The sequence below is a fragment of the Myotis nattereri genome (genome assembly GCF_964212035.1).
Source record: "Myotis nattereri genome assembly, chromosome: 5".
Classification (NCBI taxonomy): Eukaryota; Metazoa; Chordata; class Mammalia; order Chiroptera; family Vespertilionidae; genus Myotis; species Myotis nattereri.
In genome coordinates, this window is record NC_138080.1 from 33,697,791 (window position 1) to 33,841,969 (window position 144,179).

A 144,179-nucleotide genomic window follows, 5' to 3' on the forward strand; every position below is an offset into this window, starting at 1 on the left:
CACTGCCTAACACCCTACTTGCACCTACCACGAAGAACCTGACTCTGAGTCATACCCCCCCGCCTGAAGTAGACCCACTTATAAGCATGGTTATAGGAGCTTATTATGTTTTAAATGCCTCCAGGCCTGACCTGACCAAATCTTGCTGGCTCTGTCTAGACGTTGAGCCACCGTATTATGAGGGTATCGCGGTTAAGGGTAACTATACAACCGCCACGATTGTCAGCTCCTGCAGGTGGCAGCAAACTGTTGCAAGGCTAACCCTCCAGGCAGTAATGGGGCAGGGGGCCTGCGTAGGCAACGTACCCCCTGAGCAGTTGCATCTCTGCAACGAAACTCTGACTATCCCTGAAGAGGCAGTATACCTTTTGCCTCCCAAGAATGCATGGTGGGCCTGCTCCAGTGGCCTCGCTCCTTGTGTCCACTCCCTGGTCCTTAATTCCCAGAAGGAGGGCTTTTGCGTGCTCCTGCAGTTAATTCCCAAGTTAATATACCATTCAGAGAAAGAAGTCCTTAACAAATTCGGCGCTGCCAATCCCCGAAATAAAAGAGAGCCCATCACAGCCTTAACTATGGCCGCCCTCTTGGGATTGGGACTAGCGGGAGCAGGGACTGGAATATCCTCACTTGTCATACAAGACAAGAATTATGGAGCCCTAAGAGCAGCCATTGACCTAGACATAGACAGAATTGAAAAATCTATTACCCATTTACAGGATTCTCTCACCTCCTTATCTGAGGTAGTGCTCCAAAACAGAAGAGGACTAGACTTGCTATTCCTGCAGCAGGGGGGCTTATGTGCAGCTTTGGGAGAGGAATGTTGTTTTTATGTTGACCACTCAGGTGTTGTTAAAGAGTCTATGGCCCTCATAAGGGAAGGATTGCAGAAGCGGAAGTTGGAAAAAGAGCGGTCTCAGTCTTGGTATGAATCCCTGTTTAATTGGTCCCCATGGTTAACCACTCTCATTTCTGCCCTCGTCGGGCCCCTTGTAATCCTCCTAATGTTGCTAACTTTTGGCCCCTGCATTATTAACAAGCTAGTTCAATTTGTCAAGGAACGCATAGGGGTAGTTCAATTAATGGTCTTACAAGCTCAATACCGGCCTCTAGTGACGGAGGGGGAGGTGGAAATGCAGTCCATCTCATGATTGAGCCGTGAGTTCCAAGACAAGGGGGGAATGAAGGGACAGAACGGAACTTGAAAGAACTAAGCAGAACTAAGCAGAAATGCACCCTCCTCCCTCTTCAAGGACGAAGCAGGGACATACTCTTCTCCCTCTCCTCTATCTTGTCTTGCAAGGCTGGGCCCTCAGCCAGCCCAAGCCGCCCCCCCCCCCCCCGAGAGTGACCACAAGAATGCTGGTATTGTCCTAAACTCTCCCAACCACCCACCTGAGTGGACCAATGAAGCTCCAGAAATGTAGCTAAGGTCCTAATAAGGCTATAGTGGTGGACGGCTCCAACCTTCAGAATGTGATGGTCACTTCCTGACCCTTATGCTGTAAAACCCTGACCAATCTCTGTAACTCACGCCACCCCTAAAGCCCACCCCAAATAGCTAGCCCTATATAACCTTTGTTCTCCTGGGACACGGTCTCTCGCCTCACGGCTGTGCCGGATAGAGGCTGGGAGCCAATTCTAGAATTGATCAATAAAGACTCGTTGCTTTTGCATCGGAGGAGGCTCCCTGGTGGTGGATTATTGGGGACCCCGAACTCTGTACATAACAAACTGCCTTCCCCTCACGTTTGGCCGAGTGACTGTAGTTGGCTATCCTCCACTACTGTTCGGGCCAGTGAGCGGTGGTGAACTGACCTCCCCTCAATTTCTGGCCGGTGAGCAGTGGTAAACTGACCTCCCATCAATTTGTGGTCGGTGAGCGTTGGTGAACAGGCTTCGCCTCGCGTTTGCCCAAGTGACCTGTGGTTAGCTGTCCTCCACTCAGGTTGTGGTCGGTGAGCGTTGGTGAACAGGCTTCCCCTCGCATTTGCCCTTTGGGGCTAGGCTCAGCTCTTTGGGGTTAGCTTGGCTTTGGGGGACTACGCTCGATTCTTCTGGTTAGGCTCAGCTCTCTTCAGAGCTATGGTTCACAGATAGAAATTACTGACCCAAGTCACCCTCATTTTACAGATTAACAAAATAAGGCCAAGAGAGGGAAAGAAATCTACTCACATTCATTCTGAAACTTTAATGACAACACTCAGATCAACGGGAGTATAAAATAGATAATACACCTTCTGGTTAACTAAAGTGTCCGTTATTCTGTATCATCCTATTTCTTTTATTATTTTTACACAAGAGCTGTAAAATGCTTAAGAGCTAGATTAGAAAACAAAAAATAAAAAAGGATCTCAGTACAGAAATACATTTAATAAATGAAAGCAAACACCAAAGATTTGAGGAGAACCAAGAGGACAAGACAAGCCTTAACCGAAAATGTTTGGAAATACCCAAGGAGCTACTGTGCCATATTCTCTCAGCTTCCAATGACCCTCTACACTAATCTACACTAATAAAAGAGAAAAATGGTAATTGGCGTACAGCGATACCGTTTTCATTGGCTAATCAGGGCTATATGCAAATTAACTGCCAACTAAGATTGGGAGTTAACTGCCAACAAGATGGTGGCTAATTTGCATATGTAGGCACAATGCAGGGAGGCGAAAGGGAAAGCAGGAAGAAGCCCCCTGCCACTGACAGTGATCGGAAACCCAGTGGGGAGCTAAGAGCTGGGGGGCAGGGCAAAGGCGGCCCCCCAGCCATGATCAGAGAATCAGGTGCCTTTGCCGCCCTGGCCAGTGATAGCAGGAAGTAGGGGTGGAGCCAGCGATGGGAGCTGGGCACGGTCGAAGCTGGCAGTCCCAGGAGCTAGGGGTCCCTTGCCTGGGCCTAAAGCGAAGCCCACGATCGCGGTGCCCCCCGCTGCCACTGCAGGTCCCCGCTGCCCAGGCTGGACGCCTAGGCCAGAGGCGTTAGGCCTGGGCAGGGGCGGAGCCTGCAACCGCGGGGAGCTGGGGGTCCCCCGCCCAGGCCTGACACCTCTGCCAGAGGCCTCAGGCCTGGTCAAGGGGCCGATCCGGTGATTGGTGATTGGAGGGTGATGAGGGTCAACTCCTCTGGCTGAGGCATCAGGCGTGGGTGGGGGGCGGAGCCGGGGATTGGCGGGATATGATGGTCCCCTTGCCCAGGCCTGAAGCCTGGGTCAGAGGCGTCAGGCTTGGGCGGGGGGTGGAGCAAGCGATCAGAGGGAGATGGGGGTCCCCTGCCCAGGCATGATTCCTGGGCCAGAGGCCTCAGGCCTGGGCGGGGGCCAGAGCCAGTGATCGGGGGAGATGGGGGTCCCCTGTCCAAGCCTGACACCTCTGGCAGAGGCGTCAGGCCTGGGCAAGGGGCCGGTCAGGCGATCGGAGGGTGATGGGGGTCAATGCCTGAGGGCTCCCAGTATGTGAGAGGGGGCAGGCTGGGATGAGGGACACTCCCCTCCCCCCCCCCCACACACACACCCAGTGCATGAATTTCATGCACCGGGCCCCTAGTATTTAATAAGCATATCAGCCAAGAAAGACCAGCATAGTTTTATGTTTTAAAAGAAAATCAAACTTCTGTACTTCAAAGTGCTAATTTAAATTGATCCATTTAAGTAGAGAATATTCAAGGAAAATCACTAATAAAAGTATTGGTTCCCTTACCCAAATTAATGTTAGACATAGGAGTTTATGGTATTTTGCTAGTGTTTTAAATCTCTATGAACAAATTACAATACTTGTTCCTTAAGTCTAAAGGTTTTTTAAGTTTTAGAGAAAACCCACTACGATATTAAATACTAATGAAATACCTTTATAATACAAAGTTTTTCAAATGTTAACAAGGTGCTATGGTTCTAAAACAGGCCACTTTCAAACAGTCTAATAGCTGGATTCTCACAGTAACTACATAAACGTATTACAGTAAAGAGAACAGTTATATATATGAGCCCTACTGGAAGCTCAGGTATTTGTGCATATGAGATCACTGGACATGTATTTCCAAAGCCTCAACAATGTGCGCAGCCGAAGGACGGTCTTTAGGGTCTTCATTAGTGCACACAGAGAAGAGCTCGATTACTTTCTGGTATGTCTCATCCAGTTCTTCCATATAAAGAGGTGGCCTCGTTCCCAAAGCTGCATAGTATGCTTCATCATCGAAGTCACTTTCATCAAAAGTTTTATCTGCTCATGAGAAAGTTTGAAACAAATAAAATCACTTTAAATCATGGAAAAACTTATCGACTGCTCACTCACCCTTCTGAAACATCATCCAGTTTGCTTTTCATTATACCAGTCTCTTCCATTGTCCTCCCATGGTGTAGAATAGCTATTGTCATGCATTTGTTACATGGATTTAATCTATGATCATCAACCCTTAATATAACAGCTTTCTAATCTTCTCAGGCAAAGAGAGTTTTTAAGGTAACTTTTTGTTCCTCTGAATTTTCTCAATTTACCTCCCTGTTCTGAATTAATCTACATCTCATTTGTATGCAATTAAACCAAGATGATACCAAATTAGTCAACAATAATATAATCTATAACTCATGCAACTAAATCAAACACCTTGTTCTTTTTAAAATTAACTTAATAGAAAAATAAAATGTAACTTTACAAACTAATCTTATTTCAAACCAAAGAGATTGAGTTTTACATTAAAAATATGTAGTTATACCTTCATCATAATCACCATCATCTGCAAGAGTAATGTGTGGAATACACAGAGTCATCATTTCCCACAGAGTAAGGCCAAAGGCAAATATGTCTGCTCTGTCAGTAATAATACCATTCTCCTCCAAAGCTTCCTTGGGTTTCCAAGGCTCAGTGCCAACGTAACAGGCCTCAGGGTCAGTTACTGAAACAAGCAAAACACAGGTAGAACTGTCATAAGGGCCAGCACAAGAACTCACTGAGAAAGGCAAACAACGACCACCAAAATGGGCAAATGATTTGACAGGTGGTTTAAAGGTTATCAAGTCTAGCCAGTAAACATGAAAAAATACACTCAACCTCAATAATTAATACAAATTACTTTTTCCTTATCGGATTGATAAATATTAAAAAAGCTGGATAGTTGCCAAGGGTGTAGAGAATCAGCAATTCTTTTAGAAAGTGGTAAGAATATAAATAGATTGTGGATGTTAGTACAGACTCTAGAGCAGGGGTCCTCAAACTACGGCCCGCCGGGTGTTTTTGCCGCCGCTGCCTGTCCTGCTTAGCAGCCGACTCGTCCCAGGCCCACAGTGCACATGTGTGGAATGTCTGAGGGACAGTGAACTGGCCCCGTTTAAAAAGTTTGAGGACCTCTGCTCTAGAGCAAGATTGTCTTGCCTGGGTTCAAAGACATTTACAAGCTCTGTAACCTTAAACATTTACTCTGTGTCTGTTTCTTCATTTTTCAAACTATGCTATTATTAGGCTGAGAGAAATACCATTTCTATGCTTCTATGATTGCTAAATCAGGGAAAAGGGAAAGTGACGAATCACATATTGGCTTTTGCTCAGGAAATGACTCAACTTCATAAAGGTTAAATAATGAAAATGTGTTCCTTTGTGTAGCTTTGACCCTAACAAATTGCTTTTAATTTGTTATTACAGTCTCACTGTTTTCTAAATATTTTACAACTAGAATTTGATTTCTTCATTCAGCCTAGAATCAATTATAAGTATTTTAAATTTAAAAATTTGTTTGTGTTTTTTTCTTTATTGTTTCCAACTATGTTACTAATATCTAGATGTATTTCACTAAGGACAATGAATATCAAACATTAGGCTACTTCTACTTTTTGTAAACCAAGGGTTTTTTTTATATCCTAACCAATATATATAATCAATTTTCTAATGCATAGACTGACCTTATCTACTCAGTCTTTTAATTTTTTTACATCTTAGTTTTATCTACTTCATGTATTAAGGATTGAGAAAATTACGTTAGAAAATCTTATTTTTATTCTTTTTAAAAAATTCTCCTTTTCTAAAGTTTCATATCTGTAGTAGTTAGACTGAGGGTTCATGACTTTATTTTGACTTTTTCCTTCAATTCAACTTATAGACCTTAACTTTAGCTGGAAATTAAGGTGTGTGTGTGTGTGTGTGTGTGTGTGTATTCTAAATAGCATTCACATAAAGAGAAAAATTTAAATGTTATTAAATATGTTAAAAGCAGAAGCTTTTTCTTTGAAGCTGTCTCTTGGTTCTCACTAAGAATAAAACTTAAATTCCCTAAGAGAATGAACAGTATCTATATATGTAAAAGGCTGTGTTTGTCCGTCCGACTGGTAGCTATGATGCACACTGACCACCAGAGGGCAGACACAACACAGGAGCTATCATGATGTGCAAACAGAAAACCGACAAACCAACACTAGGCTTCCCCCAAGTGGAACACAGGCCCCACCATCTTGGAGCAATACCCCACCAAGTCGCAGCCAACACTGCCAAGACCCCATGGCGCAAAGTGCGGCCCACAGCTTAGCCCAGCCCAGCAATGGTTGCTGTGGGCGCCAGGTAATGATGTCACATAGCAACGCCCGGCTTCCTCTCCCTAGAGACTAGCAACCTTGGAGTTTCTTCAGCCCAGGAACCTGACTGGCTTTATAGCCAGGTGCAAACATTTTACAGTTTAACCAAATGTTTGTGAAGCATTTTCCCATGCCACATCTCATTTCATCCTTACAGAAGTCCTAGAGTTGGTAGATAGGAGACTCTGTAGAATCCTATTTTCTTTACATTAGCAAGACGCGAATAGAGATATTAAAATATTTCTTCTAATTAACTTTCAATGTGCACGAATCTGTGCACGGGGACACTAGTTTACAATAAAGTGAGAAGAATGAGTGGGGTGGGATGGGGCAAAAAGTGGAATACTGGCGTTTGCTAGCACCTCTCTCCTACTTCCACTCTAGTTTCTTCTTCTATCAGTTTCCCAAACCTTGTCAATGTATTGACGCTAAATGAATTCCTTTATAAAATCTTATTAAAATTTTATTTTCACCCTGGTTGGTGTGGATCAGTGGTTAGAGCATCAGCCCAGGCACCAAAGGGTCACAGGTTCAACTCCTGGCCCAGGGCACATACCTGGGTTGCAGGTTCAGTCCTGGGCCCCAGTCAGGGCATGTGTGGGAGGCAACCAATCAATGTGTGTCTCTTGCATCATGTTTCTCTCTCTCTTCCCCCCAACCCTCTCTCCTTCCCATCCACTCTCTAAAAATCAACAGGAGGAATATCCTCGGGTGAGGATTCACAACAAAAATTAAAATATTTTTAAAATTTTTCATTTTCTATTCCCAGATCTTCTACCATTTTTTTAAAATCCCAATCTAGGTTAGAAATAGTTCCTAAAGTTATCTTCAGTTATAATATATATTAATAAGAAAACAATAATTTATACTATGTATGTGGCAAGAGACGGGACTGGTGGCTGAGTGAAAAATACAGGAAGGATAATTTTTATTGTACACTTTATGAATAGTTTTTTATTTTTGAAGAATGTAAAGTTATTTATTTAAACGTGTAAAAATTAGAAATTTTAAAACTATATTAAAGAAATTTTACAAATTAGAATACTACTCACCTGTCATATTTTCATCCAATGGTAGAGAGACTCCTACATCACAGATTTTAATTGTTTCAAAATCACCTTTAATTACAACATTTGAAGACTTTATGTCTCCATGAAGCAACTTCTTATCTTGGTGCAGATCCTAAAATAGTGGAAAATTTAACATATATGAACAAAAATACAAACTAAATACACATAAATAACCTTCAAACAAATATAATTTGAACTCCCTTCATAAACTATAGGATTATACCATCATTTCAAATTATTTGAAGCTAGAGAAGGAAATATCTCATGTTATCTTGGTCTGTCAAACATACCAGAAACCTAAGAGATATGTTGGAAATCTTGTCGATAAGCTTTTTATTTACAAACCCTTTTTAATACTTTTATATCAAAAGATGCTACAGCAGAAGCCCCAGCCAGGTGGCTAAGTTAGTTGGAGCGTTGTCCCGTACACAAAAAAGTTGTAGGTTTGATTCCTGTTGGGGCATGTACCTAGGTTTGGGTTCAATCCCCAGTCAGGGCATGTGTAGGAGGCAACTGATCGATGTTTCCCTCTCTCTCTCTCTCCCTCCCGTTTCCTCTCTCTTTAAACATCAGTAAGCCCCGCCAGTGTGGCTCAGTTGGTTGAGCATCTTCCCATGCATCCAGTGGTTCTACTCCCGGTCTTGGTGTGCCGGAAGCAGCCAATCAATGATTCTCTTTCACTGATGTTTCTCTCTCTCTCTCTCCCTCTCTTCTCTCACCAACTGATGACTCTCTCAGAGATGTTTCTCTCTCACTCGCTCCTACCCTCTCTTTCACTCTCCCATTCCCCCTCTCCTCTCACTCTTGCTCTCGCTCCCTCCATCCCTCCCCTACAAAGGGCTACAAGAAGAGGAAGCAGAAATATAATCTAAGAGTATTTTTTGTTTTACACATTAATCCTTTCTTAGAATTGACAACTAACAACATTCATCCATAATAAAAAATGTCTTACAAACCTGTTATTTGTTCATTCATCAGCATTTGAGCATCTACTCTATGACTGGGTTTGAAAGCGATGCAGACAAAAATCTTGGAATATAACTTGAAATACTCACTGTGCTTCATTTAAATGTTGCCCATCATAAAGACAATATGCTCAAATACGTAATTTATTAATTCCATTATATATATTTAAAGTCATTTATTAAATAATCAAATTGTTGATTTAGTTTATCCTATCCACTTAAAATTTTTTTTTCTATACGCTTATTAAAAATATATACTTAGCCTGACTGGCAGGGTTCGGTAGTTGAGTGTAGACCTATGAAACAGAAGGTCTCTGTTTGATTCCTGGTTGGGGCACATGTCCAGGTTGGGGGGGCTTGATCCCCAGTGGGGCGCAGGCAGGAAGCAGCCAATCAATGATTCTCTCTATTCACTGATGTTTCTCTCCCTCTCCCTTCCTCTCTGAAATCAATAAAAACATATTTAAAAATAAAAAATAAGTATCTTTAGAAATATTGCCTTTCTCCAATTTCACACTTCATATATCAATTTTATTTAAACTCTAATGTACAATTTTGACATCAGTATCATTACCTAATCTGCATTTGAGTCATCCAACAGTTTTCTGGGGCCATCACTACTTCTGTTTAAGTTATTTAGGATATGGAATTATTTTTATTTCTAACACTGTGTCCATCCAAAGGCACAATCATTTATTTGCATAAAATTGAGAGCTATTTTCACTTGACTTATAGATCAGCAGTCGCGAACTGGTGGTCCACTGACCACCGGTGGTCCACTGACCACTGGTGTCCGTGAGGTCTGAAAGGTTGGCGACTGCTGCTATAGATGACTATTCATGATGCCAAAACCTCTATCCCAAATCTTTTTTTTTAAATATATTTTTATTGATTTCAGAGAGGAAGGGAAAGGGAGAGAGAGATTGAAACATCCATGATGAGAGAACCACTGATCGGCTGCTTCCTGCATTCCTCCCACTGAGGACTGAGCCCACAACCCAGGCATGTGCCCTTGATCAGAATTGAACCCGAGACCCTTCAAGTCTGCAGGGTGACGCTCTATCCACTGAGCCAAACCAGCTAGGGCCACAAAACAATCGTTAAGAAGCTTGTTTACATCAACAGGGGGTTAGGCTACACCCCCAGTAATCATAAATTTGTGTTAAATTTAATCCTTTCATAACTAAATCTAACATGTGATCTCTGTAAGCAAAACTGCCTAACTTGGGTTATTTCGTTATTTCGGACTATGTGAAGGTCTTTCAAAATAAGGAAATAGTACACTCTGTAACATAAAATATTCCATAAGGCAGCGGGTCACCAACTGGTGGTCTGTGAGGTCCGAAAGGTTGGCAACCGCTGCCATAAGGAAACTTTCACTTAACACATTGTATGCGGGAAACGTATTTATACATTTTACGTTGACTGGTAGAAGAGCGCGGGACACGTATTAATACGTTTTTTATAGACTAGCGGTAGAATGCGGGTAACATATAAATACGTTTATTTTTATACTTTTTTATTGCTCTAAAGGGATGCTAACATGCAGATATACGAATTCCAAAGGACAAAATTTGGGTCTCTAACACATACAATGGTGAGTTATGTATGTACTTCCAGGTGTAACGGTAATCTATTCAACTGCAAAAATGGCCCGTGCCACCTGTTAGCGCACAATAAAAACTACCCGCAAACAATGTGTTAAGGCAGTGGTTCTCAACCTTCTGGCCCTTTAAATACAGTTCTTCATGTTGTGACCCAACCATAAAATTATTTTCGTTGCTACTTCATAACTGTAATGTTGCTACTGTTATAAATCATAATGTAAATATCTGATATGCAGGATGGTCTTAGGCGACCCCTGTGAAAGGGTCGTTCGACTGCCAAAGTGGTCGCGACCCACAGGTTGAGAACCGCTGACTCAAGGCAACCCCTTCTTTTGCGGGGTTGGAGAAGAAGCCTACCATGTGATTAGGTATATAATGTGCTTGGTTTTGCTTTGGTTTTTTTTTCTCTGTTTTTTTTAAAATATATATATATATTTTTTTATTGTTTAAAGTATTACAAATAGTAGTACATATGTCTCCTTTTTTTCCCCATTGAGAATTAGAAACATCGATGAGAAAGAAACATCAATCAACTGCCTCCTGCACACTCCCTACTGGGTATGTGCCCGCAACCAAGGTACATGCCTTTGACTGGAATCGAACCTGGGACTCTTGAGTCCACAGGCCGATGCTCTATCCACTGAGCCAAACCAGTTAGGGTGGTTTTGCTTTGTTTTTAATATGTTTTTATTTCTTAGAGAGGGAGAAAGGGAAAAGAAGATAGAAATACCGATGAGTGAGAACATCGATTGGCTGCCTCCTGCACGGCCCTCACTGGGGATCAAGCCCAAAACCTGGGCACATCCCCTGAACAGGAATTGAATGGGCAACCTCTTGGTGCATGGGTCGACGCTCAATCACTGAGGCACACCGGCTACCAGGGGTGGGCAAACTTTTTGACTCGAGGGCCACAATGGGTTCTTAAACTGGTCCGGAGGGCCAGAACAAAAGCATGGATGGAGTGTTTGTGTGAACTAATATAAATTCAAAGTAAACATCATTACATAAAAGGGTATGGTCTTTTTTGTAGTTTGCCCACGGCTGGGCTAGGCTGTACTTAGTTGTCTAATGTTCCACAAAAGTCACGTAAAATATAATGGTACAGTTACCTTTAACCCTCTTGCCATGTTCAAAGCAACTTTTAAAATTGTGGCTGCTGGAAAAGGATCGTGGCTGTCTTTATTTCGTTCTTCGATTAAGTCATTTAGAGACTTTTCACCCCCGTATTCCATAGCAAGACATAGACTACCATCATTGGCTTCAGTGAAAGCACGATAACCTTAAAGAAACATAACATTTTCTACTAGAATAGGGAAGACAACAGTACTTACGTTTTTCATAGTACTGTGACTGAAAATGGACCTTGATTAACACGGACAAATATATAATGAAACAGCTATCTATCTATGTATATATAAAAGCCTAAGCAATCGTTACGACGGAACAACCTGAATGACTGGTCAACCAGTCACTATGACGTGCACTGACCACCGGGGGCAGATGCTTAATGCAGGAGCTGCCCCCTGGTGGTCAGTGCACTCTCACAGCCAACCTCCTGCAGCCCCTACCCCCTGGCCAGCTGGCCCTGCCATCGGCCCCCCAATTATGCACAAATTCCTGCACTGGGCCTCTAGTTTATATATAAAAAAGCCTAAGCAACTGGCTGGTAGCTATAATGCACACTGACCACCAGGGGGCAGACGCTCAGCGCAGGAGCGGAAACCACAGGCATGGAAACATGGAACAAACTGATGAAATATGGGGGGGGGGGGGTTGGGGTGGCAGGAAGAGATTAACCAAAGATCTTATATGCATATTAGCAGCCCGGTGCACGGATTCGTGCACTGGTGGGGTCCCTCGGCCTGGCCTGTGGGGATCAGGCAGAAACCAGCTCTCCAAGATGCCCCGAGGGGTCCCAAATTGCAAGAGGGCACAGGCCAGGTTGAGGGACCACACCAGTGCACAAATCTGTGCACCGGGCCTCTAGTTATTTATAAAATTAATTCAGTCATCTAATTTAAAATGCCTTCAGTTTTTACAAATAGTACCACAAATTAAAATTTTAAAATATCTTATGCATTCCTTAATATAACGGTTCGAGCCCTACTTATATCTAAATGAAGATCACTCTATATTCCTGAATTCTCCATAGTACCAGCATCATGACTATTCTTTTAAAATATGTTTTTTAATATTTGTATTGACTTCAGGGAGGAAGGGAGACGGAGAGATAGAAACATCAATGATGAGAGAGAATCATTGATGGGCTTCCTCCTGCATGCCCCCTACTGGGGATCGAGCCTGAAACCCAGGCATGTGCCCCTGACCGGAATTGAACCCAGGACCCTTTAGTCCACAGGCTGACGCTCTATCCACTGAGCCAAGGCAGCTAGGGCACGACTAACTATTCCCATGATTTTTTAAATTATTATTTTTTAAAATTTATCTTTACTGTTGAAATTATTAGATGTCCCCACTGACTCTCTCCACCCTGATTCTGCCTCCTCCCCAGGCCTTGTCTATCCATGGGCTATGCATATACGCTTATAAGTTTATTGGTTAATCTCTTCCCCCCACCTCCTGCCTTCCCTCTGAAACAAGTCAGTCTGTTGCATGCTTTAATGTCTCTGGGTCTTTTTTGTTCATAGTTTATTTTGTTCATTAGATTCCATATATAAGTGATCCCACGATGTTTTAAATATATACTTAAGCATCTAAAAATGTAAACTAACTTTTATTTTAGAATGTTTACCTTAATTTGATTCTTACCAAACTCTACCACCATCCTCTTCATTTTTATTACTGAAAATGGTTAAGAAATTATATAAACTGTTTCTGATAAACAGAATAATATACAAGATCCTGCTACCAAATAAAATTTAAACTTACCTATAATATTTGGATGATGAAGGTTTTTCAAAATCTTAGCTTCATCAGTTAATCTCTTTTGATACATACTTTGATAATCACCATTACATTTAGAATTAATCTTTTTCACAGCCCAAGGAGAATGAGACAAGCCTCTTGGAGATCTTTAAAAAATAATCATAAAATGTATAAATAATAATAAACATAATACATTTATTTCCAAATGACTAACAAGAACTTCCAATTTTTGAAAAGGACTTGATAATTTGTTGTTTTTTTTAAAATTTACAAAATTTTATACTATCAACACCTCTTCTACTTTTCCTTTTCAATCTGGAAGATAAATAGCTGATATATCTTGATTACAAGAGTAGTCTGATATCTATTGCTGGAAAGGAGGGATAAAAAGAGAAAACTAGAAGAAAAAAGATGGATTGTCATAAACTTTAAACTTCAAGATTACTATTTTTAAATTTTTCTAACCAAGCATGTTGCACTACCAACTACTTATCAAACATTTAACCATATGTACCACAGAGAAGTTCTAAAATGCTAAATAATAAACACTAATCTCTAAGAAACAATTTAAATAAGAGACATACAAGAAACATTTGGCCCATGTGTAATCGTCCATATAGCAGCAGACTGTTCTTCTCCAACAAATATTATGCCTCTCCACTAACCAATCCATCTCTACCTTCACTGAATACTTAAAGACATGAGCTTAAGGCAGTAATAATAAAGATATAAATGAGAGAGAAAATGTAAACTGTGTTGTTTATCTGGCTTAATATTTAAAGTGCAAATGTTTTGAGACCTAAATAAATAAACAGGTAAAACAAAATCAGAGAAATATTTACCTGACAAGGTAGCCATTTATTTATGAGTACAGCAAATTATGGAAGTAAAGTATATACAGCATATAGGCACAAAGGTTAGTAAAATAGCCTCAAAAGTTAAAGTTTATCTGTAAGAACACAACAACAGATTGAACTAAGAATCCATTTAGCTTTGTACTACCCTCATAAGCATACCTCTATGACCGCAGGACTTTTTCTTCTTTAAATCAAAAAACAGGTACTCAAAGGACCACTAGATTTCTTATTTCATATACATCTATCATTCATATGTTTGTCTACACTATTCTTATACCTCCAGTTTTAGATAACAAGAGCATTTGGGGATAATCTCTTTCATATCATCATCTTATGAAAAATATATTTTTTAAGTTTCAAGTTTTAACTCTTGAATGTTTAGAATTCAGTGACCAAGTCCATCCTTTACCTTTCCCATAAAATATCCTGATCTATATAATGATAAAAACTATAAAATCTGAATAAAATACTTAAGCTAAAAGTTAGTTTACTGAAAAGGCTAATAAAACAGAGATTGCACAAGGAAAAAAATAAAAGGAGGCACAAATAATATTGCAATAAAAAGTGAGGACATAACTACAGAAACAGCAGAGGTTAAAAAATAAAAGTGAATAAAACTTTTAGTGGGCTGAAGTGGATCAAGGGGGTAGAAGGGGGACATATGTAATACTTTCAACAAATAAAGATTAAAAAATAATAAAACTTTTAAACAATAAATTTAAAAGACAAAATGGTCAAATTCTAAGGGAAAAAAATCTAAGAAAATTGATGAAAGAAGAAATTTAATCAGGATTTTAAAATCTTCCCACAAGAAATACAAAGCCTAGATAACTTTCCAGGTGAGTTTACTAAACTTTCAAGAGACCTAGCATTCAATTTTTTCCAAGGAATAGAAAGAAAAAGAGTTAAGAGCCTAGTATAAACTTAATTACAAAAATTAAACAGAGCCTGGCTGACGTGGCTCAGTGGTTGAGTGTTGACCTATGAACCAGGAGGTCACAGTTTAATTCCTGGTCAGGGCACATGCCCAGGTTGCGGGCTCGAACCCCAGTGGATGCAGGAGCCAGCTAATGATTCTGTCTCATCATTGATGCTTCTATGTCTCTCTCCCTCTCCCTTCCTCTCTGAAATAAATAAAAAATATATAAGAAAAAAATTAAACAGAAACAGCAATAAAATGAAAACCACAGGTCAGTATCAATTATATCACAGATGCAAAAATTCTAAACAAATAGCAAACTAAATCTATCAGTATATATTTAAAAAATAATAAATCAAAACTATGTTGGGTTCATTCTGGGTATGCAAACTTCATTTAACATTAAAAATATACTTTAGCCGAAACAGGTTTGGCTCAGTGGATAGAGCGTCAGCCTGCGGACTGAGAGGTCCCAGGTTCGATTCCGGTCAGGGGCGTGTACCTTGGTTGTGGGCACATCCCCAATAGGAGATGTGCAGAAGGCGGCTGATCGATGTTTCTAACTCTCTATCTCTCTCCCTTCCTCTCTGTAAAAAATCAATAAAATATATTTAAAATATATATATATACACTTTAGACCAGCAGTTCTCAACCTGTGGGTCGTGACCCCTTTGGAGGTCGAATGACCCTTTCACAGGGGTCGCCTAAGACAATCCTGCATATCAGATATTTACATTATGATAACAGTAGCAACATTACAGTTATGAAGTAGCAACGACAATAATTTATGGCTGGGTCACATCATGAGGAACTGTATTTAAAGAGCCAGAAGGTTGAGAACCACTGCTTTAGGCCACTGATACCTTGAACATACATATACAATTTTGATCCCGCTGAAGCCTCAGTCATGTAAAAACAAATGGATAGTTTAGGACATATACCCACCAACAAGGATGGAGATAACAAAGCAGACACAACAGACTTTTGGAAGCTAGAAAGCAGATGGAAATAAATGACAACAGGCCCCATGAACTTCTTGAACTTATTCATAAGCAGGTAGATTCCTAGATACCCTTCCTGATACTGTATCTCTAGGCAGTTGCCCATTCCCTGTCTCCTCAGCTTCTCAAGACTGAAAACTAGTTCTGAAAGGGGCTAAAGCAGAGGGTCTTTAGTTTGAGGTTTATTGGTAAAGTTGAATGCCTGTGAACATACAGGAACACAGTAATTCATGACCATATGCATACTAAATGCTCAGTGAGTTTTCATACATGCTATCACCATCAAGATCAATATATAGAACATTTCTAGCACTCCCAAAAGACTTAGGATGCCATTTTAAAAAGGAAAACTTTCAGATAATTAGTTAAAAACAAAATAGACAAAAATGAAAAACTCAATAGAAGTATCAGAAGATGAGGTTGGGAAAATCTCTCGGAAAATAGAACAAAGAGAAAATAGGAAAATCAGGGAAAAAACAGAGATCAGTCCAGTAAGTAGAACATCCACATAAAGAATAGGAAGACAGGGGTGAAAAATGTCAGTAAAGAATTTTAAACATAACTTCTTAAAAGTTTAAGAACAGGAATTTTCAGAATCCCACACCTATGCATGTCACTGTGAAATTTCAGAACACTGGTGACAAATAAATATACAAAGTTCAGAACACTGGAAGGAATCCTATCTAATAAAAGAGTAATATACAAATTAACCATCACACCCTCACTCCATCAGTCCATCACAAAGATGGCAGTGACCACGGAATTGGAGTGAGCAGAAGGCTTAGGTTGCCCCCGGCGATGGAGGAAGCCAAGCTTCCCGCCTGCCCTGGCCGGCCCTGAGCTCCGCTCAAGGCTACAAAGTTTCAATTATAGAAGATAAATAAATCCCAGATACCTGCTTCCAGCCTGGGGCCACTCAGGTTGTGGTTAGCTGTCCTCCCCTCAGGTTGTGGTCGGTGAGCGTTGGTGAACAGGCTTCCCCTCGCGTTTGCCCAAGTGAGCTGTGGTGTACTGTCCGGTCATGGTCTCACTCAGTTAACTTTCTTCTCTTCACTTGTGGCCCATTGAATCTCTTATTCTCTTCGCGTGTCTGGGTGAAGTGTGGCCACCGACACTCCGTGCATGAATGTTAAATTGGCACCACACGTGTAATTTTAACGCGTGGTTTTTTAGGGTCTCCCGTACAGCAGAAGCATCTTTTCAAAAATCTTAAAATCCTCCTTGCCATCCCCTTTCCGCGCTGGCTATGGTCAGGTGAAGAAGCTCGGGTCTCCTCACCAGGTGACCTAGCGTGGCCTTTGTTGGTGGTGTTCTCCTCTGTGCCTCCACTACAGCCTCCGGGGCTGCCACTGCTCTGGGTGGCAGGGAGCATGTTACTCTCACCTTGGAGTTCTGGGTTCAGTTTCTGTTTCCTTAACTCCCCCCTGGTGTCTGGCTGGGAAGTGCTCTCCAGTTGTTCGCTGGCATGCTGGCTGGTGTTCCGCAAGTTTGTGCTGCCAGCCTGCCTGGTGATCTGCCAGTGAGCACTGCCAGCCTGGCTGATGTTCTCCATGTGCGCACTGCCAGCCTGGCTGATGTTCTGCAAGTGCCCACTGCCAGGCTGGCTGATGTTTTTCAGGTGTGCACTGCCAGGCTGGCTGATGTTTTGCAAGTGCTCACTGCGTGGCCGGATGATCGTCTTCACCTCCACTCTAATTGGAGGTGTGGCAGTACTCCAGTCCAGCCCCCCCGGTGGTGTGGTGGTGGGCACACTCAACTCTGGGCTCGGTGGTGGATTCCGAGGGTGTCCGCCCTTCGTCTCTGACCCGTACCCCGGTGGTGTGGTGGTGAGCACACTGAACTCTGGGCTCGGTGGTGGATTCCGAGGGTGTCCGCCCTTCACCTCTGACCCGTACCCCGGTGGTGTGGTGGTGGGCACACTCAACTCTGGGCTCGGTGGTGGATTCCGAGGGTGTCCGCCCTTCGTCTCTGACCCGTACCCCGGTGGTGTGGTGGTGAGCACACTCAACTCTGGGCTCGGTGGTGGATTCCGAGGGTGTCCGCCCTTCGCCTCTGACCCGTAAGTCCCCTCTGTTGTACAGACTGTTCTGTTGGAGTATGAGGGGGACCTGGCACTTACTTTTATTGTCCGGATGCCGGTGGTAAGTTGCAGGTTTAGTATCCGGTAGGTCCCCATCACACTATCATATTTCCTCTCCAGCAGGGATGACTCTATCTCCTTTGGCTCATACCCCAGTGTTGTCATGATGTCAGTGACATGGGGGTCTATGTCAGTCCACGGTGGTTCTGTGTATGGGGTCAGTGTCTCTGCCTCCCCGATGTTTACCCAGACATCTTGCATAATTACTCCCAGGTTCGGTCTTCGGCCGGGGTCGATGTCGATCATCGTCTTTAATAGTGTGTGGCACGGTATAGATAGAAAAGACGGCATAGAAAAGGCCCCACTCAAGATGTGCTCCCTGAGTTCTTCTATGGTTTCTCCCACAAACGGACGTACTCCGGTCACCATCTTATAGAGCACGACCCCCATGCTCCAGACGTCCACCTTCGGGCCTTCATATGGTTCAAGACGGAACAATTCTGGGGCCTTATAGTTGGGAGTGCCACAGAAGGTGGTGAGTTTTTCCTCTGTGAACACAGCACTCAGTCCGAAGTCAGCCAGTTTTATAGTCAACCCGATGTCCAGCAGGATGTTTTCCGGTTTTATGTCCCGGTGGGCGATATGTTTTTGGTGACAGTACTGGACGGCCGACAGCAGCTGCCGGAATGGGGCTCGTGCTGCCGTCTCCGATAAAGGACCCCACTTCTTCAGATAATTGTATAAGGTACCTCCCCAGGCATATTCCATAAACATGTATACCTGGTGGTTGGTGTTGACCACCTCAAATAATCGGATGATGTTTGGGTGGTTTAGCTCTTTCAAACAATAAATTTCTTTGGCCACGTCTGCGGGATCTTTACAGCTGACTATTTTCACCGCCACCTTCATGCTGGTTAGGAGGTGCCGGGCCAGTCGCACCTCACCGAAGGAGCCCCTTCCAATGCTGCTGAGGATGGCATAATTGCCACACTGGAAGTCCACTTGGGACGAGGCGTCCTCAAAAAAATCACACATAGTGATTAAAAAATTTCCACTGAAGGGGATCAGTGGTAGGAGGGGAGGAGGAGGAGGAGGAAGAGGACGAGGAGGAGGAGGAAGAGGAGAAGGAGAAGGAGAAGGAGAAGGAAGAGGTAAAAAGCAACAATCAATCCGCCAATCCACTACTACAAACCAATCTAACCAACCACTACTACACCCACAGCTTCCTGGGCTCAGCCAGCACCTTATATAGGACTGGTTTGCAATGGATCACAATGGCGCCTTTTGAGGTCAGAGCAAGAAATGGACCAATGAGGGTTGGGGATGGACCACAGTGGTTTTCTCTCTTTTTGGTCCCATGATCCTTATACTCTGGGGAAAAATAAAATGACCACAAAAGAGCTTTTTTTTAATGTGGAATATTAAAGATTGATGTATACTTTTTTAGACATGAAAATATGAAGGGAAGGAAGGAAGGGAGGGAGGAAGGAAGGGAGGGAGTGAGGGAGGGAGGGAGGGAGGGAGGGAGGAAAGAAGGGAGGGAAAGTCTGACTTATTCTCATGCTCCAGGTCTCAGTTCAAATATCACCTGCTTAGTGAGCTTCCCTGGTCCATCCATTCCTACCTGCCTCACCCAGCCCATCACGTTTGTCATCTTCATAGCACTGACCACAGTGTGGCTGATTCTTGTTTACTGTCTGTCCTTCCCATGAAGGGAGGAGCATGACTGAAGTGTTCCCTGTGTCTAGCACATGAGTGGCAGGCAACACAGTAAGTTTCTAATCAATATTTGTTCACTGGATTAATAACGAGTTTGGGGAATAAAAAAATATATGGCCAAGTATTTATTTAATCAAAGTGATTCCTAAAACATCTTAAAAAACCATCATGTTCTGTCCTCACTGTGAGGTTAGGTGGCTCAGGAGGCGGCGAAAGAAATAGAGTCCAGTGAATCAGAAAAGAAAGGAAAGGAAAAGGTTTATTCTGCGTCCCCGGGAGACCCAAGTACCCCAAGGACAGGGCACGTGGATTCACGCCAACAGGGAGGGGGGCGCTTTTTTTATACTGCGGTTGGGTGAGGGGCGGGGACATGAGCTGAGGAGTTCTCTGCTGCAGGGAATGGGCGGAATATTCAGGACAAAGTTCTTATCTGTGTGGGGGTATGTGGATTAAGGGAAAGAAGCCTGTATCTGTGTCTGGCACCTTGATCTGTGAGAAATTCCAGGGGAAGTCCATTATCTTGTCACATGTCTGCATGCATCAGAACCTGGGCTCTCTCCAACCTAACATCCCGACCTAACATCCCGGCCTTCTGGTGATAAAGGATGGCCACTCGTTCTGGCTGCTTCCAGCTGGCCAAGGGCGAAGAGGGGGGCGTTTAAAGGCCAGGCTTAGGCAGAGGCAGGTCGGAGGGGAGCCGAGTGTAGGGATGGAGCAGGAGCTGATTCACAGTCACTCGTGACATCTCCGAGATCCGGGAGTGGATGAACTTGAGGAGGCAGGGGGCTAGGAGAAAAAAAGACACAGATGAGAATCAGGGGCCCTATCATGGGTAGGACCCAGGTGGCTAAGGGGTTTGGAAGCAGCCGGAAGGAGAGTTGTCCTGGAAGTGTCCTGCATGTAGTTCTTCAGGCAGCTTAGTCAGGGTCTGTACGTTTTGTTTTGCTCCACTACTCGACTCGATGTAGTAACAGCATTCTTCCCGAAGGAATATACAGGTTCCTCCTTTTTCTGCAGTCAGAAGGTCTGAGGCGAGCTGCTTCTGCAGGGCTACTTGGGCTACTGATGTCACTTGTCACTGTAGGGAGGCTAAAAAGAGGCGGTAGTAGACTCCAGGGCTAACTGGAGCTTGTCATTAAAGTACTGAGCAGTGACCAGACTGTTCCCGAGGGCCCCCCAGTTAGGCCTACTGAGGCAGCAATACTCACCCCTAACATGGCAGGGAGGAAGGCAGCCCGGCGGGTCCAGGGATGGGATGGAGGGAGCAACCAGTGAGCTCCGGCTCTCCATACAAGGTTAGTTGGGGAACTACTGTGACCACAAAGCAAGGCCCGGGGTCAGAGGAGTTCATGCAGTTCCTTAAGGTGCCGTTGCACCAAAAGAAGGTACCTGGGCTGGCCTTGGTGAGACTGGCTGCGATGTGGTATGATAGTCTCTCCCGTGGCAACCCCATAGGTGTTGACATCTTGATTACATCTGGCTGGGTTCCGCTGCCGGGTGACTTGTTTGCCGTTCTGGTGGTGGGTCTCACGGACCTTGAACCTCCACACATAAGCCGGTGCGGGTGGGTGTAGGTTGCACACGGCAGGGAGGAGAAGGAAGGAGGAGGGGAGGGCGGTTAAGGCAGACCTTAGTGGGGCCCAACACCTCACATTTATAGATGTCATGCTGCTCCGGGGTCCTCTTGAGTCTGGAGAGGCGGTGCCAGGACAGGTCGTCAAGCTGGGGTTGCCAAGCAGCTTGGCCGCAGTGGGGGCTGTGAGGATTACAGTGTGAAGTCCCGTCCACCTAGACTCCAAGGCTTGTGGTTGTAGGTTCTTAAGGAGGACCGAGTCACCAGTGTGAAGGGCTGGACTTGGGAGTCCTGGTCGGTCGGCTCTGGCTTGGGCAGAAACCTGTTCTCGTGTTCTCGGAGCAATTGCCTGGTTAAAGACAGATATGGGAGATACGTACCCAGGGGAGGGGGATCAGTAAGAAGACGGTGGTTGAGCAAGAAGAGTCAAAAGGGCTCAAGAAAGTGGGGCTCCTTGGTGTAGCCGGAGTTTGGTCAGGGCCATGGGCAGGAGGTCCGGCCAGGAGCTGCGAATTTCTAGAGAGAGTTTAGTTAGATGGTTCAATAGGTTGGAATTGAGTGGCTATGATGAGGGTTCGAGCCAGTGACAGAAATCCAGCAGGATGTAGAGGAGGAGGGACCGATGCCAGAGAGTAGATGGAAAGTTGTGTTGATGAGGGTGGGCATAGGAGTAGGTCCAGGGTTCGTAAATAGAGAGTGACACTAGAGGATTTCCCATCCAGACAGTAGAATTGATGACTCCCTCATCATTCCGTGTCTGTTTCACCTGAAAATATGAAAAACCTGAGCAAAACTGGAGGGTCCCTTGCCAGGTAAGAGCCTGTGAGGAATGATGGGTCATCCGGTCCTGGGTGGTGTCGCCGAATCTTCTTCGGGGATGGTGGGAGGCACTCGGTGAGCCTGAGAGAGGTAGGGATTGCAGCCAAAGTGGGAGAAAACGTTAGAATGTGCTGTTATCCAAAGGAAAATGGAAGGAGCAGTGGAAGCCAGGGACCTGGAGGCTGGAGAAAAGGCGGGGAGGGAGGGAGCAGGTCGCGCAGCCTGTTCCCAGGCCTCTAGCCGCTTGGATTTTAAAACTGCCGCATTTTTCCTTTGGGGAGGGTGGAGGGGGATGGGGTGAGGTCAGAGCAGTTTTCAGTTCAGAGGAGGGGACAGTGTTGGCGGAGAGAAGGAGAAAAGGCGTTCACAGCGACGACTGAGCTAGGCTACGACTGAGCTAGGCGACTGTGGTCAGGGACAACTGGGCCCCATAACGGGACGTATGGCAGTGGAGGATTGGTGTCCCTGTAAAGGGAGGGGGCCAGGAGTGGGAGGAGCAGGGAGCTGAAGGGCTCAGAGTGACTGCAGAGTGGCCACTAGGATGGTGAGGATGTCTCGTCCTAACAGGGGCATGCTATCATCAAGGAGGCAGGGAAGGGGTCCGGTGGCCAGAGGGCAGGTGGATTTGCCATCAATACCCATGTCCGAGATCTTGGAAGGATAAAGGGGCCCTAAAAAGGAGGGCAGGACAGAGAAGGCAGCCCGGGAAGGTGACCTACTACCTTCATTGTGACCCAAGGCTCAGCGAGGGGATTGGAGTCATGGAGGCTGGGCTTCTTCAGTCTTCAGCCAGTTCCAACATGGCCAGAGGGTGGGTCCTGGACTGCAAGGGTGGTCCCCCCACACTGAGGCGTAAGGGGCCCGCCACTTTTCCAGGGACAGTCACTCTTCCAGTGACCATTTTGACCGCATGCCTGGCAGGGCTTGGTCGGAGCCCGGGGCCAGGGGCACTGCATTGCCCAGTGGCCTTCATTTCCGCATTTGAAGCATCCTCCGGTGGCATTCCTTTCATTGCACCCCCACCGCTCACAGCCCCCTTAGGGCCATGGCGGCTGCCGTCCACCTCAGGGTCACAAACAACTAAGGCGTGTCTGCAGGTCTACCTCCTGTGGAAGGCAGGCCTCCCATTCTGACTGTGCCTGCTCCTCCAGGGCATTAAGAACCTGCAAGGCCATTTTTCACTCGATCTCGGACCTGGGTCTGAGGACCAATAAAGACCTTAAAGGTCGGGTTAGAGAGTGGGGGGCATAGATTCAGACTATGCCCTCAGTTCCTGGACGTTACTATGGCAGGGGTAGAATGGGCGCAGAAATGGAAGAGGCTGTTTTGGAGCTGACGTTCTTAGGATTTGGGCTCTAGGGGAGAAGGAAGCTTCTCGTTAAGAGGGTCTGAAGAGCGCACAGCTGCAACCTCTCGCAAAGGGAACTGGCCGGCCACCTGTGAATTAAAGTGCTGGCAGTAATGGGGGCAAAGTTTCAGTGGAGCGCACAGAGGAAGGCGGGCGGTTAGACCTTACAGAGGGCACTGCGTGGGGTGCTGGTTACTAAGGCAGGCTGCAAGGGAAGGGGAGAGCACAGGAGAGGTGGCCTGGGTGGGCCTGGGAGAGGTATTGGCAGTTCAGTTTAAAAGCTGCAACCTCCCAGGGGCAGAACGGAGGAGGAAGGACAGAAGGAAGGTAGAGCCTCCGGACGCGTGTGTGCACCGACTGGGAAAGCAGGCAGGGGCGGCAGGGGACTTGGCGTTAGAGGGTGCGGGGTTGTGAGGACAGACCAACTGCACAGCGGCGGAGGCTTGCAGGGACGTGGGGTTGTGAGAGGCGGTTTGAGTTTTCCGCAGCGGTGGGGCGGGGGGAAGAGGGGAGGCGGGGCCAGTGGGTCGACGGAAGGCGTGGCTGGAGGAGAGTCCAGCAGGGAGGGAGGAGGGGAGAGTGTGGACGGACAGGGGCACGAGGCCAGTGGGAGAGCGGCGGCTTATGCCGGGGGAATTTGTGGTGGCCTCTGATGAAGGGCGGGTGGGAGAGCACGGAGACAATGATGATGATTACGGCCCTCCACCACCCACACACAGCACATGAACCCACCCCGACATGCACCACACACACCGCGGGCTCAGCGGTGCGGGGAGCGGCATGGCGCAGGGACAGCCCGGAGGGAGGAGGAAGGGCGGAGCCAGGAGAGATGGCAGAAGGAACTTTGGGGGAGGGACGGGGAACGCAGAGAGATGGAGAGAGGCTGAGAGAGACTGAGAGAGAGACAGAGAGACAGACTGAGAGAGAGAGACTTGGGCAAATTTCCCAGTTCGCTGGCAGAAATTACTGAGATCGGTGTGACCTTAAAGTCAGTGTCCCGTTTTCATACTGGGGCCATGCCGGGACAGGCCCCGTGTTTAGCCAGATCCGTGAGCCGGCACCCTAGAGGTGTGCTCAGGTCAGGATTGGAGTTTGGATTCCCCCTGTGCTTGATCCCCGTGGCCTGTAGCGGGGCTAAAGGCTGGCGTCCCAGCGGTTTAACCCACGCTACGGAGGGACGGAGGGACCGTGGGCGGGGTAGAGGCGTCCCTGCTACCCCCCCAGGTCCGGAGGAGCCTTCCTGGAAGGGTCCGGAGAGGCAATCTCTGACGTGGCCACGGTTTACGGACAGAGATGCCGGCGGGAGGGCGGCCACCTGGGACCGGCACGGGGCGGGGCGGGGCGGGACTCACCACTGATGCTGCCAAACTGGGAAAAGTTGCCGAGCTGAAGAGATGAGGTCCTGATGGGTCCAGAGCCACGAGGAGGGAGAGGCGGGCACCCAGAGCCGTGGAGGGACGGCCAAAGGGAGTGCTCGCGCCACCTGGGTTTCAAGGCACCAAATGTGAGGTTAGGTGGCTCAGGAGGCGGCGAAAGAAATAGAGTCCAGTGAATCAGAAAAGAAAGGAAAGGAAAAGGGTTATTCTGCGTCCCCGGGAGACCCACGTACCCCAAGGACAGGGCACGTGGATTCACGCCAACAGGGAGGGGGGCGCTTTTTTTATACTGCGGTTGGGTGAGGGGCGGGGACATGAGCTGAGGAGTTCTCTGCTGCAGGGAATGGGCGGAATATTCAGGACAAAGTTCTTATCTGTGTGGGGGTATGTGGATTAAGGGAAAGAAGCCTGTATCTGTGTCTGGCACCTTGATCTGTGAGAAATTCCAGGGGAAGTCCATTATCTGGTCACATGTCTGCATGCATCAGAACCTGGGCTCTCTCCGACCTAACATCCTGACCTAACATCCCGGCCTAACACTCACTTAGGTTTGGGGGCAGATAAGATAGGAAAGAGGAGGGCTGAAGTCTGGCTTCCCAGGAATGTGGTCGCTCCATGAGACTGAGGAAGGCCAAGTGGTAGGGGCCTTGAGCAAGGTGAAAGATGATTTATCCTTCCAGTGGTACTTGCTAAGGATGCAATAAATTTGGAACCGTAATGAGGCTGCAAGTATGTTTACACTTTGAATATCCAATACCAGATGACACAAAGGTCTTGTCAGGGGACCCTGAGAGGGCCATTCCGGTGAATTTCTGTGGTACTTAAATGAACCATCTCTGTGGACAGAAGTGATGCTGGGGCTTGTTAATTTACAGTTGTGGAAACACTGAAACCTCTGGATGGAAGACATTCTGCATGGGTACAAAGGGTGAGGTAGTATGTTGGGGCAAATTCTACCTGTTATGGAGGCAGAGAGGGAACAGACTGGCTTGGGGACACTTAGGGGGAGCCTCTGGCACATTATGTTTCAAACTAATCTTCAAAGAAAGCTCCCTACTTTCAGTACACTGAGTGTTTTAACCACATGTATAAGTTATTATTCTAGTAATTATTATTTTTTTTTTAATATATTTTATTGATTCCTTACAGAGAGGAAGGGAGAGAGACAGAGAGCCAGAAACATTGATGAGAGAGAAACATCGATCAGCTGCCTCCTGCACATCTCCCACTGGAGATGTGCCCGCAACCCAGGCACATGCCCCTGACCGGAATCGAACCTGGGACCCTGCAGTCCGCAGGCCGACGCTCTATCCACTGAGCCAAACCGGCTTCGGCTATTCTAGTAATTATTTTAAAATTTCCCTCCTCAAGTCTCAGCTCTGTGTAAAGGGATCATTAGAGGGATTAGCCTGTGAGTTTTTCCCTCAACTGCACTTTTACTTTTTTAGTTTGTTACTTTTACCACATCAGTGACACTCAGCTCCTAAGCATGACAGTCTCTCCTGCTGAGCTGATTGGGACCCAAATGGGGTCATCTCATCCATTCTAGACAGCTGTTCACAAGTTCCAGTCAGAGATTAGAATAAGCTCAGAAAGGAGAAGAGAATTTCAGCAAAAGCTGCCACTCTATGATTTAATTGCATCCATTTATAAAAAGTGGTATTAGTAGTTACTTAATAAACAATACCAATAGAATAGATCATTTTCTTAGCATAATGATCCCTCTCAGCAAGGTAAATGCATACTCAAAGATAAGACATTTAACGTAAAACTGTCAAACCAAAAGCCAAGCTTTAAAAAAAGAAAGAAACAGGCTATCATCTTTTTCAATATGCTACATCAGTTATGTGCTTGTGATTATGCCCAAATGAGCATTTAGCTTTCTTATGTTTTTTTCCCCTTGTAATTTGCTTAGTTTTGGAGGGAGGTGGGCAGTAAATAATTTTACTACTTGTTCTCAGGAGTAAGAAGGATTTTTTTGCTTTACTGTGCCTGGCTCTTCCTGAACAAGGACTGAGCTTCCGGACCTTTTCAATGGGTCCAGACAAGTCCTAGAAACTGCTCCTTCAGACCTTGATGCTCTTTTCTGTTCATCATATCCCCTGGGATTTTCTTTACCTGCTTTACTCCAAAATCTCTTCTTCCTCAGGAGGTAGCAGGGCCCCTTCTTGCTGCTCAGAGACCATGCGAGGTTGCGTTCTTTCCAGGGCCAGTCCTGCATGTGTCCATGAGCCCACACCAGCTCATTACGGGGCGCTTCCTCGACCTCAGCCAAGGTTCTGGTTAGATGGTACCACGCATGGAGCCAGAGGAGAGGTTGCCCACATCAGCCTGAGGACTTAGGATTTCTTCTTGTCTCCTCATACATGAACTGTGTGAATGCCGTGGGGCCATTCTACTCATTGGCCGCTGAGTGCCCTAGCTCATATTTCCTCTTTCTGTGCCAAAGTTTTCTTAGCTTCTGAACTATTTTTCTTAAGGGAGGCCTATCACTCCAGGTTGCCTGGAAAGATGAAATGCAAAGACCCTAGGGACTGATTTGTAAACTCCTACCCTCTGATTCATCACCTGACAATATAGTATTAAACATTATAATATGACAGAAAACAGTGAACCACTAAATTTCTCTGGTCTGAGCATCCTAAACAGAGACTAGGGTGCTATAAGAAAAATGTTTGGCATTTCAAATTAAGTGGATTTTTAAAAATGTTTAGTTTTTGTTAATCCTCACCGGAGGATATTTTTCCCATTGATTTTTAGAAAGAGTAGAAGGGAGGGAGGGAGAGACAGACAGACAGGTAAGCAGCCATGTAAGAAGACACATCAATTGGCTGCCTCCCGCACGTGCCCCTGGAGCCAGGGATGACACCTGCAACCCAGATATGTGCCCTTGGCCAGGAATCACACCCAAGACCCTTTGGTGCATGGGCCCACGCTCTAACTACTTAGTACCACTGGCCAGTGAAAAATAAGTGGCTTTTTTTAATGACTACAGGGCTTTCTCTAGCGTTTGACAGAACACGTTTGTTTTCTTTTTGATTGTGTGGATGAAAGGGGGCCACATGCTAACTTGGCTAGTTCAGGGGAAGCCTGCGTGGTGGCCTTGCAAACTCAGAGACCTAAAGTAACCACAAAGTATGGTCTGAAATTAAAACTTTTTAAACCAACAGCAGCTTATTGTGAGTAGTCATGTTGTAGGCCAGTGGCCGGCAAACTCATTAGTCAACAGAGCCAAATATCAACAGTACTTCTTCAAAACAGACTCACTCAGGCCAAAAACCGACTTCTGTGCACGGGCCACGAAGTTTCAATCACACTGTACGTGCGCAGCCCACGTGGTATGTTGTGGAAGAGCCACACTCAAGGGGCCAAAGAGCCGCATGTGGCTCGCGAGCTGCAGTTTGCCGACCACTGTCCTAGGCCAGCATCTTCCCTGAAAAAGGTCAATCTTTACCTTAACTGAGCTGGTCCATTATCTTTCTGCATCTTTGATAACATATTCTTGCAATGTCAAAATAATTTTTCTTTTTCAGGACCCCTCAAAGCTCAGGTACCACTCTGTGGAGACCACAAATCCCCTCATTGTTATAGGTAATTGTTGACTGTTAACTCCCCTGCACCCACCTAAGTAAAAGAAGTCTGTGACTATCATTTTACTTTTTATTCAATCTGAGAAGTTTCCCCGCTTTGCTTTCTCCCACCTTCCTAATCTATCACCAATGGATTTCATGTAACCCACTTGCATCTCCTCTGTTGATTGTAATGTATAAAATAAGATGCAAAACTGCTGTTCTCTGGAGCATTATCGCAATCCATTGAGATTCTGTTTCCCAGCATTTGTTGACAGTTGGGCTCAAATAAACCCACAAAAATTCTTCACAGGATTGAAAGTTTCTTACATTGACAATTGGCCAAAAGCCCATGGTCTTGACTTGAAAGAAAACAACTCTGGGTACCATCACCACCACCTATTCAGCCAACATCAAATTTTACTGAGCAACCACTGAGTGCAAAGCATATTATACTACACATGCCAAGGAAATACATCTTTCTCTTCACACTTTAAAGGATGAATCCAAACAAATGGAAATACTCATTTTTAGTCACTCCTATGAGCACAATTCAAATAGGCAGGTGTGGGGTATATAGAGGGGCTCATTACAAAGGTCTTCAAATGGGAACATCTTTGCATCAGCTACTAGTTCTGTAAATTGTTTGAGTCCCTTACACTTAAAAATGGCATCAATACCCCACTGGTGTGGCTCCGTTCCATTCCAGGTCAGGGCACATGTCTGGGTTGTGGGCTTGAGCCCCAATATGGAGCATGGAGGAGGCAGACAATCGCTGATTCTCTCTCATCATTGTTTCTCTCTCTCCCTCTTTAAAATCCATAAAAACATATTTTAAATAAATAAATAAATAAATAAATAAATAAATAAATAAATAAGGCATCGAAATCCTTCAGGCTCTGTGGAAAAGGAAATAGGATATACCATTTGTTTAGAAGAGCGCCTCAATTTGATACTAATCAGGCAGCATGTATATTCATGTCTAACCTGCCAACCCATGGACTATTCTCATAATTATATGCTTAGTACCTAGTTTTACGCTCACCAAAAGTTTTCAGGGAGGGGGGTGGTCTAGTATAAAAGCAGGGTTTGAGACAGATAGACTTGAGATTGAATCCAATCTCACCACTTATAGTCCTCTGTCTGCAGGTAAATTATTAACTCTTGCTTCCCTTTCTTTGTCTCTAAAATGGAAATAATAGCATTGAATTCATATAGTTGTGCATGGGAAATGAGATCAAGTGTGAACAAAAAATGTATAGAAAGCCTGAAAGAATTGATCCCTGAACAATCTCTAAACTATGTAAGTAATGAAAGTTTCTGAGGCCAGCTATATTGTACTTAAATGAAAACTACTATAATGGATAATATTTCTCAACTATTAGCTTGGTAAATATTTAAAACATTGATTCTAGCCAGTGTTGGTAGTAATCTGAGAACCTGGTCTTTATCATTGTTATTATGAATGTTCATGAGTACAAATTCTTTAATATCAGTTTGGCAATAATTTTATATGTATATATACTAGCATGTATTATATATGTATATATAAGCATATGTACATATATACACACATATATATACATATATATGCTTATGTATATAAATTCCTAACTTAGAAACATCATGCAATTTATTCTACAAGATATATTTATATTTTTTGTTTTTTTTTAGTTTTATTTTTTATTTTATTTTATTGTTTAAAATATTAGATAGTAGTACATATGTCTCGATATATTTACATTTGTAATGCTATCATTACATATATGTTAGTATATACTAAGTATACACATACTAAGATATTGATTGAAGCATATCCGTTACATTAAAATTTGTAACACATCCAGTTATGAATTCAAGTATACTGCTTAATATGTAAAACAAAGTTTTAAACATCTGGAGAAACTGGTATGAGAAATGTGTATATAATTACCTGTTAAGTAAAAGTAGCAAGTTTTTAAAAAGTTATCCAATATAATCCTTTTTGGGAAAATATATGTGTGTATGCATACACTATATATGCATGAATATATTATATATCTATATGTATATCTATATATATGTAAATAGAAATGTTTACATTCATGTATACTTATGTTATAAATATACTTGTGTATATGAATATATATGTGAGGTACATATATATCTATATCTATATCTACACATATAGTAGGAATAGATATCTGTTTAATTATATAGGTACTCCTTAGAATGTGGTTATATCTGCAAAATTAAATTAGGTAAGATACATAAGTTATTTATACAAAACAAATGCTAGTTATAAATTAAATACTTAAATTTTGTTTAGTGACTTGAGAGAGAGAGAGAGAGAGAGACATGAACCAGTTGTCTTTAGCATGGGATCCAACCCACAACCTGGTTCAGTGTCTTGACAGAGAATGGAACTTGCCCCTGCCACTTTTTGATGTATAGGACTATGTTCCAACCAGCTAGCCACACTAGCTGGCCAGGGATGAAATACTTTAAATTTTTTTTAAATGACTTGAATATGAAGTGAGTTTAGCAAAATGAGAGCAAAGAAAAGTCAACATCAATTTATCAAATACTCCACCATTTTATGGAGGTTGGACCCACCTTCCCAGGATGGAAAAAGATTGAAAACATATGTCACATAAATGAGTTTGTACTTCTGTGTGTGTTTTTTTTTTTCATTTGAATTTCCACAAATTCAATTATAACAGTACTAGTTTTACTTAAGAATTGAAGGGGAAGTCTTTGCTGTCCATCTTATTTTAATATTTATCATTTAAACTTACAATCTCGAGATTACAGAATAACAGTCCATTCTGTGCCACTTGAGAGTAATTTGCTGACTGGATGTCTCATCTTTCCTCTTCAGTATATATTTCTTACAAACAGGGACATTTTCCTATGTGACTAAAAAACACTGTCCAAATCAGTTGTTATAAATACTCTCTGATCCTAGGCTGAATTCATGTCTTGGCGATGCCTTTTAGAGCAAAGGTTCCAGCTCAAGAGAGCTGTTGCCTTATCTCTTTGGTTTTATTCAGTCTGGGTGAGTTCCTCAGGCACTTCCTGATTTTTATGATCTTGATATTTTGAAGGTTACAAGCTAGTTATTTTGTAAAATGTCTCTCAAGCCGCATTTGCCTGATGTTTCATCACGACTAGATTCAAACTGTGTATCTTAGGTAGGAATATCAGAGAAATGTCATTCTATCTGTTGTTGTATACTTCTTGCATCTTATCAGTTGGCTCGATATTTCAGTTTGCTTTGTTACTGATTAAGTTCACCTTGCTCACTTGATTAAGGTACTTGCTGTCTGCCAGACTTCACTATAAAGTTATGCTTCCCTATCACAATTAATAAGCATTTTTCTGGTAGATATATCATAATCATAGAACTCCCCATACTTCATTAAAATTTCAATTTATTCAACTCTTTATTTATATCTATATGTGGTTTTGATTTCCTATTTTATGTAATGGGTTATTTTTTATTGCCATCATTATTTATTTTAATGTTCAAATTGCATACTGACCTTATTAAGCAGGTATTTTTATTGTCACATTTATCAGATGGAAAAACTGAAGTGTTGAGGGTAAATTATTTTTCTAAGCTCACTAATCTTACAAGTGATTGGGGCATGGAATTAAACCTGAGTTATAGTTACTTACTTGAAATGATTAATCTTAATTTTTCATGTTCTCACTCCCAATCCAGTACTCACAGAAATCCTGTTCATCACTTTTCTTTATTCTAACCTCAAGCACACAAGACCGTACCCAAAAGAACAGCTCCATTGCCCTGATATACTCTTGGGCAACTGCTTTCACTCACACAGCTACTGTACAGTCCAAAGCCAGAGAGCACTATATGCAGCCTTTGGATCTTAGAAAACGCGTTCCAAATTCAATTGTGTGAAACAACAGTTTACTTCTTTCTATTCCTGTGTAATATTATTTGCCTGGACAGACAAAGGCTATATATTCCCCACTGAACGGCATACGGGGGTGTGGTTGGCCATGCCCCTGAGGTCTACCCGCTGGCCTTCCCTGTCCTTACTAACTCCTGTCCTAGGTCCAGGTGGCTGAGACAGACAGAAGGACCATGCGTCTCCTTCCTTCTGTTGGGGCTCAGTCCTGTGGGCAGAGCTGGCTCAGTCAGGGCTGCGGACAGGCACAGTGCCAGTGCTCGGTGCTGGAGGAATGGAGCTGGGCTCGGGCTGCAGCTGCAAGGGGCAGCCAGTGTTGGCCTGGGCAGGCTGGGGAATTTTTACTTCTTTTTTAAGTGATGAGAGAGGGAGGAGGAGAGAGAGAGAGACATAGATTTGTTGCTCCATGTACTTATGCATTCATTGGTTGATTCTTGTGTGTGCCCTGAGTTGGATGGGACCTGCAACCCTGGTGCCTGGAAAGGACACTCTATGCACCGAGCACCCGGCCTGAGGGTCTGAAATCCTCAGGGGCTGGGAGCGACAGACAGGACCTAGCGGAGACGGGGGTCCAGGGACTCCGCGCTTTTGGGGGTTCACCTACTTGCAGGCGTCCTGGTAGAGGAAGCTCCCTCTTTTCCTCAGCTGGTCGGCCTCAGCTGCCATACAGTAGGCCCAGGGCGCGCCTCCCAGGCTCCGCCTCCTGCAGCAGTGGCATAAAGACCTGCCAGGCGGTCGGAGCGCCTCACGGCACACGGGCACACAGGCACACCCCGTAGCTTCGGTTACATTAGCCCAGCGCGAGGCGCTCTATGGGACAGCGGAGCTTCATTTCTTGTTACTGCTGCGGTGTGTCAGGTCCGGCTCTGAATCCTCGGGTCGGAAGAACCCGCCGGGCCTCCTGGCCCTCCTGTGGCTGTGCAGGCCCTTGCACTGCCCACGGGCCTGCAGCTCACTGCGCTTGCGCGCTGCTGGGAGCTGTCAGCAGCGTCGTGGCACTGCAGCCACGGCTCAGTCTTGCACGTGTGCAGGGCTTTCCAGCGGAGGAGGAGGAAGGGCAGCTCTGCACGAAGGTCCAGGTGCCCTTCGGTGGCTTTGTTGTGCCCAGATTTCAAAGTTCCCAAGATCTCCAGGGAGCCAGTCAGTCCGATACAAAAGCAAAGAGTCATTTATTTTCAAACCTAGGTTTGGCTCCCCTGCCACACTCACCGATGCAACGGTAAGCTCCAGTGGCCGAGAGAGAGAGACCTGATGGGACAGGGGGTTTTAAAGGGGGGTGGAGTGAGGGCAGGAGAGGGGACTGTGGGTCCCGCCGATTGGCCAGGTGCGAGTCAGTCATAGTGATGGCGTGTACTTCCCTTGATCATTATTGGTCAGTCCAGAGAAATCCTGGGTGTGGCTAGCGGAGTCTTCCGGGAAGAAGCACATGGCACCGTCCCAAAATGGAGGACCCAAGGCAAGATGGAGAGCGCACGTGGCTCTTTCCCAAGATGGAGAACCCAAGGCAAGATGGAGGGCGCAGTCCTTGCCCGGCTCCTGCTGCTGCCGCTCGAACTCGCCACAAGGCAGGATGGCCCTCCCGCATAGCACCTGCAGCTGGCCCGCGGGCAGACTGGGACTCCAGCGCGTCTGGGCGGCACAGGCCCAGCAAACGGGGTGCGGCCGGTGGAGGGGCCCAGCCCCGGAGGAGTGGCCTCTGCCCGGAGCAGGCCCGGCCATGGGGCCGGTGCACTGCAGCATGGCGGCCTCCCGGAGCTAGGGCACGCGGCCCACTCCGCTGCTGCCGCTGCCGCTGCAACGGGCTAAGTCCGGGGGGGCAGCGGGCGGGTGGCAGCCTGCGCCAGGCTCCCGCCGTGGGCCGGGGAGCCAACGCCCCCCGCCATGGGGCCCGGTGGCCGGCCCACGCAGGCCCCGGTCCCCCTGACCGGGCCCCGAGGGCCGCATGGACCCTCAGCCCCAGCGCGGGCAAGCGGGGAGCCGACCACAGGGGGAGGGAGGAAAGAGCCAAGCGGTGAGGCCCTCCGCTCCCATGACCTCCTCCAAGGTCGGTCGCCGCCCGGCCCCCACCCCTCGGCCCGCCGCCGGCCACCACGCAGCCTTCCAGACACCCGGATCCGCTCCGGGGAGGCCAGGCCCCAGGGCGGGCGCGGAGGGATCCCGGAGCCAGCGGCCAGACTCCTCCTCCCCCACCGCCCAGAGAGGCAGGCGGCGTGCCTTTCAGCTTCGTCCTCTGTTAGATTCCCCCTGCAGGGGCCAGGGCAGCGTTGTTCTCCTACCCCTCTGAGATACATTTCAACCCCTTGGCCTTCTTTTGAGTCAGTGGAGACGGGCTTTTCCATGGCCACCAGACACAGCATCTGCAGGAGGCGGTTCTGCATCACCTGTAGGATGAGCCCAAATTCATCCAAGTGGCTTCCGCAGCTCTCAGGACCGAAACGCTCCTTGCAGGTAAGGGTGCTGTTGACGATGTTGTCCTGGCTCCAGATAGGGCCAAGATCCTGTTGGCAAACCTCGGCACCATCAGATTCTGGACCATCTTCTTGTCCAGGTAGCGGTTGATGCGGTAGATCTAATCCTCGCAGAATAGGGGAGAGAGATGGGTGGGAAGCTGGTTGGAGTGCTTTCAGGTTCCTCCTGAAGGGCTACTCCATGATGATGCCGTTCTAGCCTGTCTGATTCATGGATGTCTGCTACATGTTCTTGGTGACGACCTCATAGATGGTGCAGGGCAAAGCTGGGTAGAACGTTGGCCTGTGGCTCTTGGTGGTAGGTCTCCATGTGGCTGTTGAGCTGCCCTTGGGAGGCCATAATCCTAATGGCCAGCCATGTAGGATTTAGGGGAAAGAATTCCTCCAGCTTGGGTTACCTCTTCTGGGATGGCTCTGGAGAAGGCACACTCTCAGGCTGATTCTTTATGCAAACTTAATATTTGAAAATCACACAGCCATGGCAATATATTTTGGGTTCCCTATTATTTTCTTTGTGACCTCAGTTCCCTAATAGATTTTGTAAAAAGTTGTTCATTTTCCTATCTCTAGCTTTTTCCTTCTTGTAATGCTAGAAGCAATGTGCATTCCTTCTTTGCACCAATGAGCTGAAACAAGAAGTACTACATTTTTATCTCTCATAAGTTTCAAAGGATTTTTTTAGGTACTATCTGTTGTGTAATCAAATTATTAATGAAATTCTCAAATATTTATGCAAATACTTATAATTATGGAAGTTGGCATTTGCAATAGTTATCTTTTTATAGTGTTCAGTTAATATTTGTAATGGAGAGCTTATGCCATTTTTCTTCTCTTAATGCCATGAAGGATTTGAGCTCAAAATTATTTCAGATATTACTGGTGTATCAAGTTTAATGGTAAATTATGTTTGACATATGAGAGGAAGCTTGCCTTTAAAAGTCTTGTGACATCAATTAAAAAAAAAAGAGAAGAAATATGTGTGGTGATAAAGAGAGAAGTTGCAGAAGTGGAAAATATAATAGGCAAGCAGGGACTGAAATTGTGAAAGTGGAGGTGGGTGCAGTTGTCAAAAGGTAAGTTTCACATCTAGCTTGGATAGGCTAAAATGTTTGCGTTAGGAGGCCTGAACATTATTTCTTAATGAAAAGAAAAAATAATTGAAATTAATAATTCAGGAGCGTATTTAGTGTTAGATATAATTCAAATCTCATGAATTACCTTCTTATAGGGAGGAAAAATTATTGGTAGATGCTAAATATATATTAAATGACTTTATTTTTATAAGAACTTGTAGAAAACAGGTAATTTGGGGGAGGTTCCACAAAGATTGTTTTGGACATGTATAATCTGAATAAAATTAGGCAATTGTTAGGTGTACTATGAACTCTGAATAGTATTGATTTCTTTTTATTCCAAGTTTTATTGTATCCTAGGTTAAGTGATGATCTGTCATATTATAAAATACAAAGCAAATAAAATAGTTTTCTAATTTTGGTATAGCAACAATTTGTTTCATTTTACAGTCATGAGTTGGTATTTTACTCAAAGTTAGGAAGATTTTTTTTATTTGAAACCACATAAGCTATAATCTAAAATATAAAGTTCATGTCATCAGTATTTAATATTCATTCTCAAATTGTTAAATTGGTGTACTCAGAGTTAACATGTTAAACACTTGATGTGACTAGAAGTTATTTTGTATCATCTCCCTCCCATTTTATTTATTTTGAAAAATGCTAGATATGATAAATATGTTAAGTTTAACATACCGTCTTATCAATTCAGTTTTAGAAAATTCTATCTCACTTAACATTTAAAAAAAACAAAAACACTTTTGCAAACCACGAAGATACCTCTGTTCTCTAATCACCCAGAATATCCCTTTCATTTGTGACAGACCAAAAGCACATCCCACTCTTTTCATATGTCTTAAAAGACAAATATTCTGATAGGAGGGATATTTTTGGTAAGACAACAAATATCACCAATCATTTTCCACTAGAGGGTGGAGTACTAATTTGAGAGCATGTCTTGAGTTATATAGTCAGTGTTCTTTGAGTTTTTATAGTTTACTAATATTTTAGGAAAAATTATTCTCTTAAATGTCTACTTGTCTTTAACTGAGGATCAACTACCATCAAAACATGTTCGAAAATCTGTTCTATCAAGTCAAATGACAGCTACTGACTTTGCCATTTTCTGCTCACTTCTTACAGATATTTGATGGCAAGGGATCTCATGCTGGGGTTTAATGAAGGGGAAGTTATATGACAGTAAATGTAAGGAAGATAATGTAGGAGTATTTGGAAATATGCCAGTAGTATATACTGCATCTGAAGTATACATGGATCTGTAATGAGATGGGAGAGAACTAGTTTGCTAGGGTTGCCATATGAAACATCACAGAATGGGTTGTTTAAGCAAAAGAAATTTATTTCTCACAGTTCTGGAGCTATACAGGCTAGATCAGGTATAAGCAGTGTTGGTTTCTTCAGAGGTCTCTCCATTTTTGTAGATGGCTGTCTTCTCCCTGTGTCTTCATATGCTCCCACTGTGTCTTTGTGTCCTAATCTCTTACAGTGACACTAGTTATATAGATTAGAGGCTACCCTAATGACCTCATTATGACTTAATTACCTGTTTAAAGACCTGTCTCTGAATACAATCACATCTGAGGTACTTGGGTTTAGGACTCCAACAGAGAAAATTTGGGGAGATGTAATTTAGCCCATAACATGGAAATATAGGGGGTACCTAGAAAATATGTATAGATCTATTACTACTTTAGAATGATTATTACAAAGTGACTATTATTTATTTGTAGGACATATAGGTTTGGTATAAAATTTAATTTGCAAACATAAAGTTGTACTATAAATACATTCATTTACTTATACAGACATTTCTACAATGCATATGTTCATAAAACTAGGTCTGAAAATGAATATTCATCTATATCACTGGCAAGAAAGCATTCTTTATGGATGAGACTACATGTGTTTTTCAAATAGTACTGCACAACTTGTCTCATATCCTGTATACTTTAAATGCAATGTCAAGTCTGGCATTTCATATTTTTCTCACTTAGCATTTGGTCTAAACAGCCTTACTTAATAGTAGGTTTAGAAGTAATCCATGTAGTGAAAACAGCAAGAGTCTGATGATCTTACTTAGAAGTTGTGTAACTTTAGATCATAAATGAACTTCGCAGAGCCCTCGTTTAATTATCCCTAAATTAGGGATAGTTACATAACCCTTGTAAAAATCTAGTTATGATTTCTCAAGTGTGCCAAGGAAGCTTGCATAGGCGGAGTGCGCTCACGCCATTGCATCTGCCGCTGCACTGAGATAAATCTCCTGAGCTCTTCCCACAAAATTACACTGTTTGGACTAGTTTTATTAATTAACAGGCTGAGCTTAGGTACTTTGGTTAATTTATACTTGGTATACCTTCTCTAAGTGTAAGGTTAAAATGGTTGTCTTGCCCAGCTGGGTGTGGCTCAGTGGTTGAGGGCTGACCTATGAACCAGGAGGTCACGGTCAGGCCCGGTCAGGGCACATGCCTGCGTTGCAGGCTTGATCCCCAGTGCAGGTGGCAGCCGATTGATGATTTCTTCTCATCATTGATGTTTCTATCTCTCTCTCCCCCTCCCTTCCTTTCTCTGGAGTTAATAAAAATGTATATTAAAAAATGGTTTTCTTTAGTTTAGGGAAAAATCCAAAAACATTAATCCTTCAAGCAAACACCCTTTTAGTACCTATAATAGGACAGTCAATCCCTATGCTCTACTAGGCACAGATTGAAATTTTATCAAGAACCGATCCCTGAACATAAAGAATTCGTAATTCCTAATCTCATAGAGAGAAATAAAGACAATTGATCTTTATTGAGTATAGTAGGAGCATTTGCAAGCTACACTGGTGGCACATAGTAAGGAGCTCTAATACTGATCTCAGGATTCAAAGATGGTAAAAGAATCTTGAACTGAGGTGTGAAGGATGAATAAAGATTCACCAAGCACATATGCAGGAAGGTAATTTCAGCTAGTTTATAGTCTGATGTTCACAATATATACTGTGCAAGTATATATTTTGAGGTAGTAAGGGAATAGAGTTGATGGGACTCAGAATGATAAAGTACATAATCTGGATACCTGAGGCAAACATTTAAACATTTTATGCAGGAAAAAAAAATCTTTTACTATTTACATTGACCATCCCGACAGAAGACTGGGCTTGGATGGTAGTGGAGATGTATGGCAGTGAAACAGGAGGGATTAGTGAGAAGGCATTTCTAGCAGTGAGCTATAACTGGTTATATATTAGATTAGATTAGATTGGTCAAGATTGAATTAACAAATAATTTTAATGTTGGAGTCTCACTTTAAAAAAACTGGAATTTGAAGATGTATGCTACATATATGAAATTAGGTAATTAAAAATGGCTAATAAAGGGAGGTTTAGTTTGTAACAGAATGCCATTTTTAGGACATTCTCATAAAAAAACACTTCTAGTGAAGTTACATGATAGCAAAAGTGAGTTCTTCCAAAAGATTCTGTTCATAGAAACAATTACATTCATATTTCTAGTTCTTCTCAAAGCCCTAAGAATGATCAAGATACCCCCCATTCAACATAGCCGGGAGAAACCTTTCCGTGCATTTTCTCTCAGTTCCATTTATCAGTGGAGAGGAGTCCCATCCTGGATAGAGTTAACCTAACTTAGTTCACTTTTGTATGCAGAGAGAATGAGAGCTAGAAATTGATTGTAAATTTACAGGACAATTTGCCTTACAGGCAACATCTAGAGTATTTGTTCTGGACTGAGCGTGAGTTATGAGAAGTCAATAAATTCCCAGTTCTCAACTATCTTTTATAATATAAAGCTAAAGGTGATTCCTAATTTTATATCTATATCTATCTCTTTATCTCTCTCTCATCTATCTATTTAAAATTAAATGCCTGTGTATTGGTATATAGTTTTAATTTCCTGTGTATTATGATGTTTGACACCTTAGAAAAACCTCTCTGGTAGAAGAGAGACTGACTACCCCTCTCAGGACTAGCTAATTCTTAGAGCTAGGAAAGGGTCCAGAGGGGAAGCTTGCTCTTGTTATGCAAACTAAGCAATCCAGGGTCCTACCTACCAGGTCCATCTGGCCCCTGCACTCCAGGAGGCAGGATTTGTCTGCCTAATCACCCCAGGGCTAGTGCCAGACAACTAGGGACCACCCCTATATAGCTCCAAGCCTGCCAAAATGAAATTGTCAAAACTTTGCCATTTCCAAACTGTTCATCTGCCCTGCCTCTCCTTTCCTACAGAAACCTCAATAAAGGCTCTGGTCTAATGCTTTCTCCTGACGCCTGTCTTCTGCCTCCTGACCACCCTGGAGTATTTCTGGTGGCCCTGTAGGACCTGTGTGTGTAATAAATTTTGTTTTCCTGGGTCTCTTTGCTCTTGAAGAAGAAAAATTTAAGAGTAACTTTGACTCTATTGGTCCCTAAAACACCCTTTTATGCCTTTAACTCTGTTAGCATTCCTGCCAACAATCATGTCCTGATTGATACAAGAGGAACTCTTCTAATAGTTTTGCTTTCTCTTATTTATGTGAATTTGATTTCCCCTAACACAAAATTTTAATATACAACTGTTTATATCCTTTATGGTTTTTTCCACACTGGATTGTATTATAACAACTCTATATGGATGATGGGATGACCCCTAAAAAGAAGTCACAGGTCCTGGGTGCAATTTAGACTCAGTAATGCATTCACTTTGAGATTTGGGGTAAACTTACTTATAATTTCTGGATCTTTGTTTTTTTCATACGTATTGGTTTTCTATTACTGCTTGAAGAAATTACCACAAACCTAGTGGTTTACAACAACTCACATTTATGATTTTATAGTTTTGGAGGTCATGAGTTATAAAATCTAGGTGTCAACCAGACTGCATTCCTCCTGGAAGTTCCAGGAGAAGATCTGTTTCCTCGCCTTTTGCACCAGAGGCTGCCTACATCCCCTCCATGTGTCCTTTTCTGCTCACTCCAGCCTCTGCTTCCATCATCCCTCTAGGGCTCTGACCCTCCTGCCTCCCTCCCATGAGGACACTGTGACTATATGGGGCCAAATCAGTATCTATAACTTAATCACATCTGCAACATCCCTTTTGCTATCTAAGGTCACAGTCTCTAGGAATTAGGACTTAGGTATCTTCGTTGGGGGCAGGGGCAGTTTCTGTCTACCTCATCACCTTCTAGAATTGGGAAGATAATACCTTCCCTATTTATTTATATGGTTTATCATTAGGCTAAAATGAGATACTTTTGGGGAAGGCTTTATGTAACCAGTAAAGTTATTTTTTTACTATAGGAGAACTCATTCTGTTGCTCACATTTCATGTATTTCTCTTTATTATGTAAAATATGTTTCTGTATTCTTGTGCTATTATGTGAATTGATTTCAGTGCTATCATTCATACAACTGTTTATGGTACAGTGCATTTTCTCATAGAACTGTTTTTGTTATTTGTCAAAAACTATGTTAAGAACATATTGATAAAGGATGCTTATAAATCACAAAATATAACATGTAGTAAGTATTGCTATAGACTTCTTTAAAACAAAGTGTTGATGCAGTGTCTGAATTCAGAGAAAAGACTGTCTTTTATTTTTTTTCCAGAGAAACTAGTCATTAGCTGGCTCTACAATATTATTCTGTTCATTTTTTCATAACTACATCAGCAACCCTTGCACTGAAAATATGTGGACAAGCCTAAAGTGGCATCAATTCTATTTTCGAGAGCAGGGGAGCTTGTCTGTCTGATGTACATATACACTTTTCTGTCTGATAGCGATTCAAACCAATCTGTTTAGATGGCATTGTGCCTGTTTCCAGTTGTTGGAGTTTAAGTTCAAAGAAACACATATAAGGCAAGTGTGATATTTTCATTGATTTGAGTTCACATTCCTATTTGAGTCAGTCCTCTGAAACATTAGTATTAGCTATCTATACAATCATGAAATTAATGTCATTTTTGTTAGATTCCTACACAGTGCTTCTAAATACTAAATGGTGTCAAAGAGAGATTCAATTGGAGATTATATATATATATGTATATATGTATGTATGTATATATATATATATATATATATATTTCCCAAACTATATACATTTATGTTTGTTCTAAGTTTATTTTATAAATCAACATGCAGTAAAACTGAGAATTTTATTGGTGCACAGTTCAGTGAATTTTAACACATCTATAGATTTGTGTAACCCCCATTACAAAGAGACTATAGAACAGCTCATTACCCAATAACACTCTCACCTGCTACCCTTTTATGTCTACTCCAAGTTTGTATTTCCTGCTGATGGGAATTCAAAATGTATCGCCGTTTGGTGGCACTTTGTAATGATGCACATACACTTCACTGATGTCCAAGGTGCCACTGCCAGGTATTTACTCTAGAGCAGTGGTTCTCAACCTTCTGGCCCTTTAAATACAGTTCCTCATGTTGTGACACAACCATAAAATTATTTTTGTTGCTACTTCATAACTGTAATGTTGCTACTGTTATGAATCGTAGTGTAAATATCTGATATGCAGGATGGTCATAGGCGACCCCTGTGAAAGGGTCTTTCGACCGCCAAAGGGGTCACGACCCACAGGTTGAGAACCCCTGCTCTAGAGAAATAAAAACTTCTATTCCTATGAAATGATTATAGCAACATTGTAAATTATTGTCCTAAACTTGAAAAAAGGTATTATTTGACAAGGGAAGAGATAAACAAATGTTGGTATATCCACAGATTGGAATGCAATTCAGAAATAAAAAGGATTTGAATTAAGTTTAAAACAGTGATGTGTTTCCTAACTTGATCTAGCACAGTGGTTGTCCATGTGTCTCGGGGGAATTTCAATACTTTTTTTCAGTGACTTTACAAAACTCTTTTTATAGTGATATTAAAATGTTATTTGTCATTTTCATTGTGTTAACATTTTCACTGATATTGCGAAAGCAATGGTGCCTTAGCACAAATCAAGGTGGTAGTAACAAAAATACTAATAGACACTGTATTTATGACCACTTCACACTCACATTCATTAAAAAGAAAAACTTTTTTGCCCTAGCCAGTTTGGCTCAGTGGATGGAGTGTTGGCTGGGGACTGAAGGGTCCCACGTTTGATTCCTGTCAAGGGCACATGCCTGGGTTGCAGGCTCGATCTCCAGTAGTGGGTATGCAGGAGGCAGCTGATCAAGGATTCTCTCTCATCATTGATTTTTCTGTCTCTCTCTCCTTTTCACTTCCTCTTTGGAATCAATAAAAATATATTTTTTAAAAAAACCTTTTTTTCCCTTATGAATGTCTTTGATTGTAGCAGCCATAAGAATATGCATCTCAGATCCTAACTACAAGGCCCCAGTGGTTGAGCTCTGAAATCCTTGGGCTGCTCCTAGCTAATGAATAATGGCTGAAGGCAGCATGGATACTAAAGCAAGCTTGCTCCTGAGAGAGTGGGTCTCCTCCATCAGGAAACTATGGTTGGAGGGTTTACCAGTGACCTTGACAAACATTCTGTAGAACTGAACTGGAGTCTAAATAGATTTTCTGCCAACTGTTTTTCCTTTTCGCTCTCCGTCACTCAAGGTCAGACCTGTACTGTGGCTCACTTCATATTTTCTTTTATAGCTATTCCTCCCAATAAACTTATTGCAAGTTCAGTTCATCTCGATGTCTTCTTCTCTGAACCAACATAGTGATGAAGGAATAAAAGGTTATTCCTTTGATTAAAGATTGACCATTGAGTACACATTGCTTTTCTGTTCTGTATGGAGAGAATGGAAGCATATATAAAGCAGTTCCACTATACACAACAGTATAATTGTATCTCAGTAATAAATGCATGATTTATAACTATGAGTTAAATCACATTTTAGAATGTTATTATTGCTTTCAAAAATTACTGACAAAATAAAGATGGTCATCCATGTTTTGTACTTTGCTAGACATTTTCTCAGAAATATATAAAGTTAGCCTATTACCTCAAGAACAGCAGTTGGCAGTATTTGGTGGCAATTATAAGATTCAAATTTATAAATGAAAATTAGAATTTTTTAAAAGGCTTGTGTCTACCACCATGGGCTCCACAGTTTCTCAAGCCTTAAAGAATATTGTCTTCTTTTTTAAAGCCATTGTCAGTGATTGGAAAGCCTACAAATTGGGAGTAGTTGTCTATAAAGGACTTGTGAACATTTTTGGGGGTGTTAGAGCATTTTATATTTTCATTAGATGGGTGATAATACTACTGTGTGCATATGTGTATATTCACAGAACAACATGTTAAAAAGAGTGACTTTATATGTAAATTAAACTTTAATAAATCTGACTTTAAAAAGCTTCATATTTATATATATATAATCTTGCTCAGAATCATCCCAAACTTGGACTATAGTTCCTTCACTGTTCCTAAAGTCTACATCCCTTTTATCAAGTTGACTTACTGAGTGACATTTCTCAAACAGTGTCATCTACTCTATTACAGAGGGTGACCTGAGTTTATTGTAGTCATTGTCAGTGACTTCTCACACACACCACATTCTTTAGTATTAAGCAAATGTTGAACAACTATTAAAAGCCATGTGATGAAATATAAAGACAAAAATCAAATAGTGACACCCTCTTCCCCCAAATAGTTTGGGTTTCTGTATGAGGCATACAGGTAAACAGTAAATTATAATACATGGTGAAACCATTGATGCTAAAGTTGTGGCAAAAGAGTTTAAGGTGCTATAGGAATCTAAAAAAAGAGGGTGGGGGTGAGGTGTGGCAAGAAAGGTGAGCCCTAAACTAAATCTTAAAGTATATATACTGTTGGTCATTATTTAGACACAACATTGTCTATAATCCCCATGCCTATGATCAATACACTAATCTGTGGCTCTTGTAAACTGAAAGAACAAATTGCATGTTTGCTTCCCAATCTGGAGACTTTCTCAGATAGTTGCCTCTACAAACTATATTATTTGTCTTCTTTCTGCCTTTTCTATTAGCTTTTTATAACCTGTCAATATCTTCAATTAATATAACTATTTTAGAGACCTGCTCATCTCCTTAAATAAATGCATGGATCTCATTAGCATACAAAAACTTATATTCACTTACTTGAACTCATTTTTCTTTTTGTCTTGGTCACTTAGAGGTTCCTTCTCGTGTAATATGGGTCTGTAAGAATGAGTTGGTCTGGTTTGGGACATGAGTACTGCAAAAAATTTTGTTGTCACTATTTTGTCAAGTTCATTCAAACAATATTTTTTTCATTTTTTTTAGAGAAAAATCTCATTTTATTTCTTCAACCTTCATTTTTGATATTGTGTTGTATGTTAGACCATTGTAAAGTTCAAGTACTACATAGTTCCTGTCTTCAAATAATGTACAGTTTAGTAGAGGAAACAGATGTGAAAACAATACATCTTAATACAATGACGTATTCTAGTAATTATAATGGACCACGCGCACACAGGTTGGGGTAGAACAAACAACTTTAAGGACTTCAGGGAGACCATAGAAACTTATATTTGACCCATACCCTAAGACAGCAGTTCTCAACCTGTGGGTTGCGACCCCTTTGGGGGTCAAACGACCCTTTCCTAGTGGTCGCCTAAGACCATCAGAAAACACATATTGAATATATAATTACATATTGTTTTTGTGATTAATCACTATGCTTTAATGATGTTCAATTTGTAACAATGAAAATATATCCTTCATGTCAGATACTTACAGTACAATTCTTAACAGTAGCAAAATTATAGTTATGACGTAGCAATGAAAATAATTTTATGGTTGGGTGTCACCACAACATGAGGAACTATATTAAAGGGTTGCGGCATTAGGAAGGTTGAGAACCACTGCCCTAAGAGATATAGAGATGATTTGAGTTGAACAAAGGAAGACCTAAATTTTGCAGAGAAGCTGTACAAAAGTACCTGTGCACACAAGAGAGAAAGACAGTGTGAAGAAGGGTTGGAGAAAGAGGGAGGAAGAAAGAGAAATGGCATGGAGAAGGAGGCAGAAATAGACCAGGACATAGGAAGTGGGGATAGAAAGTGGGGAGAGAATGGGAAGGAGAGAGAGAGAGAGAGAGAGAGAGAGAGAGAGAGAGAGAGAGAGAGAGAGAGAGAGAGAATATGCCAGAAAGTGACAGACTATAATAGACCTTTAATTCCGTTTTAAGGTATTTGGTCTTTATATTTAAGCCTAAAGTATAAAACCCAATTTTAAACATGGGAATAAAAGAAGAAACTTTGGCCCTGACTGGTTTGGCTCAATGGATAGAATGTCATCCTGCGGACTGAAGGATCCCACGTTCGATTCCGGTCATGGGCAGCTACCTTGGTTGCGGGCACATACCCAGTAGGGAGTGTGCAGGAGGCAGCTGATCAATGTTTCTCTTTCATTGATGTTTCTAACTCTCTATCCCTCTCCTTTCCTCTCTGTAAAATATCAATAAAACATCTTAAAAAATGAATAAATAAAAGAATAAACTTTGTATTTTCAAATGTGTTTCCAACAGTAATGTGCTTTATGAATCGATGAAGTAACCTTTATGACTGAAAGCTAAAAATACTATTTTCCAATAGTATAATTATGTCATTTAATTCAGTCAATACTAATGAGAATTGAAAAGTGAGTTTTTAGAGTGAAACTGATTCGCAAATCGTCTAAGAATTGTAATTTTCCTATTTTGAAAGCTGGGGGGTGGTGCTTTTGCCTGGAGGTATCAATTTGTTAATTTACTTCACTGAATAAATGGTGATGTTGCTAACCGAAACTAAAAGTATTTTTTATTTCTTACATGAGGTACTTACTGACTTTTTAAGTTCCAAAATCTGTCTTCTCTTCACAATCTAGTTTTTTATGCAGTTGCCCTTGATGTCCTCATACTGTTTTCATTATAGGTAATGTCCTTCCATGAGTTTGAACTGTAAAAATATTGAACATACTTATTAACAGGCATTTGAAAGATGGTTTATTGAATTTCAAAGTGTCATTATTTTTGAAATGTATCTTTGTTGTTGAAAGTATTATAGATGTCCCCCTTCCCCCCTATGGACCCCCTCCATTCCTCCAGGTCTTCACTGCACTATTGTCTGTGTCCATGGGTTAGCATATATGCCTATACATTCTTTGGATAATCTCTGCCTGCTCCCCCTCCCTTTCCCTCTGTCTGTTGCATGCTTCAATATCTCTGGTTCTATTTTGTTCATCAGCTTATTTTCTTCATTAGAGTCCACATACAAGTGAGATCATGTGATACTTCTCTTTCTCTGTCTGGCTTATTTCACTTAGCATAATATTCTCCAGATCTCTCCATGCTGTTCAAAGGGGTAAAAGATCCTTATTTTTTCACAGCTACATAGCATTCAAGTGTGTGTGTGTGTGTGTGTGTGTGTGTGTGTGTGTATTCATAGTTTGTTTTTTTTAATCCATTCTTCTACGGATGGAAACTTTGGCTGTTTCCAGATCTTAGCTATTATAAATAAAGCTGCTATGAACATAGGGGTGCATGTGTTCTTTCTGATTGGTGTTTCAGGCTTTTTAAGATATAGTCCTAGAAGTGGGATCACGGTGTCAAATGGAAGTTCCATTTTTTTATTTTTTGAGGAAACTCCACACTGTTTTCCACAGTGGTTGTAGCAGTCTGCTTCCCACCAATGGTGTACATTCTTGCCAGCATGTGTTGTTTGTTACAAAAGTGTCATTATTAATTTTCAAAAACATTAGTTCATTTGGGAAAATTAGAGCATATGGAATTCTTTATATTTTAAAATCCAAAGACACATTATTCAATAGACATTTATATACTTTCCCAGAAGCCTAGAAATAATGTGATACTTAATTGATTGTATCCAGAATTCAGTTAACTATTATTAAATGTATAGATACCGAGGATGAAATAATTATACATACAGGATGCACTTGTATCCTTTCACTTCACTGAAGTGATTCATGGGCATTGACCATTTTCCTGAAAATCGATTTCAAAGAGGAAGAGAGAGGGAGAGATATGTAGAAACATTAATGATTAGAGAGCTGCCTCCTACACACTCCCTAACTGGGGATTAAGCCCTCAACCTGTGTATGTGCCCTCACCTGGAATTGAACTGGTTCATAGATCAATGATCAACCACTGAGAAACACTGGCTGGGCCATTTTTCTCAATTTTCAAAGACCACTCCTGCCAATGAATAATTTTTAAAATTACTTTTGGATAACTCTGGAGATAATTTACTAGGGACCACCCATTGTTTTTTATCTTGTGGAATAATTTCTTTCTTAATAAATATATGTTATGGTTGATAATATATATATATTCTGTGTGTATAATTAAATATTTATATGGCTGGGCAAAAGTATGCTTAATAGTTGTTCATATAGAAAATAATACAATAATTAGTAAATAATAATATATTCTGTGTTTTACTTACAACTGCAGCCTACTTTTGCCCCGTCCTGTATGTATGCATATACATACAAATATATATATTTGGATACTTGCTTCATTCTCATTGAAATCTATCAGAATATCAAATAGCATGGGACTTGATTTCTAGAGTAACATTTGAAAGTGATGACGTAGTCTGTTATACCTGAAAGCAAGGGGCTATGTTTTGTAACTTCTTGCATAACTAATGACAAAAATCATGGTAATTCTTAACAGAAACTTGTTGAATGTTGTTATTTGAATGGTAACTGATTTTCAAATATTTTACCTAATTATAGGAATAGAAAGAATATTCATCATCTCTGTTTAATAGATCAAATAATTTGGCTCATAGGATACAAATTGGGTTCTGTACTGCTACTACCTGGGTTCCCATTATTGATATTAGATAATCAGTTTTCTGAATCTATTAAGTTTCTGCCCTTCATTAAAAAAGAGACCTTGAAGTACATAGTCAAGACAAGAAGCTGTATAGATTTGTCAGTGAGCATAAAGTGTAACCCCAAATCATCATCCAGTTATGCAGAAGAAATATGCACTAATGTAGCTAATTTAAATGATCACCAGGGATGCAGGCTTTGAAGTTTTAGATAATTTGATGACTTCACATTTTTAATTGCATAGTTATGGACCATGAAATTAATTACTTTGTAATCCTTATTTTATGATAATACAAATGTGTGCATACTGACCTTTATTCAAACTATAGTTACAACTTCTATAAGCTACCTCATTAACAAGAATGCTTAGTCATGAAGCCTCAGATGATATGAAATATCTCATTATTTCAAAAATTGTCTCTATAATTATGGCTCATTTGTTGACTTCAACATTATTATTAAGGTCTAGGCATCCAGATATATTGAGTTAGGATCATTCCTTCTCCACTGATTAGTAAACATTGAATTTGACTGTGGCTGGTTATGTACATTAGAGATTTACTTTTCCCATAGTTCATTTAAAATTCATTTCTAGAAATATTTACGTATCTATAATGTTTGAAATATTATAGAAGCTAAACCACAGGAAGAAGAACGTGTTTCCTTTCCTTTATAATTCACATACCTATTGGAAATGTGAGGCAGTAAATCAGAGCTTTCATTTGTACTGAACTTAAAGAGTTATTATTAATAATGACAGTGAACTAGGAAGATCATATTTTATGATATCTTGTCCCCTTTATAAAAGTTGTTTATATCTAGTATAGACATTCATTTTTGTTATACTTATGTACTATCAGGTAATTGTTTCTTCCAGACTTACTGTATGTTCTCAGCCTACAATCATTCAAAGAATTGTGAGGATTAATTTAGTTACTCTATTGAAAGTTCTGTGGACTTGCCACAGGGTTTCAAATTTGAATTGCGTTTTGAAGTGGTATCTGTCGCAGTTTCACTTATTATATGAAAATGTAGTGATGTGAATGATCAGCTTCAGAATAGTGATGTGATAAATATGCACTTTTAAAAGTGATGTTTCACTGTAATATGTATTCCCCTTTATATTTTCCTTCAATACAATTAATTAAGGACATACCACCAGGCCATTTAAATACTTTAGTTGTATATGTGTAGAGAGCTTATTGGTCAAGTTATCATAGTTGCAGGAAGATATATTTAAAGACTAAGAGACAAATGAAGAAAAGAAATTCTCATTCTTTATAATAATTTTTAGTTTTTTTAAAGGCCAAGTCTCACCCATGGAAAAGAGTGCGATGACTAGAACAATTTTAAAGAGATATTTAATAGCTATTTATGTTGCATTTAATAAACCAGAAAAGGTGAAAATAGTTAAATATGATACCATGAATTTTAATTTTTAAGAAAATATTTTTATGGACTTCAGAGAGACAGGGAGAGGGAGAGGGAGAGAAACATCGATGGAGAGAGAGAATCATTGATTGGCTGCTTCCTGCACACCCCTTACCGGGGCTCGAGCCCATAACCCAGGAATGTGCCCTGACAGGGAACTGAACTGTGACCTCCATAGGTCGACGCTTAACCACTGAGCCATGCCATCCGGGCTGAATTTTAATTTTCAGTATCCTTGTTTACCATATATTACAATGTGATCATGTTTCATTAGCTTGATGGTGCTCATTTTTTCTTTCACATTTTAGTATGTCTGAATCTGAATATGGTGATCGCATGTGAAAAAAATCTTATTTTTTCTAAATGGTACATAAAATAATAATGCATGTAACAATCAATGGAATCTTAGTTGCAATAAAATATGATGTTATCTCTAGTCCATTCAGAAATAATTGCTGAAATAAATAATATGCATAAAAACGTATAGCCATGATGGAGTCACTGTGTCCTGATGTTTTAACTAATTATAAGATAAGATAAAACATATGTGAATGGCCAATGAGGAAAAAGAGGGGACATCTGTAATACTTTCAAAAATGAAAATAAATTTTAAAACGATAAAAGGTATTAATCAATAGGTTTTTAGAAGTTGTAAAATAAACAGCACATAACAGTGAATCATTAAACAAGAGAAAGAAATGAAGTGATTCTTACAATTGTCCCATTTTACCACCTAGAGAGAGTTTATAGGACAGAGCAGAAAGGATGAACCCCAACAAAACCCCAAAAAGCTCCTCAGTTAAGGAGAAAGAGTTGAGAATTCAGGGTAAACAAACCAGCTAGAATGCACAAGCCAGATATTTGAAGAAGAGGAAAGAGCAGAATGAACAGCAGAGAGAGGGACACAGAAAGAGCATCAGAACGTTTCCCACTATTCTTCAGCTGAACAGTAATCAGAATACAGGTGGGAGGAAAATATCCAAAGTCTGGACAGTACTACTGGCAACGAGAAAGCAGAACAACCTCTGGTCCCACACAGAATGGAAAACTAAAATAAGAAAACAAAGACCTTGGTTATAAATCAGATAAAAGGCAGAGAACTCAGAAGAATATAATTCAGTAATGGGTCATAATATTCCTAGACTACAGGCTGCTCTAGTTTCAGATCGACTGTGATATCCTTCATGAGATGAAGCCCAACAATAGATATTGCTCCCAAAATGACAGATGATAGAATAAGTAGACAAGAATGTTAAAATTATTATGACTGTGATTAATATATTCAAGAAGGTAGAGGGAAGCATGAGCATATTAAAAAAACCTCAGAATATACTCAAAAGATCCAAAAAACACTTGTATGGATAAAATATGCAATGTTGGAGATAATAAATTGGATACTGCAGAAGAATATTCATGAAGCAGAACACATAGTGATATAAACTATTCAAAATAGAGAACATAAAGGGAAAGGGAAGAAAAAAAAACTGACCAAAGTCTCAGCAAGCAACTGAGTATGCCATTGATAAGATATTCTGATTTTCCAGGTTTTCTTGTATTCATTTGTATGTGTGTGTGTGTGTGTGTGTGTATGTTGTCTTGAATATGACTCTATACAATTGTATTTCATACATAATTCACGTACTGTGCCCACCATAGTGGCAGTAAGGAACTACTCAATGAGCACAAAAGCCTCAGGTTTATTACCACAACCACTTCACATTGCCTCTCTCTCATCTGTAACCCAGGTAATCATTAACCTGTTCCCCATTTCTAGAATTGTGTCATTTCAAGTTGAATAAATGGAATCTTCCATTATATCACCTCTTGGTATTGGCTTTCTTTTCGCTCAGTATAATTCTCTGGAGATTCATTCTAGTTGTTGCATATATCTACTCATTTTATTTTTTATACCTATAGTTTGATTTTTATAATTTCTGACTAATATTCTTATGTCTTCTCTTATTGACATGCATTGGGTTATTTATAATTTTGTTCAATATTAAAATTTTATTAACATAATTTAATATCTTGTCTATTGCACATTTGTACCGGTTTCTTTGTTTTTTGTGTGTTTTGTTTTGTTTTGTTTTTTAAATATATTTTATTGATTTTTTACAGAGAGGAAGGGAGAGGGATAGAGAGTTAGAAACATCAATGAGAGAGAAACATCGATCAGCTGCCTCCTGCACACCCCCAACTGGGTATGTGCCCACAACCAAGGTACATGCCCTTGACCGGAATCGAACCTGGGACCTTTGAGTCCTCATGCTGACGCTCTGTCCACTGAGCAAAACAGGCTGCAGTCTAATTCATTTACTTTTAATCTATATGTGTCTTTATATTTAAAGTGGGTTTTGTGCCCAAACCGGTTTGTCTCAGTGGATAAAGCATCGGCCTGCGGACTGAAAGGTCCCAGGTTCGATTCCGGTCAAGGGCATGTACCTTGGTTGCGGGCATATCCCCAGTAGGAGATGTGCAGGAGGCAGCTGATCAATGTTTCTCTCTCATCGATGTTTCTAACTCTCTCTCTGCCTTCCTCTCTGTAAAAAATCAATACAATATATTTAAAAAAATAATAATAATAGAATAAAGTGGGTTTTGTTTTTGGTTCACCCTCATAATGTGTCTTTTAATTGGTGCATTTATGCCACTGACTTTCAGAGTGCTTACTGATAGAGTTACTACCATATCAGGCGGCTTCTGGGGCTTCTGGGGTGGGGCTGCCTTGCTGCCCGGGACCCGCCAATCGGGTCCCGGGCAGCAAGGCAGGGGCAAGCCTGCCCTGGATGGCAGGCTCGCTGGTGGCTCGTGCTGACCCGCCCTGCCTCCAGTATGCAAATTAGCCTCCATCTTTGTTGGCAGTTAATTTGCATATCACACTGATTAGCCAGTGGAAGGCGTAGCGAAGGTACTGTCAGTTACCATGTTTGCCTATTATTAGAGAGCATTATGAAAGGAAAGGGTTCCTCCTTTCACAAATGATTTTAAGATGAGAGAAGGGAAGCCCAGAGTTGGGGTACCCATCCTCTAGTATCACATGAAACAAGTTCAAGCAAAAAAAATAAAAGTAGAAACCAAAAGAATGTCAACATCAACTACAACAAATAATGTTTTTAATCATATAGTATGTGCAAATATAGTGCCTAGTACATTACGTAGAAGATCTCATTAAATCCTCAACTATAACTCTATGAAGTAGGTATAATTATTTATCCCCATTTTTCAGATGAGGAAACTGAGGCTCAGGTTAAGTAAAATGCCCAAAGTAATTAAACTAGAACCCATTTGATAAGCTAGGAAAATTTATGTCCAGAGCCTTCTCTTTAGTTAAGTGCTTATTGCTACTATCTGGAAATGCAGATAAGAAGGTGCATTTAAGACAAACACATAGGAATGCCTAGATGTGCTGGGCCCTTTTTAAGGTTCTGAGATACAGAATTAACAAAACAAACAAGGTAATGTATCTCATGGAGCTCACATTTTGGTGGAGGTAGAAGATAAAAAATGTGATGATGAAGATAAGAACGATGAAGAAACTAGAGCAACGTTAGAGGATGGGAAGGGGTTGGGGAGGGTGTTAGGTTTAACATTTAATAGAGTCATCCAGAGAGGTATTTTTGAGGTGTCATTTGAGCAGAGTAAGAAAACAAGTACACAACTATGAAGCTGGGGTCAGGGTGGTGCTGGGGTGCTGAGGAAGGATGCTCTGTGTGCTCAAAGAACAGCAAGAACACTGATGTGGCTACAGGAGGAGGCAGAGGAAGGGAGGGAACTAAGTGAGTTCAGAACAGGGACGAATTTCTAAAGGACCTCTCAGGCCATTACAAGGGCTTTGGATTTTATGAAATGGAAAAAAACCTTAGGAGAATTTTGATCGAGTAGTGATGTGATCTGATTAGGTTCTAAATGGACTGTCTAGCTGCTGTGGGGAGAACAGACTAGCAAGGCAGGCAGGTAGAAGTGGTAGGAAGTGGATTAGGATTCTGGATATGTGAGTTGGCACTATTTCCTCATGGTTTAGATGTTGGGTGGGGAACAAAAGACAAGCCATAGAGGATTCCGAAGGAAGATCTACTGATAAGGATAAAAAGGGAAGTTACAAAGAATATTTTAAGGTAAAGGAAATTTTCCCATAAAATATTTGAATATATAATAAATTTTTTTTTTTTTTTTGAAATATGTTATTTGTGCCATGTCTTTTTTTTTTAATTAAATCTTTATTGTTCAGATTATTACATTTGTTCCTCTTTTTTCCCCCCCATAACTCCCCTCCTCCCAGTTCCCGCCCCACCCTCCGCCCTCACTCCCCACCCACTGTCCTCATCCATAGGTGCACGATTTTTGTCCAGTCTCTTCCTGCATCTCCCACACCCCTTTCCCCCCCAAGAATAGTCAGTCCATTCCCTTTCTATGTCCCTGATTCTATTATAATCAACAGTTCATTCTGTTCATCGGATTATTTATTCACTTGATTCTTAGATTCACTTGTTGATAGATGCATATTTGTTGTTCATAATTTGTATCTTTACCTTTTTCTTCCTCTTCCTCTTCTTAAAGAATACCTTTCAGCATTTCATATAATCCTGGTTTGGTGGTGATGAACTCCTTTAGCTTTTCCTTATCTGTGAAGCTCTTTATCTGACCTTCAATTCTGAATGATAGCTTTGCTGGATAAAGTAATCTTGGTTGTAGGTTCTTGGTGTTCATCACTTTGAATATTTCTTGCCACTCCCTTCTGGACTGCAAAGTTTCTGTTGAGAAATCAGCTGACAGTCGTATGGGTATTCCCTTGTAGGTAACTGGGTTTCTTTCTCTTGCTGTTTTTAAAATTCTCTCTTTATCTTTTGCTCTTGGCATTTTAATTATGATGTGTCTTGGTTTGGTCCTCTTTGGATTCCTTTTGTTTGGGGTTCTCCGCGCTTCTTGGACCTGTAAGTCCATTTCTTTCACCAGGTGAGGGAAGTTTTCTGTCATTATTTCTTCAAATAGGTTTTCAATATCTTGCTCTCTCTCATCTTCTGGCACCCCTATAATTCTGATGTTGGTACGCTTGAAGCTGTCCCAGAGGCTCCTTACACTATCCTCGCATTTTTGGATTCTTTTTTCATTTTGCTTTTCCGGTTGGGTGTTTTTTGCTTCCTCGCATTTCAAATCATTGACTTGATTCTTGCGCTCCTCTGTTCTGCTGTCGGGAGTCTGTATAATATTCTTTATTTCAGTCAGTGTATGCTTAATTTCTAGTTGGTTCCCCAATATAACATCGAGGGTCTCATTAGTTTTCTTGTAGATCTCATTAAGTTTATCGGCGGCTTCTAAACAGTTCTTGAGAGACCTTAAAAGTGTGGTTCTGAACTCTATATCTTCCATTGACAATTTTGTCCTGTTTCTTTGTCTCCGCATTTTGTTATGCTTCCTTGGTGCACCCCCTAGTGGTCTTTGTTCGTGGTCTTATAGTTAAATTTTGATTGTTGTAGCTAATTCCAGGGAGGGTTTGACCTCCAGGCCAAGTGGCTATGAGAATCAGCTGTGTCAGCAGTGAGAGAACTTCTGTCCTTTAGGGAGGTGCTAATCTGGCGTTTGCCTGAGGCTATCCGGCAAATGCCTCTGTGCAGGGCTTGGGCGGGGCGGGTCGCACAGGATCAACAGGGTGGGCTGGAGAGAGCAGTGATGGCGGCTCTCAGTCCTGTCCCCAGGGGCTCTGCCTCTCTGAGTCCCAGCAATGGCTGCAAAGCTCGGAGAGAAAGCTGTACTCGCTCTGACCGAAGCCAGGCAGTCCTGCTTCTCCCGTTTGAGTCTGGGTCCCTAAAGACTCGCCCGGATCTGGAGCTCAGAGTCTGCGACTCTCTCCCGATTGAAAACGCCAACCGCGCCCTCCGCCGCCAGCCCGCTCCGCGCACTCCGCACCTCAGAATTTGACTTCAGCACTGCGCCTCCTCTGAGTGTCCGTATGCGTTTCTCTTTCCTCCTAGTTGTAGGACTTCCACTCAGCCAGCGTTCCAGTGGTTCTGGGTGATGTCCCTCCGTCTTTTAGTTTCACTTTTGAAGTAGTTGTTCAAAGCAGCAAACTCTGGCGTTAACCTATGCCGCCATCTTGGTCGAATATATAATAAATTATGTATCACTAAAATTGAAGTAATAAAAATAATTATACATAAATTCAGTGAAATTATACAGCTAGAAAACAGTGTGGCAGCTCCTAAAAATTAAAAACAAAATTATCATATAACCAAGCAATTCCACCTCTACATACATGCTCAAAAATAATTGGAAGCAGGGATGCAAACAGATATTTGCACACCCATACTCGTGGTTGCAGTATTATTCACAATACCAAAAGGTGAAAGCAACCCACGTGTCCACAGACAGATGAATGGATAAGCATAATGTGATCTATACATACAATGGAATATGATTAAGCCTTAAACAGGAAGGATATTCTGACATAGTTACAGCATGGGTGAACCTTGAGGACATGTTAAATGAAATGAGCCAGTTACAAAAAAGGCAAATACTGTATGAATCCACTTACATGAGGTACATAGAATAGTCAAAATCATAGAGACGGAAAGTAGGATGGTGGATGTCAGGGGCTTTGGAGAAGGGGAACTAGGAATTATTATTTAATGGATATCGAGTTTCAGTTCTGCAAGATGAAAAGAGTTATGGAGATAGATCATGGCAATGACTGGACAATATGAATGTACTTAATGCTGTTGAACTGTACACATAAAGGTGGTTGTGGTGAGTATCACATCATCTGGACTTTACTACAATAAAAAATGTTTTAAGTAATCACCAAGCACCCCCACCCCCAAATAAGAAAGGAGCTGAGGGGCTGTAAATCTCTCTGGTAGAGCCATTGTTCTGAGGCACAGGGGTAAGTCTTCCACACCTGCTGTAAACAGTCCCAGAAAACTCCAGGGTATTCGGGGGCAGGAGGCTGAAACCAAGCTTAGAAGCCTTGACTGCTTTCTGCTTAGGTGTCTCAAAGAAAAACTACAACAAAGAATGCTAATACGTGGTGTGTTGTTCAGATATCTACTAGAAGAGCAAATGGGGGGTTCTGTTCCAATTTCATGAAGCAGAGATCATCAAACACACCTTTCATGCTATAAAACATCCCTTCTCATTGCAGGCTCCCCATGGGAGGTTACAAACTAGATGAGAGTTAATAGCTGAAGATTAAATAACAGGATAGCAGATTCTGGCATGTTTGGCCTACTTCTTGAGAATTGAACAATGGTTTATTTTTTACTCACCACTTTTAATAAACAGCCTAGTAGGTCAGTGTTAAACCCACTATAATGAGGATGGAGGTGAGGAGAGAAATAAAGGTGTGGGTATCTATTTCAAGGACCAGATGGAATGTGGACTCACCAAAGAGGATGAACATTCCAAAGCAAGCTGGCCAGACGTCAGCAAAGACCCCTAAGCATTCTGTGGTTCTCCTTCAGGCCCACAGGAGAAGAAATGGCCTCCCATTTTTATCATCACTGACTGGAGAAGACAACTCAAAAAGTGAGCCAGAGGGCTCCACACAGACATCCTGCTTCCTGTGGGCCTAAAAGGGAAGCCCCGTATAAGGATGAATTTCCAACTCAAAATATCTAAGGTCTTGAGGTCTCTTAAGGGCACCACATCCACCTACAGATGGACAAACAGGTCCCAAAGGTAGCTGACTCCAGGTCAAACAGCCAACGTGTGTGAAAGAGCCAGTTTCTTAGCCCACCTGTGTGACTTTGAGCAAAGAAAAAGGAATATCAGTGTTTGAAATCAATGGGAATAAGGGACTGCAGTTCTCCTCAGGCACAAGGTCCCTGGGGACTTCTGAATAGCAGTGTGCTTATGTGTAAAATGGAAATGATAGTTACCTGCCAGAGTTTCTTTTAAGAAAATAAGACATGCACAGTTATCTAGTGTGGTAATAGGTTATTGACTATACTAGACCATGGTCACCCAATTGAGGAACCTTTGCTAGTTCCAAGATGTCTGTAGGATTGAGACCAACTAGTTGTCATCCAGATCTTATTTTAAATATCACTACTTTTCTAACCCAACTGTTCCCTCTCAAGTTGTTATCAATCCCTTGGCCTCTCTATCACATGTCCCTGCTTTCTTTTCTTGATAAAACATATGCCTGATTTTCTTATTTATTCACCTGCCCTGCTCATTGCTGTATTGGAAGTCCTTGAAATCACAGCTGATACATAATGTTGTCTTCTATGGTTGTTGACTAAATCGGCTTGAAATTAAAGACCTTCTACACAAGAACCTCTTGAGAATGAAATGATTCCCAAAGGACATTTGTGACACCCCCTTTTCTATATGAAATGATTTGAATATAGTCCTGACAGTGGATGGAGAGCTAGAGCAGACCTCTTAAGGCCCTTTCTACTTTTTAGAATTGTTTAACCTCTCCCAGTGTTTATTTGCCATGGGAAAATCTGTCATTTTAAAAAAATAGACAATGAGCCAGCAACACCTTTCACTTCCCTGGAAAACCTTAAACTCATGTGCAATTGTACAATCTGGTCATGCAGTTGAAACTCAGTTTGTGAAAGGAAAGAAAGGAAAGGGCTTTTTATTCTCAAGAGCTAAGACTAAAATATGTAAAGAAAAAAATAACAATGCCAGCAGTAAGTACTGGCAGCTTCTCTAAAAGAAAAGTTCAATTTTAAATTAAATCAGGCAATTTTTCAAACTAGAGTTAGACTTCAGGAAATGAGGGTTTGTGTTCAAGTGGGCACATTACAATTTCATAAAAATTGTCTCAGCTGTTTCTCTGCTGTGGACTTAGGAAGATATTGATGTGCTTAATGTTTCTGATTATGTTACTGGGCAAATCAAGGGTCATGGAATAACTGGAGAAGCAGAGACTAAAAGGTTTTTGGAAAGAAATGAACCAGTGACCAGTCTAAGACTTGTGTCCTATTCTCACAGTCCGCGCCAGAAGTTTACACCAACCTCACTCCTATTCTACTCTGGATCCTTTAAGTCAGTGGTTCTCAACCTGTGGGTCGCGACCCCTTTGGCGGTTGAATGACCCTTTGACAGGGGTCGTCTAAGACCATCCTGCATATCAGATATTTACGTTACGATTCATAACAGTAGCAACATTACAGTTATGAAGTAGCACTGAAAATAATTTTATGGCTGGGTCACAACATGAGGAACTGTATTTAAAGGGCCAGAAGGTTGAGAACCACTGCTTTAAGTGAAAGTCGACCAAAAGGAACGGAATATCATATTTCTATCTTTAGCAAGGATCGTTCTGTTGTCCAACGCGTGGTGTACAGGGAAGAAAACTCCCTGCTGCATAACAAACATCACAACGGGTGAAAGCAGCAGGGAGCCCTTTCTCTGAGAGCACAGGTCACTGTGCCTTCCAAGCCCAGATTATCCCAAGTCAAAAGAAAACAAAATGATTAACAAGATAATTTATGTTTCATCTCCCAGAAAGGAGGCTCCATTATTTTAAATCCAGATGCCATTCCTTAACACCACCCAGCATAAAGGAAATCAGATCCTGTGCAATGAAAAGGTAGCTGGAAAGAAGCCCATAGTCAACCCTCTCTCTTTTCATAAAAAAGGAAACCGAAGCTCTAAGACAAAGGGGTTCACCAGAGCCAAGACAAGATCCCAGATTTCTGTACTCCCAAGTAGAGTCCCAAACCACCCTGGTTGCCCAGCACTGTACTCATTTTAATGCTACAAGGCCCTCATCTGACTTCCAGTTTCTTGCATATGAGGAGTTGGAAGGCGTCACTCGGTGCTAACAAGTAAAAAGCTGGACAACATGAAATATTAACAACTCGTCTTAGAGCCATCAGAGAAGTAAGGTCATAGGACAAACCACTGCCCCAAACTGAAGACATGAACAAGCAGATACCGAACATCAAACTTCCTGGGATAGAAACCCACACGGAGAGACCTCTGCAGAAACATTGCTGATCATAACAGGTGAATCACTGAAGGTTCATTGTAGATGAATCTGAGAGTTAAAGACTCCAGAGGGGGCCAGTCAGTTTTACCTTCAGAACCCTGCCAGGTTCTCACAGTGAAGGTGGGAGAAAAATCCTGTCATGTTTCCAGCTGGAAAGGGGTGGGAGAGGGGGCAGTGTTTAGGAAAAAAATAACCAATTTAAAATATGCCAGAGCATTCTGTTCTGTCTAACAAGGACTGCCCAAGAGAAAAACTAATTTCCTGGAGCCTAAACTATTGAGATTTTATCAGAGCCCGAGTGACCTAAGGGAAGGAAAATGCACAACACAGACCCTCTGATCATCCTCCCACATAAGGGGGAAAATAATCTAAGAAGCACTGTGAAGATCAAAGTTCAAGGACAGGTTCACTAAGAGATTGTGACCTACTCATAAGACTGTAGGACTCCCCTTACACCTTCCCACCTATACACTAAAGGCCTATTTATCACAGTTTCTTTTATTCAGAACATCATGTCTGACTATCAAGGGAAAATTGTCAAGGGACATTAAAATACAAAAACATAGTTTGAAGAGACCAAACAACAATCAGGACCAGAGTCAGATAGAGCAGGAATTCTGGAATTATAAGATGAGAAATATTTTTAAAACTATGATTTCTATGCTAAGAGCTCTAACAGAAAAATACATGAAAGAAAAAATGGGTAATGTAAGCAGAGAGAAGGAAATTTTAAGAAACTCAAAAAGAAATACTGGAGATCAAATATATTGTAACAGAAAAGTGGAGTTCCTTTTATGGGCTTATTACAAAACTGGATATGGCTCATGAAAAATCTTGAGTTTGAAGATATGTCCATGGAAACTTCCAAAACTGAAAAAAGCAAAGATTTAAAAAAGATTGAAAAAGAAAGCACAGAATATCCAAGAATTGTAAAACAACAACAAAAAGTGTTACATACATGGAACAGGGAATACCAAAAGGAAAAGAGAGAAATGAACAGAAATGATATATGAAGCAATAATGACTGAGAACTTGCCTCAGATTAATGTCAGACGTCAAACCACAAGTCCAGGAAGCTCTGAGACCACCAAGCATGGTAAATGTCCCCAAAACTATACCTATGTATACTGTATCATATTCAAACTAAAGAAAATCAAAGATAAAGAAACATTTTTGAAAGAAGCTGGGGGAGGGAAGGGAGGAATACCTTGCTTATAAAGGAAGAAAAATAAGAATTAAATGTGACACCCTGAAAAACCATTCAAACAAGAAGAGAATGGGGTGGAATATTTACTGCTGAGAAAAGAAAAAAAACCCCACCAAACTAGAATTCTGTATCCTACAGAATTATCCTTCAAAAAGTAAAGGAGAAATACTTTCTTGAGCAAACAAAAACTGAATTTACTAGCAGTAGACCTTCCTTTAACATAAGAAATGTTAAAAGAAATTCTTTAGAGAAAAGGAAAATTATAAGACAAAGACTCAGATCTCCAGAAAGAAAGGAAGAACATTAGAGAAGGAATAAGTGAAGGTAAAACATTTCCTATTTTTCCCTGGCCAGGTGGCTCAGTAGGTTGGAGTGTCACCCTGTACACACACACACACACACACACACACAAGGTTGTGGGTTCGATTTTTGGTCAGGGCACATACCTAGGTTGTGGGTTCCATTCCCAGTTAGGCAGGCACAGGAGGCAACCAATCAATGTTTCTCTCTCACATTGATGTTTCTCTCTCTCCTTTCCTCTCTCTATAAAATCAATTTTTTAAAAAAATCCTTGGGTGAGGATTAAACACACACACTTCCTATGCTATTATGTCTCCCTCACGTTGGCAACTATTTCTCTAAACCAGCTTGGGAAAATCAAGTAGTAATGCCTTCTAAGAGATCTCCAGAACTGCAGAGTTCATAATTTTGTTCATAATTATTTACAATTACCGAGGTGACTATACATCCCAGAAAGTCCCAGTCCAACTTTACACTGTTGTCCTAGCAAAATCATTAATCACACGCCAGTGTGTCCTCATTTGGGACAATTCACTATATAGTCACCAGGTTGATCATTCACCTGTCCATCATTTTCTGAGCACCGACTCTGGACCTGGCTCTGTGATAATGACTGGAAATACAAAGATGAGTAAGATAGTTCCCAGCCCCCAAGGCCTCAGGGATGGAAGACCAGGGCAAGGAGGGAAGAGGAACCACTTAATGACAACAAAAGTGATGAAAGTCACACAGAGGTCTACACCAGGGGTGGGCAAACTTTCTGACTCGAGGGCCACAGTGGGTTCTTAAACTGGACTCAGAAGGAGGAGCTGCGGCCGTGTTTCCCGATGTTGCCATGTTAACACTGCTGCTGGTGAAGGAGCGGAGGGGAGAGCAAGGGCCGGATAGAACAGCCGAACGGGCCGGGTCCAGCCCGTTTGAAATGAATAAAACTAAAAAAAAAAAAAAAAAAGACCGTACCCTTTTATGTAATGATGTTTACTTTGAATTTATATTAGTTCACACAAACACTCCATCCATGCTTTTGTTCCGGCCCTCCGGTCCAGTTTAAGAACCCATTGTGGCCCTCGAGTCAAAAAGTTTGCCCACCCCTGGTCTACACCATCAGCTGCTGGGATCACAGGGAAGGAGGGCAGATGAATCAGAGGACCACCAGGTTCCTCAGGGAAAAGGGCAAGCAGATCAGCTCATCAGTGATACCAGACAATGAATCAGCTCCACAGAGGCAGGTAGCTCTTTCCCTTTTAATACAATGTATTCATTTGTGTCTCTCCATGTCCAGGGAACTGATGTGGAAAGGATAAAAGTGGGGAGAATACATACAGTTTCCAACTCACATTGTTTCAGTGATTCTAAGAAAACCTGCCCTGCCTCGTGAATCACGTAATACGAAGAGATAAAGATGATTGCAAAGGAAAGATATTCCACAATTTAGTAGTTTTAAAACATAATCGGATCATGTTACTTCCTAGCTTAAAACCCTCCATGGGTTGAACACTGTTTTCAGAATAAACTTCACACTCCTTCCCATGGTCCACAAGCTCTGCCCTTCGTCTGCAGCTACAACTCCTGCTGTTCTCACACTAGCTCACTCCGCTTTGGCAGCCTTGAAAAAAGCCAAGTGCTTTCCCACTTGAGCTCTCTCTTAAGCTTTGCGGCTCCCTCTACCGGGAGCACTGTTCCTTCAGTGTTATAAAAGTCTGACTTAAATGAAGGGAAAGCCCACCTAAGAATGACACCAGCACAGAGGGAAGTGAGCAAAGCCAAGAGGTCAGCAGAGATGATTCCTGCTGAGGTCATAGAGCACCCAGACCATCAGCTGCATGAGAATGGAAGCCTCTGCCTGCTTCACCCACTGCTGTGCCCTGGTGTCTGGAGCCCGTCCAGCATGCTGGATGCTGGCCTTTTCCCTGCGGAACCACGTTGGTTACTGTTGGAGTTCCCTCATAAAGTCCCAGTACCACATCACTACATGCTTCTCAAACCAGAGGATGCACATGCCCAGTTCTGTGCAGAGGATGAAAAACAGAGTATCCAATACATCTTTCTAGAAATCAAGTTTATTACAAAACTTGAAAGAATCAAATACTTAAATAAGAACCCCCAAAAAGATGGGAGCAAAGGAGAGCAGGGGAGGGAGGAGGGCCCAGGAAAAGCAGTCCAGTCTCTGAAGTTTCATTCCAGTGGGGCCCTAGGGGCGGGACTCACAGGGAGGCAGCTTCTCCTCTTGACCCCCAGGGGGCTCCAGGCAGTCCTCCAAGCTCAGAAGGCATTTTGGACAAGATGCTCCTGAAGGTCATGGATGGAGATGCCGGATACTGTCCTGAGGTGAATCCCATGCAGACAACGCCTCCCAGTTTGCACACCTCCATGGTCCACTGGAACAAGCCCTCTCACCTTGCACACACAGCATGTATTTCTGGCACAGCTCTGACCACAGCTGTTTGTATCTAGCCTCTGGCTCATGTCCCACGCCACGTGGCCCGCCTCCCTGGAGCTCAGCATCTTTAAAGTTCAACATTTCAAATGAAGTGAGTGCTGCCTGATTGCCCCAGCATCTTTGGCCGTGGTCCTGCTTTGGCTGCCACTATTGCAAAAACATTATTTTGACTTCACTCTTGTTCTTTTGATACATGGCTTATCGGTGGGTGGCGTACAGCATAGGAATTGTAAGAAAAATCTGAAGAACCTTCTAACCACCACTTTAGCCAGCCTTGCCTGCGGCCAGAGGCAGAGGCTGGGGTGCCCCTAAAAGGCTACACATCTTGAAGGCTGTTTACATTAGTGGCTCCTTCTGGGGCTCCACCACCGCAACTGGTGATACTGTTGCTGAGGGCGGTGGGTGAGCCCCCAGGGTCAGGCTGGAGGGCGGGGCTTGAGATGGCAGTGCTTGATTCTAGACTGCATGAAGGACTTGTGGTCCTTCCTTCCATGCTGGCTAAGGGGATGGAATTCCTGGCGGCAATGCTGGCTGGCTGAACGGTGGTCCTCTCTTGTACTCTGGCCCGACAACTGTCCTCCTCTCAAACCATGGCTGAATGAACTGTCCTCCTCTCTTGGGCTCTGGCCGAATGAACTGTCCTAATCTTTGGGCTCTGGCCAGATGAACTGTCGTCCTTTTTTAGGCTCTGTCCTGTTGAACCGTCTTCCCCTAGTGCTCTGGACGGGTGAACTGTGGAGCACTGTCCTCCATTCCTGCTCAACTAGAGTGAACTATCCCCCTTGCACTCTGGCTGAATAAACTGTGGTGAACGGTCCTCTCCTCGCGTTCTGGCCAAGAGAGCGGTGGTGAACTATCCTCCCCTCAGATTCTGGCCGGTGAGCGGTGGTGAACTGACCTCCCCTCACGTTTGGCCAAGTGAGCGGTGGTGAACTGACCTCTCAGGTTCTGGTCGGTGAGCGGTGGTGAACTGACTTCCCCTCGCGTTTGGCCGACTGAGCTGTGGTTAATTGTCCTCCCCTCAGGTTCTGGCCAGTGAACAGAGGTAAATTGACCTGCCCTCGCGTTTGGCCGGTGAGCGGTGGTGAACTGACCTCCCCTTGCGTTTGGCTGAGTGAGTGGTGGAGAACTGACCTCCCCGCAGCTTCTGGCCAGTGAGATGTGGTCAACTGACTTCCCCTCGCCTTTGGCTGAGTGAGCTGTGGTTAGCTCTCCTCCCCTAAGGTTCTGGCTGAGTGAGCGGTGGTGAATTTGAAGGGACAAAACAGAACTTGAAAGAACTAAGCAGAAATGCACCCTCCTCCCTCTTCAAGGACAAAGCAGGGACATACTCTTCTCCCTCTCCTCTATCTTGTCTTGCAAGGCTGGGCCCTCAGCCAGCCCAAGCCACCCCCCCATCCCCCCCGAGAGTGACCACAAGAATGCTGGTATTGTCCTAAACTCTCCCAACCACCCACCTGAGTGGACCAATGAAGCTCCAGAAATGTAGCTAAGGTCCTAATAAGGCTATAGTGGAGGACGGCTCCAACCTTCAGAATGTGATGGTCACTTCCTGACCCTTATGCTGTAAAACCCTGACCAATCTCTGTAACTCACGCCACCCCTAAAGCCCACCCCAAATAGCTAGCCCTATATAACCTTTGTTCTCCTGGGACACGGTCTCTCGCCTCACCGCTGTGCCGGATAGAGGCTGGGAGCCAATTCTAGAATTGATCAATAAAGACTCGTTGCTTTTGCATCGGAGGAGGCTCCCTGGGGGTGGATTATTGGGGACCCCGAGCTCTGGGCATTACATTTTGGGGGCTCGTCCGGGATCCCCAAGAAAAACCCACGAGGGACCCCACTCCGAGAGTCTGCTGTCCGCGGTAAGTGTCTATGTGTTATCTGTTCTGTCTTATGTGAGCTCGCTTCTGTAATCTGGCCTGATAAAGATCTAAGTGGACGCACAGGCGGGTCTCGGGCAGGAGGAGGCAAGGGACGCCTTGCACCTCCATCTGGCGGGGTGTAAAAGCCCCCATCTGGCTTTTTCAGTTTTTCTTCCCCGGGGTCGGAAGGCTGTTCTTAGGTGTCTTTGTTTGTTTGGTGTCTTTGTTCTTTTGTTTGATTTTGTGGACTCACTGGACGGACGCTATGGGACAGACTCAAACTACTCCTTTAAGCATTATGGTTGATCATTTTAAAGAGGTTAAGGGAAGGGCTAACAACCTCAGTGCAGAAGTGAAGAAGGGTCAATGGCAGACTTTCTGTTCCAGCGAGTGGCCGGCTCTCAATGCCGGGTGGCCGCCGGAGGGGACGTTCGACCTCCCCACCATTCGCCGGGTCAGGGAAGTCGTATCTCGGCCGAAGGGGGGTCATCCCAATCAACTCCCTTACATTATTACTTGGCAGGACCTCGTGGAGGACCCTCCCTCCTGGCTCAAGCCCTTCCTGGCTCCACGCCCTCCGGAGCCGGCACCCATACTTGCCTTGCAGGATGCAGAAAAGGAGAAGGAGGAGAAAAAAACCACCCTGCCGTCGGCTCCAGCTCCCCTCTACCCAGTTTTGCAGGGGGGTAATGAAGAAGAGTTAATCTTTCCTCCCCCGTATCAGCTTCCCAGGACTCCGGAGAGATTAGATCCTGCCCCGTCGCAGGAAGCTGATGCAGTTCCGGTTCCGGGTGTGGCAGGGAGCGCAGTTCCGGTTCCGGGTGCGGGTGTGGGAGTTCCGGGAATGGCGGTGGTTCCGATGGGAGGTCCGCCCCTCACCCGCCTGAGAGCACAGCGGGAGCTGTCAGTCGCTGCACCCGATTCCACTATCAAGACCCTGCCCTTACGGGCTGCCGGACCCCCAGATGCGGACGGCAATCAACCTTATTTTTATTGGCCTTTCTCAACTAGCGATCTTTACAACTGGAAGGCGCAGAACCCTAAGTTCTCCGAGAAACCGGGGGGGGCTTATTGACTTGCTAGATTCTGTTCTCTTCACCCACCAGCCCACATGGGACGATTGCCAGCAGCTTTTGCAGGTCCTGTTCACAACGGAGGAGAGAGAGAGAATCCTGAATGAAGCCCAGAAGGTGGTTCCCGGCGTAGATGGGAATCCAACTACCAACCAGGCCCAGATAGATGTCTCTTTCCCCTTGACCAGGCCTGAATGGGACTTCAACACGGCAGAAGGTAAGGAGAGGCTCAAAATCTACCGTCAGACTCTGATGCGGGGTCTTCGTATGGCTGTAAGGAAGCCTACCAATTTGACCAAGGTAGGGAACGTACAACAGGAAAGGGATGAATCTCCAGCTGCCTTTCTAGAACGGATCATGGAGGCGTATCGCACCTTTACCCCCATGGATCCAGAAGCTCCTGAAAATAAGGTGGCTGTGGTCATGAGCTTTATAAACCAGTCAGCCACAGACATTAGAAAGAAACTGCAGAGGATAGATAGATTAGGGGAAAAGAGTTTTCGGGACTTGTTGGAGGTGGCTGAAAAGGTATATAACAACCGAGAATCTCCTGAGGATAGGCAAGCCCGTGCCATGGTGGCTGCCAGTGACAAGCAGACCCGAAACCTGGCCAAGATTCTGCTGGCCACCACCACGGAGAACCCTGAGGAGCGGACCCGCCACCTTCGCCAGCTCGCCGATGACCAAGAGGGAGGTAAGGGGACCGCCCGGGGCGGGAAGAAGAAGCTACAGCGGAATCAGTGTGCTTACTGTAAAGAGATAGGACACTGGGCCCGGGAATGCCCAAAGAAGGCCGGTCAAAAAGGAAACAAGACAGATCGGGTGGAGGTCTTGGAGCTGGGAGGACTGAGTGATTAGGGGATTCGGGGTTCGGACCCCCTCCCCGAGCCCAGGGTAACTCTTAGAGTGGAGGGGACGCCTGTTAACTTCCTTGTCGACACTGGGGCACAACATTCGGTCCTACGCACACCTCAAGGGAAGCTAGCCAGCAAGAAGTCCTGGGTGCAAGGGGCAACTGGCATAAGCCAGTATTCATGGACTACCCGAAGAACAGTAGATCTAGGAACGGGCCGGGTATCCCATTCCTTCATGGTAATACCGGAGTGCCCCTACCCCCTATTAGGACGGGACTTGCTGACCAAGATCGGAGCCCAAATAACTTTCAGACAAGGGGGGCCCCAGGTCACTGATGGCAAAGGCCATCCCATCCAGGTTCTGACTCTGAGACTGGAGGATGAATATCGCCTCCACCAGGGGGCGCCCCCAGGAGAGAACAATATGGACAGATGGCTACAAGAATTCCCCACTGCCTGGGCAGAGACGGGGAGTAGGACTGGCCGCTCACAGGGCCCCAACCCTGGTAGAGTTAAAACCAGGGGAAAGTCCGATAAGAGTCCAACAGTATCCAATGCCCCAGGAGGCCCGGAAGGGGATTCAGCCTCATATCCGAAGACTGCGAAGCCTAGGGATACTGGTTCCATGCCAATCTGCCTGGAACACCCCCCTCCTGCCAGTCAGAAAGCCCCACACGAATGACTTCCGACCAGTCCAGGACCTCCGAGAAGTAAATAAAAGAGTTATGGGCCGAGACCGGTTTGGCTCAGTGGATAGAGCGTCGGCCTGCGGACTGAGGGGTCCCAGGTTCGATTCCGGTCAGGGGCATGTGCCTGGGTTGCGGGCACATCCCCAGTAGGAGATGTGCAGGGGGCGGCTGATCGATGTTTCTCTCTCATCGATGTTTCTGGCTCTCTGTCTCTCTCCCTTCCTCTCTGTAAAAAATCAATAAAATATAAAAAAAAAAAAAAAAAAGAGTTATGGATATACACCCAACCGTTCCTAACCCGTACACTCTCCTAAGCTCTTTAACACCCACTAGAGTGTGGTACACTGTATTGGATTTGAAGGATGCTTTTTTCAGCCTGCCGCTCGCGCCTCAAAGCCAACCCCTGTTCGCCTTCGAATGGCACGATCCAGAGGGTGGCTACAGTGGACAATTAACCTGGACGCGGTTACCCCAAGGGTTCAAGAATTCGCCCACCATCTTTGACGAGGCACTGCACGAGGATCTCGGTGAGTACAGGAGAGAACACCCCAGTCTCACCCTCCTTCAGTATGTAGATGACATCCTGGTTGCTGCAGACACTGCCGAGGACTGTGAGCAAGGGACCAAAGACTTGTTAACCACCCTAGGGACCTTAGGGTACCGGGCCTCTGCGAAGAAAGCTCAGATATGCCAAGAAAGGGTGAGTTACCTGGGGTACATACTGGAGGGCGGACAGCGGCAGTTGTCGGATGCTCGGAAGGAGACAGTCCTGAAAATCCCTATTCCCACCACCCGGAGGGAAGTAAGGGAATTCCTAGGATCAGCTGGCTATTGCCGCCTCTGGATCCCAAGTTTTGCAGAGATCGCCAGGCCCCTATATGAAGCTACCAAAGAGGGAAAGGCCTTTGAATGGACTGAGACAGAGGAAATTGCCTTTAATCAGATAAAGAGAGCTCTTTTGGCTGCTCCAGCCCTGGGCCTGCCAGACATTACAAAACCCTTCCGCCTCTTTGTAGACGAGCGCAAGGGAATAGCAAAAGGGGTTTTAACTCAGGCTTTAGGCCCCTGGAGCCGCCCGGTAGCGTATTTGTCCAAAAAGCTGGACCCCGTGGCCGCCGGCTGGCCACCGTGCCTAAGAATCATTGCAGCAACCACGCTCTTAGTTAAGGATGCCGACAAATTGAACCTGGGACAGGAAATCTGGATAACAACCCCGCATGCCATTGAGGGAGTCCTAAAACAGCCTCCTGACCGATGGATGAGCAATGCACGCATGACCCACTATCAGAGCTTATTGCTCAACCCTCCTAGAGTGCGGTTCCATCCCAGCGCAGCTCTCAATCCCGCTACCCTGCTGCCTGACCCCGACCTAGATGCCCCGCTGCACGACTGTGCGGGGATCCTGGAGCAGGTACATGGACTTCGGAAGGACTTGACCGACCGGCCCCTCCCTGATGCAGAGGCCACCTGGTTCACGGATGGAAGCAGCTTCGTGCGGGACGGATGCAGGTACGCGGGTGCAGCGGTGGTCACCGACACAGACACTGTGTGGGCAGAAGCACTGCCCCCTGGGACATCAGCCCAGCGAGCAGAACTCATTGCTCTCACCAAGGCACTGACACTGGGGGCGGGGAAGCGGCTCAACATTTACACAGACAGCCGTTATGCATTTGCTACGGCTCATGTTCACGGGGCGATTTACCAGGAAAGAGGGCTGTTGACAGCAGAAGGACGAACAGTGAAAAACAAACAGGAGATTCTCGACCTGCTTGGGGCCCTATGGCTTCCCACGAAGCTAGCCATTATCCACTGTCAAGGGCACCAGAAGGCAGATGACCCAGTAGCAAAAGGTAACCAAAAGGCTGATCAGGCAGCCAAGGCAGCGGCCTTCACCTCGGTCCCTGCAATGGCCATACAACTACCAGACCCCGGGGACCCAGTTCTACCAGATCAGCCTAAATACTCTCAGAAAGAGCTACAGCAGATCAGAAAACTCCCCCTCGCTAAGGAAGTGAAAGGATGGTGGTACACCTCAGATGGGAAACTCATACTACCGGACTGGCTTGGGGTCACAGTATTAGAACGCATGCATCGGTCCACCCACTTGGGAGCCCGGAAGTTAAAGGACTTAATTCAGCATGCCAAAATCAAGATCCACCAACAAGACTCCAAAATCAATCAAATTATAACCTCCTGTAAGACCTGCCAACTCACAAATGCTAGAGCTGGGTCAGGTGGACAAGGAACCAGGCTCAGAGGCACCAAACCAGGAGCACACTGGGAGGTTGATTTCACTGAAGTCAAACCAGGGAAGTATGGTTATAAATATCTTTTAGTATTCATAGATACCTTTTCTGGCTGGGTAGAGGCATACCCAACCAAGCATGAGACGGCCCAGACGGTGGCCAAGAAGCTGCTGGAAGACATCTTACCCAGGTATGGTTTTCCTGCTATGATAGGCTCCGACAACGGGCCAGCCTTTATTTCGCAGGTAACACAGGCAGTAGCCAAAGTCATAGGGGCGGATTGGAAATTGCATTGTGCTTCCAGGCCCCAGAGTTCAGGGCAGGTAGAAAGAATGAATAGAACTCTAAAAGAGACCCTTACCAAATTAACCATGGAGACTGGTGGGGATTGGGTGGCTCTCCTTCCATATGCCCTTTACCGGGTGAGGAACTCTCCTTACACCCTGGGACTCACCCCTTACGAGATCATGTTTGGTAGGCCCCCTCCTATCATCCCTAATCTAAAAGCTGAACTTCTTATTGAGTTTGAAAATCAGGAGATATCTTCTTTCCTAAGAGAATTGCAGAGGGCACATGAGGACATTTGGCCGCGCCTCCGCGCCATATACGAGGCTGGCCCCACCCCGACGCCTCATCAGTACAAGCCAGGTGACTGGGTGTTCATCAGAAGACACCGCCGGGAGACCCTCGAACCACGCTGGAAAGGCCCCTACATCGTCGTGCTGACTACACCCACCGCTCTCAAGGTAGACGGCATCGCGACTTGGGTCCATCACTCCCACGTTCGCCCAGCTGACCCCTCTGCAATCCAGGAAGACTTCATCACACAATGGAGCATCGACCAAGACCAGCGCAACCCGCTCAAGCTCAAGCTGCGGCGTACTCGACCTACCTGATGTTGGTAACTTTACTCGTGAACACTCCTGCCACCGGGAGCCCACACACTCCTTATAATATCACCTGGCAGATCATAGACACTAACTCAGGGGTGATCCTTAATCAGACTTCTCAAATCCATCCCAAAGACACCTGGTTCCCTGAACTGCGAGTAGACCTCCTAACTCTCCTTCCCAACCCACTCGACACCAGCGATTACTGCCTGGGTGCGGCAATACGCCAGGCTTTTGAGGACTCAAAACCAAGGAGAATCCTCTATTTTTATGTCTGCCCCGGACACTCACAAGCTCGGTCCCGGGGAAATGACCCTTGTGGAAGTGCTGGAGACTACTTCTGTGCTTCCTGGTCATGTGTGTCAACCGGACACATCTGGTGGAAGGCCCCCAAGAAGGGTGACCTAATCACCGTCGGGCGACCGGCTGCTCCACCGTGTCCCCAGAGTGGCCGTGTCTACTGCAACCCCGTGAGCATTTCCTTCACAAAAGAGGAGAGAAAGGGTACAGGATGGGACACCGGAAAGACTTGGGGGTTCCGAATCTATTCTTGCAGGGGGGCTTTGCGTAGGGCGGACCCTGGGATGTTATTCACCCTCTGGGTTCAAAATATCCCCCTTCACTATCATTCCCCTGTGGGAATGGGGCCCAACAAAGTACTAGCTCCTCAACCTCAGCTGACCACTCCCCGGGTATCTACAACTGAAGGAGCATGGGCCCCAGCATCACTGCCTAACACCCTACTTGCACCTACCACGAAGAACCTGACTCTGAGTCATACCCTCCCGCCTGAAGTAGACCCACTTATAAGCATGGTTATAGGAGCTTATTATGTTTTAAATGCCTCCAGGCCTGACCTGACCAAATCTTGCTGGCTCTGTCTAGACGTTGAGCCACCGTATTATGAGGGTATCGCGGTTAAGGGTAACTATACAACCGCCACGATTGTCAGCTCCTGCAGGTGGCAGCAAACTGTTGCAAGGCTAACCCTCCAGGCAGTAATGGGGCAGGGGGCCTGCGTAGGCAACGTACCCCCTGAGCAGTTGCATCTCTGCAACGAAACTCTGACTATCCCGAAGAGGCAGTATACCTTTTGCCTCCCAAGAATGCATGGTGGGCCTGCTCCAGTGGCCTCGCTCCTTGTGTCCACTCCCTGGTCCTTAATTCCCAGAAGGAGGGCTTTTGCGTGCTCGTGCAGTTAATTCCCAAGTTAATATACCATTCAGAGAAAGAAGTCCTTAACAAATTCGGCGCTGCCAATCCCCGAAATGAAAGAGAGCCCATCACAGCCTTAACTATGGCCGCCCTCTTGGGACTGGGACTAGCGGGAGCAGGGACTGGAATATCCTCACTTGTCATACAAGACAAGAATTATGGAGCCCTAAGAGCAGCCATTGCCCTAGACATAGACAGAATTGAAAAATCTATTACCCATTTACAGGATTCTCTCACCTCCTTATCTGAGGTAGTGCTCCAAAACAGAAGAGGACTAGACTTGCTATTCCTGCAGCAGGGGGGCTTATGTGCAGCTTTGGGAGAGGAATGTTGTTTTTATGTTGACCACTCAGGTGTTGTTAAAGAGTCTATGGCCCTCATAAGGGAAGGATTGCAGAAGCGGAAGTTGGAAAAAGAGCGGTCTCAGTCTTGGTATGAATCCCTGTTTAATTGGTCCCCATGGTTAACCACTCTCATTTCTGCCCTCGTCGGGCCCCTTGTAATCCTCCTAATGTTGCTAACTTTTGGCCCCTGCATTATTAACAAGCTAGTTCAATTTGTCAAGGAACGCATAGGGGTAGTTCAATTAATGGTCTTACAAGCTCAATACCGGCCTCTAGCGACGGAGGGGGAGGTAGAAATGCAGTCCGTCTCATGATTGAGCCGTGAGTTCCAAGACAAGGGAGGAATGAAGGGACAGAACGGAACTTGAAAGAACTAAGCAGAACTAAGCAGAAATGCACCCTCCTCCCTCTTCAGGACGAAGCAGGGACATATTCTTCTCCCTCTCCTCTATCTTGTCTTGCAAGGCTGGGCCCTCAGCCAGCCCAAGCCGCCCCCCCACCCCCCGAGAGTGACCACAAGAATGCTGGTATTGTCCTAAACTCTCCCAACCACCCACCTGAGTGGACCAATGAAGCTCCAGAAATGTAGCTAAGGTCCTAATAAGGCTATAGTGGAGGACGGCTCCAACCTTCAGAATGTGATGGTCACTTCCTGACCCTTATGCTGTAAAACCCTGACCAATCTCTGTAACTCACGCCACCCCTAAAGCCCACCCCAAATAGCTAGCCCTATATAACCTTTGTTCTCCTGGGACACGGTCTCTCGCCTCACCGCTGTGCCGGATAGAGGCTGGGAGCCAATTCTAGAATTGATCAATAAAGACTCGTTGCTTTTGCATCGGAGGAGGCTCCCTGGGGGTGGATTATTGGGGACCCCGAGCTCTGGGCATAACAAACTGCCTTCCCCTCACATTTGGCCGAGTGACTGTAGTTAGCTATCCTCCACTACTGTTCGGGCCAGTGAGCGGTGGTGAACTGACCTCCCCTCAATTTCTGGCCGGTGAGCGGTGGTAAACTGACCTCCCCTCAATTTGTGGTCGGTGAGCGTTGGTGAACAGGCTTCGCCTCGCGTTTGCCCAAGTGAGCTGTGGTTAGCTGTCTTCCACTCAGGTTGTGGTCGGTGAGCGTTGGTGAACAGGCTTCCCCTCGCGTTTGCCCTTTGGGGCTAGGCTCAGCTCTTTGGGGTTAGCTTGGCTTTGGGGGGCTACGCTCGATTCTTCTGGTTAGGCTCAGCTCTCTTCAGAGCTATGGTTCACAGATAGAAATTACTGACCCAAGTCACCCTCATTTTACAGATTAACAAAATAAGGCCAAGAGAGGGAAAGAAATCTACTCACATTCATTCTGCAACTTTAATGACAACACTCAGATCAATGGGAGTATAAAATAGATAATACACCTTCTGGTTAACTAAAGTGTCCGTTATTCTGTATCATCCTATTTCTTTTATTATTTTTACACAAGAGCTGTAAAATGCTTAAGAGCTAGATTAGAAAACAAAAAATAAAAAAGGATCTCAGTACAGAAATACATTTAATAAATGAAAGCAAACACCAAAGATTTGAGGAGAACCAAGAGGACAAGACAAGCCTTAACCGAAAATGTTTGGAAATACCCAAGGAGCTACTGTGCCATATTCTCTCAGCTTCCAATGACCATCTACACTAATCTACACTAATAAAAGAGAAAAATGGTAATTGGCGTACGGTGATACCGTTTTCATTGGCTAATCAGGGCTATATGCAAATTAACTGCGAACTAAGATTGGCAGTTAACTGCCAACAAGATGGTGGCTAATTTGCATATGTAGGCACAATGCAGGGAGGCGAAAGGGAAAGCAGGAAGAAGCCCCCTGCCACTGACAGTGATCGGAAACCCAGTTGGGAGCTAAGAGCTGGGGGGCAGGGCAACGGCGGCCCCAGCCATGATCAGAGAATCAGGTGCCTTTGCCGCCCTGGCCAGTGATAGCAGGAAGTAGGGGTGGAGCCAGTGATGGGAGCTGGGCACAGTCGAAGCTGGCAGTCCCAGGAGCTAGGGGTCCCTTGCCTGGGCCTAAAGCGAAGCCCACAATCGCGGCGCCCCCCGCTGCCACTGCAGGTCCCCGCTGCCCGGGCCGGACGCCTAGGCCAGAGGCGTTAGGCCTGGGCAGGGGCGGAGCCTGCAACCGCGGGGAGCTGGGGGTCCCCTGCCCAGGCCTGACACCTCTGCCAGAGGCCTCAGGCCTGGTCAAGGGGCCGATCCGGTGATTGGTGATCGGAGGGTGATGAGGGTCAACTCCTCTGGCTGAGGCATCAGGCCTGGGTGGGGGGCGGAGCCAGGGATTGGCGGGATATGATGGTCCCCTTGCCCAGGCCTGAAGCCTGGGTCAGAGGCGTCAGGCTTGGGCGGGGGGTGGAGCAAGCGATCAGAGGGAGATGGGAGTCCCCTGCCCAGGCATGATTCCTGGGCCAGAGGCCTCAGGCCTGGGCGGGGGCCAGAGCCAGTGATCGGGGGAGATGGGGGTCCCCTGTCCAAGCCTGACTCCTCTTACGGAGGCGTCAGGCCTGGGCAAGGGGCCGATCAGGCGATCGGAGGGTGATGGGGGTCAATGCCTGAGGGCTCCCAGTATGTGAGAGGGGGCAGGCTGGGCTGAGGGACACTCCCCTCCACACACACACACACACACACACACACACACACACACACACACCCAGTGCACGAATTTCATGCACCGGGCCCCTAGTATTTAATAAGCATATCAGCCAAGAAAGACCAGCATAGTTTTATGTTTTAAAAGAAAATCAAACTTCTGTACTTCAAAGTGCTAATTTAAATTGATCCATTTAAGTAGAAAATATTCAAGGAAAATCACTAATAAAAGTATTGGTTCCCTTACCCAAATTAATGTTAGACATAGGAGTTTATGGTATTTTGCTAGTGTTTTAAATCTCTATGAACAAATTACAATACTTGTTCCTTAAGTATAAAGGTTTATTAAGTTTTAGAGAAAACCCACTACGATATTAAATACTAATGAAATACCTTTATAATACAAAGTTTTTCAAATGTTAACAAGGTGCTATGGTTCTAAAACAGGCCACTTTCAAACAGTCTAATAGCTTGATTCTCACAGTAACTACATAAACGTATTACAGTAAAGAGAACAGTTATATATATGAGCCCTACTGGAAGCTCAGGTATTTGTGCATATGAGATCACTGGACATGTATTTCCAAAGCCTCAACAATGTGCGCAGCCGAAGGACGGTCTTTAGGGTCTTCATTAGTGCACACAGAGAAGAGCTCGATTACTTTCTGCTATGTCTCATCCAGTTCTTCCATATTTAGAGGTGGTCTCGTTCCCAAAGCTGCATAGTATGCTTCATCATCGAAGTCACTTTCATCAAAAGTTTTATCTGCTCATGAGAAAGTTTGAAACAAATAAAATCACTTTAAATCATGGAAAATCTTATCGACTGCTCACTCACCCTTCTGAAACATCATCCAGTTTGCTTTTCATTATACCAGTCTCTTCCATTGTCCTCCCATGGTGTAGAATAGCTATTGTCATGCATTTGTTACATGGATTTAATCTATGATCATCAACCCTTAATATAATAGCTTTCTAATCTTCTCAGGCAAAGAGAGTTTTTAAGGTAACTTTTTGTTCCTCTGAATTTTCTCAATTTACCTCCCTGTTCTGAATTAATCTACATCTCCTTTGTATGCAATTAAACCAAGATGATACCAAATTAGTCAACAATAATATAATCTATAACTCATGCAACTAAATCAAACACCTTGTTCTTTTTAAAATTAACTTAATAGAAAAATAAAATGTAACTTTACAAACTAATCTTATTTCAAACCAAAGAGATTGAGTTTTACATTAAAAATATGTAGTTATACCTTCATCATAATCACCATCATCTGCAAGAGTAATGTGTGGAATACACAGAGTCATCATTTCCCACAGAGTAAGGCCAAAGGCAAATATGTCTGCTCTGTCAGTAATAATACCATGCTCCTCCAAAGCTTCCTTGGGTTTCCAAGGCTCAGTGCCAACGTAACAGGCCTCAGGGTCAGTTACTGAAACAAGCAAAACACAGGTAGAACTGTCATAAGGGCCAGCACAAGAACTCACTGAGAAAGGCAAACAACGACCACCAAAATGGGCAAATGATTTGACAGGTGGTTTAAAGGTTATCAAGTCTAGCCAGTAAACATGAAAAAATACACTCAACCTCAATAATTAATACAAATTACTTTTTCCTTATCGGATGGATAAATATTAAAAAAGCTGGATAGTTGCCAAGGGTGTAGAGAATCAGCAATTCTTTTAGAAAGTGGTAAGAATATAAATAGATTGTGGATGTTAGTACAGACTCTAGAGCAGGGGTCCTCAAACTACGGCCCGCCGGTTGTTTTTACCGCTGTTGCCTGTCCTGCTTAGCAGCCGACTCGTCCCAGGCCCACAGTGCACATGTGTGGAATGTCTGAGGGACAGTGAACTGGCCCCGTTTAAAAAGTTTGAGGACCTCTGCTCTAGAGCAAGATTGTCTTGCCTGGGTTCAAAGACATTTACAAGCTCTGTAACCTTAAACATTTACTCTGTGCCTGTTTCTTCATTTTTCAAACTATGCTATTATTAGGCTGAGAGAAATACCATTTCTATGCTTCTATGATTGCTAAATCAGGGAAAAGGGAAAGAGTCGAATCACATATTGGCTTTTGCTCAGGAAATGACTCAACTTCATAAAGGTTAAATAATGAAAATGTGTTCCTTTGTGTAGCTTTGACCCTAACAAATTGCTTTCAATTTGCTATTACAGTCTCACTGTTTTCTAAATATTTTACAACTAGAATTTGATTTCTTCATTCAGCCTAGAATCAATTATAAGTATTTTAAATTTAAAAATTTGTTTGTGTTTTTTTCTTTATTGTTTCCAACTATGTTACTAATATCTAGATGTATTTCACTAAGGACAATGAATATCAAACATTAGGCTACTTCTACTTTTTGTAAACCAAGGGGTTTTTTTATATCCTAACCAATATATATAATCAATTTTCTAATGCATAGACTGACCTTATCTACTCAGTCTTTTAATTTTTTTTACATCTTAGTTTTATCTACTTCATGTATTAAGGATTGAGAAAATTACGTTAGAAAAACTTATTTTTATTCTTTTTAAAAAATTCTCCTTTTCTAAAGTTTCATATCTGTAGTAGTTAGACTGAGGGTTCATGACTTTATTTTGACTTTTTCCTTCAATTCAACTTATAGACCTTAACTTTAGCTGGAAATTAAGGTGTGTGTGTGTGTGTGTGTGTGTGTGTGTGTGTGTATTCTAAATAGCATTCATATAAAGAGAAAAATTTAAATGTTATTAAATATGTTAAAAGCAGAAGCTTTTTCTTTGAAGCTGTCTCTTGGTTCTCACTAAGAATAAAACTTAAATTCCCTAAGAGAATGAACAGTATCTATATATGTAAAAGGCTGTGTTCGTCCGTCCGACTGGTAGCTATGATACACACTGACCACCAGAGGGCAGACACAACACAGGAGCTATCATGATGTGCAAACAGAAACGGTACCACAGACCTGGCACCGACAAACCAACACTAGGCTTCCCCCAAGTGGAACACAGGCCCCACCATCTTGGAGCAATACCCCACCAAGTCGCAGCCAACACTGCCAAGACCCCATGGCGCAAAGTGGGGCCCACAGCTTAGCCCAGCCCAGCAATGGTTGCTGTGGGCGCCAGGTAATGATGTCACATAGCAACGCCCGGCTTCCTCTCCCTAGAGACTAGCAACCTTGGAGTTTCTTCAGCCCAGGAACCTGACTGGCTTTATAGCCAGGTGCAAACATTTTACAGTTTAACCAAATGTTTGTGAAGCATTTTCCCATGCCACATCTCATTTCATCCTTACAGAAGTCCTAGAGTTGGTAGATAGGAGACTCAGTAGAATCCTATTTTCTTTTCATTAGCAAGATGCGAATAGGGATATTAAAATATTTCTTCTAATTAACTTTCAATGTGCACGAATCTGTGCACTGGGACACTAGTTTACAATAAAGTGAGAAGAATGAGTGGGGTGGGATGGGGCAAAAAGTGGAATACTGGCGTTTGCTAGCACCTCTCTCCTACTTCCACTCTAGTTTCTTCTTCTATCAGTTTCCCAAACCTTGTCAATGTATTGACGCTAAATGAATTCCTTTATAAAATCTTATTAAAATTTTATTTTCACCCTGGTTGGTGTGGATCAGTGGTTAGAGCATCAGCCCAGGCACCAAAGGGTCACAGGTTCAACTCCTGGCCCAGGGCACATACCTGGGTTGCAGGTTCAGTCCTGGGCCCCAGTCAGGGCATGTGTGGGAGGCAACCAATCAATGTGTGTCTCTTGCATCATGTTTCTCTCTCTCTTCCCCCCAACCCTCTCTCCTTCCCATCCACTCTCTAAAAATCAACAGGAGGAATATCCTCGGGTGAGGATTAACAACAACAATTAAAATATTTTTAAAATTTTTCATTTTCTATTCCCAGATCTTCTACCATTTTTTTAAAATCCCAATCTAGGTTAGAAATAGTTCCTAAAGTTATCTTCAGTTATAATATATATTAATAAGAAAACAATAATTTATACTGTGTATGTGGCAAGAGACGGGACTGGTGGCTGAGTGAAAAATACAGGAAGGATAATTTTTATTGTACACTTTATGAATAGTTTTTTATTTTTGAAGAATGTAAAGTTATTTATTTAAACGTGTAAAAATTAGAAATTTTAAAACTATATTAAAGAAATTTTACAAATTAGAATACTACTCACCTGTCATATTTTCATCCAATGGTAGAGAGACTCCTACATCACAGATTTTAATTGTTTCAAAATCACCTTTAATTACAACATTTGAAGACTTTATGTCTCCATGAAGCAACTTCTTATCTTGGTGCAGATACTAAAATAGTGGAAAATTTAACATATATGAACAAAAATACAAACTAAATACACATAAGTAACCTTCAAACAAATATAATTTGAACTCCCTTCATAAACTATAGAATTATACCATCATTTCAAATTATTTGAAGCTAGAGAAGGAAATATCTCATGTTATCTTGGTCTGTCAAACATACCAGAAATCTAAGAGATATGTTGGAAATCTTGTGGATAAGCTTTTTATTTACAAACCCTTTTTAATACTTTTATATCAAAAGATGCTACAGCAGAAGCCCCAGCCAGGTGGCTAAGTTAGTTGGAGCGTTGTCCCGTACACAAAAAAGTTGTAGGTTTGATTCCTGTTGGGGCATGTACCTAGGTTTGGGTTCAATCCCCAGTCAGGGTATGTGTAGGAGGCAACTGATCGATGTTTCCCTCTCTCTCTCTCTCCCTCCCATTTCCTCTCTCTTTAAACATCAGTAAGCCCCGCCAGTGTGGCTCAGTTGGTTGAGCATCTTCCCATGCATCCAGTGGTTCTACTCCCGGTCTTGGTGTGCCGGAAGCAGCCAATCAATGATTCTCTTTCACTGATGTTTCTCTCTCTCTCTCTCCCTCTCTTCTCTCACCAACTGATGACTCTCTCACAGATGTTTCTCTCTCACTCGCTCCTACCCTCTCTTTCACTCTCCCATTGCCCCTCTCCTCTCACTCTTGCTCTCGCTCCCTCCATCCCTCCCCTACAAAGGGCTACAAGAAGAGGAAGCAGAAATATAATCTAAGAGTATTTTTTGTTTTACACATTAATCCTTTCTTAGAATTGACAACTAACAACATTCATCCATAATAAAAAATGTCTTACAAACCTGTTATTTGTTCATTCATCAGCATTTGAGCATCTACTCTATGACTGGGTTTGAAAGTGATGCAGACAAAAATCTTGGAATATAACTTGAAATACTCACTGTGCTTCATTTAAATGTTGCCCATCATAAAGACAATATGCTCAAATACGTAATTTATTAATTCCATTATATATATTTAAAGTCATTTATTAAATAATCAAATTGTTGATTTAGTTTATCCTATCCACTTAAAGTTTTTTTTTTTCTATACGCTTATTAAAAATATATACTTAGCCTGACTGGCAGGGTTCAGTAGTTGAGTGTAGACCTATGAAACAGAAGGTCTCTGTTTGATTCCTGGTTGGGGCACATGTCCAGGTTGGGGGGGCTTGATCCCCAGTGGGGCGCAGGCAGGAAGCAGCCAATCAATGATTCTCTCTATTCACTGATGTTTCTCTCCCTCTCCCTTCCTCTCTGAAATCAATAAAAATATATTTAAAAATAAAAAATAAGTATCTTTAGAAATATTGCCTTTCTCCAATTTCACACTTCATATATCAATTTTATTTAAACTCTAATGTACAATTTTGACATCAGTATCATTACCTAATCTGCATTTGAGTCATCCAACAGTTTTCTGGGGCCATCACTACTTCTGTTTAAGTTATTTAGGATATGGAATTATTTTTATTTCTAACACTGTGTCCATCCAAAGGCACAATAATTTATTTGCATAAAATTGAGAGCTATTTTCACTTGACTTATAGATCAGCAGTCGCGAACTGGTGGTCCACTGACCACTGGTGGTCCGTGAGGTCTGAAAGGTTGGCGACTGCTGCTATAGATGACTATTCATGATGCCAAAACCTCTATCCCAAATCTTTTTTTTTAAATATATTTTTATTGATTTCAGAGAGGAAGGGAAAGGGAGAGAGAGATTGAAACATCCATGATGAGAGAACCACTGATCGGCTGCTTCCTGCATTCCTCCCACTGAGGACTGAGCCCACAACCCAGGCATGTGCCCTTGATCAGAATTGAACCCGAGACCCTTCAAGTCTGCAGGGTGACGCTCTATCCACTGAGCCAAACCAGCTAGGGCCACAAAACAATCGTTAAGAAGCTTGTTTACATCAACAGGGGGTTAGGCTACACCCCCAGTAATCATAAATTTGTGTTAAATTTAATCCTTTCATAACTAAATCTAACATGTGATCTCTGTAAGCAAAACTGCCTAACTTGGGTTATTTCGTTATTTCGGACTATGTGAAGGTCTTTCAAAATAAGGAAATAGTACACTCTGTAACATAAAATATTCCATAAGGCAGCGGGTCACCAACTGGTGGTCTGTGAGGTCCGAAAGGTTGGCAACCGCTGCCATAAGGAAACTTTCACTTAACACATTGTATGCGGGAAACGTATTTATACATTTTACGTTGACTGGTAGTAGAGCGCGGGACACGTATTAATACGTTTTTTATAGACTAGCGGTAGAATGCGGGTAACATATAAATACGTTTATTTTTATACTTTTTTATTGCTCTAAAGGGATGCTAACATGCAGATATACGAATTCCAAAGGACAAAATTTGGGTCTCTAACACATACAATGGTGAATTATGTATGTACTTCCAGGTATAACGGTAATCTATTCAACTGCAAAAATGGCCCGTGCCACCTGTTAGCGCACAATAAAAACTACCCGCAAACAATGTGTTAAGGCAGTGGTTCTCAACCTTGGCCCTTTAAATACAGTTCTTCATGTTGTGACCCAACCATAAAATTATTTTCATTGCTACTTCATAACTGTAATGTAGCTACTGTTATAAATCATAATGTAAATATCTGATATGCAGGATGGTCTTAGGCGACCCCTGTGAAAGGGTCGTTCGACTGCCAAAGTGGTTGCGACCCACAGGTTGAGAACCGCTGACTCAAGGCAACCCCTTCTTTTGCGGGGTTGGAGAAGAATCCTACCATGTGATTAGGTATGTAATGTACTTGGTTTTGCTTTGGTTTTTTTTTCTGTGTTTTTTTTTTAATATATTTTATTGTTTTTTTCTTTATTGTTTAAAGTATAACAAATAGTAGTACATATGTCTCCTTTTTTTCCCCATTGAGAATTAGAAACATCGATGAGAGAGAAACATCAATCAACTGCCTCTTGCACACTCCCTACTGGGTATGTGCCCGCAACCAAGGTACATGCCTTTGACTGGAATTGAACCTGGGACCCTTGAGTCCACAGGCCGATGCTCTATCCACTGAGCCAAACCAGTTAGGGTGGTTTTGCTTTGTTTTTAATATGTTTTCATTTCTTAGGGAGAAAGGGAAAAGAAGATAGAAATACCCATGAGTGAGAACATCGATTGGCTGCCTCCTGCACGGCCCTCACTGGGGATCAAGCCCAAAACCTGGGCACATACCCTGAACAGGAATTGAATGGGCAACCTCTTGGTGCATGGGTTGACGCTCAATCACTGAGGCACACCGGCTACCAGGGGTGGGCAAACTTTTTGACTCGAGGGCCACAATGGGTTCTTAAACTGGACCGGAGGGCCAGAACAAAAGCATGGATGGAGTGTTTGTGTGAACTAATATAAATTCAAAGTAAACATCATTACATAAAAGGGTATGGTCTTTTTTTTTAGTTTTATTCATTTCAAACGGGCCGGATCCGGCCCGCGGGCCGTAGTTTGCCCACGGCTGGGCTAGACTGTACTTAGTTGTCTAATGTTCCACAAAAGTCACGTAAAATATAATGGTACAGTTACCTTTAACCCTCTTGCCATGTTCAAAGCAACTTTTAAAATTGTGGCTGCTGGAAAAGGATCGTGGCTGTCTTTATTTCGTTCTTCGATTAAGTCATTTAGAGACTTTTCACCCCCGTATTCCATAGCAAGACATAGACTACCATCATTGGCTTCAGTGAAAGCACGATAACCTTAAAGAAACATAACATTTTCTACTAGAATAGGGAAGACAACAGTACTTACGTTTTTCATAGTACTGTGACTGAAAATGGACCTTGATTAACACTGACAAATATATAATGAAACAGCTATCTATCTATGTATATATAAAAGCCAAAGCAATCGTTACGACGGAACAACCTGAATGACTGGTCAACCAGTCACTATGACGTGCACTGACCACCGGGGGCAGATGCTCAATGCAGGAGCTGCCCCCTGGTGGTCAGTGCACTCTCACAGCCAACCTCCTGCAGCCCCTACCCCCTGGCCAGCTGGCCCTGCCATCGACCCCCCAATTATGCACAAATTCGTGCACTGGGCCTCTAGTTTATATATAAAAAAGCCTAAGCAACTGGCTGGTAGCTATAATGCACACTGACCAAAAGGGGGCAGACGCTCAGCGCAGGAGCGGAAACCACAGGCATGGAAACATGGAACAAACTGATGAATCATGGGGGTGCTGGGGGGGGTGGCAGGAAGAGATTAACAAAAGATCTTATATGCATATTAGCAGCCCGGTGCACGGATTCGTGCACTGGTGGGGTCCCTCGGCCTGGCCTGTGGGGATCAGGCAGAAACCAGCTCTCCAAGATGCCCCGAGGGGTCCCAAATTGCAAGAGGGCACAGGCCAGGTTGAGGGACCACACCAGTGCACAAATCTGTGCACCGGGCCTCTAGTTATTTATAAAATTAATTCAGTCATCTAATTTAAAATGCCTTCAGTTTTTACAAATAGTATCACAAATTAAAATTTTAAAATATCTTATGCATTCCTTAATATAACGGTTCGAGCCCTACTTATATCTAAATGAAGATCACTCTATATTCCTGAATTCTCCATAGTACCAGCATCATGACTATTCTTTTAAAATATGTTTTTTAATATTTGTATTGACTTCAGAGAGGAAGGGAGATGGAGAGATAGAAACATCAATGATGAGAGAGAATCATTGATGGGCTTCCTCCTGCATGCCCCCTACTGGGGATCGAGCCTGAAACCCAGGCATGTGCCCCTGACCTGAATTGAACCCAGGGCCCTTTAGTCCACAGGCTGACGCTCTATCCACTGAGCCAAGGCAGCTAGGGCACGACTAACTATTCCCATGATTTTTTAAATTATTATTTTTTAAAATTTATCTTTACTGTTGAAATTATTAGATGTCCCCACTGACTCTCTCCACCCTGATTCTGCCTCCTCCCCAGGCCTTGTCTATCCATGGGCTATTCATATACGCTTATAAGTTTATTGGTTAATCTCTTCCCCCCCACCTCCTGCCTTCCCTCTGAAACAAGTCAGTCTGTTGCATGCTTTAATGTCTCTGGGTCTTTTTTGTTCATAGTTTATTTTGTTCATTAGATTCCATATATAAGTGATCCCACGATGTTTTAAATATATACTTAAGCATCTAAAAATGTAAACGAACTTTTATTTTAGAATGTTTACCTTAATTTGATTCTTACCAAACTCTACCACCATCCTCTTCATTTTTATTACTGAAAATGGTTAAGAAATTATATAAACTGTTTCTGATAAACAGAATAATATACAAGATCCTGCTACCAAATAAAATTTAAACTTACCTATAATATTTGGATGATGAAGGTTTTTCAAAATCTTAGCTTCATCAGTTAATCTCTTTTGATACATACTTTGATAATCACCATTACATTTAGAATTAATCTTTTTCACAGCCCAAGGAGAATGAGACAAGCCTCTTGGAGATCTTTAAAAAATAATCATAAAATGTATAAATAATAATAAACATAATACATTTATTTCCAAATGACTAACAAGAACTTCCAATTTTTGAAAAGGACTTGATAATTTGTTGTTTTATTTTAAATTTACAAAATTTTATACTATCAACACCTCTTCTACATTTCCTTTTCAATCTGGAAGATAAATAGCTGATATATCTTGATTACAAGAGTAGTCTGATATCTATTGCTGGAAAGGAGGGATAAAAAGAGAAAACTAGAAGAAAAAAGATGGATTGTCATAAACTTTAAACTTCAAGATTACTATTTTTAAATTTTTCTAACCAAGCATGTTGCACTACCAACTACTTATCAAACATTTAACCATATGTACCACAGAGAAGTTCTAAAATGCTAAATAATAAACACTAATCTCTAAGAAACAATTTAAATAAGAGACATACAAGAAACATTTGGCCCATATGTAATCGTCCATATAGCAGCAGACTGTTCTTCTCCAACAAATATTATGCCTCTCCACTAACCAATCCATCTCTACCTTCACTGAATACTTAAAGGCATGAGCTTAAGGCAGTAATAATAAAGATATAAATGAGAGAGAAAATGTAAACTGTGTTGTTTATCTGGCTTAATATTTAAAGTGCAAATGTTTTGAGACCTAAATAAATAAACAGGTAAAACAAAATCAGAGAAATATTTACCTGACAAGGTAGCCATTTATTTATGAGTACAGCAAATTATGGAAGTAAAGTATATACAGCATATAGGCACAAAGGTTAGTAAAATAGCCTCAAAAGTTAAAGTTTATCTGTAAGAACACAACAACAGATTGAACTGAGAATCCATTTAGCTTTGTACTACCCTCATAAGCATACCTCTATGACTGCAGGACTTTTTCTTCTTTAAATCAAAAAACATGTACTCAAAGGATCACTAGATTTCTTATTTCATATACATCTATCATTCATATGTTTGTCTACACTATTCTTATACCTCCAGTTTTAGATAACAAGAGCATTTGGGGATAATCTCTTTCATATCATCATCTTATGAAAAATATATTTTTTAAGTTTCAAGTTTTAACTCTTGAATGTTTAGAATTCAGTGACCAAGTCCATCCTTTACCTTTCCCATAAAATATCCTGATCTATATAATGATAAAAACTATAAAATCTGAATAAAATACTTAAGCTAAAAGTCAGTTTACTGAAAAGGCTAATAAAACAGAGATTGCACAAGGAAAAAAATAAAAGGAGGCACAAATAATATTGCAATAAAAAGTGAGGACATAACTACAGAAACAGCAGAGGTTAAAAAATAAAAGTGAATAAAACTTTTAGTGGGCTGAAGTGGATCAAGGGGGTAGAAGGGGGACATATGTAATACTTTCAACAAATAAAGATTAAAAAATAATAAAACTTTTAAACAATAAATTTAAAAGACAAAATGGTCAAATTCTAAGGAAAAAAAATCTAAGAAAATTGATGAAAGAAGAAATTTAATCAGGATTTTAAAATCTTCCCACAAGAAATACAAAGCCTAGATAACTTTCCAGGTGAGTTTACTAAACTTTCAAGAGACCTAGCATTCAATTTTTTCCAAGGAATAGGAAGAAAAAGAGTTAAGAGCCTAGTATAAACTTAATTACAAAAATTAAACAGAGCCTGGCTGACGTGGCTCAGTGGTTGAGTGTTGACCTATGAACCAGGAGGTCACAGTTTAATTCCTGGTCAGGGCACATGCCCAGGTTGCAGGCTCGAGCCCCAGTGGATGCAGGAGCCAGCTAATGATTCTGTCTCATCATTGATGCTTCTATCTCTCTCTCCCTCTCCCTTCCTCTCTGAAATAAATAAAAAATATATAAGAAAAAAATTAAACAGAAACAGCAATAAAATGAAAACCACAGGTCAGTATCAATTATATCACAGATGCAAAAATGCTAAACAAATAGCAAACTAAATCTATCAGTATATATTTAAAAAATAATACATCAAAACTATGTTGGGTTTATTCTGGGGATGCAAACTTCATTTAACATTAAAAATATTCTTTAGCCGAAACCGGTTTGGCTCAGTGGATAGAGCGTCAGCCTGCGGACTGAGAGGTCCCAGGTTCGATTCCGGTCAGGGGCGTGTACCTTGGTTGTGGGCACATCCCCAATAGGAGATGTGCAGAAGGCGGCTGATTGATGTTTCTAACTCTCTATCTCTCTCCCTTCCTCTCTGTAAAAAATCAATAAAATACATTTAAAAAAAAAAAATATATATATATATATATATATATATACATACTTTAGACCAGCAGTTCTCAACCTGTGGGTCGCGACCCCTTTGGAGGTCGAACGACCCTTTCACAGGGGTCGCCTAAGACAATCCTGCATATCAGATATTTACATTATGATAACAGTAGCAACATTACAGTTATGAAGTAGCAACGACAATAATTTATGGTTGGGTCACATCATGAGGAACTGTATTTAAAGAGCCAGAAGGTTGAGAACCACTGCTTTAGGCCACTGATACCTTGAACATACATATACAATTTTGATCCCGCTGAAGCCTCAGTCATGTAAAAACAAATGGATAGTTTAAGACATATACCCACCGACAAGGATGGAGATAACAAAGCAGACACAACAAACTTTTGGAAGCTAGAAAGCAGATGGAAATAAATGACAACAGGCCCCATGAACTTCTTGAACTTATTCATAAGCAGGTAGATTCCTAGATACCCTTCCTGATACTGTATCTCTAGGCAGTTGCCCATTCCCTGTCTCCTCAGCTTCTCAAGACTGAAAACTAGTTCTGAAAGGGGCTAAAGCAGACGGTCTTTAGTTTGAGGTTTATTGGTAAAGTTGAATGCCTGTGAACATACAGGAACACAGTAATTCATGACCATATGCATACTAAATGCTCAATGAGTTTTCATACATGCTATCACCATCAAGATCAATATATAGAACATTTCTAGCACTCCCAAAAGACTTAGGATGCCATTTTAAAAAGGAAAACTTTCAGATAATTAGTTAAAAACAAAATAGACAAAAATGAAAAACTCAATAGAAGTATCAGAAGATGAGGTTGGGAAAATCTCTCGGAAAATAGAACAAAGAGAAAATAGGAAAATCAGGGAAAAAACAGAGATCAGTCCAGTAAGTAGAACATCCACATAAAGAATAGGAAGACAGGGGTGAAAAATGTCAGTAAAGAATTTTAAACATAACTTCTTAAAAATTTAAGAACAGGAATTTTCAGAATCCCACACCTATGCATGTCACTGTGAAATTTCAGAACACTGGTGACAAATAAATATACAAAGTTCAGAACACTGGAAGGAATCCTATCTAATAAAAGAGTAATATACAAATTAACCATCACACCCTCACTCCATCAGTCCATCACAAAGATGGCAGTGACCACGGAATTGGAGTGAGCAGAAGGCTTAGGTTGCCCCCGGCGATGGAGGAAGCCAAGCTTCCCGCCTGCCCTGGCCGGCCCTGAGCTCCGCTCAAGGCTACAAAGTTTCAATTATAGAAGATAAATAAATCCCAGATACCTGCTTCCAGCCTGGGGCCATGGCCAGCCTGAAAATGGCCATCAGACCCTTACCCAGGCTGGCCAGGCACCCCAGTAGGGCCCCCCACCCTGAAAGGGCTGTAGCCAGCCTGAAAACGGCCATAAGCCCCTCACCCAGGTTGGCCACACTCCCATGAGATGAGGGTCCCCACTGTGGGCCTTGACCAGCCTGCAAACAGCCATCAGCCCCTCACCCAGGCTGGCCAGGCACCCCACCCAGTAGGGACCCTCACCCTGAAGGAGTGTGGCCAGCCTGAAAACAGCTTCAGCCCCTCACCCAGGCTGGCCACACCCCCATGGGGTGAGGGTCCCCACTAGGGGGCTTGACCAGCCTGCAAATAGCTATCAGCCCCTCACCCAGGTTGGCCAGGCACCCCAGTGGGGACCACTACCCTGAAAAGGGTGTGGCCAGCCTGAAAACAGTCCTCAGCCCCTCACCCAGGCTGGCCAGGCACCCCAGCAGGACTCCCCCCCTGTTCCGGGACACCCTTCAGGGCAAACCAGCCAGCCCCCACCCATGCACCAGGCCTCTATCCTATATAATAAAAGGGTAATATGCAAATTGACCCTAATAGCAGAACAACTGGGAATGACTGGTCAGTATGACACACACTGACCAGCAGGGGGCAGATGCTCAATGCAGGAGATGCCCCCTGGTGGTCAGTGCGCTCCTACAGGGGGAGCTCTGCTCAGCGACAAGCCAGGCTGACAGCTGCCAACACAGTGGTGGTGGCGGGAACCTCTCCCGCCTCCTCAGTAGCTCTAAGGATGTCCAACTGCAGCTTAGGCCTGCTCCCCGCTGGCAAGTGGACATCCCCCGAGGGCTCCCAGGCTCCCAGAGGGATGTCTGACTGCCAGCTTAGGCCCGATCCCCCCGGGGAGAGGGCCTAAACCAGCAGGTTGACATCCCCTGAGGGGTCCCAGTCTGCGAGAGGGTACAGGTTGGGCTAAGGAACACCCCCCCCCCCCCATGCACAAATTTTTGTGCACCAGGCCTCTAGTAGATAACATAAAACAGGTAACAAAAGAAACGGCAATCAGAAAGGCTTCAGAATTCTCAGCAGCAACATTGCAGGCTAACAGATAATGGAACAATGTCCTCAAAGTTGTGGAGGAAAATTATGTCCAAACAAGAATTCTGGCCCAGAAAAACAAAAAGAGCCATTCAAGTATTAGTGTAGAATGAAAACATTTTAGAAATGCCAATTCTCAAAAATGCATCTCTTGTGGCCCTAGCCCAGCCGTGGGCAAACTACAGCCCGCGGGCCGGATCTGGCCCATTTGAAATGAATAAAACTAAAACAAAAAAGACCGTACCCTTCTATGTAATGATGTTTACTTTGAATTTATATTAGTTCACACAAACACTCCATCCATGCTTTTGTTCCGGTCCTCTGGTCCAGTTTAAGAACCCATTGTGGCCCTCGAGTCAAAAAGTTTGCCCACCCCTGCCCTAGCCGGTTTGGCTCAGTGGATAGAGCGTCAGCCTGTGGACTAAAGGATCCCACGTTCGACTCTAGACAAGGGCACATGCCCAGGTTGCAGGCTCGATCCCCAGTAGGGGGCGTGCAGGAGGCAGCCAATCAATGATTCTCTCTCATCATTGATGTTTCTATCTCTCCCATCCTCTCTGAAATCAATAAAAATATATATATTTTTAAAAGGTACCTCTGTGTACTTTTTCATATGGAGCTACCAAATGTCCTCAAACAAAACAAGATGTAAACTAAGAAATAGTAAGACATGAGGTACAGAACAACAGAAGATCCAATTCACCTGAGAAACAAAGGCAATCTCCAGGTTACCAGGAGAGGAAAATCCCAGGCTGACAGGGACACATTACAAGTAGTAGTAGAATCAGGCAGGGACTGCTACTTTTCAATCAGCCACCATATGAAGCTTTTTGATTGTTATATACAGTAGAACTTTATTAACAATACACTTACATTTAAAGACAATTTTTTAAGAAAGAGGAAAAAAATGAGACTAGCCATGAGTCTACAAAAATTTTTTTCTTTCAAAATAACTTAGATGACTGAGTTTTTATTCACTAAAAAACACATGTTCACAAAACAGCACACAAACACAAAAGGAGTGTTTAAGTGGCCAAAATGCTTCGAGACACCCACTTACATATTATTGCTATGCTATTCTCAATTAATTAGCTTTATATTAAAGAAAGCATTTCTATCTAGAAACAATATAAACCTAAAAACATATTGTGTTAGTCAGGCTGCTTCCCTTCCCATAAAGCCAAGGAAAAATTATAAGGTAGATTACTGTTCCTTTAATAATTAATTAGGAGAAAAGTTAAAAGAAATGTATACCAGGTAGAGAGCTCTGGTAAAGTTATAAAAGGTTCTGAGACTGAATATAGCAGGATCAGGAACATACCTCAAATCTAAATACTTGAATTTTCCTTTGTCTCCAAGTACAGTTGAACTATGGTTCCATGTAAAAAGGTTAATCTAAAATCGTGTACTCACCTTTTCATAAGGTAGACATTTACCCCTGTGCCATAGCCAAGCTTCTGCATAAACGGAGAGGCAGGAATTTTTATACATGGAGTTGAACATAACACTAAGTGTCAGAAAGAATTAAAAATTAGTATTTGAAAAGACTTCTGCAAATGCATCTGAACATTTGCAATACACTATTGTTAAGAGTATATTAATTGGCATAATCTTTTGGAGAGCAATTTGACACTATCCACCCTAATTTTAAATGGAGACCCCTTGGTCAAGTCTACTTTTGGAGTTCTATCTTACAGTAACACTGAAGCTTGTTTTTATATGGTCCAGAAGTTAAGAAATGTTTTTGAAAGGGTTGATTAAAAGAAACACACACACAAAAACAGGTAAAATAAGAATATACAATAGTGTTTCTGTGTGGCCAACAAAGTCTAAAGTCTAAACTATTTACTATCTGGCCCTTTACAAATAGTTTGCCAACACCTCAGTACAGCATGTGCCCAAAGACATCATACACATACATGTATGCAAGCATATATATTTGAATATTAGAGGCCCAGTGCACGAATTCGTGCACCAGTGGGGTCCCTCGGCCTGGCCTGTGGCATCGGGCTGAAACCAGTTCTCCGACATCCCCCGAGGGGTCCCGATTGCGAGAGGGCGCAGGCCAGGCCGAGAGACCCCACTGGTGCACCCCACCGGTGCACAATCAGGGCCGGCAAGGAATGTGGGAGGTTGGCCAGCTGGGGAGGGACTATGGGAGGGCTCTAGGGCATGTCCGGCCCATCTCACTCAGTCCCAATCAGCCGGACCCCAGCAGCAAGCTAACCCCTGGTGGTTAGTGCATGTCACAGCAACTGGTCGACTGGTCAACTATCTGCCCCCTGGTGGTCAGTGCACATCCTAGCGAGCAGTTGAGCGGCCTAGCATATCATTATCATATTATGCTTTGATTGGTTGAACGGCCGACCGGTTGACCGGACACTTAGCATATTAGGCTTTTATTATATAGGATTGGGATTCACTTTTGTGGCTGCAGAAAAACACCCCTTAGTAATAATCATTAGTCATAATTATAGTACATCTATATTACAAAACATTATATAGTCATAAAAAAAAATATAGAAGTCTTATTTTTGCTAGTGAATAATTAACTGCCCTTGGAATTGCCATCTAGAAAACTTGACAAAATATAACAGTTTTCATATACCTGACAATAGGCAGAGCAGGATTGTGATCTTTGAGAGAAGAGAAACAAATGGGGGGATCCCTATCGTTACCCTAACTTACTGCTAAAAAGCAGTTTCTAGACAAAGCACAAAGAAACAGAGCTCAGAGGTCTTGTCAAGTTGAGGAGAGAGATGTCATAGGTCAAGGAAACCTAAATAGCTAGAATTTATGGAGCAGAGAACTAAAGAGGAAGCCACAAAATAAGAAAGCTCCAGAGATCTAAAAAGAGATCTCCCTTTAAGCATTTGACTAAATACTTTCTGTACATATAATGGACATGATTCCCCAAAGCTAAAGAAACCACCAAACCCAAGTAATAGGCTAAATCATGATGGGAGATGACACAGGTCTAGGAATAGTTCACTTACGATCAGCCAGAGTGTGGTAACTCTAACACAGGGCATTGAATAAAGTCCTTTAAGCAGTGGTTCTCAACCTTCCTAATGCCGCGACCCTTTAATACAGTTCCTCATGTTGTGGTGACCCCCAATTTCATTGTTACAAATTGAACATAATTAAAGCATAGTGATTAATCACAAAACAATATATAATTATATATGTGTTTTCCAATGGTCTTAGGCGACCCCTGTGAAAGGGTCATTCAACCCCCAAAGGGGTTGCGACCCACAGGTTGAGAACCGCTGCTCTAAAGGGTCATAACTTAGTAGTGCAGCTAAATTTTAGCCTAAGGAAAAAATTTAGAACAAAGCCTAAAAGCAAGACTCAAAAGAAAAAAGCCAATGTGCAGGAAACTTAACTGCAGGTTCAGCACAACAAAATCACACACCCTTCAAAGGAATAAAGTTCAGCACTTAACCATGTAAAATCTCTCACAGCCAATAAAAAATTACCAGGTATGAAAGAAGCAAGAAAATATGACCCTTTCCAGGAGAAAAATAAACCAATAGAAACATACAGATATAGAAGTAGCAGATAAAAGCCTTAACATATAAATCTTAAAAAATACACTAATGATGTAAAGGAAAATGTGAGCATAACAAATTAAGACAGAAAAATTAAAAAAGATCCTAATGAACTTAAGAGAAATGAAAAATACAAAGTATAAGAATGATACCATCTTAGAGCAAAAGGTCACTAAATTTTAAGACAAAACAACAAAAAATATCAAAAATGAAGCACAGCCCTACCTGGTTTGGCTCAGTGGATAGAGCATCAGCCTGCGGAATGAAGGGTCCCAGGTTCGATTCCAGTCAAGGGCACATGCCTGGGTTGCAGGCTCAATCCCCAGCAGGGGGCATGCAGGAGGCAGCCGATCAATGATTCTCTCTCATCATTGATGTTTCTATCTCTCTCTCCCTCTCCCTCCCTCTCTGAAATCAATAAAAATATATTAAAAAAAAATGAAGCACAGAGAAAAATATTAGGAAGAAAAATAAGGATATCACCAATTTGCTATGGACAATAAAAAAAATAGATTTAAATCCAACCATAGAGAATTACATTAAATGTAAATGGTCTACACAGTGTTATCCAATAGAACTTCCTGTCATGATAGAAATGTGACTAGTATAACTAAGAAACTAAATTTATAATTTTATTTAGTTTTAATTCATTTGAATCTAAATTTAAATAGCCACATGTAGACAGTGACTAAACAGTCCAATATAAGGCAGAAGTTGACATGATAAAACCAAAACAAGACATAAGTAACTACATGCTATGTAATAAACTCACTTTAAATATAAAGACACAAATAGGTTAAAAGTAAAGGGTTGTAAAACATAATATTCAAACACTAATCAAACTGGAGTGGTTCAATTAATATCACATAAAGTGAACTTAGAAGAGAGTACAACATCAGATAAATAAAAACAATTCATATCAGTAAGGGGGTAAATTCATCAAAGAATAAACCTTCCTAAATGTATATGTACCTAATAACAAGTTTCAAAAAATGTAAAACAAGTGATAGAATGGAAAGAAAAAATTAGACAAATCAAGCCCAGCTGATATGGCTCAGTGGTTGAGGATCAACACATGAAATAAGAAGTCACTGGTTCCATTCCCAGTCAGGGCACATGCCTGGGAGTTGTGAGCTTGATTCCCAGTGTGGGCGTGTAGGAGGCTGCCAATCAATGTTTCTCTCACTGATGTTTCCCTCTCACTTCCTCTCTCTCTGTAAAAACATATTTTAAAAAATAGACAAATCCACAATTGTAGTTGAAGATACACCTCTCTCAGTAACAGAATAGACAGAAAATCAATAGGGATACAGAAGACCTGAACTTGTTCAACGTAAGTCAACTAGATTGGCCTCATTGATATTTATGTAACACTATACCAAAAAACAGTAGAAAATGTGATCTTTTCAATTGCATGAAACATTCACCAAGATAAACTGATCAAGGAAGAAAAATCAGTACCAGAAATCAAAAAGATATCACCACAGACCCTGCTGACATTACTGACATTAAAAGGGTAGTAAGAGTATGTCATAAATAACTTTATGCACATAAATTTGACAACTTAGATTACAGGGTTGGGCAAACTTTTTGACTCGAGGGCCACAATGGGTTCTTAAACTGGACCGGAGGGCCGGAACAAAAGCATGGATGGAGTGTTTGTGTGAACTAATATAAATTCAAAGTAAACATCATTACATAAAAGGGTACGGTCTTTTTTTTTTTTAGTTTTATTCATTTCAAACGGGCTGGATCCGGCGGGCCGTAGTTTGCCCACGGCTGACTTAGAATAAACAAATTCCTTGAAAAACACTAACAAAGTTTACACAAGAAGAAATAGATAACTTGAATAGCCCAATATCAATTAACTGTGAAGTCACAGTTAAAATCTTCCTATAAAGAAGATTTTAGTAGTCATTGATTCCAAGGCTAAGGATGGGAAGAAAGTAAGTATTAGTCTGGAGAGCTGTAGCTAAACATCCAGGAAAACTAGACAAATTTAGGACTCAGTTCAATTCATAGGTAAAAAATAAAACTTCAAAACAATTTGGAGATTTAAAATGGCAGCAGAGTAGGAGGGTTCTGCATGGACATGCTCCCAGGAACAAGCTGGAATAGCAAGTGAAATACGGAAAGGCTTCCTGAATAATCAATGGAAAACTCACAGGAGAGAACCCTGATGCCCAAGGACCAAAGGTGGAGACCGCATAGAGACTGGTAGGAGGGGCAGAGGCGCTAGAGGACTGGTGGGGCACCCAAAGATGGCAACTGAAGTCCCGGAGAGATATCTCAGCTGGGGGGGGTGGGGGTGGGGGTGCCACTGAGAACTCTGGGATCTAATCACGAAGTTGGGCTCCCTAGCAGAGAGCACCAAAACTGAGGAGGGTACCCACATCTAGCTGTGAAAAGCAGTGGGATGTTGTCTGCCAAGGAGTGGCAGCTAAAAGTTCGGGCACCCTCTTAAAGAGCCAACGCACAAAAATTCCCTGAGCCACCCACCTTGTGCTCTGGCAGAGGGACGGTGAAGTGGACTGGAGCTGTAAGAGCAGAACTCATGACTGGGGACTCGGGGGATAGAGCTCAGAAGGCAGACACCCCAAGTTTCCTGCGCTGTGTAATTCCCTCACACTGTGGAGGACATCTTTCCCACATAGACATCTGCCTTGCCTTGGGGGAAGAGTCTTGCCACACCTGAGGACCATTGCCTGGCTGGGGGCAATTCAAGTCGGAATCCTACTAGTCTGTGGACAGAGGCAGTCTCTGGAGGTTTGGAGTCTTTGCCTGATCCAATAAGTCAGAAACAACCTTTAACACTATCCTGCACTAGAGATTGAGAGGTATAGAGGATCTATATAAAACATAGTCACAAACCCAAAGAGACAACCAAACTGAGGAAACAAAGAAAGAACCCCCGAATGAAAGAACTAGCGAATTCTCCAGAAAAAGAGATAAATAAATGAAAGAGATAAGAAATTTATCTGAAACAGAATTCAGAGTAATGATGTTAAAAATGCTCAACAAGCCCTAACCGGTTTGGCTCAGTGGATAGAGCATCAGCCTGCAGACTCAAAGGTCCCAGGTTCGATTCCAGTCAAGGGCATGTGCCTTGGTTGTGGGTGCATCTCCAGTGGGGAGTGCACAAGAGGCAGCTGATCGATGTTTCTCTATCATCGATGTTTCTAGCTCTCTATCCCTCTCCCTTCCTCCCTGTGAAAAATCAATAAAATATATTAAAAAAATAAAAATAAATAAAAATGCTCAACAATATGAAAAAAGATATAGTAACTATGAAAAAAGAACAGTCTGAGATAAAGAATGACATACAAATAAAGAACACATTGGAAGGAATACACAGCAGATTAGGGGAAGCTGTGGATCGAATCAGTGAATTAGAAGACAGAGTTGAAAATATCACTCAATTAGAGAACCAGAAAGAAAAAACAATTAAAAAACAGGACCGCCTAAGGGAGCTGTGGGACAATGTGAAATGTAACAATATTAGAATAGTATGAATGCCAGAAGAGGCAAAAAGGGAGAAAGGAATAGAGAAGGTGTTTGAAGAAATAATGATAGAAAACTTCCCTAACCTGGAAAAGGAAAAAGTCACACAAGTTCAGGAGGCACAGAGAACACCAAACAAGAAGAACCCAAACAGACCCACACCCAGACACATCATAATATCATAATTAAAATGCCAAAAATTAAAGACAAAGGGAGAATTTTAAAGACAGCAAAAGAAAAGAAAGTTGTTGCCTACAAAGAAGTTCCCATGAGGCTGACACCTGATTTCTCATCAGAAACTTTACAGGCCAGAAGGGAATGGCATGAAGTACTCAAGGTAATGGAAAGCAAGGATCTGAGACCAAGATTACTATATCCAGCAAGGATATCATTCAAAATAGATGGTCAAATAAACAGCTTCCCAGACAAAAAAAGACTAAAGGAGTTCATCACCACCAAGCTAGCATTACAAAAAATGCTAAAGGGATTGCTGTAAGAGAATGCTGAGAAGAAACAGAGAGAGAAACCTAGCCATACAAAATTAAAATGGCTATAAATAAGTAGTTCTCAATAATAACCCTAAATGTAAATGGATTAAATACTCCAATCAAAAGGTGTAGGGTAGCTGAATGGATACAAAAACATGATCCAATCATATGCTGTCTACAAGAGACCCACCTCAAAACAAAAGACACACAGGATGAAAGTGAAGGGGTGAACAAAAAATTTCCATGCAAATGGAAAAGATAAAAAAGCTGGAGTAGCAGTATTCATATCCAACAAAATAGACTTTAAATGCATCATGCTAAGTGAAATAAGCAAGTTGGAGAAAAATAAATATCATATGATCTCACTCATTTGTGGAATATAATGAACAACGTAAACTGATGAACAAAGAGTCAGAGGAGAAAAAAGTATTCTAGAATATAATAGAAATAATCCTGTTATTTGCAGATTTTTAATATTTCCTACAACTTCTGTGATATCATACTATGTTAGTACAGTTTTGGTAATATTATTATACTTAAAATCCTTTTATTCTTTACATATTAATGTTTATTGCATGTAATCTATATCCTATCTAATAAAAGAGAAACATGGTAATTAGCATACGACTGCTACCCTTCCCATTGGCTAATCAGGGCGATATGCAAATTAACTGCAGCCAAGATGGCGGCCGGCAGTCAGGCAGCTTGAAACTAACATGAGGCTTGCTTGCTTCAGTGACGGAGGACTCCAACGTTCCCCACCTGCCTTGCCTGCCTCTGAGCCTGCAGTTTGAAACATTGTAACAAATACAGAAGCTAAACAAAACCCCAAAAACCTGCTTTCAGCGAGCCGGGATCTCAGAGTTGGAGTTATACATTGTTTAGACTATAGAACGCAAACAAACCAGATACCTGCTTTTAGCAGCAGAGGCCTAAGAGCTGGAGCCTCAGAGCTAAAGCTGCCCCAGAATAAAAAAAAAAAAAAGAAAAAAAGGAGCAGTTGGGAGCTTCCGTCACCCACCAGCCTGAAAACAGCCCTCAGCCCCTCACCCAGACTGGCCAGGCACCCCAGTGGGGACCCCCACCCTGAAGGATGTGTGACCAACTGCAAACAGCCATCATTCCCTCACCCAGGCTGGCCAGGCACCCCAGTGGGGACCCCCACCCTGATCCAGGACACCCTTCAGGGCAAACCAGTCAGCCCCACCCATGCACCAGGCCTCTATCCTATATAGTAAAAGGGTAATATGCCTCCCAGCACCGGGATCAGCGTGACAGAGGGCAGTGCCCAAACCCCCTGATCGCCCTGTGGCTCTGTGTGTGACAGGGGGCGGGGCCACAACCTCCCTATCCGCCCTGCTCTGTTCGTGACAGGGGAAGGCGCCCCAACCCCCTGATCAGCCCTGCTCTGTGACTGATGGGGGGAGCTCCCCAACCCCCTGATCGCCCTGCGGCTCTGTGTGTGACAGGCTGCGGCGCCCCAACCCCCTGATCGGCCCTGCTCTGTGTGTGACAGGGTGCGGTGCCCCAACCACCTCCCCCCGCCCCCCCCACGGGCCCTGCTCTGTTTGTGACAGGGTAGAACCATAACCTCCCCATCGGCCCTGCCCTGAGTGTGAGAGTGGCGGCGCCCCAACCCCCTGATCCACCCTGCTGTATGTTTGACAGGGGGCGGTGCCCCAACTCCCCTATCGGCCCTACTCTGTGAATGACAGGGGGGAGCTCCTCAACCCCCTGATGGGCCCTGCTCTGTGCGTGACAGGGGGGAGCTCCCCAACCCCCTGATCAACCCTGCTCTGTGTATGACAGGGTAAGGAGCCCCAACCACCCTGATGGGCCCTGCTCTGTGCGTGACAGGGGGTGGCGCCGCAACCTCCCTATCAACCCTGCCTTGAGTGTGACAGGGGGCGGTGCCCCAACCCCCCAATCGGCCCTACCATGAGCATGACTGAGGGTGGCATCGCAACCTCCCAATCCGTCCTGCTCTGTGCATGACAGGGGGGCGGTGCCCCAACTCCCCAATCGGCCCTGCTCTGAGCCCAACCAGGGGCTGCACCTAGGGATTGGGCCTGCCCTCTGCCACCCGGGAGCAGGCCTAAGCCAGCAGGGCGTTATCTCACGAGGGGTCCTAGACTGCGAGAGGGCACAGGCCGGGCTGAGGGACCGCCCCCCCAGTGCACAAATTTTTGTGCACCGGGCCTCTAGTATGTATATAAATGCCTAATATGCAAAGTGTCCCCTCTGGAGTTCGACCAACCAGGAGTTCAATTGTTTGCTATGACATGCGCTGACCACCAGGGTTCGGCGCAGAAAGAAGGAAGGCCCTGGCCAGCAGTTGGAGAATTTCCTGCACTGGGCCTCTAGAGGTATTATTATATATAAGATCATTTTTCTTGAATAACTGGTATTTATTGCATGTAACATTATCATATTTAAAATCGTTTTTCTTGAGATATTGTTTATTGTATGTAACATTATTATATTTAAGATCTTTTTCTTAAAATATTAATATAATATTAAAATAAAAAACTGAAGAAAAAAAAACTTCCTATAAAGAAAACTTCTGGCCCATATGGCTTTACTGGTGAATTCTACCATTTAAAGAAGAAATATATTACTTCTACATATACTCTTCAAGAAAAGGGAACACTTCCCATCTTACTTTATGAATACAGAATACCCTGATACCAAAACTAGACAGACATTCCAAAAAACCCCAAAAAACAGCAACAGTCCAATATCCCTCTTGAACACAGAAAATATTAGCAAAGTGAATCAAGCAATATATAAAATACCTCATGACTAAATTGGCTTTACCTCAGGAGTGAAAGTTTGGTTTAACATTTTAAAATTAACAGAATTTACCATATTGACAGACTAAAAAATAAAACTATCCCAATAGATTCTGAAAAGTTCAACATACATTCAGATAATCAGGAATAAAGGAAATCAGGTCATGGCCAGGATGATAAAGTAAGTCTAATTTGTTAAGACCAACATTATAAAGAGGACTTAATCTAAATTTGTGGGTGGTAATTAAAGCATCAAACTACAGTTCTAATAACAATAACAATGAAAAAAGGTTTTACTAGTATACCTATCTTACCAGATTTTCTTTTTTCAGATAATTTGCTTGGTGTCTTAAAATTGTTGATTTCTTCCATTGTAATAATCAATCTAGGTCCTATGATAAAAATAAATTGAAAGTTACATTGCAGTTATAAAGAACACAACTCTAATTCATTAAGAAAAACCTCCTATAGTAGCTTTCATTTTATCATATTAAGCATTAAATTTGAGAACTGAAAAAGATCATGATCTAGTCCAGAGCCTCCCTTCTCCAGCACGGGAGCCTCTTAGACACCTGGACCATGGACCCCAGGGAATGCTCCTGATGGTCTGGAGGAAAATGCATCTGTAGAGACAACTACAAATGCACAGCTTGCAACTGTAAAACATGTTGAAAAAGCTACTGCTCCCCCAGCCCCACCAAGTGTGCCTAGAACTGCACCTGCAAAGGAGGCTCCAGCAAGTACAGCTGCTGCCATTGAAATGCAACCGTTGTGCAGAGGGTGTGGCCTGGGAAGCTTCTGTACAGTGCATTAGCTGAGAAGATTGTGCTTTTTATATATTTGCCCCAATGAGGTGCTGGTGACATTCATGTAAATTGCTTGGAGCGATAAAGTTTTCACTCATGGTAAAAAAATATTTTTAAAAAAGAAAAATATCTAGTCCAATTTTATTTACATGAGAAATGAGAAAACTGAAACCCAGACAGGTACAATTCCTTACCCAAGGCCATACTATTAGTGAAAGATTTTTTCACTATATAATACTATATATAATACTATATATTTTTTTATATATAGTTTTTTGTTTTGTTTTTTTATTTTAGAGAGGAAGGGAGAAAGAGATAGAAACACTGATGAGAGAGACACATCCATCTACTGCTTCCTGCACTACTACCCCTACTAGGGATCGCGCTCACAACCAATCAAACCCAGCAGAGAGAAAGAAACATAGATGTGTCTCACTTGTGATATGTTGCCTCCTGCACAAGGCGGGGGCCAGGATTGAGCCTGCAACTAAGGCACGTGCCCTTGATGGGAATCGAACCTGGGTCCCTTCAGTTCCCAGGCCAACACTCTACCTACTGAGCCAAATCAACTAGGGCATTTTTTGTCTTAATTAAAAATATATGAAGTTGGTTAAAAAAAATCGCCACTACAAAAAGGTAAAGAGTCAATCTCCTTCTCACACTTCCTAATAGTTAACAGGTCTTTCACACCCTTTAAAGAAATTGTCTATGCAAACAGCATTATTTATAGCAGCCCCAAAAAAGGGAACAGAAATATCCAACAGGTGATGAATGAATAGGTAATTTCATTTACACGAAATGTCCAGAATAGGCAAATCCAGACAAAAATAGCTTAGCAGCTGCCAGGGGGTTAGGAGGAAGGGAGGAAGTGGGTGTGGGGCTTCTTTTGGGGGTGATGAAAATGTTCTAAATTAGGTAGTGGTTGAATATATTCAACAATGGGATTGAGTCTATCACTGAATTATATACTTTCTTTTTTTTTATTGCTTACAGTATTACAAAGGGTATTACATATGTGTGAATTATATACTTTCAAAGGATGAATTTTATGCTGCGTGAATTACATCTCAATTAGCTATTATAAAAATCGTCTATGCAAATAAAATGTACATACTGCACATACATGCAAGTTAATCCGGGCTTTCTATTTCTTCCATAACATATTTCTTATAGAACCTTTTTTACAAATAAATTAATTTTTCTTTTTTAAAAAATAGTGAGGTTTCGCCGAACCGGTTTGGCTCAGTGGCTAGAGCGACGGCCTGCGGACTGAAGGGTCCCAGGTTCGATTCCCATCAGGGGCACAAACCTTAATTGCGGGCGTATCCCCAGTGGGGGGGGGGGTGCAGGAGGCAGCTGATCGATGTTTCTCTCTCATCGATGTTTCTAACTCTCTATCCCTCTCCCTTCCTCTCTGTAAAAAATCAATAAAATATATTTTAAAAAATAGTGAGGTTTCATATTATTCGTTACTTACTGTAAAACAAACCGTTCCTACATGTCTAAAGCTCATTTGGTTTGCCTATAAAAAATACTTGCTTTAATTTCTCGTAGAGCCCTTAATACGCGGCACCTTTGAAAACTCTGTGCCAAGGAAAAAGAAATCATCTCAAAGGCCCGGCTTTACTTTTCTATTAACAAGGCGTCTGTTCATTGTTTTTAAAGGTAGCTACAATCACCACTGCCTTTCGATTCACACTCAAGATCCCCTTTCCATTCACTTGTCAGCCACCATCTGGCTAAAGAGAGACACCGCGGCGCCGCTAAGTGTAGATAAGCCCACAGGAGCTCCGCGGGGGGGCGCGCGCGGGGCGCAAGTTCTGATCGGATCATGCCCGAGGGCCCGCACCCGGGGCGCCCTCTGGAGGACTCCTGGGGACGGCGGCACAGCCCGTTCACTCCCTAGTCCGGGAGTTCACAGAGGCCGGTGGTTTACATCCTCCCTCCACCTGCGCCGTCAGCTCACCTGGAAGCCGGGGACGACGTTAGTTGCGGGGTTCGAAGCAGGGAACTGTGCTTCGCCCTTCTCCCTCCAACTCCAGCCCCCCCCCGTCCCGGCCACAGACCCTTCACCGGCTCTAACTCCCTGCAGAGCGGAAATCGAGACGACAGTTCCCACCCGGCATCCGGCCTGGTGTTCGGATCTGGTGCACCGCCAACACCGGCCTGGAGGGGGGCCTCCCCGCGAGCCCTCCGGGACCCACTGCAGCTGGCCAGGCCGGGGCTCCCCCACCTGCCTGACCGACGTACCCGCCCACGGAGCTGCCACCACCAGGGCAGACGGCCGGGCTTCGCTTCGAGAAAGAACAACTTCTCCCACCAAATCCCCATCCTACCCCGTGATTCTGGGGTCTGGGTCGCAGGAAAGGATCCTAAGAGAATTCCCAGTTTAACGCCCGCTTTCCAGCGTCTTCAACTTTCCTGCGAGGCCGCGAGCTGTTACGCCAACGCTCGACCAGGCACCCGGGCCCGCGCGGAAAGGGCCCCCCACACCCACTTACCCGGGCGGCGCGGCGCTCGCGCTCCAGGTGGAAGAGGAGCCGGCGGACGAGAGGCCCCGGCCAACGTTACCTCAAAAACTGGTCCCGAGGGGCCGCCAACAGGACCCCGCGGCTACTTCCGCGTCGCGCCGGCCGAGCACACCTCCTGCTACGGTCGTTGAGACTGGAACCCGCCGGGCTTTCAAAAACGCGCGCGTCCCCGGCGGCGGCCGCAAACTACGGGGTGGCGCGAAGGACAAAACTAGTCGTGTCCGTTCTTCTTTCCGGTCTTTCTTTGTACTGATTCCATTTTACCACCAAATAGGGATCCTTTAAGATAAATAGAAGGAAAAAAAAAGAAAAGAAAAAAAGATAAATGGAAGGAAGAGAAACGCAGGGAAGGACAAACTGCTTTTTATATCCAATACCAGCCCTTCGGAGCAGTGGTTCTCAACCTTGGCTGTGTAAGGTCCCAAGACCCCCGGTGAGTCCGACGGAGGGGGCGACGACCCCAAGTCAAACGCGGAGACCGAAACTTGATGCAAAAGCAAGAGGATTTTTATTACAAGCCAGAAGGTTGAGAACCACTGCTTTAAGTGAAAGTCAACCAAAAGGAACGGAATATCATATTTCTATCTTTAGCAAGGATCATTCTGTTGTCCAACGCGTGGTGTACAGGGAAGAAAACTCCCTGCTGCATAACAAACATCACAATGGGTGAAAGCAGCAGGGAGCCCTTTCTCTGAGAGCACAGGTCACTGTGCCTTCCAAGCCAAGATTATCCCAAGTCAAAAGAAAACAAAATGATTAACAAGATAATTTATGTTTCATCTCCCAGATAGGAGGCTCCATTATTTTAAATCCAGATGCCATTCCTTAACACCACCCAGCATAAAGGAAATCAGATCCTGTGCAATGAAAAGGTAGCTGGAAAGAAGCCCATAGTCAACCCTCTCTCTTTTCATAAAAAAGGAAACTGAAGCTCTAAGACAAAGGGGTTCACCAGAGCCAAGACAAGATCCCAGATTTCTGTACTCCCAAGTAGAGTCCCAAACCACCCTGGTTGCCCAGCACTGTACTCATTTTAATGCTACAAGGCCCTCATCTGACTTCCAGTTTCTTGCATATGAGGAGTTGGAAGGCGTCACTCGGTGCTAACAAGTAAAAAGCTGGACAACATGAAATATTAACAACTCGTCTTAGAGCCATCAGAGAAGTAAGGTCATAGGACAAACCACTGCCCCAAACTGAAGACATGAACAAGCAGATACCGAACATCAAACTTCCTGGGATAGAAACCCACAAGGAGAGACCTCTGCAGAAACAGTGCTGATCATAACAGGTGAATCACTGAAGGTTCATTGTAGATGAATCTGAGAGTTAAAGACTCCAGAGGGGGCCAGTCAGTTTTACCTTCAGAACCCTGCCAGGTTCTCACAGTGAAGGTGGGAGAAAAATCCTGTCATGTTTCCAGCTGGAAAGGGGTGGGAGAGGGGGCAGTGTTTAGGAAAAAAATAACCAATTTAAAATATGCCAGAGCATTCTGTTCTAACAAGGACTGCCCAAGAGAAAAACTAATTTCCTGGAGCCTAAACTATTGAGATTTTATCAGAGCCCGAGTGACCTAAGGGAAGGAAAATGCACAACACAGACCCTCTGATCATCCTCCCACATAAGGGGGAAAATAATCTAAGAAGCACTGTGAAGATCAAAGTTCAAGGACAGGTTCACTAAGAGATTGTGACCTACTCATAAGACTGTAGGACTCCCCTTACACCTTCCCACCTATACACTAAAGGCCTATTTATCACAGTTTCTTTTATTCAGAACATCATGTCTGACTATCAAGGGAAAATTGTCAAGGGACATTAAAATACAAAAACATAGTTTGAAGAGACCAAACAACAATCAGAACCAGAGTCAGATAGAGCAGGAATTCTGGAATTATAAGATGAGAAATATTTTTAAAACTATGATTTCTATGCTAAGAGCTCTAACAGAAAGATACATGAAAGAAAAAATGGGTAATGTAAGCAGAGAGAAGGAAATTTTAAGAAAATCAAAAAGAAATACTGGAGATCAAATATATTGTAACAGAAAAGTGGAGTTCCTTTTATGGGCTTATTACAAAACTGGATATGGCTCATGAAAAATCTTGAGTTTGAAGATATGTCCATGGAAACTTCCAAAACTGAAAAAAGCAAAGATTGAAAAAAGATTGAAAAAGAAAGGACAGAATATCCAAGAATTGTAAAACAACAACAAAAAGTGTTACATACATAGAACAGGGATACCAAAAGGAAAAGAGAGAAATGAACAGAAATGATATATGAAGCAATAATGACTGAGAACTTGCCTCAGATTAATGTCAGACATCAAACCACAAGTCCAGGAAGCTCTGAGACCACCAAGCATGGTAAATGTCCCCAAAACTATACCTATGTATACTGTATCATATTCAAACTAAAGAAAATCAAAGATAAAGAAACATTTGTGAAAGAAGCTGGGGGAGGGAAGGGAGGAACACCTTGCTTATAAAGGAAGAAAAATAAGAATTAAATGTGACACCCTTAAAAACCATTCAAACAAGAAGAGAATGGGGTGGAATATTTACTGCTGAGAAAAGAAAAAAAACCCCACCAAACTAGAATTCTGTATCCTACAGAATTATCCTTCAAAAAGTAAAGGAGAAATACTTTCTTGAGCAAACAAAAACTGAATTTACTAGCAGTAGACCTTCCTTTAACATAAGAAATGTTAAAAGAAATTCTTTAGAGAAAAGGAAAATTATAAGACAAAGACTCAGATCTCCAGAAAGAAAGGAAGAACATTAGAGAAGGAATAAGTGAAGGTAAAACATTTCCTATTTTTCCCTGGCCAGGAGGCTCAGTTGGTTGGAGTGTCACCCTATACACACACACACACACACACACACACACACACAAGGTTGTGGGTTCGATTTTTGGTCAGGGCACATACCTAGGTTGTGGGTTCCATTCCCAGTTAGGCAGGCACAGGAAGCAACCAATCAATGTTTCTCTCTCACATTGATGTTTCTCTCTCTCCTTTCCTCTCTCTATAAAATCAATTTTTTACAAAAAATCCTTGGGTGAGGATTAAACACACACACTTCCTATGCTATTATGTCTCCCTCACGTTGGCAACTATTTCTCTAAACCAGCTTGGGAAAATCAAGTAGTAATGCCTTCTAAGAGATCTCCAGAACTGCAGAGTTCATAATTTTGTTCATAATTATTTACAATTACCGAGGTGACTATACATCCCAGAAAGTCCCAGTCCAACTTTACACTGTTGTCCTAGCAAAATCATTAATCACACGCCAGTGTGTCCTCATTTGGGACAATTCACTATATAGTCACCAGGTTGATCATTCACCTGTTCATCATTTTCTGAGCACCGACTCTGGACCTGGCTCTGTGATAATGACTGGAAATACAAAGATGAGTAAGATAGTTCCCAGCCCCCAAGGCCTCAGGGATGGAAGACCAGGGCAAGGAGGGATGAGGAACCACTTAATGACAACAAAAGTGATGAAAGTCACACAGAGGTCTACACCAGGGGTGGGCAAACTTTCTGACTCGAGGGCCACAGTGGGTTCTTAAACTCGACTCAGAAGGAGGAGCTGCGGCCGTGTTTCCCGATGTTGCCATGTTAACACTGCTGCTGGTGAAGGAGCGGAGGGGAGAGCAAGGGCCGGATAGAACAGCCGAATGGGCCGGGTCCGGCCCGTTTGAAATGAATAAAACTAAAAAAAAAAAAAAAAGACCGTACCCTTTTATGTAATGATGTTTACTTTGAATTTATATTAGTTCACACAACACTCCATCCATGCTTTTGTTCCGGCCCTCCGGTCCAGTTTAAGAACCCATTGTGGCCCTCGAGTCAAAAAGTTTGCCCACCCCTGGTCTACACCATCAGCTGCTGGGATCACAGGGAAGGAGGGCAGATGAATCAGAGGACCACCAGGTTCCTCAGGGAAAAGGGCAAGCAGATCAGCTCATCAGTGATACCAGACAATGAATCAGCTCCACAGAGGCAGGTAGCTCTTTCCCTTTTAATACAATGTATTCATTTGTGTCTCTCCATGTCCAGGGAACTGATGTGGAAAGGATAAAAGTGGGGAGAATACATACAGTTTCCAACTCACATTGTTTCAGTGATTCTAAGAAAACCTGCCCTGCCTCGTGAATCACGTAATACGAAGAGATAAAGGTGATTGCAAAGGAAAGATATTCCACAATTTAGTAGTTTTAAAACATAATCGGATCATGTTACTTCCTAGCTTAAAACCCTCCATGGGTTGAACACTGTTTTCAGAATAAACTTCACGCTCCTTCCCATGGTCCACAAGCTCTGCCCTTCGTCTGCAGCTACAACTCCTGCTGTTCTCACACTGGCTCCCTCCGCTTTGGCGGCCTTGAAAAAAGCCAAGTTCTTTCCCACTTGAGCTCTCTCTTAAGCTTTGCGGCTCCCTCTACCGGGAGCACTGTTCCTTCAGTGTTATAAAAGTCTGACTTAAATGAAGGGAAAGCCCACCTAAGAATGACACCAGCACAGAGGGAAGTGAGCAAAGCCAAGAGGTCAGCAGAGATGATTCCTGCTGAGGTCATAGAGCACCCAGACCATCAGCTGCATGAGAATGGAAGCCTCTGCCTGCTTCACCCACTGCTGTGCCCTGGTGTCTGGAGCCCGTCCAGCATGCTGGATGCTGGCCTTTTCCCTGCGGAACCACGTTGGTTACTGTTGGAGTTCCCTCATAAAGTCCCAGCACTACATCACCGCATGCTTCTCAAACCAGAGGATGCACATGCCCAGTTCTGTGCAGAGGATGAAAAACAGAGTATCCAATACATCTTTCTAGAAATCAAGTTTATTACAAAACTTGAAAGAATCAAATACTTAAATAAGAACCCCCAAAAACATGGGAGCAAAGGAGAGCAGGGGAGGGAGGAGGGCCCAGGAAAAGCAGTCCAGTCTCTGAAGTTTCATTCCAGTGGGGGCCTAGGGGCGGGACTCACAGGGAGGCAGCTTCTCCTCTTGACCCCCAGGGGGCTCCAGGCAGTCCTCCAAGCTCAGAAGGCATTTTGGATAAGATGCTCCTGAAGGTCATGGATGGAGATGCCGGATACTGTCCTGAGGTGAATCCCATGCAGACAACGCCTCCCAGTTTGCACACCTCCATGGTCCACTGGAACAAGCCCTCTCACCTTGCACACACAGCGTGTATTTCTGGCACAGCTCTGACCACAGCTGTTTGCATCTAGCCTCTGGCTCTTGTCCCACGCCACGTGGCCCGCCTCCCTGGAGCTCAGCATCTTTAAAGTTCAACATTGCAAATGAAGTGAGTGCTGCCTGATTGCCCCAGCATCTTTGGCCGTGGTCCTGCTTTGGCTGCCACTATTGCAAAAACATTATTTTGACTTCACTCTTGTTCTTTTGATACATGGCTTATCGGTGGGTGGCGTACAGCATAGGAATTGTAAGAAAAATCTGAAGAACCTTCTAACCACCACTTTAGCCAGCCTTGCCTGCGGCCAGAGGCAGAGGCTGGGGTGCCCCTAAAAGGCTACACATCTTGAAGGCTGTTTACATTAGTGGCTCCTTCTGGGGCTCCACCACCGCGACTGGTGATACTGTTGCTGAGGGCGGTGGGTGAGCCCCCAGGGTCAGGCTGGAGGTCGGGGCTTGAGATGGCAGTGCTTGATTCTAGACTGCATGAAGGACTTGTGGTCCTTCCTTCCATGCTGGCTAAGGGGATGGAATTCCTGGCGGCAATGCTGGCTGGCTGAACGGTGGTCCTCTCTTGTACTCTGGCCCGACAACTGTCCTCCTCTCAAACCATGGCTGAATGAACTGTCCTCCTCTCTTGGGCTCTGGCCGAATGAACTGTCCTAATCTTTGGGCTCTGGCCAGATGAACTGTCGTCCTTTTTTAGGCTCTGTCCTGTTGAACCGTCTTCCCCTAGTGCTCTGGACGGGTGAACTGTGGAGCACTGTCCTCCATTCCTGCTCAACTAGAGTGAACTATCCCCCTTGCACTCTGGCTGAATAAACTGTGGTGAACGGTCCTCTCCTCGCGTTCTGGCCAAGAGAGCAGTGGTGAACTATCCTCCCCTCAGATTCTGGCCGGTGAGCGGTGGTGAACTGACCTCCCCTCACGTTTGGCCAAGTGAGCGGTGGTGAAGTGACCTCTCAGGTTCTGGTCGGTGAGCGGTGGTGAACTGACTTCCCCTCGCGTTTGGCCAACTGAGCTGTGGTTAATTGTCCTCCCCTCAGGTTCTGGCCAGTGAACAGAGGTAAATTGACCTGCCCTCGCGTTTGGCCGGTGAGTGGTGGTGAACTGACCTCCCCTTGCGTTTGGCTGAGTGAGTGGTGGAGAACTGACCTCCCCGCAGCTTCTGGCCAGTGAGATGTGGTCAACTGACTTCCCCTCGCCTTTGGCTGAGTGAGCTGTGGTTAGCTCTCCTCCCCTAAGGTTCTGGCCGAGTGAGCGGTGGTGAACTTGAAGGGACAGAACAGAACTTGAAAGAACTAAGCAGAACTAAGCAGAAATGCACCCTCCTCCCTCTTCAAGGACAAAGCAGGGACATACTCTTCTCCCTCTCCTCTATCTTGTCTTGCAAGGCTGGGCCCTCAGCCAGCCCAAGCCGCCCCCCCCCCCCCCGAGAGTGACCACAAGAATGCTGGTATTGTCCTAAACTCTCCCAACCACCCACCTGAGTGGACCAATGAAGCTCCAGTAATGTAGCTAAGGTCCTAATAAGGCTATAGTGGAGGACGGCTCCAACCTTCAGAATGTGATGGTCACTTCCTGACCCTTATGCTGTAAAACCCTGACCAATCTCTGTAACTCACGCCACCCCTAAAGCCCACCCCAAATAGCTAGCCCTATATAACCTTTGTTCTCCTGGGACACGGTCTCTCGCCTCACCGCTGTGCCGGATAGAGGCTGGGAGCCAATTCTAGAATTGATCAATAAAGACTCGTTGCTTTTGCATCGGAGGAGGCTCCCTGGTGGTGGATTATTGGGGACCCCGAGCTCTGGGCATAACATTTTGGGGGCTTGTCCGGAATCCCCCAGAAAAACCCACGAGGGACCCCACTCCGAGAGTCTGCTGTCCGCGGTAAGTGTCTATGTGTTATCTGTTCTGTCTTATGCGAGCTCGCTTCTGTAATCTGGCCTGATAAAGATCTAAGTGGACGCACAGGCGGGTCTCGGGCAGGAGGAGGCAAGGGACGCCTTGCACCTCCATCTGGCGGGGTGTAAAAGCCCCCATCTGGCTTTTTCAGTTTTTCTTCCGCGGGGTCAAAAGGCTGTTCTTAGGTGTCTTTGTTCTTTTGTTTGATTTTGTGGACTCACTGGACGGACGCTATGGGACAGACTCAAACTACTCCTTTAAGCATTATGGTTGATCATTTTAAAGAGGTTAAGGGAAGGGCTAACAACCTCAGTGCAGAAGTGAAGAAGGGTCAATGGCAGACTTTCTGTTCCAGCAAGTGGCCGGCTCTCAATGCCGGGTGGCCGCCGGAGGGGACGTTCGACCTCCCCACCATTCGCCGGGTCAGGGAAGTCGTATCTCGGCCGAAGGGGGGTCATCCCAATCAACTCCCTTACATTATTACTTGGCAGGACCTCGTGGAGGACCCTCCCTCCTGGCTCAAGCCCTTCCTGGCTCCACGCCCTCCTGAGCCGGCACCCATACTTGCCTTGCAGGATGCAGAAAAGGAGAAGGAGGAGAAAAAAACCACCCTGCCGTCGGCTCCAGCTCCCCTCTACCCAGTTTTGCAGGGGGGTAATGAAGAAGAGTTAATCTTTCCTCCCCCATATCAGCTTCCCAGGACTCCTGAGAGATTAGATCCTGCCCCGTCGCGGGAAGCTGATGCAGTTCCGGTTCCGGGTGTGGCAGGGAGCGCAGTTCCGGTTCCGGGTGCGGGTGTGGGAGTTCCGGGAATGGCCGTGGTTCCGATGGGAGGTCCGCCCCTCACCCGCCTGAGAGCACAGCGGGAGCTGTCAGTCGCTGCACCCGATTCCATTATCAAGACCCTGCCCTTACGGGCTGCCGGACCCCCAGATGCGGACGGCAATCAACCTTATTTTTATTGGCCTTTCTCAACTAGCGATCTTTACAACTGGAAGGCGCAGAACCCTAAGTTCTCCGAGAAACCAGGGGGGCTTATTGACTTGCTAGATTCTGTTCTCTTCACCCACCAGCCCACATGGGACGATTGCCAGCAGCTTTTGCAGGTCCTGTTCACAACGGAGGAGAGAGAGAGAGAATCCTGAATGAAGCCCGGAAGGTGGTTCCCGGTGTAGATGGGAATCCAACTACCAACCAGGCCCAGATAGATGTCTCTTTCCCCTTAACCAGGCCTGAATGGGACTTCAACACGGCAGAAGGTAAGGAGAGGCTCAAAATCTACCGTCAGACTCTGATGGGGGGGTCTTTGTATGGCTGCTAGGAAGCCTACCAATTTGACCAAGGTAGGGAACGTACAACAGGAAAGGGATGAATCTCCAGCTGCCTTTCTAGAACGGATCATGGAGGCGTATCGCACCTTTACCCCCATGGATCCAGAAGCTCCTGAAAATAAGGCGGCTGTGGTCATGAGCTTTATAAACCAGTCAGCCACAGACATTAGAAAGAAACTGCAGAGGATAGATAGATTAGGGGAAAAGAGTTTTCGGGACTTGTTGGAGGTGGCTGAAAAGGTATATAACAACCGAGAATCTCCTGAGGATAGGCAAGCCCGTGCCATGGTGGCTGCCAGTGACAAGCAGACCCGAAACCTGGCCAAGATTCTGCTGGCCACCACCACGGAGAACCCTGAGGAGCGGACCCGCCACCTTCGCCAGCTCGCCGATGACCAAGAGGGAGGTAAGGGGACCGCCCGGGGCGGGAAGAAGAAGCTACAGCGGAATCAGTGTGCTTACTGCAAAGAGATAGGACACTGGGCCCGGGAATGCCCAAAGAAGGCCGGTCAAAAAGGAAACAAGACAGATCGGGTGGAGGTCTTGGAGCTGGGAGGACTGAGTGATTAGGAGAGTCGGGGTTCGGACCCCCTCCCCGAGCCCAGGGTAACTCTTAGAGTGGAGGGGACGCCTGTTAACTTCCTTGTCGACACTGGGGCACAACATTCAGTCCTACGCACACCTCAAGGGAAGCTAGCCAGCAAGAAGTCCTGGGTGCAAGGGGCAACTGGCATAAGCCAGTATTCATGGACTACCCGAAGAACAGTAGATCTAGGAACGGGCTGGGTATCCCATTCCTTCATGGTAATACCGGAGTGCCCCTACCCCCTATTAGGACGGGACTTGCTGACCAAGATCGGAGCCCAAATAACTTTCAGACAAGGGGGGCCCCAGGTCACTGATGGCAAAGGCCATCCCATCCAGGTTCTGACTCTGAGACTGGAGGATGAATATCGCCTCCACCAGGGGGCGCCCCCAGGAGAGAACAATATGGACAGATGGCTACAAGAATTCCCCACTGCCTGGGCAGAGACGGGGGGAGTAGGACTGGCCGCTCACAGGGCCCCAACCCTGGTAGAGTTAAAACCAGGGGAAAGTCCGATAAGAGTCCAACAGTATCCAATGCCCCAGGAGGCCCGGAAGGGGATTCAGCCTCATATCCGAAGACTGCGAAGCCTAGGGATACTGGTTCCATGCCAATCTGCCTGGAACACCCCCCTCCTGCCAGTCAGAAAGCCCCACACGAATGACTTCCGACCAGTCCAGGACCTCCGAGAAGTAAATAAAAGAGTTATGGATATACACCCAACCGTTCCTAACCCGTACACTCTCCTAAGCTCTTCAACACCCACTAGAGTGTGGTACACTGTATTGGATTTGAAGGATGCTTTTTTCAGCCTGCCGCTCGCGCCTCAAAGCCAACCCCTGTTCGCCTTCGAATGGCACGATCCAGAGGGCGGCTACAGTGGACAATTAACCTGGACGCGGTTACCCCAAGGGTTCAAGAATTCGCCCACCATCTTTGACGAGGCACTGCACGAGGATCTCGGTGAGTACAGGAGAGAACACCCCAGTCTCACCCTCCTTCAGTATGTAGATGACATCCTGGTTGCTGCAGACACTGCCAAGGACTGTGAGCAAGGGACCAAAGACTTGTTAACCACCCTAGGGACCTTAGGGTACCGGGCCTCTGCGAAGAAAGCTCAGATATGCCAAGAAAGGGTGAGTTACCTGGGGTACATACTGGAGGGCGGACAGCGGAGGTTTTCGGATGCTCTGAAGGAGACAGTCCTGAAAATCCCTATTCCCACCACCCGGAGGGAAGTAAGGGAATTCCTAGGATCAGCTGGCTATTGCCGCCTCTGGATCCCAAGTTTTGCAGAGATCGCCAGGCCCCTATATGAAGCTACCAAAGAGGGAAAGGCCTTTGAATGGACTGAGACAGAGGAAATTGCCTTTAATCAGATAAAGAGAGCTCTTTTGGCTGCTCCAGCCCTGGGCCTGCCAGACATTACAAAACCCTTCCGCCTCTTTGTAGACGAGCGCAAGGGAATAGCAAAAGGGGTTTTAACTCAGGCTTTAGGCCCCTGGAGCCGCCCGGTAGCGTATTTGTCCAAAAAGCTGGACCCCGTGGCCGCTGGCTGGCCACCGTGCCTAAGAATCATTGCAGCAACCGCGCTCTTAGTTAAGGATGCCGACAAATTGACCCTGGGACAGGAAATCTGGATAACAACCCTGCATGCCATTGAGGGAGTCCTAAAACAGCCTCCTGACCGATGGATGAGCAATGCACGCATGACCCACTATCAGAGCTTATTGCTCAACCCTCCTAGAGTGCGGTTCCATCCCAGCGCAGCTCTCAACCCCGCTACCCTGCTGCCTGACCCCGACCTAGATGCCCCGCTGCACGACTGTGCGGGGATCCTGGAGCAGGTACATGGACTTCGGAAGGACTTGACCGACCGGCCCCTCCCTGATGCAGAGGCCACCTGGTTCACGGATGGAAGCAGCTTCGTGCGGGACGGATGCAGGTACGCGGGTGCAGCGGTGGTCACCGACACAGACACTATGTGGGCAGAAGCACTGCCCCCTGGGACATCAGCCCAGCGAGCAGAACTCATTGCTCTCACCAAGGCACTGACACTGGGGGCGGGGAAACGGCTCAACATTTACACAGACAGCCGTTATGCATTTGCTACGGCTCATGTTCACGGGGCGATTTACGAGGAAAGAGGGCTGTTGACAGCAGAAGGACCAACAGTGAAAAACAAACAGGAGATTCTCGACCTGCTTGCGGCCCTATGGCTTCCCGCGAAGCTAGCCATTATCCACTGTCAAGGGCACCAGAAGGCAGATGACCCAGTAGCAAAAGGTAACCAAAAGGCTGATCAGGCAGCCAAGGCAGCGGCCTTCACCTCGGTCCCTGCAATGGCCATACAACTACCAGACCCCGGGGACCCAGTTCTACCAGATCAGCCTAAATACTCTCAGGAAGAGCTGCAGCAGATCAGAAAACTCCTCCTCGCTAAGGAAGTGAAAGGATGGTGGTACACCTCAGATGGGAAACTCATACTACCGGACTGGCTTGGGGTCACAGTATTAGAACGCATGCATCGGTCCACCCACTTGGGAGCCCGGAAGTTAAAGGACTTAATTCAGCATGCCAAAATCAAGATCCACCAACAAGACTCCAAAATCAATCAAATTATAACCTCCTGTAAGACCTGCCAACTCACAAATGCTAGAGCTGGGTCAGGTGGACAAGGAACCAGGCTCAGAGGCACCAAACCAGGAGCACACTGGGAGGTTGATTTTACTGAAGTCAAACCAGGGAAGTATGGTTATAAATATCTTTTAGTATTCATAACCTTTTCTGGCTGGGTAGAGGCATACCCAACCAAGCATGAGACGGCCCAGACGGTGGCCAAGAAGCTGCTGGAAGACATCTTACCCAGGTATGGTTTTCCTGCTATGATAGGCTCCGACAACGGGCCAGCCTTTATTTCGCAGGTAACACAGGCAGTAGCCAAAGTCATAGGGGCGGATTGGAAATTGCATTGTGCTTACAGGCCCCAGAGTTCAGGGCAGGTAGAAAGAATGAATAGAACTCTAAAAGAGACCCTTACCAAATTAACCATGGAGACTGGCGGGGATTGGGTGGCTCTCCTTCCATATGCCCTTTACCGGGTGAGGAACTCTCCTTACACCCTGGGACTCACCCCTTACGAGATCATGTTTGGTAGGCCCCCTCCTATCATCCCTAATCTAAAAGCTGAACTTCTTATTGAGTTTGAAAATCAGGAGATATCTTCTTTCCTAAGAGAATTGCAGAGGGCACATGAGGACATTTGGCCGCGCCTCCTCGCCATCTACGAGGCTGGCCCCACTCCGACGCCTCATCAGTACAAGCCAGGTGACTGGGTGTTCATCAGAAGACACCGCCGGGAGACCCTCGAACCACGCTGGAAAGGCCCCTACATCGTCGTGCTGACTACACCCACCGCTCTCAAGGTAGACGGCATCGCGACTTGGGTCCATCAATCCCACGTTCGCCCAGCTGACCCCTCTGCAATCCAGGAAGACTTCATCACACAATGGAGCATCGACCAAGACCAGCGCAACCCGCTCAAGCTCAAGCTGCGGCGTACTCGACCTACCTGATGTTGGTAACTTTACTCGTGAACACTCCTGCCACCGGGAGCCCACATACTCCTTATAATATCACCTGGCAGATCATAGACACTAACTCAGGGGTGATCCTTAATCAGACTTCTCAAATCCATCCCAAAGACACCTGGTTCCCTGAACTGCGAGTAGACCTCCTAACTCTCCTTCCCAACCCACTCGACACCAGCGATTACTGCCTGGGTGCGGCAATACGCCAGGCTTTTGAGGACTCAAAACCAAGGAGAACCCTCTATTTTTGTGTCTGCCCCGGACACTCACAAGCTTGGTCCCGGGGAAATGACCCTTGTGGAAGTGCTGGAGACTACTTCTGTGCTTCCTGGTCATGTGTGTCAACCGGACACATCTGGTGGAAGGCCCCCAAGAAGGGTGACCTAATCACCGTCGGGCGACCGGCTGCTCCACCGTGTCCCCAGAGTGGCCGTGTCTACTGCAACCCCGTGAGCATTTCCTTCACAAAAGAGGGGAGAAAAGCTACAGGATGGGACACCGGAAAGACTTGGGGGTTCCGAATCTATCTTTGCAGGGGGGCTTTGCGTAGGGCGGACCCTGGGATGTTATTCACCCTCTGGGTTCAAAATACCCCCCTTCACTATCATTCCCCTGTGGGAATGGGGCCCAACAAAGTACTAGCTCCTCAACCTCAGCTGACCACTCCCCGGGTATCTACAACTGAAGGAGCATGGGCCCCAGCATCACTGCCTAACACCCTACTCGCACCTACCACGAAGAACCTGACTCTGAGTCATACCCCCCCGCCTGAAGTAGACCCACTTATAAGCATGGTTATAGGAGCTTATTATGTTTTAAATGCCTCCAGGCCTGACCTGACCAAATCTTGCTGGCTCTGTCTAGACGTTGAGCCACCGTATTATGAGGGTATCGCGGTTAAGGGTAACTATACAACCGCCACGATTGTCAGCTCCTGCAGGTGGCAGCAAACTGTTGCAAGGCTAACCCTCCAGGCAGTAATGGGGCAGGGGGCCTGCGTAGGCAACGTACCCCCTGAGCAGTTGCATCTCTGCAACGAAACTCTGACTATCCCTGAAGAGGCAGTATACCTTTTGCCTCCCAAGAATGCATGGTGGGCCTGCTCCAGTGGCCTCGCTCCTTGTGTCCACTCCCTGGTCCATAATTCCCAGAAGGAGGGCTTTTGCGTGCTCCTGCAGTTAATTCCCAAGTTAATATACCATTCAGAGAAAGAAGTCCTTAACAAATTCGGCACTGCCAATCCCCGAAATAAAAGAGAGCCCATCACAGCCTTAACTATGGCCGCCCTCTTGGGATTGGGACTAGCGGGAGCAGGGACTGGAATATCCTCACTTGTCATACAAGACAAGAATTATGGAGCCCTAAGAGCAGCCATTGACCTAGACATAGACAGAATTGAAAAATCTATTACCCATTTACAGGATTCTCTCACCTCCTTATCTGAGGTAGTGCTCCAAAACAGAAGAGGACTAGACTTGCTATTCCTGCAGCAGGGGGGCTTATGTGCAGCTTTGGGAGAGGAATGTTGTTTTTATGTGGACCACTCAGGTGTTGTTAAAGAGTCTATGGCCCTCATAAGGGAAGGATTGCAGAAGCGGAAGTTGGAAAAAGAGCGGTCTCAGTCTTGGTATGAATCCCTGTTTAATTGGTCCCCATGGTTAACCACTCTCATTTCTGCCCTCGTCGGGCCCCTTGTAATCCTCCTAATGTTGCTAACTTTTGGCCCCTGCATTATTAACAAGCTAGTTCAATTTGTCAAGGAACGCATAGGGGTAGTTCAATTAATGGTCTTACAAGCTCAATACCGGCCTCTAGTGACGGAGGGGGAGGTAGAAATGCAGTCCATCTCATGATTGAGCCGTGAGTTCCAAGACAAGGGGGGGAATGAAGGGACAGAACGGAACTTGAAAGAACTAAGCAGAACTAAGCAGAAATGCACCCTCCTCCCTCTTCAAGGACAAAGCAGGGACATACTCTTCTCCCTCTCCTCTATCTTGTCTTGCAAGGCTGGGCCCTCAGCCAGCCCAAGCCGCGCCCCCCCCCCCCCCGAGAGTGACCACAAGAATGCTGGTATTGTCCTAAACTCTCCCAACCACCCACCTGAGTGGACCAATGAAGCTCCAGAAATGTAGCTAAGGTCCTAATAAGGCTATAGTGGAGGACGGCTCCAACCTTCAGAATGTGATGGTCACTTCCTGACCCTTATGCTGTAAAACCCTGACCAATCTCTGTAACTCACGCCACCCCTAAAGCCCACCCCAAATAGCTAGCCCTATATAACCTTTGTTCTCCTGGGACACGGTCTCTCGCCTCACCGCTGTGCCGGATAGAGGCTGGGAGCCAATTCTAGAATTGATCAATAAAGACTCGTTGCTTTTGCATCGGAGGAGGCTCCCTGGTGGTGGATTATTGGGGACCCCGAGCTCTGGGCATAACAAACTGCCTTCCCCTCACATTTGGCCGAGTGACTGTAGTTAGCTATCCTACACTACTGTTCGGGCCAGTTAGCGGTGGTGAACTGACCTCCCCTCAATTTCTGGCCGGTGAGCGGTGGTAAACTGACCTCCCCTCAATTTGTGGTCGGTGAGCGTTGGTGAACAGGCTTCGCCTCGCGTTTGCCCAAGTGAGCTGTGGTTAGCTGTCCTCCACTCAGGTTGTGGTCGGTGAGCGTTGGTGAACAGGCTTCCCCTCGCGTTTGCCCTTTGGGGCTAGGCTCAGCTCTTTGGGGTTAGCTTGGCTTTGGGGGGCTACGCTCGATTCTTCTGGTTAGGCTCAGCTCTCTTCAGAGCTATGGTTCACAGATAGAAATTACTGACCGAAGTCACCCTCATTTTCAGATTAACAAAATAAGGCCAAGAGAGGGAAAGAAATCTACTCACATTCATTCTGCAACTTTAATGACAACACTCAGATCAACGGGAGTATAAAATAGATAATACACCTTCTGGTTAACTAAAGTGTCCGTTATTCTGTATCATCCTATTACTTTTATTATTTTTACACAAGACCTGTAAAATGCTTAAGAGCTAGATTAGAAAACAAAAAATAAAAAAGGATCTCAGTACAGAAATACATTTAATAAATGAAAGCAAACACCAAAGATTTGAGGAGAACCAAGAGGACAAGACAAGCCTTAACCGAAAATGTTTGGAAATACCCAAGGAGCTACTGTGCCATATTCTCTCAGCTTCCAATGACCATCTACACTAATCTACACTAAGAAAAGAGAAAAATGGTAATTGGCGTACGGCGATACCGTTTTCATTGGCTAATCAGGGCTATTGCAAATTAACTGCCAACTAAGATTGGCAGTTAACTGCCAACTAAGATTGGCAGTTAACTGCCAACAAGATGGTGGCTAATTTGCATATGTAGGCACAATGCAGGGAGGCGAAAGGGAAAGCAGGAAGAAGCCCCCTGCCACTGACAGTGATCGGAAACCCAGTGGGGAGCTAAGAGCTGGGGGGCAGGGCAACGGCGGCCCCAGCCATGATCAGAGAATCAGGTGCCTTTGCCGCCCTGGCCAGTGATAGCAGGAAGTAGGGGTGGAGCCAGCGATGGGAGCTGGGCACGGTCGAAGCTGGCAGTCCCAGGAGCTAGGGGTCCCTTGCCTGGGCCTAAAGCGAAGCCCACAATCGCGGCGCCCCCCGCTGCCACTGCAGGTCCCCGCTGCCCGGGCCGGACGCCTAGGCCAGAGGCGTTAGGCCTGGGCAGGGGTGGAGCCTGCAACCGCGGGGAGCTGGGGGTCCCCTGCCCAGGCCTGACACCTCTGCCAGAGGCCTCAGGCCTGGTCAAGGGGCCGATCCGGTGATTGGTGATTGGAGGGTGATGAGGGTCAACTCCTCTGGCTGAGGCATCAGGCGTGGGTGGGGGGCGGAGCCGGGGATTGGCGGGATATGATGGTCCCCTTGCCCAGGCCTGAAGCCTGGGTCAGAGGCGTCAGGCTTGGGCGGGGGGTGGAGCAAGCGATCAGAGGGAGATCGGGGTCCCCTGCCCAGGCATGATTCCTGGGCCAGAGGCCTCAGGCCTGGGCGGGGGCCAGAGCCAGTGATCGGGGGAGATGGGGGTCCCCTGTCCAAGCCTGACACCTCTGGCAGAGGCGTCAGGCCTGGGCAAGGGGCCGGTCAGGCGATCGGAGGGTGATGGGGGTCAATGCCTGAGGGCTCCCAGTATGTGAGAGGGGGCAGGCTGGGATGAGGGACACTCCCCTCCCCCCCCCCACACACACACCCAGTGCATGAATTTCATGCACCGGGCCCCTAGTATTTAATAAGCATATCAGCCAAGAAAGACCAGCATAGTTTTATGTTTTAAAAGAAAATCAAACTTCTGTACTTCAAAGTGCTAATTTAAATTGATCCATTTAAGTAGAGAATATTCAAGGAAAATCACTAATAAAAGTATTGGTTCCCTTACCCAAATTAATGTTAGACATAGGAGTTTATGGTATTTTGCTAGTGTTTTAAATCTCTATGAACAAATTACAATACTTGTTCCTTAAGTCTAAAGGTTTTTTAAGTTTTAGAGAAAACCCACTACGATATTAAATACTAATGAAATACCTTTATAATACAAAGGTTTTCAAATGTTAACAAGGTGCTATGGTTCTAAAACAGGCCACTTTCAAACAGTCTAATAGCTGGATTCTCACAGTAACTACATAAACGTATTACAGTAAAGAGAACAGTTATATATATGAGCCCTACTGGAAGCTCAGGTATTTGTGCATATGAGATCACTGGACATGTATTTCCAAAGCCTCAACAATGTGCGCAGCCGAAGGACGGTCTTTAGGGTCTTCATTAGTGCACACAGAGAAGAGCTCGATTACTTTCTGGTATGTCTCATCCAGTTCTTCCATATAAAGAGGTGGCCTCGTTCCCAAAGCTGCATAGTATGCTTCATCATCGAAGTCACTTTCATCAAAAGTTTTATCTGCTCATGAGAAAGTTTGAAACAAATAAAATCACTTTAAATCATGGAAAAACTTATCGACTGCTCACTCACCCTTCTGAAACATCATCCAGTTTGCTTTTCATTATACCAGTCTCTTCCATTGTCCTCCCATGGTGTAGAATAGCTATTGTCATGCATTTGTTACATGGATTTAATCTATGATCATCAACCCTTAATATAACAGCTTTCTAATCTTCTCAGGCAAAGAGAGTTTTTAAGGTAACTTTTTGTTCCTCTGAATTTTCTCAATTTACCTCCCTGTTCTGAATTAATCTACATCTCCTTTGTATGCAATTAAACCAAGATGATACCAAATTAGTCAACAATAATATAATCTATAACTCATGCAACTAAATCAAACACCTTGTTCTTTTTAAAATTAACTTAATAGAAAAATAAAATGTAACTTTACAAACTAATCTTATTTCAAACCAAAGAGATTGAGTTTTACATTAAAAATATGTAGTTATACCTTCATCATAATCACCATCATCTGCAAGAGTAATGTGTGGAATACACAGAGTCATCATTTCCCACAGAGTAAGGCCAAAGGCAAATATGTCTGCTCTGTCAGTAATAATACCATTCTCCTCCAAAGCTTCCTTGGGTTTCCAAGGCTCAGTGCCAACGTAACAGGCCTCAGGGTCAGTTACTGAAACAAGCAAAACACAGGTAGAACTGTCATAAGGGCCAGCACAAGAACTCACTGAGAAAGGCAAACAACGACCACCAAAATGGGCAAATGATTTGACAGGTGGTTTAAAGGTTATCAAGTCTAGCCAGTAAACATGAAAAAATACACTCAACCTCAATAATTAATACAAATTACTTTTTCCTTATCAGATGGATAAATATTAAAAAAGCTGGATAGTTGCCAAGGGTGTAGAGAATCAGCAATTCTTTTAGAAAGTGGTAAGAATATAAAGATTGTGGATGTTAGTACAGACTCTAGAGCAGGGGTCCTCAAACTACGGCCCGCCGGGTGTTTTTGCCGCTGTTGCCTGTCCTGCTTAGCAGCCGACTCGTCCCAGGCCCACAGTGCACATGTGTGGAATGTCTGAGGGACAGTGAACTGGCCCCGTTTAAAAAGTTTGAGGACCTCTGCTCTAGAGCAAGATTGTCTTGCCTGGGTTCAAAGACATTTACAAGCTCTGTAACCTTAAACATTTACTCTGTGCCTGTTTCTTCATTTTTCAAACTATGCTATTATTAGGCTGAGAGAAATACCATTTCTATGCTTCTATGATTGCTAAATCAGGGAAAAGGGAAAGAGTCGAATCACATATTGGCTTTTGCTCAGGAAATGACTCAACTTCATAAAGGTTAAATAATGAAAATGTGTTCCTTTGTGTAGCTTTGACCCTAACAAATTGCTTTTAATTTGTTATTACAGTCTCACTGTTTTCTAAATATTTTACAACTAGACTTTGATTTCTTCATTCAGCCTAGAATCAATTATAAGTATTTTAAATTTAAAAATTTGTTTGTGTTTTTTTCTTTATTGTTTCCAACTATGTTACTAATATCTAGATGTATTTCACTAAGGAAAATGAATATCAAACATTAGGCTACTTCTACTTTTTGTAAACCAAGGGTTTTTTTTATATCCTAACCAATATATATAATCAATTTTCTAATGCATAGACTGACCTTATCTACTCAGTCTTTTAATTTTTTTTACATCTTAGTTTTATCTACTTCATGTATTAAGGATTGAGAAAATTACGTTAGAAAATCTTATTTTTATTCTTTTTAAAAAATTCTCCTTTTCTAAAGTTTCATATCTGTAGTAGTTAGACTGAGGGTTCATGACTTTATTTTGACTTTTTCCTTCAATTCAACTTATAGACCTTAACTTTAGCTGGAAATTAAGGTGTGTGTGTGTGTGTGTGTGTGTGTGTGTATTCTAAATAGCATTCATATAAAGAGAAAAATTTAAATGTTATTAAATATGTTAAAAGCAGAAGCTTTTTCTTTGAAGCTGTCTCTTGGTTCTCACTAAGAATAAAACTTAAATTCCCTAAGAGAATGAACAGTATCTATATATGTAAAAGGCTGTGTTTGTCCGTCCGACTGGTAGCTATGATGCACACTGACCACCAGAGGGCAGACACAACACAGGAGCTATCATGATGTGCAAACAGAAAACCAACAAACCAACACTAGGCTTCCCCCAAGTGGAACACAGGCCCCACCATCTTGGAGCAATACCCCACCAAGTCGCAGCCAACACTGCCAAGACCCCATGGCGCAAAGTGCGGCCCACAGCTTAGCCCAGCCCAGCAATGGTTGCTGTGGGCGCCAGGTAATGATGTCACATAGCAACGCCCGGCTTCCTCTCCCTAGAGACTAGCAACCTTGGAGTTTCTTCAGCCCAGGAACCTGACTGGCTTTATAGCCAGGTGCAAACATTTTACAGTTTAACCAAATGTTTGTGAAGCATTTTCCCATGCCACATCTCATTTCATCCTTACAGAAGTCCTAGAGTTGGTAGATAGGAGACTCTGTAGAATCCTATTTTCTTTTCATTAGCAAGACGCAAATAGAGATATTAAAATATTTCTTCTAATTAACTTTAAATGTGCACGAATCTGTGCACGGGGACACTAGTTTGCAATAAAGTGAGAAGAAAGAGTGGGGTGGGATGGGGCAAAAAGTGGAATACTGGCGTTTGCTAGCACCTCTCTCCTACTTCCACTCTAGTTTCTTCTTCTATCAGTTTCCCAAACCTTGTCAATGTATTGACGCTAAATGAATTCCTTTATAAAATCTTATTAAAATTTTATTTTCGCCCTGGTTGGTGTGGATCAGTGGTTAGAGCATCAGCCCAGGCACCAAAGGGTCACAGGTTCAACTCCTGGCCCAGGGCACATACCTGGGTTGCAGGTTCAGTCCTGGGCCCCAGTCAGGGCATGTGTGGGAGGCAACCAATCAATGTGTGTCTCTTGCATCATGTTTCTCTCTCTCTTCCCCCCAACCCTCTCTCCTTCCCATCTACTCTCTAAAAATCAACAGGAGGAATATCCTCCGGTGAGGATTAACAACAACAATTAAAATATTTTTTAAATTTTTCATTTTCTATTCCCAGATCTTCTACCATTTTTTTAAAATCCCAATCTAGGTTAGAAATAGTTCCTAAAGTTATCTTCAGTTATAATATATATTAATAAGAAAACAATAATTTATACTGTGTATGTGGCAAGAGACGGGACTGGTGGCTGAGTGAAAAATACAGGAAGGATAATTTTTATTGTACACTTTATGAATAGTTTTTTATTTTTGAAGAATGTAAAGTTATTTATTTAAACGTGTAAAAATTAGAAATTTTAAAACTATATTAAAGAAATTTTACAAATTAGAATACTACTCACCTGTCATATTTTCATCCAATGGTAGAGAGACTCCTACATCACAGATTTTAATTGTTTCAAAATCACCTTTAATTACAACATTTGAAGACTTTATGTCTCCATGAAGCAACTTCTTATCTTGGTGCAGATACTAAAATAGTGGAAAATTTAACATATATGAACAAAAATACAAACTAAATACACATAAATAACCTTCAAACAAATATAATTTGAACTCCCTTCATAAACTATAGGATTATACCATCATTTCAAATTATTTGAACTAGAGAAGGAAATATCTCATGTTATCTTGGTCTGTCAAACATACCAGAAATCTAAGAGATATGTTGGAAATCTTATAGATAAGCTTTTTATTTACAAACCCTTTTTAATACTTTTATATCAAAAGATGCTACAGCAGAAGCCCCAGCCAGGGGGCTAAGTTAGTTGGAGCGTTGTCCCGTACACAAAAAAGTTGTAGGTTTGATTCCTGTTGGGGCATGTACCTAAGTTTGGGTTCAATCCCCAGTCAGGGCATGTGTAGGAGGCAACTGATCGATGTTTCCCTCTCTCTCTCTCTCTCCCACCCGTTTCCTCTCTCTTTAAACATCAGTAAGCCCCGCCAGTGTGGCTCAGTTGGTTGAGCATCTTCCCATGCATCCAGTGGTTCTACTCCCCGGTCTTGGTGTGCCGGAAGCAGCCAATCAATGATTCTCTTTCACTGATGTTTCTCTCTCTCTCTCCCTCTCTTCTCTCACCAACTGATGACTCTCTCACAGATGTTTCTCTCTCACTCGCTCCTACCCTCTCTTTCACTCTCCCATTCCCCCTCTCCTCTCACTCTTGCTCTCGCTCCCTCCATCCCTCCCCTACAAAGGGCTACAAGAAGAGGAAGCAGAAATATAATCTAAGAGTATTTTTTGTTTTACACATTAATCCTTTCTTAGAATTGACAACTAACAACATTCATCCATAATAAAAAATGTCTTACAAACCTGTTATTTGTTCATTCATCAGCATTTGAGCATCTACTCTATGACTGGGTTTGAAAGTGATGCAGAAAAAATCTTGGAATATAACTGGAAATACTCACTGTGCTTCATTTAAATGTTGCCCATCATAAAGACAATATGCTCAAATACGTAATTTATTAATTCCATTATATATATTTAAAGTCATTTATTAAATAATCAAATTGTTGATTTAGTTTATCCTATCCACTTAAAATTTTTTTTTCTATACGCTTATTAAAAATATATACTTAGCCGGACTGGCAGGGTTCGGTAGTTGAGTGTAGACCTATGAAACAGAAGTTCTCTGTTTGATTCCTGGTTGGGGCACATGTCCAGGTTGGGGGGGCTTGATCCCCAGTGCGGCGCAGGCAGGAAGCAGCCAATCAATGATTCTCTCTATTCACTGATGTTTCTCTCCCTCTCCCTTCCTCTCTGAAATCAATAAAAATATATTTAAAAATAAAAAATAAGTATCTTTAGAAATATTGCCTTTCTCCAATTTCACACTTCATATATCAATTTTATTTAAACTCTAATGTACAATTTTGACATCAGTATCATTACCTAATCTGCATTTGAGTCATCCAACAGTTTTCTGGGGCCATCACTACTTCTGTTTAAGTTATTTAGGATATGGAATTATTTTTATTTCTAACACTGTGTCCATCCAAAGGCACAATAATTTATTTGCATAAAATTGAGAGCTATTTTCACTTGACTTATAGATCAGCAGTCGCGAACTGGTGGTCCACTGACCACTGGTGGTCCGTGAGGTCTGAAAGGTTGGCGACTGCTGCTATAGATGACTATTCATGATGCCAAAACCTATATCCCAAATCTTTTCTTTAAATATATTTTTATTGATTTCAGAGAGGAAGGGAAAGGGAGAGAGAGATTGAAACATCCATGATGAGAGAACCACTGATCGGCTGCTTCCTGCATTCCTCCCACTGAGGACTGAGCCCACAACCCAGGCATGTGCCCTTGATCAGAATTGAACCCGAGACCCATCAAGTCTGCAGGGTGACGCTCTATCCACTGAGCCAAACCAGCTAGGGCCACAAAACAATCGTTAAGAAGCTTCTTTACATCAACAGGGGGTTAGGCTACACCCCCAGTAATCATAAATTTGTGTTAAATTTAATCCTTTCATAACTAAATCTAACATGTGATCTCTGTAAGCAAAACTGCCTAACTTGGGTTATTTCGTTATTTCGGACTATGTGAAGGTCTTTCAAAATAAGGAAATAGTACACTCTGTAACATAAAATATTCCATAAGGCAGCGGGTCACCAACTGGTGGTCTGTGAGGTCCGAAAGGTTGGCAACCGCTGCCATCAGGAAACTTTCACTTAACACATTGTATGCGGGAAACGTATTTATACATTTTACGTTGACTGGTAGTAGAGCGCGGGACACGTATTAATACGTTTTTTATAGACTAGCGGTAGAATGCGGGTAACATATAAATACGTTTATTTTTATACTTTTTTATTGCTCTAAAGGGATGCTAACATGCAGATATACGAATTCCAAAGGACAAAATTTGGGACTCTAACACATACAATGGTGAATTATGTATGTACTTCCAGGTATAACGGTAATCTATTCAACTGCAAAAATGGCCCGTGCCACCTGTTAGCGCACAATAAAAACTACCCGCAAACAGTGTGTTAAGGCAGTGGTTCTCAACCTTCTGGCCCTTTAAATACAGTTCTTCATGTTGTGACCCAACCATAAAATTATTTTCGTTGCTACTTCATAACTGTAATGTTGCTAGTGTTATAAATCATAATGTAAATATCTGATATGCAGGATGGTCTTAGGCGACCCCTGTGAAAGGGTCGTTCGACTGCCAAAGTGGTCGCGACCCACAGGTTGAGAACCGCTGACTCAAGGCAACCCCTTCTTTTGCGGGGTTGGAGAAGAATCCTACCATGTGATTAGGTATATAATGTACTTGGTTTGGCTTTGGTTTTTTTTTCTGTGTTTTTTTTTTAAATATATTTTATTGATTTTTTTTTATTGTTTAAAGTATTACAAATAGTAGTACATATGTCTCCTTTTTTTCCCTATTGAGAATTAGAAACATCGATGAGAAAGAAACATCAATCAACTGCCTCCTGCACACTCCCTACTGGGTATGTGCCCGCAACCAAGGTACATGCCTTTGACTGGAATCGAACCTGGGACCCTTGAGTCCACAGGCGGATGCTCTATCCACTGAGCCAAACCAGTTAGGGTGGTTTTGCTTTGTTTTTAATATGTTTTTATTTCTTAGAGAGGGAGAAAGGGAAAAGAAGATAGAAATACCCATGAGTGAGAACATCGATTGGCTGCCTCCTGCACGGCCCTCACTGGAGATCAAGCCCAAAACCTGGGCACATACCCTGAACAGGAATTGAATGGGCAACCTCTTGGTGCATGGGTCGACGCTCAATCACTGAGGCACAGCGGCTACCAGGGGTGGGCAAACTTTTTGGCTCGAGGGCCACAATGGGTTCTTAAACTGGACCGGAGGGCCAGAACAAAAGCATGGATGGAGTGTTTGTGTGAACTAATATAAATTCAAAGTAAACATCATTACATAAAAGGGTATGGTCTTTTTTTTTAGTTTTATTCATTGCAAACGGGCCGGATTCGGCCCGCGGGCCGTAGTTTGCCCACGGCTGGGCTAGACTGTACTTAGTTGTCTGATGTTCCACAAAAGTCACGTAAAATATAATGGTACAGTTACCTTTAACCCTCTTGCCATGTTCAAGGCAACTTTTAAAATTGTGGCTGCTGGAAAAGGATCGTGGCTGTCTTTATTTCGTTCTTCGATTAAGTCATTTAGAGACTTTTCACCCCCGTATTCCATAGCAAGACATAGACTACCATCATTGGCTTCAGTGAAAGCACGATAACCTTAAAGAAACATAACATTTTCTACTAGAATAGGGAAGACAACAGTACTTACGTTTTTCATAGTACTGTGACTGAAAATGGACCTTGATTAACACTGACAAATATATAATGAAACAGCTATCTATCTATGTATATATAAAAGCCTAAGCAATCGTTATGACGGAACAACCTGAATGACTGGTCAACCAGTCACTATGACGTGCACTGACCACCGGGGGCAGATGCTCAATTCAGGAGCTGCCCCCTGGTGGTCAGTGCACTCTCACAGCCAACCTCCTGCAGCCCCTACCCCCTGGCCAGCTGGCCCTGCCATCGGCCCCCCAATTATGCACAAATTCCTGCACTGGGCCTCTAGTTTATATATAAAAAAGCCTAAGCAACTGGCTGGTAGCTATAATGCACACTGACCACCAGGGGGCAGACGCTCAGCGCAGGAGCGGAAACCACAGGCATGGAAACATGGAACAAACTGATGAATCATGGGGGGTGGGGGGGGTGGCAGGAAGAGATTAACCAAAGATCTTATATGCATATTAGCAGCCCGGTGCACGGATTCGTGCACTGGTGGGGTCCCTCGGCCTGGCCTGTGGGGATCAGGCAGAAACCAGCTCTCCAAGATGCCCCGAGGGGTCCCAAATTGCAAGAGGGCACAGGCCAGGTTGAGGGACCACACCAGTGCACAAATCTGTGCACCGGGCCTCTAGTTATTTATAAAATTAATTCAGTCATCTAATTTAAAATGCCTTCAGTTTTTACAAATAGTATCACAAATTAAAATTTTAAAATATCTTATGCATTCCTTAATATAACGGTTCGAGCCCTACTTATATCTAAATGAAGATCACTCTATATTCCTGAATTCTCCATAGTACCAGCATCATGACTATTCTTTTAAAATATGTTTTTTAATATTTGTATTGACTTCAGAGAGGAAGGGAGACAGAGAGATAGAAACATCAATGATGAGAGAGAATCATTGATGGGCTTCCTCCTGCATGCCCCCTACTGGGGATCGAGCCTGAAACCCAGGCATGTGCCCCTGACCGGAATTGAACCCAGGGCCCTTTAGTCCACAGGCTGACGCTCTATCCACTGAGCCAAGGCAGCTAGGGCACGACTAACTATTCCCATGATTTTTTAAATTATCATTTTTTAAAATTTATCTTTACTGTTGAAATTATTAGATGTCCCCACTGACTCTCTCCACCCTGATTCTGCCTCCTCCCCAGGCCTTGTCTATCCATGGGCTATGCATATACGCTTATAAGTTTATTGGTTAATCTCTTCCCCCCACCTCCTGCCTTCCCTCTGAAACAAGTCAGTCTGTTGCATGCTTTAATGTCTCTGGGTCTTTTTTGTTCATAGTTTATTTTGTTCATTAGATTCCATATATAAGTGATCCCACGATGTTTTAAATATATACTTAAGCATCTAAAAATGTACACTAACTTTTATTTTAGAATGTTTACCTTAATTTGATTCTTACCAAACTCTACCACCATCCTCTTCATTTTTATTACTGAAAATGGTTAAGAAATTATATAAACTGTTTCTGATAAACAGAATAATATACAAGATCCTGCTACCAAATAAAATTTAAACTTACCTATAATACTTGGATGATGAAGGTTTTTCAAAATCTTAGCTTCATCAGTTAATCTCTTTTGATACATACTTTGATAATCACCATTACATTTAGAATTAATCTTTTTCACAGCCCAAGGAGAATGAGACAAGCCTCTTGGAGATCTTTAAAAAATAATCATAAAATGTATAAATAATAATAAACATAATACATTTATTTCCAAATGACTAATAAGAACTTCCAATTTTTGAAAAGGACTTGATAATTTGTTGTTTTATTTTAAATTTACAAAATTTTATACTATCAACACCTCTTCTACATTTCCTTTTCAATCTGGAAGATAAATAGCTGATATATCTTGATTACAAGAGTAGTCTGATATCTATTGCTGGAAAGGAGGGATAAAAAGAGAAAACTAGAAGAAAAAAGATGGACTGTCATAAACTTTAAACTTCAAGATTACTATTTTTAAATTTTTCTAACCAAGCATGTTGCACTACCAACTACTTATCAAACATTTAACCATATGTACCACAGAGAAGTTCTAAAATGCTAAATAATAAACACTAATCTCTAAGAAACAATTTAAATAAGAGACATACAAGAAACATTTGGCCCATATGTAATCGTCCATATAGCAGCAGACTGTTCTTCTCCAACAAATATTATGCCTCTCCACTAACCAATCCATCTCTACCTTCACTGAATACTTAAAGGCATGAGCTTAAGGCAGTAATAATAAAGATATAAATGAGAGAGAAAATGTAAACTGTGTTGTTTATCTGGCTTAATATTTAAAGTGCAAATGTTTTGAGACCTAAATAAATAAACAGGTAAAACAAAATCAGAGAAATATTTACCTGACAAGGTAGCCATTTATTTATGAGTACAGCAAATTATGGAAGTAAAGTATATACAGCATATAGGCACAAAGGTTAGTAAAATAGCCTCAAAAGTTAAAGTTTATCTGTAAGAACACAACAACAGATTGAACTGAGAATCCATTTAGCTTTGTACTACCCTCATAAGCATACCTCTATGACTGCAGGACTTTTTCTTCTTTAAATCAAAAAACATGTACTCAAAGGATCACTAGATTTCTTATTTCATATACATCTATCATTCATATGTTTGTCTACACTATTCTTATACCTCCAGTTTTAGATAACAAGAGCATTTGGGGATAATCTCTTTCATATCATCATCTTATGAAAAATATATTTTTTAAGTTTCAAGTTTTAACTCTTGAATGTTTAGAATTCAGTGACCAAGTCCATCCTTTACCTTTCCCATAAAATATCCTGATCTATATAATGATAAAAACTATAAAATCTGAATAAAATACTTAATCAAGCTAAAAGTTAGTTTACTGAAAAGGCTAATAAAACAGATTGCACAAGGAAAAAAATAAAAGGAGGCACAAATAATATTGCAATAAAAAGTGAGGACATAACTACAGAAACAGCAGAGGTTAAAAAATAAAAGTGAATAAAACTTTTAGTGGGCTGAAGTGGATCAAGGGGGTAGAAGGGGGACATATGTAATACTTTCAACAAATAAAGATTAAAAAATAATAAAACTTTTAAACAATAAATTTAAAAGACAAAATGGTCAAATTCTAAGGAAAAAAAATCTAAGAAAATTGATGAAAGAAGAAATTTAATCAGGATTTTAAAATCTTCCCACAAGAAATACAAAGCCTAGATAACTTTCCAGGTGAGTTTACTAAACTTTCAAGAGACCTAGCATTCAATTTTTTCCAAGGAATAGAAAGAAAAAGAGTTAAGAGCCTAGTATAAACTTAATTACAAAAATTAAACAGAGCCTGGCTGACGTGGCTCAGTGGTTGAGTGTTGACCTATGAATCAGGAGGTCACAGTTTAATTCCTGGTCAGGGCACATGCCCAGGTTGCGGGCTCGAACCCCAGTGGATGCAGGAGCCAGCTAATGATTCTGTCTCATCATTGATGCTTCTATGTCTCTCTCCCTCTCCCTTCCTCTCTGAAATAAATAAAAAATATATAAGAAAAAAATTAAACAGAAACAGCAATAAAATGAAAACCACAGGTCAGTATCAATTATATCACAGATGCAAAAATTCTAAACAAATAGCAAACTAAATCTATCAGTATATATTTAAAAAATAATACATCAAAACTATGTTGGGTTTATTCTGGGGATGCAAACTTCATTTAACATTAAAAATATTCTTTAGCCGAAACCGGTTTGGCTCAGTGGATAGAGCGTCAGCCTGCGGACTGAGAGGTCCCAGGTTCGATTCCGGTCAGGGGCGTGTACCTTGGTTGTGGGCACATCCCCAATAGGACATGTGCAGAAGGCGGCTGATCGATGTTTCTAACTCTCTATCTCTCTCCCTTCCTCTCTGTAAAAAATCAATAAAATATATTTAAAAAAATATATATATATATACTTTAGACCAGCAGTTCTCAACCTGTGGGTCGCGACCCCTTTGGAGGTCGAACGACCCTTTCACAGGGGTCGCCTAAGACAATCCTGCATATCAGATATTTACATTATGATAACAGTAGCAACATTACAGTTATGAAGTAGCAACGACAATAATTTATGGTTGGGTCACATCATGAGGAACTGTATTTAAAGAGCCAGAAGGTTGAGAACCACTGCTTTAGGCCACTGATACCTTGAACATACATATACAATTTTGATCCCGCTGAAGCCTCAGTCATGTAAAACAAATGGATAGTTTAAGACATATACCCACCAACAAGGATGGAGATAACAAAGCAGACACAACAAATTTTTGGAAGCTAGAAAGCAGATGGAAATAAATGACAATAGGCCCCATGAACTTCTTGAACTTATTCATAAGCAGGTAGATTCCTAGATACCCTTCCTGATACTGTATCTCTAGGCAGTTGCCCATTCCCTGTCTCCTCAGCTTCTCAAGACTGAAAACTAGTTCTGAAAGGGGCTAAAGCAGAGGGTCTTTAGTTTGAGGTTTATTGGTAAAGTTGAATGCCTGTGAACATACAGGAACACAGTAATTCATGACCATATGCATACTAAATGCTCAGTGAGTTTTCATACATGCTATCACCATCAAGATCAATATATAGAACATTTCTAGCACTCCCAAAAGACTTAGGATGCCATTTTAAAAAGGAAAACTTTCAGATAATTAGTTAAAAACAAAATAGACAAAAATGAAAAACTCAGTAGAAGTATCAGAAGATGAGGTTGGGAAAATCTCTCGGAAAATAGAACAAAGAGAAAATAGGAAAATCAGGGAAAAAACAGAGATCAGTCCAGTAAGTAGAACATCCACATAAAGCATAGGAAGACAGGGGTGAAAAATGTCAGTAAAGAATTTTAAACATAACTTCTTAAAAGTTTAAGAACAGGAATTTTCAGAATCCCACACCTATGCATGTCACTGTGAAATTTCAGAACACTGGTGACAAATAAATATACAAAGTTCAGAACACTGGAAGGAATCCTATCTAATAAAAGAGTAATATACAAATTAACCATCACACCCTCACTCCCTCAGTCCATCACAAAGATGGCAGTGACCACGGAATTGGAGTGAGCAGAAGGCTTAGGTTTCCCCCTGGCGATGGAGGAAGCCAAGCTTCCTGCCTGCCCTGGCCGGCCCTGAGCTCCGCTCAAGGCTACAAAGTTTCAATAATAGAAGATAAATAAATCCCAGATACCTGCTTCGAGCCTGGGGCCACTCAGGTTGTGGTTAGCTGTCCTCCCCTCAGGTTGTGGTCGGTGAGCGTCGGTGAACAGCCTTCCCCTTGCGTTTGCCCAAGTGGGCTGTGGTTAGCTGTCCTCCACTCAGGTTGTGGTCGGTGAGCGTTGGTGAACAGGCTTCCCCTAGCGTTTGCCCAAGTGAGCTGTGGTGTACTGTAGGTCATGGTCTCACTCAGTTAACTTTCTTCTCTTCACTTGTGGCCCATTGAATCTCTTATTCTCTTCGCGTGTCTGGGTGAAGTGTGGCCACCGACACTCCGTGCATGAATGTTAAATTGGCACCACACGTGTAATTTTAACGCGTGGTTTTTTAGGGTCTCCCGTACAGCAGAAGCATCTTTTCAAAAATCTTAAAATCCTCCTTGCCATCCCCTTTCCGCGCTGGCTATGGTCAGGTGAAGCAGCTCGGGTCTCCTCACCAGATGACCTAGCGTGGCCTTTGTTGGTGGTGGTCTCCTCTGTGCCTCCACTACAGCCTCCGGGGCTGCCACTGCTCTGGGTGGCAGGGAGCATGTTACTCTCACCTTGGAGTTCTGGGTTCAGTTTCTGTTTCCTTAACTCCCCCCTGGTGTCTGGCTGGGAAGTGCTCTCCAGTTGTTCGCTGGCATGCTGGCTGGTGTTCCGCAAGTTTGTGCTGCCAGCCTGCCTGGTGATCTGCCAGTGAGCACTGCCAGCCTGGCTGATGTTCTCCATGTGCACACTGCCAGCCTGGCTGGTGTTTTCCAAGTGCCCACTGCCAGGCTGGCTGATGTTCTTCAGGTGTGCACTGCCAGGCTGGCTGATGTTTTGCAAGTGCTCACTGCGTGGCCGGATGATCGCCTTCACCTCCACTCTAATTGGAGGTGTGGCAGTACTCCAGTCCAGCCCCCCCGGTGGTGTGGTGGTGGGCACACTCAACTCTGGGCTCGGTGGTGGATTCCGAGGGTGTCCGCCCTTCGTCTCTGACCCGTACCCCGGTGGTGTGGTGGTGGGCACACTCAACTCTGGGCTCGGTGGTGGATTCCGAGGGTGTCCGCCCTTCGCCTCTGACCCGTAAGTCCCCTCGGTTGTACAGACTGTTCTGTTGGAGTATGAGGGGGACCTGGCACTTACTTTTATTGTCCGGATGCCGGTGGTAAGTTGCAGGTTTAGTATCCGGTAGGTCCCCATCACACTATCATATTTCCTCTCCAGCAGGGATGACTCTATCTCCTTTGGCTCATACCCCAGTGTTGTCATGATGTCAGTGACATGGGGGTCTATGTCAGTCCACGGTGGTTCTGTGTATGGGGTCAGTGTCTCTGCCTCCCCGATGTTTACCCAGACATCTTGCATAATTACTCCCAGGTTCGGTCTTCGGCCGGGGTCGATGTCGATCATCGTCTTTAATAGTGTGTGGCACGGTATAGATAGAAAAGAGGGAATAGAAAAGGCCCCACTCAAGATGTGCTCCCTGAGTTCTTCTATGGTTTCTCCCACAAACGGACGTACTCCGGTCACCATCTTATAGAGCACGACCCCCATGCTCCAGACGTCCACCTTCGGGCCTTCATATGGTTCAAGACGGAACAATTCTGGGGCCTTATAGTTGGGAGTGCCACAGAAGGTGGTGAGTTTTTCGTCTGTGAACACAGCACTCAGTCCGAAGTCAGCCAGTTTTATATTCAACCCGATGTCCAGCAGGATGTTTTCCGGTTTTATGTCCCGGTGGGCGATATGTTTTTGGTGACAGTACTGGACGGCCGACAGCAGCTGCCGGAATGGGGCTCGTGCTGCCGTCTCCGATAAAGGACCCCACTTCTTCAGATAATTGTATAAGGTACCTCCCCAGGCATATTCCATAAACATGTATACCTGGTGGTTGGTGTTGACCACCTCAAATAATCTGATGATGTTTGGGTGGTTTAGCTCTTTCAAACAATAAATTTCTTTGGCCACGTCTGCGGGATCTTTACAGCTGACTATTTTCACCGCCACCTTCATGCTGGTTAGGAGGTGCCGGGCCAGTCGCACCTCACCAAAGGAGCCCCTTCCAATGCTGCTGAGGATGGCATAATTGCCACACTGGAAGTCCACTTGGGACGAGGCGTCCTCAAAAAAATCACACATAGTGATTAAAAAATTTCCACTGAAGGGGATCAGTGGTAGGAGGGGAGGAGGAGGAGGAGGAAGAGGACGAGGAGGAGGAGGAAGAGGAGAAGGAGAAGGAGAAGGAGGAGGAAGAGGTAAAAAGCAACAATCAATCCGCCAATCCACTACTACAAACCAATCTAACCAACCACTACTACACCCACAGCTTCCTGGGCTCAGCCAGCACCTTATATAGGATTGGTTTGCAACGGATCACAATGGCGCCTTTTGAGGTCAGAGCAAGAAATGGACCAATCAGGGTTGGGGATGGACCACAGTGGTTTTCTCTCTTTTTGGTCCCATGATCCTTATACTCTGGGGAAAAATAAAATGACCACAAAAGAGCTTTTTTTTAATGTGGAATATTAAAGATTGATGTATACTTTTTTAGACATGAAAATATGAAGGGAAGGAAGGAAGGAAGGGAGGAAGGGAGGGAGGGAGGGAGGGAGGGAGGGGGGGAGGGAGGGAGGAAAGAAGGGAGGGAAAGTCTGACTTATTCTCATGCTCCAGGTCTCAGTTCAAATATCACCTGCTTAGTGAGCTTCCCTGGTCCATCCATTCCTATCTGCCTCACCCAGCCCATCACGTTTGTCATCTTCATAGCACTGACCACAGTGTGGCTGATTCTTGTTTACTGTCTGTCCTTCCCATGAAGGGAGGAGCATGACTGAAGTGTTCCCTGTGTCTAGCACATGAGTGGCAGGCAACACAGTAAGTTTCTAATCAATATTTGTTCACTGGATTAATAACGAGTTTGGGGAATAAAAAAATATATGGCCAAGTATTTATTTAATCAAAGTGATTCCTAAAACATCTTAAAAAACCATCATGTTCTGTCCTCACTGTGAGGTTAGGTGGCTCAGGAGGCGGCGAAAGAAATAGAGTCCAGTGAATCAGAAAAGAAAGGAAAGGAAAAGGTTTATTCTGCGTCCCCGGGAGACCCAAGTACCCCAAGGACAGGGCACGTGGATTCACGCCAACAGGGAGGGGGGCGCTTTTTTTATACTGCGGTTGGGTGAGGGGCGGGGACATGAGCTGAGGAGTTCTCTGCTGCAGGGAATGGGCGGAATATTCAGGACAAAGTTCTTATCTGTGTGGGGGTATGTGGATTAAGGGAAAGAAGCCTGTATCTGTGTCTGGCACCTTGATCTGTGAGAAATTCCAGGGGAAGTCCATTATCTTGTCACATGTCTGCATGCATCAGAACCTGGGCTCTCTCCAACCTAACATCCCGACCTAACATCCCGGCCTTCTGGTGATAAAGGATGGCGACTCCTTCTGGCTGCTTCCAGCTGGCCAAGGGAGAAGAGGGGGGCGTTTAAAGGCCAGGCTTAGGCAGAGGCAGGTCGGAGGGGAGCCGAGTGTAGGGATGGAGCAGGAGCTGATTCACAGTCACTCGTGACATCTCCGAGATCCGGGAGTGGATGAACTTGAGGAGGCAGGGGGCTAGGAGAAAAAAAGACAGAGATGAGAATCAGGGGCCCTATCATGGGTAGGACCCAGGTGGCTAAGGGGTTTGGAAGCAGCCGGAAGGAGAGTTGTCCTGGAAGTGTCCTGCATGTAGTTCTTCAGTCAGCTTAGTCAGGGTCTGTACGTTTTGTTTTGCTCCACTACTCGACTCGATGTAGTAACAGCATTCTTCCCGAAGGAATATACAGGTTCCTCCTTTTTCTGCAGTCAGAAGGTCTGAGGCGAGCTGCTTCTGCAGGGCTACTTGGGCTACTGATGTCACTTGTCACTGTAGGGAGGCTAAAAAGAGGCGGTAGTAGACTCCAGGGCTAACTGGAGCTTGTCATTAAAGTACTGAGCAGTGACCAGACTGTTCCCGAGGGCCCCCCAGTTAGGCCTACTGAGGCAGCAATACTCACCCCTAACATGGCAGGGAGGAAGGCAGCCCGGCGGGTCCAGGGATGGGATGGAGGGAGCAACCAGTGAGCTCCGGCTCTCCATACAAGGTTAGTTGGGGAACTACTGTGACCACAAAGCAAGGCCCGGGGTCAGAGGAGTTCATGCAGTTCCTTAAGGTGCCGTTGCACCAAAAGAAGGTACCTGGGCTGGCCTTGGTGAGACTGGCTGCGATGTGGTATGATAGTCTCTCCCGTGGCAACCCCATAGGTGTTGACATCTTGATTACATCTGGCTGGGTTCCGCTGCCGGGTGACTTGTTTGCCGTTCTGGTGGTGGGTTTCACGGACCTTGAACCTCCACACATAAGCCGGTGCGGGTGGGTGTAGGTTGCACACGGCAGGGAGGAGAAGGAAGGAGGAGGGGAGGGCGGTTAAGGCAGACCTTAGTGGGGCCCAACACCTCACATTTATAGATGTCATGCTGCTCCGGGGTCCTCTTGAGTCTGGAGAGGCGGTGCCAGGACAGGTCGTCAAGCTGGGGTTGCCAAGCAGCTTGGCCGCAGTGGGGGCTGTGAGGATTACAGTGTGAAGTCCCGTCCACCTAGACTCCAAGGCTTGTGGTTGTAGGTTCTTAAGGAGGACCGAGTCACCAGTGTGAAGGGCTGGACTTGGGAGTCCTGGTCGGTCGGCTCTGGCTTGGGCAGAAACCTGTTCTCGTGTTCTCGGAGCAATTGCCTGGTTAAAGACAGATATGGGAGATACGTACCCAGGGGAGGGGGATCAGTAAGAAGACGGTGGTTGAGCAAGAAGAGTCAAAAGGGCTCAAGAAAGTGGGGCTCCTTGGTGTAGCCGGAGTTTGGTCAGGGCCATGGGCAGGAGGTCCGGCCAGGAGCTGCGAATTTCTAGAGAGAGTTTAGTTAGATGGTTCAATAGGTTGGAATTGAGTGGCTATGATGAGGGTTCGAGCCAGTGACAGAAATCCAGCAGGATGTAGAGGAGGAGGGACTGATGCCAGAGAGTAGATGGAAAGTTGTGTTGATGAGGGTGGGCATAGGAGTAGGTCCAGGGTTCGTAAATAGAGAGTGACACTAGAGGATTTCCCATCCAGACAGTAGAATTGATGACTCCCTCATCATTCCGTGTCTGTTTCACCTGAAAATATGAAAAACCTGAGCAAAACTGGAGGGTCCCTTGCCAGGTAAGAGCCTGTGAGGAATGATGGGTCATCCGGTCCTGGGTGGTGTCGCCGAATCTTCTTCGGGGATGGTGGGAGGCACTCGGGGAGCCTGAGAGAGGTAGGGATTGCAGCCAAAGTGGGAGAAAACGTTAGAATGTGCTGTTATCCAAAGGAAAATGGAAGGAGCAGTGGAAGCCAGGGACCTGGAGGCTGGAGAAAAGGCGGGGAGGGAGGGAGCAGGTCGCGCAGCCTGTTCCCAGGCCTCTAGCCGCTTGGATTTTAAAACTGCCGCATTTTTCCTTTGGGGAGGGTGGAGGGGGATGGGGTGAGGTCAGAGCAGTTTTCAGTTCAGAGGAGGGGACAGTGTTGGCGGAGAGAAGGAGAAAAGGCGTTCACTGTGACGACTGAGCTAGGCTACGACTGAGCTAGGCTACTGTGGTCTGGGACAACTGGGCCCCATAACGGGACGCATGGCAGTGGAGGATTGGTGTCCCTGTAAAGGGAGGGGGCCAGGAGTGGGAGGAGCAGGGAAGCTGAAGGGCTCAGAGTGACTGCAGAGTGGCCACTAGGATGGTGAGGATGTCTCGTCCTAACAGGGGCATGCTATCATCAAGGAGGCAGGGAAGGGGTCCGGTGGCCAGAGGGCAGGTGGTTTTGCCATCAATACCCATGTCCGAGATCTTGGAAGGATAAAGGGGCCCTAAAAAGGAGGGCAGGACAGAGAAGGCAGCCCGGGAAGGTGACCTACTACCTTCATTGTGACCCGAGGCTCAGCGAGGGGATTGGAGTCATGGAGGCTGGGCTTCTTCAGTCTTCAGCCAGTTCCAACATGGCCAGAGGGTGGGTCCTGGACTGCAAGGGTGGTCCCCCCACACTGAGGCGTAAGGGGCCCGCCACTTTTCCAGGGACAGTCACTCTTCCAGTGACCATTTTGACCGCATGCCGGGCAGGGCTTGGTCGGAGCTCGGGGCCAGGGGCACTGCATTGCCCAGTGGCCTTCATTTCCGCATTTGAAGCATCCTCCGGTGGCGTTCCTTTCATTGCACCCCCACCGCTCACAGCCCCCTTAGGGCCATGGCGGCTGCCGTCCACCTCAGGGTCACAAACAACTAAGGCGTGTCTGCAGGTCTACCTCCTGTGGAAGGCAGGCCTCCCATTCTGACTGTGCCTGCTCCTCCAGGGCATTAAGAACCTGCAAGGCCATTTTTCACTCGATCTCGGACCTGGGTCTGAGGACCAATAAAGACCTTAAAGGTCGGGTTAGAGAGTGGGGGGCATAGATTCAGACTATGCCCTCAGTTCCTGGACGGGACTATGGCAGGGGTAGAATGGGCGCAGAAATGGAAGAGGCTGTTTTGGAGCTGACGTTCTTAGGATTTGGGCTCTAGGGGAGAAGGAAGCTTCTCGTTAAGAGGGTCTGAAGAGAGCACAGCTGCAACCTCTCGCAAAGGGAACTGGCCGGCCACCTGTGAATTAAAGTGCTGGCAGTAATGGGGGCAAAGTTTCAGTGGAGCGCACAGAGGAAGGCGGGCGGTTAGACCTTACAGAGGGCACTGCGTGGGGTGCTGGTTACTAAGGCAGGCTGCAAGGGAAGGGGAGAGCACGGGAGAGGTGGCCTGGGTGGGCCTGGGAGAGGTATTGGCAGTTCAGTTTAAAAGCTGCAACCTCCCAGGGGCAGAACGGAGGAGGAAGGACAGAAGGAAGGTAGAGCCTCCGGACGCGTGTGTGCACCGACTGGGAAAGCAGGCAGGGGCGGCAGGGGACTTGGCGTTAGAGGGTGCGGGGTTGTGAGGACAGACCAACTGCGCAGCGGCGGAGGCTTGCAGGGACGTGGGGTTGTGAGAGGCGGTTTGAGTTTTCCGCAGCGGTGGGGCGGGGGGAAGAGGGGAGGCGGGGCCAGTGGGTCGACGGAAGGCGTGGCTGGAGGAGAGTCCAGCAGGGAGGGAGGAGGGGAGAGTGTGGACGGACAGGGGCACGAGGCCAGTGGGAGAGCGGCGGCTTATGCCGGGGGAATTTGTGGTGGCCTCTGATGAAGGGCGGGTGGGAGAGCACGGAGACAATGATGATGATTACGGCCCTCCACCACCCACACACAGCACATGAACCCACCCCGACATGCACCACACACACCGCGGGCTCAGCGGTGCGGGGAGCGGCATGGCGCAGGGACAGCCCGGAGGGAGGAGGAAGGGCGGAGCCAGGAGAGATGGCAGAAGGAACTTTGGGGGAGGGACGGGGAACGCAGAGAGATGGAGAGAGGCTGAGAGAGACTGAGAGAGAGACAGAGAGACAGACTGAGAGAGAGAGACTTGGGCAAATTTCCCAGTTCGCTGGCAGAAATTACTGAGATCGGTGTGACCTTAAAGTCAGTGTCCCGTTTTCATACTGGGGCCATGCCGGGACAGGCCCCGTGTTTAGCCAGATCCGTGAGCCGGCACCCTAGAGGTGTGCTCAGGTCAGGATTGGAGTTTGGATTCCCCCTGTGCTTGATCCCCGTGGCCTGTAGCGGGGCTAAAGGCTGGCGTCCCAGCGGTTTAACCCACGCTACGGAGGGACGGAGGGACCGTGGGCGGGGTAGAGGCGTCCCTGCTACCCCCCCAGGTCCGGAGGAGCCTTCCTGGAAGGGTCCGGAGAGGCAATCTCTGACGTGGCCACGGTTTACGGACAGAGATGCCGGCGGGAGGGCGGCCACCTGGGACCGGCACGGGGCGGGGCGGGGCGGGACTCACCACTGATGCTGCCAAACTGGGAAAAGTTGCCGAGCTGAAGAGATGAGGTCCTGATGGGTCCAGAGCCACGAGGAGGGAGAGGCGGGCACCCAGAGCCGTGGAGGGACGGCCAAAGGGAGTGCTCGCGCCACCTGGGTTTCAAGGCACCAAATGTGAGGTTAGGTGGCTCAGGAGGCGGCGAAAGAAATAGAGTCCAGTGAATCAGAAAAGAAAGGAAAGGAAAAGGGTTATTCTGCGTCCCCGGGAGACCCACGTACCCCAAGGACAGGGCACGTGGATTCACGCCAACAGGGAGGGGGGCGCTTTTTTTATACTGCGGTTGGGTGAGGGGCGGGGACATGAGCTGAGGAGTTCTCTGCTGCAGGGAATGGGCGGAATATTCAGGACAAAGTTCTTATCTGTGTGGGGGTATGTGGATTAAGGGAAAGAAGCCTGTATCTGTGTCTGGCACCTTGATCTGTGAGAAATTCCAGGGGAAGTCCATTATCTGGTCACATGTCTGCATGCATCAGAACCTGGGCTCTCTCCGACCTAACATCCTGACCTAACATCCCGGCCTAACACTCACTTAGGTTTGGGGGCAGATAAGATAGGAAAGAGGAGGGCTGAAGTCTGGCTTCCCAGGAATGTGGTCGCTCCATGAGACTGAGGAAGGCCAAGTGGTAGGGGCCTTGAGCAAGGTGAAAGATGATTTATCCTTCCAGTGGTACTTGCTAAGGATGCAATAAATTTGGAACCGTAATGAGGCTGCAAGTATGTTTACACTTTGAATATCCAATACCAGATGACACAAAGGTCTTGTCAGGGGACCCTGAGAGGGCCATTCCGGTGAATTTCTGTGGTACTTAAATGAACCATCTCTGTGGACAGAAGTGATGCTGGGGCTTGTTAATTTACAGTTGTGGAAACACTGAAACCTCTGGATGGAAGACATTCTGCATGGGTACAAAGGGTGAGGTAGTATGTTGGGGCAAATTCTACCCGTTATGGAGGCAGAGAGGGAACAGACTGGCTTGGGGACACTTAGGGGGAGCCTCTGGCACATTATGTTTCAAACTAATCTTCAAAGAAAGCTCCCTACTTTCAGTACACTGAGTGTTTTAACCACATGTATAAGTTATTATTCTAGTAATTATTATTTTTTTTTTAATATATTTTATTGATTCCTTACAGAGAGGAAGGGAGAGAGACAGAGAGCCAGAAACATTGATGAGAGAGAAACATCGATCAGCTGCCTCCTGCACATCTCCCACTGGAGATGTGCCCGCAACCCAGGCACATGCCCCTGACCGGAATCGAACCTGGGACCCTGCAGTCCGCAGGCCGACGCTCTATCCACTGAGCCAAATCGGCTTCGGCTATTCTAGTAATTATTTTAAAATTTCCCTCCTCAAGTCTCAGCTCTGTGTAAAGGGATCATTAGAGGGATTAGCCTGTGAGTTTTTCCCTCAACTGCACTTTTACTTTTTTAGTTTGTTACTTTTACCACATCAGTGACACTCAGCTCCTAAGCATGACAGTCTCTCCTGCTGAGCTGATTGGGACCCAAATGGGGTCATCTCATCCATTCTAGACAGCTGTTCACAAGTTCCAGTCAGAGATTAGAATAAGCTCAGAAAGGAGAAGAGAATTTCAGCAAAAGCTGCCACTCTATGATTTAATTGCATCCATTTATAAAAAGTGGTATTAGTAGTTACTTAATAAACAATACCAATAGAATAGATCATTTTCTTAGCATAATGATCCCTCTCAGCAAGGTAAATGCATACTCAAAGATAAGACATTTAACGTAAAACTGTCAAACCAAAAGCCAAGCTTTAAAAAAAAAAGAAACAGGCTATCATCTTTTTCAATATGCTACATCAGTTATGTGCTTGTGATTATGCCCAAATGAGCATTTAGCTTTCTTATGTTTTTTTCCCCTTGTAATTTGCTTAGTTTTGGAGGGAGGTGGGCAGTAAATAATTTTACTACTTGTTCTCAGGAGTAAGAAGGATTTTTTTGCTTTACTGTGCCTGGCTCTTCCTGAACAAGGACTGAGCTTCCGGACCTTTTCAGTGGGTCCAGACAAGTCCTAGAAACTGCTCCTTCAGACCTTGATGCTCTTTTCTGTTCATCATATCCCCTGGGATTTTCTTTACCTGCTTTACTCCAAAATCTCTTCTTCCTCAGGAGGTAGCAGGGCCCCTTCTTGCTGCTCAGAGACCATGCGAGGTTGCGTTCTTTCCAGGGCCAGTCCTGCATGTGTCCACGAGCCCACACCAGCTCA

At 44.1% G+C, this 144,179-nt stretch overlaps 1 protein-coding gene across 2 annotated transcripts; it reads right to left on the bottom strand.

Moving 5' to 3' along the window:
* Positions 1-4,008: 4,008 nt before the first annotated feature.
* LOC308520342 (lymphokine-activated killer T-cell-originated protein kinase-like) lies at positions 4,009-100,994 on the bottom strand (the record flags this gene model as incomplete). 2 transcript variants are annotated; one of them, XM_081092829.1, is made up of 7 exons in its annotated part: positions 100,859-100,931; positions 91,626-91,719; positions 13,079-13,221; positions 11,299-11,468; positions 7,600-7,729; positions 4,702-4,881; positions 4,009-4,208 (listed from the first exon to the last, which is right to left on the bottom strand). In XM_081092829.1, the coding sequence occupies exons 1-7, from the start codon at positions 100,914-100,916 to the stop codon at positions 4,009-4,011; spliced, it is 975 nt and encodes a 324-aa protein (XP_080948955.1). In that variant the 5' UTR covers positions 100,917-100,931. The 2 variants fall into 2 exon arrangements, with proteins under 2 accessions (XP_080948955.1, XP_080948954.1); XM_081092828.1 differs by lacking the exons at positions 4,009-4,208; positions 4,702-4,881; positions 7,600-7,729; positions 11,299-11,468; positions 13,079-13,221 and adding exons at positions 75,854-76,502; positions 76,996-77,175; positions 79,921-80,050; positions 83,648-83,817; positions 85,427-85,569 and having other exon boundaries at positions 100,859-100,994.
* Positions 100,995-144,179: the final 43,185 nt, after the last annotated feature.